Source organism: Trachypithecus francoisi, unplaced genomic scaffold (assembly GCF_009764315.1).
Source record: "Trachypithecus francoisi isolate TF-2019V2 unplaced genomic scaffold, Tfra_2.0 Lachesis_group21, whole genome shotgun sequence".
Lineage (NCBI taxonomy): Eukaryota > Metazoa > Chordata > Mammalia > Primates > Cercopithecidae > Trachypithecus > Trachypithecus francoisi.
The window spans coordinates 27,366,608-27,499,816 of NW_022681467.1; the positions used below are offsets into that span (position 1 = coordinate 27,366,608).

Here is a 133,209-nt window from a genome sequence, read left to right on the forward strand (position 1 = left end):
AAGGAAACAAGACCAAACAGGTGTGGAAGCCTTGTCTCTCCCCTCTACTCCACTCTTTCCTAGTTACTGATCTGTGTCATGCTTTGCTTTCTCTGACTTCCAACTTCGCATATGCTGTTCTCTCTGCCTGGAATGCTCTTCCCATCCTTCTTACCAAGCTAACTCTCATTTCCTCCTACAAGTCTTTATTGACTCCTATTAGACTAGTTTAGAAACCAGTATGATGCATTCCCAAAGCATGCTAAACTTCCTCTATCATATTATTGCTATGGCCTGTGTGTTTTTCATTGGGAAAAAAAAATCTTAAATCCAGGTAAGGATACTTTGACCTATTTGCTTCAATTGTGTTGTTTAAATAAAACAAAAGCATTCTAAATAAACTTGAAGTAGTTAAGTTCCCTTTTCTCTCCCCACTTCCTTCACTCTCTCCCCAGTGTATCATGAATTTAGTGCGTATCTTTTGACAGGCAGGGATACTCACCACTATACTCACAAGGATTGGCTATGGTGCATATCTTTTGAGTCTGTGTTGTTAAACTCTTACTATATATACATACAAAAGAATATGAAATACACCTTTATATGTGTTTATAATTAACACAAATTGTAACCTTTAAAAAACATTTCTCATTCTACAACTTTCTTTTATTCACTCAACAATAGGTTTTGGGAATATGTACATATCGATATAGCTCTGGATCATTCTTATCACTGTATGGTATTTTATTATTAGAATATATTGACCGGGTGTGGTGGCTCACACCTGTAATCCTAGCACTTTGGGAGGCCAAGACCAGTGGATTACCTGAGGTCGGGAGTTCACAACCAGCCTGGCCAACATGGCGAAACCATCTCTACTAGAAATACAAAACTTAGCTGGGCGTGGTGGTGGGTCCCTGTAATCGTATCTACTAGGGAGGCTGAGGCAGGAGAATCACTTGACCCAGGATGTGGAGGTTGCAGTGAGCCAAGATCACACCATTGCACTCCAGCATGGGTGATAAGAGCAAAACTCCGTCTCAAAAAAAAAAAAAAAAAAAAGGAATATATCCCATTTTATTCATCCATCACCCTACTAGTGGACATTTAGACTGTTTCTAATATTTTCTGCGTTATCAAGAACATTGCAAACAACATCCTTATACATATGACCTATGTAGTGGTGTAAAAATTTCTTTAGGAAGGTTGTCACCTTGCACATTAACTACAAGATGAAAGGTATTCCATGGAGATGTGGGCCTATAGGATATTGTCTAGTAGTGGAATCTCTGGGTTGTAAGGTTCCACAACTTTATGAGATACTGCCAAATTGCATTCCAAGGTGTGAATAGCATGTAAAGGCTCCCGTTTCCCCATGTCCTCACTAACATCTGACCTCATAAAAAACATTGACAAGGCCGGGCGCGGTGGCTCAAGCCTGTAATCCCAGCACTTTGGGAGGCCGAGACGGGCGGATCACGAGGTCAGGAGATCGAGACCATCCTGGCTAACACGGTGAAACCCCGTCTCTACTAAAATATACAAAAAAAAAAAAAAAAAACATTGACATATTTTATTTTTGTATAGTTGATGTATTTCAAATCATACAATTATTTTTATTTACATTTCTCAATTGGCTTTCCGGCCATTTGAGTTTTTTCTGCTGAAAATTCCCTATTTATATCCTTTGCCCATTTTTCTTTTCTTTTGTAGGGGTGAGGGTGGGGATGTCTTTTCCTTAACGGTTTGAAGGAGTTCCTTGAGCACCAATCCTTTGTTATATATGTTCTAGATGTTCCCTCCCAGTCTGTAGCTTATCTGCTAATCGGATTTACCATGTCTTTTGTGCAGTGGCATGATCTCAGCTCACTGCAACCTCTGCCTCCAGGGTTCAAGTGATTCTCCTGCCTCAGCCTCCCAAGTAGCTGGAATTACAGGCATGTGCCACCACACCCAGCTAATTTTTGAATTCTTAGTAGACATGAGGTTTCACCATGTTGGCTAGGTCTCGATCTCTTGAGCTCATGATCTGCCTGCCTCGGCCTCCCAAACTGCTGGGATTACAGGCATGAGCCACCATGCCCAGCCTGGCAGTTTAAATTTTGAGGTAGTCACAGATCATCTTTTTCCTTTATGAGTAGTGTTTTATTATTGTTTATCTAAGAAGTCCTTTCCCACCCCAAGATAATAAATATAACATGTATATGTCTTAAATATTTGTTATATTTATTTAATCCATTTAATTAGGCATCTATTTTTCAACTCTATGGAAAGTAAATTTCTCAGTGCCATCTACCGAGTCCTCTATTTTTTCCCCAGTGATTTATAATGCCACCTCTATTGTACATCAAGTACACACACACGCACACACACACACACTCTCTCTCCTGTGTCTGTTTTGAAGCTCTACTCCTCATTGGCTTGGTAGGCAGAGAAGTGTCTCCTTGCCCCAACATATACACGTTGTTCTTTTGATTTTGACAAGATTCCTCAAAAATCCTGATTGGATTGGGGAAAATACACATCTTTCTGATATTGAGCCTTCCCATCCATGAACATGTATATCATTACATTTTTATTTGATGTCCTTTAATAATATTTTGTAATTTTCTCTATAAGAATATAAACTCCATTAGGGCAAATGCTCTGTCAGTTTTCCTCTCTGCTGTATCTTCAGAGTCAAGAACAGAGCAGGACACACAGTAGATGCTTCATAAGTATTTGTTGTTTAACGTCTTTCATATACTTTATGAGATCTGTTTCTACATATCTTGTATTTCTGTTGCTATATATTTTTATTGTAGTTTCCAATCAGCTATGGTTGGTATATAGAAATTCAAATGTCATTTTTGGGTTGAGGTTTTTTTTTTTTAAAAAAAAACTCTTTAATTTGTTCTAATACTCTGTAGATTCTTTGGATTTTTAAATGCAGACAGTCCTGATGGACATCTATTTCAGAAGAAGGGAAGAATGGATATTGTGTAGGCAACTAGCAGCATCTTCCACACTACTACTGTATGAAGCTAGAACAGTCAGGTACTCTAGCCCTGGCAGCTAAAGCAGTTTGTGGACTTTAAATCTGAAACAAATAGTACAACAAAGCAGGTATCTGTTGAGTATTCATTTGGCCAATTCCAGTACCAGTAGTGGTATCTATTCAGCAGAGGTGCTAGTAAAAGCAACAGCATCCAGTACTATTTGCAGCAGTCATGTCAGTAGTGGTGTCTGATGTCCAGTAATAATCAGAAATGGCACCCCAATCAAAGTTTCTGCAAACTCTGATTTTGACCATAATTTAGATCAGCTAGACTCCCTGAATTCCTTCCCCATTTTTTGATTCTGATTTCCAGCAACTCTGTGACTCATTCAATATCCTACCAATGAATTCCATTTCTATTTCAGTTAATCAAAGATGGTTTTTTTGTAACCAAGAATTCTGAACAATTAAACTCTCATGTTATCTGCTAATGATAACTTTGTGTCTTTCTTTTTTTTTTTTTTTTCAGACGGAGTCTTGTTCTGTCGCCCAGGCTGGAGTGCAGTGACCAGATCCCAGCTCACTGCAAGCTCTGTCTCCCGGGTTTACGCCATTCTCCTGCCTCAGCCTCCCGAGTAGCTGGGACTACAGGCGCCCGCCACCTCGCCCGGCTAATTTTTTGTATGTTTTTTAGTAGAGACGGGGTTTCACCGTGTTAGCCAGGATGGTCTCGATCTCCTGACCTCGTGATCCGCCTGTCTCGGCCTCCCAAAGTGCTGGGATTACAGGCTTGAGCCACCGCGCCCGGCCTGTCTCTTTCTTATATATGCATTCAAATAATGAAATGCATAGATCTTAAGTTTTCAGTTTAGTCAATTTTGACAAATGCGTATACTCAATATAACCCACATCTTTATTAAGAGATGGAAATCCCCATCACTCCAGAAAGTTCCTTCATCTCCTTCCCAGTCAACCCAACCTCAGTACTTTTAAAACAAAATGAGCTGGCTGGGTGCAGTGGCTCACGCCTGTGATCCCAGCACTTTCGGAGGTCGAGGCAGGTGGATCACGAGGTCAGGAGTTCGAGACCAGCCTGGCCAACATGGTGAAACCCTGTCTCTGCTAAAAATACAAAAATTAGCCGGGCGTGGTGGCATGTACCTGTAATCCCAGCTACTCGGGAGGCTGAAATAGGAGGATCATTTGAGCTCAGGAGGCAGAGGCTGCAGTGAGCCAAGATGGTGCCACTGCACTCCAACCTGGACAACACAGCGAGACTCTGTCTCAAACAAACTACAATGAGCTATCATTGTAGTCACTTAAATGAAAAAGATGGACAACATCAAATGTTGGTGAGGCTATAGACCTTAAGAATTAGAAAGCGGCTGGGATAGCAAAGGTGACTGGCCGCGTTACAGACTGACCAAGTGACCGGGTGACTTAGTGAGTAACTTCTTTAAGTAAGGAAACTCAGTAAATTACATCTGGTAAATTACATTTACCAAAAGCTGACATCTTTTCAGACGCAGCGCTCTTAGTTTAAGGAAAGTGCAGTTGGAGGCGGCAGGGGGCAGAGGCAGCCAGCCTCAGAACGAATTGCCCCAGGGTCGCGGAGAAGCGGGCCTGGGAAAGAAAGGTTGAGGAAGCCGGGGGACCTAGGCTGCCAGTACACCCAAAAGCCTCCAGAGGCTCTGGTGGATCGGAGTCTGCGCACTCCGCCGAGAGCGTGCCTTTGGCTCATCCAATCAGAGCGGCGGATCCAACCGCTTCTCTGTCGCCTTGGCAACTGGACGCACAAGCACGTCCGGCGAGCGGTGGCGGTTTGGATCTGGCCCGTGGGGAATCGCGTTATGTCGCGACCCAAGGTAGGAGTCAGCCTGACCCAGATGCTTTTATCGTCCCTAGAAAAAGGGAGGAAAGCCGCAGAGGGATTCAAAATCGGTTTGGGGATGGGTGTTCCTCGCGGAATGGGTAGGGGGGGGCGGGGGGAGGGGGTGGTGTTCTCGCGGAGGAATTCCGGGAAAAGCAAGAAAAAGGTCGACGAACTTAGAGGAAAGACTACAACTCCCGGCATGCACCGCGCCGCCCAAGCTGCTGCGCAAGTCCAGCGAGCCCGGCCGGCTGGGGGGAAATTTACACAACAGTGGGATTCTAAGCTCCGTGACCCCTGGGGAAGTTGAACCTCAGAATTTCAGATTTCCTGATTTGGCGAAGCCCGCCTGCCCGTCCATCCATCCATCCATCCATTATCCATCCATTCAAAACAACGCTAATTAGTGTCTTTTCCCCATCAAACTCATTGCTGGCCAAGGGACACAGGTGAATCAGACAAACCTCTGCCCTCTAAGAGGGCACAAACCAATTCCCCCATTTTAAGAATGGGAAAAATGAAAGTCGAGAGGGAAAATGCATTACTGTAAAATCCGCTCTCCCCACCCCAACCCACTTTTTTTTTTTTTTTTTTGAGACGAAGTCTCACTGTGTCACCAGGTTGGAGTGCAGTGGCATGATCTCAGTTCACTGCAGCCTCTGCCTTCCGGGTTCAAACGATTCTCCTGCCTCAGCCTCTAGAGTAGCTGGGACTCCAGGCGCACGCCACGACGCCCAGCTAATTTCTGTATTTTTAGTAGAGACGTGGTTTCACCATGTTGGCCAGGATGGTCTGGATCTCTTGACCTCGTGATCTGCCCGCCTCGGCCTCCCAAAGTGCTGGGATTACAGGCGTGAGCCACCGCGCCCAGCCTCCATCCCACTTCTTAATCCCAGCTCTCATTCATGAATGGAACCTTCATTTCTCTTCTTTCTTTCCTGTTTTTTTTTTTTTTTTTTTTTTTTTTTGAGACAAGGTCTCACTTTGTTGTTCAGGAGGGAGTGCAGTGGTGTGATCTTGACTCAGTCGACTTCCTGAGCTCAAGCGATTCTCCTGCCTCTGCTTCCCAAGTAGGTGGGATTACCAGTGTGTGCCACCATGCTCAGCTAATTCTTTTTAAGTTTGTGTAGAGACAGGAGTCTTTACGTTATGGTGCTGTGTTGCCTGGGCTTGTCTGGAACTCGGCCTCAAACCATCTCCCGCCTTGGCCTCTCAAAGTGCTGGGATTACAGGCATGAATCACTGCACCTGGTCAGCCTCTTATTTCTTTAATTCCCTCTCCCAACAAAAAGTGAGTTTATCTGCTTTCAGAGTGCCTTGAACTTCGCCTTTTTACTACAATTCATTACTCATGTGACTATTTGTTTAACATCTGTCTTCCCCGCTGCTCTGGGATCTAATCTGACTTGTTCTTCTCTATATTCCCGGTCCTCAGCACAGAGCTGACTACAGTTGATACATATTGAATGACTGTTGAATGACCTACCTAGATGCTCAGCTAAAAAACTGGGACTGTTGGCTCCTCCATCTTCCTGACATCCCACATCCAATAAAAGCCTCCTTCCTTTAACTTTCTGAATATGTCTTGAGTTTATTTTTTCCTCTACCTCAACTACTATGCTAATCATGACCAAACTCTCAAATTTTAAAAATTAATACTCTTTAAACACACAGATTGGGACACATATAACTTTTTTTTTTTTTGAGACAGGGTCTCATTCTGTTGCCCAGGCTGGAGTGCAGTGGCATGAACACGGCTCACTGAAGCTTCAACCTCTTGGGCTTGAGTGATCCTCCTTCCTCAGCTTCCTGCATATCATTTTATAAAAATATTATTAGGAAAAAAGAAAACAAACATCTACTGAAATAGTCCCTTCTCATGAACCCGACTGATTCCTTTGAAAGGAAGGACGAACTGCAGGTTGCTGAAGAATGCACAAACTCTTAGCAGTCTACACTGTGAATATAGTTTAGACATGAGTGTAGCAGACCATGTTGGATGAAGGAAAAAAATAGTGGACTACTTCTTTGTGAAACGATGAATTTTGTTTTTGTTGTTGGAAAGGGAAACAAAGGTCTCCTATATATTGACTTAGGACTTCGCGGTTTCTTTCAAATGACCCAGGGGAAATAGGAGTATGAATTTATTTGAACAGGATCGTTCATGTCAGCCTTAAGAGAACATGCCGGGATATACTTTGTGTACTCTCACAAAAATATGCCCAGAGAAGGCCAGAAGTCAGAATACCATGTGTTCCAGCCGTTGACCTCATCTCCTCAAGGTGATGGTCGCCAAGACCTCAGCTCCAAGGCATATTGGGAACTCTTCAGAGGGCTACGGGGAAATGAGGAATTGGATCAGGCAGGCATGAAGCTGGGGTTAGTGGAACTGGCTAAGCAATGAAGCTGATCTCTGGTTAGATGATCAAAGTCTAATCACAATGGGTAGGCTGATGTGGCAAACTGGTTTCAGCATGGCTGTCTCCACCTGGTGGGTAGTACCAGGGAGCTCAGAGCAGGACTCCAGGAATAGAGCCAAGAATGAAGGCAGCTGGCAATGTCACGATCCTATGCTCTTTTTGACTCAACACCAACTGGTGCCATTCATGCTACCCTCCATGAATGGCACCAATGAGAAATAAAAGTTCTCTGTTTGTAGCCCATACAAGCAACCAAGCCACTTTTGAATCATTTTCTCAATAAGATCATTTTTAAAAAAAGTCTTGTAGCCTTATCTTTTCTAAATGCATTATTTTAGTGGTTTGGGGAAAGTTTATATCCCTGGGCTGATTTTTGGGTCAAGATAGTAATAGGACTTCTATCTCAGGCAATGTGACAGATGAGATTTCTTGAAAAGCTTATTAACACAACACACTTAAAACTGTTGGCCAAAATATAACAGACATCCTTTGAACTGTATAACTGACCTGCGTATGTGGAGGGGCAAGGATTGGTAGAAGAAAAATCCCCAAGGGACCACCACCCTAACACACACACACACACACACACACACACACACACACACAAAGAAGAAAAATAAAAAACAGAATTGTCACTAACTGATTCTTCATTTGTCATTTTCCTTGGGGAAGTCATTGATTGTCTCACAAACAGGAGTTGAAGTGTCATGGGGCCCACTGGGCAAGGAATTGGAACTGAGACCTCACCATAAAGCTAGACCCTTCAGAGACCCCCACCCTTAGTAAAGGTGTAATTAGAACCAATTTACCCTTCAGCAGTGGGAGACAACTAGGAAGCTAGGCAGCTTCAGTGTAGGGGAAAAAACCTTTCTCCTGAGAAATCTTTTTTTTTTTTTTTTTTTCGTGACGGAGTCTTGCTGTCCACCCAGGCTGGAGTACAATGGCACCATCTCTGCTTACTGCAAGCTCTGCCTCCCGGGTTCAAGCGATTCTTCTACCTCAGCCTCCCGAGTAGCTGGGATTACAGGTACTCGCTACCACCCTGGCTAATTTTTGTATTTTTAGTAGAGACAGGGTTTCACCATGCTGGCCACGCTGTCCTCAAACTCCTGACCTCGTAATCCGCCTGCCTCAGCCTCTGAAAGTGCTGGGATTACAGGCATGAGCCACTGCGCCCAGCAAGAATTCTTAACCTTAGGTGAGTCCTCAGGCTAGTCTGAGAAATGCTAAATAAGATGTTACCATAAAGTTTACTGTTCTTGGGGGCCCAGGCAGATGTAAATGCTAAACATCTCGGAGTCAAACATCTTTGACTCCTATAATGGTGGAATTACATAATAATTACATAATAAAAGATGTTTTAAATGAATTATATAATTGTATAATTGTATAAGAAAAGATGTTTTAAATAAGTTAAAAAAAAAAAAGCCTGTTCATGATAAACCCTCAGAAAACCAGGGAATAGTAGGAAATTTACTCAATTTGGTACAGGAAACTATAGGAATCTACAGCCAGTATCATTCTTAAAAGCTGAAATAGAGAATGCATTCCTCTTATGATCAGGAGCAAGATAAGGATGTCAGCTGTTACCACTTTTAGTCAACTTTGTACATACTAGAGTTTTCACCAGTGCAATAAAGCAAGAAAACTAAATAAAAAGCATAAATATTGAAAAGAAAGAAGTAAGTCTGCCTTTATTCACAGATGACATCATTGTATCCAGAGAAAACTCAAAGGATTTACAAACTACCAGAACTAATAATTCAGCAAGGGCATCAAATACAAGGTCAATGTACAAAATCAGTTATACTTCTATATATGTATTGGTTTCCAATTTGTGACAAATTGTCACAAATTCAATGGCTTTTAAAAACACTAACTTATTATCTTACAGTTATTTATTTATTTATTTGAGATGGCGTCTCACTCTGTCACCCAGGCTGAAGCGCAGTGGCACAATCTTGGCTCACTGCAACCTCTGCCTCCTGGGTTCTCCTGCCTCAGCCTCCTGATTAGCTGGGATTATAGGTGTGCACCACCATCCTGGCTAATTTTTGTAATTTTTAGTAGAGATGGGGTTTCATCATGTTGGCCAGGCTGGTCTTGAACTCCTGACCTCAAACGATCTGCCTGCCTTGGCCTCCCAAAGTGCTGGGATTATAGGCGTGAGCCACTGCGCCTGGTCCCTGTCTTACAGTTAATGAGATCAGAAGTCTGAAAGGGTTCTCGCTGGGCTGAAATCAAGGTGTTAGTAGGGCTGCCTTCATATCTGGACGCTCTAGGAGAGAAGCCCTGTTTTTTGCCTTTTCTAGTTTCTGGAGACTGTCTCATGGTCCCCTTTCGTGTTCAAAGGCAGTTCTTCTCACAGTGCGTGACTCTGCCACTCTGACATTGACTCTGCCTTCTTCCACATTTAAGGATCCTTACATTGGGCCTACACAGAAAATACAAAATAATCTTTCTATTTTAAGGTTCTTTGATTAGCAACCTTAATTCCATCTGCAATTTTAAATTCCCCTTGCCATATAATGTAACACATTGATAGGTTCTAGGGATTAGGACACGGACATCTTTGGAGATGGCCTTTTTCTGCTTATTACAATTTACTATCATTAGGTAGAAAACGAAATTTGAAAACACTGTATCCAATAGCATCATAAAATAAAAAACCTATGAATAAATTTAATTAAAAATATACAAGGCTGCTATACTGAAAACTAGAAAATAGTGTAGAAAAATTTTTTAAAATTTAAATTAATGGAGAGACCATATTACTCATGGATTGGAAGGCTCAGTACCTTATAATGTCACTTCCTGAAAATATCTGTAGATTCAATGCAATCCCAGTCAAAATCTCAACATGTTTTTTCGTAGAAATTGGCAAGCCAATTCTGAAATTTATGTTGAAATACAAAGGACCCCTAATTGCAAAGACAATCCTGAAATCAGAATTTACTCTACCTGACTTCAAGATTTACTAGAAAGCTACAGCAGTAATTAAGCCAATGTGATAGTGACATAAGGATAGACAAGTAAATAGAACAAAACATACTCTCGAGATAGATCCACATACACATGGTCAATTGAATTGTGACAGACGTGCCAATGCAATTCAATGAGGAGAGGAAAATTTTTTTAACCAAAGGCTCTGGAGCAACTGGATAAACATATGGAAAATGGAATTGAAAGCATGAGAGAGGATTAAAGGTAAAGTACAAAAAGGCGAGGACAGCTTGACTAGTGTTGGGGGAGTTGGAGGGGCTTGAATGGAAGAATGAAACAAGATTTCACTGTGTTTCAGTGGGGCTTGCTTCTGCCAGTTTTGTAAAGCAATATCCTCCACCCCCTCTCTGCCGCCCTTTGAGGGGTAGGCTGGTGTGCTGAGCAGAATTCTAAGATGGGCCCCAAGATTCCCACCCCCTGGCGTACATGCCTTGTATAATTATCTCTCCTTGAGCATGGAGGAGTCTGTGAATTTGATGGTATGGTTACTATGGTGATTACCTTCCATTACTTAAGACTCCATCATAGGTGACTTGGAGAGGGGAGGATTGGAAGTCAGAGGGACGTGCTCCACGTGGCCTGGAGGAAAACAAACGTGCATGTTGTGAAGTGCCAATGGGTGCCACACTGCAGGGAGCTGCAGGCAGCCTCTAGGAGCTGAGAGCAGTCCCCAGCAGACAGCTAGCAAGTAAACAGGGACCTCCGTCCTACAACCCTTGGCAACTGAATTCTGCCAACAACCTGAATGAGCTTGGAAGGGGACCCCAAGCCCCAGATGAGAGCCATAACCCCAGCCATCACCTTGACTGTGGCCTTGTAGAGCTGAGCTGATGATGCAGCTAAGCTATGCCCACGCTCCTGGCCCATGGAAACTGAGATAATGGATTCCTATCATTTTAAGCCACTGATTTTGTGATAATTTGTTACCCAGCAACAGAAAATGAATGCAGATGGCAGGTCTGTCCCAGTTGCAAATGTCATCCTGCACAGGACCAATTTCAATTTCTGTCTTCATACGTGCCTTAGGAATCGGTCTTCCCAGGACAGAGGGCCAAGCTGTTTTGGACATGGTTGAAGTGAAATAATACCCACTACCCACTGAGGATTTGAAAGGTCCATTTGGGGTGAAAGGAATTGACATTGCTCTGAGTCTTTGACCTAGCCCCTTCTGGGATCCATTTAATCAAACATTCCAAGTTAAGAGTAGAAAGTCCAGATTGGCTGGGTGCGGTGGCTCATACCTGTAATTCCAGACTTTGGGAGGCCGAGGCGGGCAGATCACCTGAGGTCAGGAGTTCCAGACAAGCCTGGCCAACATGGCGAAACCCTATCTCTACTAAAAATACAAAAATTGGCTGGATGTGGTCGTGGGTGCCTTTAACTCCAGCTACTAGGGAGGCTGAGAATCACTTGAACCCGGGAGGTGGAAGTTGCAGTGAGCTGAGATTGCGCCACTGCACTCCAGCCTGGGTGACAGAGCGAGACTCCATCTCAGAAAAAACAAGGAAAAAAAAAAGTTCAGATCTTTCTCACAGAGTGTATTGAGCTGAGCTTTCAAAACTGGGGTTCAGGGCTGACCTTTGGAGTACTGAAAATCAGGCATTTGCTATACTGGTCATATCTGTGGAGCAAACCTGCAGTAAGGTGGTACCTTGGATACTTGGGAGTTCATTCATAGCAGATAAATTCTGGTCCATTTGCTGGGGACATGGTGGCCAGTGGGAACTTGATCAGACTGGACCGTCATGTCTCAGAACCTAGGTATTATTGAGTCTGATGGCTTCGGCATTTTAATATGTGCAGTAAGTTAACCTGGGAAAGCAGGGCAGATATACAAAACCAGTTACAGCCTTTTCCTTTCCTCATTGCAGAACCAAAATTACAAGAGCCATGGATTGTCAAAGGGAAAAGAGCGGTGAGTGGTCCCATCCAATCCAACAATCACAGACAACCAACCTCCCTCCCTCCCCTTTTCAATCCGTCTCTCGCTTTTCTACTTCAACAATTATAATGAAAATGATAGTAGAAGTAGTAAAGCTAAACCATTATTGAGCACTTACCATGTGCCAGGCTCTGGGCCTGTCACTTTACCTGTATTGGCTCATTGAATCCTGACCCCAACCATTTGAAGTAGATACTACTATTGTGCCCATTTTACAGATGGAGAAACTGAAGCTCAAAAAGGGTAAGTGACTTGCTCAAGATCACATGATCAGTTAGGGGCAGAGCTTGTTGGACTCCAGGGCCCACTATCTAACTTTGGTCTCTCCTGCCTCCTTCAACAACCCTGTGATGACTTGATGACTTGCATGGCAGCTGTCCTCTGATCTTCTGCTTCACTCTGCATCGACAACCTGGATGCCAAACCCAGCACACCTTTGGATCTCCTAAAGAGAATCCGCTTGCACAAAGCAGGAGTGAGCAATGTAGACTTTATTGAAGATTTTTGTGGGGAGTTAGAGGAGGTAGTTTACATAGCAAATGTTTTGATAGTCTATTCTCTGGCTCATTAGATATTTCTCTCTCTCTCTCTCTCTCTCTGTCTTTCTCTCCTTTTCTTTTCTTTCTTTTCTGTTCTTTTCTTATCTTTTGAGTTTCGCTCTTGTTACCCAGACTGGAGGGCAATGGCATGATCTCAGCTCACGGCAACCTCTGCCTCCTGGATTCAAGTGATTCTCCTGCCTCAGCCTCCCGAGTAGCTGGGATTACAGGCATGCGCCACCGTGCCCGGCTAATTTTGTATTTTTAGTAGAGACAGGATTTCTCCATGTTGGTCAGGCTGGTCTCGAACTCCCGACCTCAGGTGATCCACCTGCCTCGGCCTCCCAAAGTGCTGGGATTACAGGCGTGAGCCACCGTGCCCAGCCAGATGTTTCTGTTCTTTCTAAAGTCCCTCCTGACTATACCACCACTGAGGAGGGCATGTGTGATTTGGGATGCTTCTCTCATGCAGCGCCCATCTTCTTTGTCTTCTTTCTCTCCATACTGACTATCCCACCAACTTCAAATCTCTCTCTCTCTTATGCTGGGCAACTCAGCAATGTTCCAGATCCTGGCCCTAAACATACATGCCCACCCGACCCCCATCCCAACAAAACAAAGAGCACTTAACAGGCTTGTGTTAGGCTGTTTTTACATTGCTATAAAGGAATAGCTGAGACTTTTTATTTATTTATTTATTTATTTATGTTGAGACAGAGTTTCGCTCTTGTTGCCCAGGCTGGAGTGCAATGGCCTGATCTTGGCTCACTGCAACCTCCGCCTCCCAGGTTCAAGCCTCAGCCTCCCGAGTAGCTGGAATTCCAGGTGCCCGCCACCATGCGTGGCTAATTGAGACTGAGTAATTTATAAAGAAAAGAGGTATAAATGGCTCATGTTTCTACAGGCTCTACAAGCATGGCACCAGCATCTGCTCAGCTTCTGGTAAGGCCTCAGGGAGCTTACAATCATGGTGGAAGGCAAAGGGCGAGCAGGCATGTCACATGGCAAGAGTGGAAACAAGGGAGAGATCCCAGGCTCTTTTAAACAACCAGATCTCCCAGGAACTGAGTGAAAACTCACTTATCACCAAGGGGATGTTGCCAAACCATTCATGAGGGATACGTTTTCAGGATCCAATCACCTCCCACCAGGCCCCACCTTCAACACTGAGAATCACATTTTAACTTGAGACTTGGAGGGGACAAACATCCAAACCATATCAAGGCCCCATCTACTTATTTTATAAAGGCACACACACGCACGCACACACACACATGTATTTACCATAAAACATTTTTTATTTATGTGCCTTATTAGGGCACATGTAGATATGTGTTCCACTACCAGTAAGAGAAAACTCATAATAGTAGCTTAAACAAATTGTATTTATTTTCTTCACATTACAAAGAGCCTGGAGTGCTGGTACAGTGATTCAGTAATGTCAGAGCCAGCGTCTTCATGATTGCCTTTTTTTTTCTTTTTTTGAGATGGAGTCTCACTCTGTTGCCCAGGCTGGAGTGCAGTGGTGCGATCATGGCTCACTGCAGCCTTGATCTCCCAGGCTCATGCAATCCTCCCATCTTGGCCTTCTGAGTAGCTGGGACTACAGGCTCATGCCAGTGCACTTGGCTATTTTTTTTTTCTCCGAACTCTTGCTCTGTTGCCCAGGTTGGAGTGCAGTGGCATGATCTGGCTCGCTACAACCTCCACCTCCCAGGTTCAAGCGATTCTCCTGCCTCAACCTCCCTAGTAGCTGGAACTACAGGCGCCTGCCATCACAGCTGGCTAATTTTTGTATTTTCAGTAGAGACGGAGTTTCACCATATTGACCAGGCTGGTCTTGAACTCCTGACCTTGTGATCTACCCGCCTCGGCCTCCCAAAATGCTGGGATTATAGGCGTGAGCCACAGCGCCCGGCCTCACTAATTTTTTTAATTTTTTTTTTTTTTTGTAGTTATGAGGTCTCACTATGTTGCCCAGGCTGGTCTCCAACACCTGGCCTCAAGTTATCCTCCCACCTTGGCCTCCCAAAGTGTTGGGATTACAGGCATGAGCCTTCATGATTGTCCTAACCTCTTCCTCATGGAGACCAAATGGCTGCTATAGCTCCAGCCTTCAAGTCATGATCAAGACAGGAAGAAGAGGGGAGAGAAGACTCAAGCCACATTCCTTCCTCCCTCCCTCCCTCCCTCCCTCCCTCCTTCCTTCCTTCCTTCCTTCCTTCCTTCCTTCCTTCCTTCCTTCCTTCTTTCCTTCCTTTCTTCCTCAAAAGAGCAAAACTGTCCCAGGAACTTACCCTTTCTAGCAGTCTTATGTTTCTATCTTATTTACTAGAATTGTGTAACGTGGCCACCCCAACTGCATGGGTAGCTAGGAATACAAGTTATATAAGTGTCATTGTACTGTTATAACTATTCTGCACCCTGCTTTTGTCACACAAAATATGTTTCGTGTTTATCCACGTTGGCACATGTAGCTCTGAATGCATTGTAACTGCTACCTCTGTTTCATTGTGTATCACACGTTATTTACCCATCTTCCTGTCGAAAGGCACTTATGAAGTACTGGTTTCAGCAGAAACTGACCCTGAGGGAAGGATGTGAGAGCAAGTGGTTTATTTGGAAGGTAATTCCAGTGAGCACTGACAGGGAAGTGGGGAAGTAAGACAGCTGAGGAGGGAAACCAGTAAAAGGTGCATCATCGACAGGTAATTGCTGTGGGCAAGTGGGCTCAATCCCCCCGGTGAATTCCTGGGAGAACATAGAATGCACTGCAGACTCATCCTAAGTGAGAGATGAGAGACTTAGCGGATTTATCTACCAACTCTAGTCGTCACTGGTTGTATGCTGCTGGCAGAGGGGCAGTTCACTCTGGTGCTTCCAATCTGCTCCACATGCTGGCTGAGCAGACTCCGGGGGCCAGGGAAAACCCTCAGGTAGCATCGAAGGTGCTGACAGTGGGAAGCTTTTTGATTTGCACACACAGGAGTGGTGAATGCCAAAGGGATATGGGTAGACCACCAACAGTGTGTGCCACAGGTTATTTCTGTAAAAATATTAACAATTACAGATAAGTATCTTTGCACATGTGTTTCCTGGTAGAAATGCAGAGTACAAACCCAGGGTATAGAGCTAGGATAGTTTGCTGAGTTTAGGGTATGTGCATATTCGATTTTACTAAAAACTGCCCAGTGGCCCTCCAAAGTGCGTTCTACCAGCAGAGGAGGAGTTTCCGTTTTATCCCATTGTTGCCAAAACTTGGACCTTTAGATTTTTGCCAGTCTGATGTGTGTGACATAGTCCTTGACTGTTGTAATATGCCAAATTACTCTTCAAAGGTGTGTCCAATGTGCACCCCATCAGCATTGTAAGATAACTGTCATTTCTCCACATTCTTGCGAACATTTGATATTTGTCTGATTTTTAATATTTTCTGCAACCTGATGGATTTTGAAATTGTATCTCTTTGTCATTTTGGGTCTATTGCATATATTTTTAGTAGTCCATGTTGGCTCCTGTATTGACTTTTAGCTAAACCTCCTAATTTTATCTCTTTTTTTTCTTTTCTTTTTTTTTTTTTTTTGAGGCGGAGTCTTGCTCTGTCGCCCGGGCTGGAGTGCAGTGGCCAGATCTCAGCTCACTGCAAGCTCCGCCTCCTGGATTTACGCCATTCTCCTGCCTCAGCCTCCCGAGTAGCTGGGACTACAGGCGCCCGCCACCTCGCCCGGCTAGTTTTTGTATTTTTAGTAGAGACGAGGTTTCACCGTGTTAGCCAGGATGGTCTCGATCTCCTGACCTCGTGATCTGCCCGCCTCGGCCTCCCAAAGTGCTGGGATTACAGGCTTGAGCCACCGCGCCCGGCTTTTTTTTCATATTATTTGTAGAGGTGAGGTCTTACTATGTTGCTCAGGCTGGTCTTGAATTCCAGGGCTGAAGAGATCCTGCCTTGGCCTCCCAAAGTGCTGGGATTACAGGCGTGAGCCACCGTGCCTGGCCTATTTGATCTTTTAAATGGTTACTTTAGAGCAGCAGTTCTAAAAGTTTAAGCGCAGGGTGGGTCCCTTTACAACTTAAAAATTACTGTGAAATGAATTAACTTTTGTATATGTGGCATACATCTAACAATGTGTACCATATAAGAAATTTAAGCTGATAAATTTTATTTTATTTTATTTTTGAGACGGAATCTCACTCTGTCACCCAGGCTGGAGTACAGTGGTGCGATCTTGGCTGACTGCAATCTCCGTCTCCCCAGGTTCAAGCAATTGTCCTGCCTCAGTCTCCCTAGTAGTTGGGATTACAGGCATGCACTACCACATCCAGCTAATTTTTGTAATTTTTAGTAGAGATGGGGTTTCACCATTTTGGCCATGCTGGTCTCGAACCCCTGACCTCAGGTGATCTACCCACCTTGGCCTCCCAAAATGTTGGGATTACAGGCATGAGCCACCATGCCTGGCCTAGCTGATAAATTTTAAAAATACTTGTTCATTCATTTAAAAATCAATAAAATACTCATTACATAGTAGCATAAACTTTTTTTTTTTTTTTTTTTAGACAGGGTCTCACCCTGTCACTCAGGCTGGAGTGCGGTGGTGTGATCTCAGCTCACTGTAACCTCCGCCTCCCGGGTTCAAGTGATTCTCGTGCCTCAGCCTCCCAAGTAGCTGGGATTGCAGGCTACCACGCCCGGCTAATTTTTGTATTTTTAGTAGAGACGGGGTTTCACCATGTTGGCCAGGCTGGTCTCAAACTCCTGACCTCAAGTGATCTACCCACTTCAGCCTCCCAAAGCGCTGGGTTTACAGGTGTGAGCCATTGTGTTTGGCCCAACATTTTTATGAGTTATATTTCCCCACCAAAATGTACTGAGATGAGTAGTAGTCGTTTTACATTTTTGTGAATCTCTTTAATGTTTGGCTTATTAGAAAACATTTGACTTTCCAGACCTTCTGTGTTCAATCTGTTAATATAGATTGTTTTGGTCGAAGGACAGGAAGAAAATACAGCCTCACAAAGATAGGTATTTGGAAAAGGGAAGACTTTGTGTACCCCTGAAAGAGAGTTGGGGACCTTGGGGAATACTTGAGACCACACTTCACAACCTGTGGCTCTAGGGGATTACAACATGCATCCTTACCTTATCACCTTCAAGTCTACCTTGAAGCATAATCACGCCACTTCATGTACAACTAAGAACCCTACAGCAACACACTTCTGTTTACTCCCCTCTGGTCCTTTGTGCTGCTATTTTTGTCATATATTTACTTGTAAATATGTTACAAACCCTTCATTACATTCTCACTATATTTGCTTTAAATAGCTGCTTGTATTTTTTTTTTCTTTTAATTAAGACATGGAAGAAAGTATTCCATATTTACCCTGCTCATCTTTCCTTCTGAATTTCCATCTGGTATAATTTTCCTTCAGCCCGAGGAACGTTCTTTAGTGTTTCTTATAGTGTGGATCTGTTGGCAATAAATTCTCTCAGCTTTTATTTATTTGAAAATGTCTTTATTTCACTGTCATTTTTTAAGTAAAGTTTTACTGGATATAGAATTCTAGGTGGATCTTTTTTTCTTTAAGTACTCGAAAGATGATATTCTTTTGTCTTTTCAGGGTTATGTTGTTTCTGATGTGAAGTCAGTTGTTCTTTTTTTTTGAGGGGGGGACGGAGTCTCGCTCTCTCGCCCAGGCTGGAGTGCAGTGGGGCGATCTCAGCTCACTGCAACTTTCACCTCCCAGGTTCAAGGGATTCTCCTGCCTCAGTCTCCGAGTAGCTGGGATTACAGGTACCCGCCACTACGCCCAGCTAATTTTTGTATTTTTAGTAGAGACAGGGTTTCTCCATGTTGGTTAGGCTGGTCTCAAACTCCTGACCTCAGGTGCTCCGCTTGCCTTGGCCTCCCAAAGTGCTGGGATTATAGGCGGGAGCCACCATGCCCAGCCAAAGTCAGCTGTCCTTGTCTTCCACTCCCACTCTCCACCCCTCCCCCCGACCCCCCTATGCAATGTGTCTTTTTTCTCAGGCTTTTATTTTTTTTTTTTTTGAGACTGTTCTGTTTTTCAGCAATTTGACTATGGCTTACCTGGGTGTAGTTTATGTTGTGTCTATCTTGCTTGGGGTTAATTGAGCGTCTTGGATCTGTGAGTTGACAATTTAATCAAATTTGGAAAATTTTTTAGCCATCATTTCTTCAAAAAATATTTTCTGTCCTATCTCTTCTTCATCTCTTTCTTGAACTTCAGTTACATGTATGTTAGACTGCTTGATATTATCTCACAAGTCGCTGAGGTTCTGTTCATGTAAAAATTTTTTCTCTAATTCAGTTTGAACAATTTCAATTGGACTGTTTTAAAATGTATGATTTTTCCTTCTCAATGCCCAGTCTCTTGTTAAGCACATCCATTGAACTTTTAATTTCAGATATTATATTTTTCTCTTCTAGAATTTCCATTTGGTTCTTTTTTTTTTTTTTTGACAGTTTCCTACTCTGTCACACAGGCTGGAGTGCAGTGGTGCAGTCATGGCTCACTGCAGCTTTAACTTCCTGGGCTCAGTGATCCTCCCACCTCAGCTCCCCAGGTAGCTGGGACTACAGGCACGTGCCACCATGCCTGGCTAATTTTAAAACTTTGTGTAGAAATGGGGTCTCACAGTGTTGCACAGGCTGGTCTTGAACTCCTGGGTGATCTTCCCACCTCAGCCTCCCAAAGTGTTGGGATTACAGGTGTGAGACACTTGGCCATTTGGTCCTTTTCTGCAATAACTCACCTATTCACACATTGTATCCATCTTTTCCCATAAATCCTTTAACGTATTTATAAAGATTTTTAAATTCCTTCTCTAATGATTCTGATAACTGAGTCAGTTATGGGTTTATTTCAATTGGCTATTTTTCCTCTTGATTATGTATTACATTTCCCTACTTTGCTATTGCATGTGTTATATTTTTAGAACTGCACTCTGGATATTGTGTATGAAAAGCAATTACATATAATAAATTTTAGTCTATATATATATACACACATACATACACACACTTTATAGAGTATGCAATCTCCTTTCTCTGTCTAGCAGTTAGGGTTGGAGCTGATCATTCCAATTCCTCCTAAAGCTGAATTGAACATGGGTTGGGCTGCAGCTTTAATTAAGTTGTGTGCACTCCAGTCCAGTCTCCTTCACTGCCATTCTGAGCTTGTTAGTGTTTGAACTAGGTGGGGCTGCAGTGCCCACTATTGTTTAATTTATTTTTATTTTTAGAGACAGAGTCTCACTATGTTGCCCAGGCTAGTCTCCAACTCCAGTTTTTCATCTGTCAACATAAAAAAATAGAGACAAATCTCCAAGTAAAAAGGTTTTATTTGGGAATAATATACAAGAAGTAGAACTGCAATCTAGGATGTCCGTGTAGACGAGAATGGCCCCCAGCATGTCTGAGAACGAAGGAAAAGGTTAGCATTCTCCTGGGGAAAGAGGAGATTTATGTAAGTTGTTTCAAAAGAAAGTTCATTGGTGCTAGCAGGGTTTTTTATGAAAGCTGGTGAGTTCAGTAGCAGATTGGTGAGTGTTAGTAGTTGCTAGGTAGGACTTGGAGTCTTGGAGTTCTTGTTAGGCCCTTGCAGTTTTGGATTGAGCCTGAGAAACAGCGTCAGGCTAGTATTCTTGTGTTAGCTGCTAGCTGCCCTTGTGCTGTTAGCAGTACTTGTGTCTCATGTGGTAAGCTGTGGTTTGGAAAATGTTCTCTTGTAATGGTTCTTATTATCTGGCAACTCATACATGAGAATCCTCCCTTCATGACCTTCCCTGGCTGTTTCTTTACTTTTTTACTTTTTATTTTTTGAGATGGAGTCTCACTCTGTCACCCAGGCTGGATGCAGTGGTGGGATCTCAGCTGACTGCAACCTCTGCCTCCCAAGTTCATGAGATTCTCCTGCCTCAGCCTTCCAAGTAGCTGGGACTACAGGTGTGCATCCCCATGCCCGGCAATTTTTTTTTTTTTTTGAGATGGAGTCTTGCTCTATTGCCCACGCTGGAGAGCAGTGGCGTGATCTCTGCTCACTGCAGCCTCTGCCTCCCAGGTTCCAACGATTCTCCTGCCTTAGCCTCCTAGGTAGCTGGGATTACAGGCACACGCCACCATACCCGGCTAGAAGCTGGGAAAGGCAAGGAAACAAATTCTCCCATAGAGCCTCCAAAAGGAATGAAGCCCTGCCAACCCATTTCAGTCCCTCTGACTTCTGGGACAGTAAGGTTATTCATGTATTTATTTATGTATTTATTTATTTATTGAGACAGGGTCTCACTTTCTTGCCCAGGCTGGAGTGCAGTGGCACAATCTCAGCACACTGCAACTTCCACCTCCGGGGTTCAAGCGATTCTCCTACTTCAGTCTCCCTAGTAGCTGGAATTACAGGCACCAGCCACTACGGCCAGCTAATGTTTGTATTTTTAGTAGGGATGGGGTTTCACCATGTTGGCCAGGCTGGTCTGGAACTCCTGACCTCAGGTGATCCACCTATCTCGGCCTCCAAGAGTGCTATGATTACAGGCAGGAGCCACTGTGCCCGGCCTAATTTTTTGTATTTTTAGTAGAGATGGGATTTCACCAGGTTGGTCAGGCTATGACCTCAAATGATCAAATGATCCGCCTGCCTCAGCCTCCCAAAGGGCTGGAATTATAGGCATGAGCCACCTCGCCCGGCCCCCTGGCCCTATTTTGCCAGGGTCTGACATAAGTGACTCCATTTTGAATCTGACAACTTTCATATACCACTAATTATAATGTTAGCTCGAGTTTTTTTTAGATGCTTTTATTAAGTTGACGAAGTTCCTCTCAGAGTTTTTAAATGAATGAGTGTTTAATTTTTGTCAAATGCCTTTTCTGCATCAATTGATATGATCATGTGATTTCTCCTTTTTAGTCTGTTAATATGATATTGATTTTTTTTTTTGAGGCAGTCTCTGTTGCCCACACTGGAGTGCAGTGATGCTATCTCAGCTCACTGCAATCTCTGCCTCCCCAATTCAAGCGGTTCTTCTGCCTCAGCCTCCTGAGTAGCTGGGACTACAGGTGCCCACCACCACACCTGACTAATTTTTGTATTTTTAGTAGAGATGGGATTTCACCATGTTGGCCATTCTGGTCTTGAACTCCTGACCTCAATTAATCTTCCTGCCTCAGCCTCCCAAAGGGTTGGGATTACAGGCGTGAGACACCATGCCTGGCTCATTGATTAATTTTTGAATATTGAACCAGCCTTGCCTGCTGGAATAAACTCCGCTTGGTTATGGTGTATAATCCTTTTTATATATTGCTGAAATCTATTTGATTGCATTCTGTTAAGGATTTTTCCATCTATATTCATAAGGGATATTGGTCTGTGGTTTACTTCTTGTATACTGTCTTTGATTTTGATATCAGGTTAATACTAACTTGGCAAAATTGAATTTGGAAATTCTCCCTCCTCTTCTATTTTCTGAAAGAGATTGTGTAGGATTGGTGTTAATCCTTCTTCAAATATTTGGGGAAATTCTCCAGTGAAACCATCTGAGCCTGGAGATTTCTTTTTTGGGAGGTTTTGAATTATGAATTCAATTTCCTTAATAGCTATAGAGCTATTCAAATTACCTATTTCATATTGGATGAGTTGTAGTAATTGTGCTTTTTGAGGAATTGGTCCATTTCATCTAAGCGTCAAATGTAGGTGTGTAGAGCTATCAGCAGCATTTCCTCATTGTGGCTGTGATACCTGCGGGCTCCATAGCAGGAGCCTCTGTTTCGGTCCTCTTATTGGGTAGCTGGGTCTTTGCTTTGTTAGTCTTGCTGACAAATAGGCTTGTCGATTTTATGGATCTTTCCAGAGAACTTGCCTTTTATTTTACCGATTGGCTATACTGTTTTTCTGTTTTCAATTGTATTGATTTCCAGCTCTCCTCTAGGTCCTCTTTAACATCACCCCAGAGTGGGAGGGCACCTCATTACTGCCAGGTCGTGGAGGAAGTCCAGGCTCCATACGTGGTCTCCGCTGCTCAGTGGGGGTGGGAGCCTCATTACCACCTGGCAGAGGTGAAAGCCTGGCTGTGTCTGTGGCCTTCTCTGACAGCACCGGGCAGGGGTGTTGGGTGCCCTGCTGCAACCTCAGGGGAAGTCTAGACTCCCTACCCAGCCTTTGCTGGCATCACTGGGAGTGGGCCACAGATGTGTTCTTGGGGATCCAGCTGGAGTAGAGCAGTGATTGTCCAAGTCTTCTGTCTGGCTAGGCTGCTCCTTTCTTGGTCCTTTGGCTAGAAACGGGGTGCTTTTGTTGAAGCTTTATCGTCTGTGCCCATTGGCATTTCTGGGTTGGTGGCTTTTCATCTCCATATCTGAACTATATGAGACAAAAGGAAACCCAGGGAATTCACCACCTGGTAGTTCCTGTGGTCCTGAAGTCCCCAGCCAGTCTACCCTCTTCTCTATCTTTCCGTCTTGCTATTTGTTTTATAGATAATATCTTGAGTTTTCAGTTGTATCAGTAGGAGGAATAGGAAAAAGTACATCCGCTTCATCTTCCCAGATGATTGCCAGGAGAGGGCTTTGCAAATACTTATTTCATGTAAGGATTAGTCATAGCACATGGAAAGCAACCAGATCATGCCTGGCACATAGTAGGCTTGGATACAATGATCATTATTTTTCAATGATTCCAAGATGCTATAATTCTCAATTTGATTATGCTAAGTGTTATCATGCTCTAATGCTAAATTCTAAAATACAGTGTAGAACTTTCCAGGTATGGAACTTGACTTCTCTTCCTCCCACTTTTTTCCTCTCCCTGCGCCATCCTAGGAAAATCATTGATCCTGAGCAAATGTTCATTGCCTTGTCTTGCAGAGAGCAGAGAGCATTGATCCGGTTCAAGACCACCCTCATGAACACACTCATGGACGTCCTTCGCCACAGGCCAGGATGGGTGGAAGTGAAGGAGTAAGACACTCCCCCCAGCCTTGTCCCTTCTTCCCTTTGTCTCACAGGTCCTTGTCTTCCTTTGTTTTTCTCCTAGTTCCCCTGGGTGGCCACTGGGACTTGTCCCAAAGTGGCTGTGATATTTATTTAGCACCCACAATGTGCCAGGCACATTATCACTATCATCTCTGTCTTATTTAAGCTTTCCAACTAAACCATAAGATAAGATTATGTTCAGAGTTATGAAACCAATTGCTTAAAGTCACACAGCATTGCAAGCATCAGAGCAGGATTCAAACCCAGGCACATTTGTATCCTACGGCTTTCAGTAGAAACTAGGAATGCAGCTACCACAGACCTGTGGCCTGGATCCTCCTATGATGGGTCCAGATCAAGGACTGCTCTTCCCTGGCCACTTGCTAGTTCTATGACTTTGGCCTGTAAGCCTGCCTTTCTTCTTTCATGCTGGCCTCTGGGGATACTGATTGAGACAAACCAGCATGTGATGCCTGGCACAGAGTAGGTGCTATTAGTTAGGGCTAAGGATTGGATGTATGCAATGGAAACCCAAAGTAAAAGAGGCTTTGACATGCTAGAAGTTTATCTATCCCATTGAAGTTCATATGTAGGAAGTTCAGAGATGGTAAGGGGGCCCCACAGAAATGTGAGATCCATCTGCTTCTGTCTTTCCACTCTACTATCCCTTAGGTGAAGTCCTTGTTTTTCATAGTCCAAGATGGAGTTCCAGCCTTGCTTTCACATTCCAAACAGCAGGAGGTAGGCAGGAGTCAATAAAAGGCATAAGCCAGGTGCAGTGGCTCACACCTATAATTGCAGCCCTTTGGGAGGCCAAGGAGGGAGGATCGCTTGAGTCCAGGAGTTCAAGACCAGCCTGGGCAACATGGCAAGACCCTGTCTCTACAAAAATTTTTTAAAAAAGTTAGCCAGGCACGGTGGTGTGTGCCTGTAGTCCCAGCTACTTGGGAGGCTGAGGTGGGAAAATTGCTTGAGTCCAGGAGGTCAAGGCTGCAGTGAGCTGTGATCACACCATTGCACTCCAGCCTGGGTGGCAGAGTGAGACCCTGTCCCAAAAGAAAAGAAAGAAAGAAAGAAAGAAAGACAAGGCAAGCCCATCCCTTGAAGGACACAACCCAGGAGTCTCTCACAGCTCACTGGCCAGACCTTAACCATGTAGCCACACCCAGCTACAAGGGAATCTGGAAAATGTAGGTTTTTTTTTTTTTTTTTTTAGACGGAATCTTGCTCTGTTGCCCAGGCTGGAGTGCAGTGGCACAATCTTGGCTCACTGCAAATTCCACCTCCCAGGTTCATGCCATTCTCCTGCCTCAGCCCCCCAAGTAGCTGAGACTACAGGCGACCACCACTACGCCCAGCTAATTTTTTGTATTTTTAGTAGAGACGGGGTTTCACCCTGTTATCCAGGATGGTCTTGATCTCCTGACCTTGTGTTCCACCCACCTCAGCCTCTCAAAATGCTGGGATTACAGGCGTGAGCCACTGCGCTCAGCCGAATCTGGAAAATGTAGTTTTTATTTGGGGAAATACAGTCTACATTTTCTCAAGTAAATGCTGAAAATTCTTTTACTGTAGAGAAAGGGGAGAAGGGATAAGAGGGATAGCTGCCCTGCTGTGTGGTGCTCAGGAAATATTTGCTGCTTACCATTAGCTAAGCCTGCTGGACACTCTGTAGCATTTCACATGCATGATCTTTTAATCATCCCAACAAATCTTTCAGGTAGATGTTATCATCATCCCCATTTTACTAATGAGAAAACTGGGCACAAAGTAGTGAAAATGTCATGTTTGAGGTCACTCAGCTTGTGAGGGCTTGGGCTGGGATTTGCATCAATACCTACATGTTGGAAGAAAAAATATATAAAATATTTTTAATTTGGTAAGTCCAAAAAAATGTACATATATACAATTTCGTGTCTTTTAGAATATTCACAAAGTTGTGTAATCATCACCATTTTTTTCCCCCACATACCTGCTATGTCAAAACCACGATCTAATTCCAGAACATTTTCATTATCCCAGGAAGAAACCCCATACCCACCAGCAGTCATTCCCATTTCTCCCTCCCTCCAGCCCCTGTCTTGGGCCCTGTCTCTATTTATCTATTCTGGACACATCATATAAGTGGAATTATACAATATGTAACCTTTTGCCTGTCTTCTTTGACTTAACGTAATGTTTTCAAGGCTTATCCATGTAGCAGTATGTATCAGTACTTCATCCCTTTTTTTGTTTCTTGTTTTGTTTTTTTGAGATAGGGTCTCAGCCTGTCACCCAGGCTGGAGTGCAGTGGCGCAGTCATGACTCACTGCAACCTCAACTTCCTGGGCTCGAGTGATTCTCCTGCTTCAGCCTCCTGAGTAGCTGGGACTTCATTCTCTTTTATGACTGAATAGTATTCTACTGTGAAGGAGTACCACATTTATTTATCTGTTCATTAATTGATAGGTGTTTAGGTTATTTCCACCTTTGGGCTGTTATACATAATGCTGCTGTGAACATTCATGTACGAGTTTGAATGGACATATGTTTTCACTTTTTGTGGGTGTATACATAGGAGTGGAGTGACTGGGTGATATGATAACTCTATGTTTAACTTTTTTAGGAACTGCTAGACTGTTTTCTCAAGTGGCTGTGCCATTTTACATTCCCACCAGGAGTGTATGAGGGTGCCGATTTTTCCACATTCTCACCAACTCTCGTTATTATTCATCCACTTATTTATTTATTTATTTAGAGAAAGGGTCTCTCTCTGTCACCTAGGCTGGAGTGCAGTGGTACAATCACAGCCAACTACAGCCTTGACCTCCTGGGCTCAAGTGATCCACCCACCTCAGCTTCCTGAGTGGCTGGAACTACAAGCACACACCACTATACCTTGCTAAATGTTTTAAGTTTTTTTTTTTGTAGAGATGGGGTCTCATTATGTTACCTAGGCTCATCTTGAACTTCTGGACTTGAGTGATCCTCCTGCCTCTGCCTCCCAAAGTGTTGAGATTATAGGTATAAGCTACTGTACCTACCCTTGCATTTATTGTGGCCATCCTAGTGGGTATGAAGTGGGATCATTGTGGTTTTGATTTGCATTTTCCTGATGGCTAATGATTTTTAGCATCTTTTCATGTGCTTATTAGCCATTTATAAATCTTCCTTGAAGAAATATCTATTGCCCATGTTTAAATTTAGTTGTCTCTTTATATTCGAGTTATAAGAATTCTATCTTATAAGGGTATTCTTATATATGATTTGCAAATATTTTCTTCCATTTTGTGAATTATCTTTCCTCTTTCTTGACTGTGCCTTCTGAGGTAAAAACTTTTTCATTTTGATAAAGTCCAATTTACCTATTTTTTCTTTTGTTCCTTGTGCTTTTGGTATCACATCTAATAAACCATTGCCTAATCCAAGGTCACAAAGATTTACTCCTACGTCTTCTTCTAAGAGTTTTATAGTTACAGCCCTTACATCTAGGTGTTCGATTTAATTTTTTATATGGTGTGAGGTAGGGGTCAAACTTTAATATTTTAAAGTACTTACTTTTAAACTTTTTTATTTTGAAATAACTTTAGACCTACAGAAAAGTTTCAAAAATCATACATAGCTTCCTCTTTTAGCAGTTTCACCACCTTTCCCTGTTAGCAGCTTATGTAATCATAGTACATTTGTCAAAGTCAGGATGTTAACACTGATATATTACTGTTAACTAAGCTGCAGACATCATTTGAATTTCACCAGTTTTTTTCCACTAAAATCCTTTTTCTGTTCCAGAATCCAATCCAGGATCCCACTTTACATTTAGTTGACCTTTTTTACCTCAAATATGTTTCAGTTCCTTGGTCTTTGTCTTTCATGCCTTTGACACTTTTGAAGAGTACATTTTGTAGAATGTCCCTTGAATTGGATTTGTCTGATGTTTTCTCATCATGAGGTTGTGGATTTTGGCAGGAATACCACAGAAGTGGTGCTGTGCCCTTTCCAGTGGAACTCATCAGGGGTTTGTGATGTCAATGTGTCTTATCACTGGTGACAGTACCTGGATTGACCATTAGATTAAGATGGTGTCTGCCAGGTTTCTCCAATGTAAATTAACTTTTAAAAAAATAATTAATAAGTATCTCATTGGCAGATACTCTGAGACTGTGCAAATATCTTGTTCCCAACAAACTTTCATGCAATGGTTTTAGTATTTTTTGATAATTCTTTTTTTTTTTTTTTTTTTGAGACAGAGTCTCACTCTGTCACCTAGGTTGGAGTGCAGTGGGACAATCATGGCTCACTGCAGCCTTGACCCTCTGGGCTCAAGTGATCATGCCACCTCAGCCCCCTGAGTAGTTGGGACTACAGGCCCATGCCGCCATTCCTGGCTAATTTTTGTATTTTTCGTAGAGATGAGATTTAACCATGTTGACCAGGCTGGTCTCGAACTCCTGGGCTCAAGTAATCCTCCTGCCTTGACCTCCCACTGTGCTGGGATTATTGGCGGGAGCCACCGTGCCTGGCCTTTTTTTGAGGATTCTTGCCTAAATCTATTATTATTACAATAATTGCAAAATGGTTACTCTCTGTCATTCCTTCTACATGTATTAGGTGGCATTCTTCTGTAGAGAAAGATTTTCTCTTCCTGCTGCTTATTTAATTATTTAGTATCAGTTTCGCTCATTGCAGTCTATCATCTTGCCTAGAGGTTACCACACCTAGATTTTCCCAATAGGAAGCTGAGGCCCAGAGAAGAGGGTAAGGTCACATAAGTGCTACTGCCTGACAAGACGAGAATCAGGGCTCTTGACTCCTGTTCTAGTGCTCCTTGCACTGTGTGACATGACTTGGTACAAACATCAGGGTGGCGAAAAGGCAGGACTGGGCATCTAGATGAAGCCCCAGCCAGCCAGTCAGGAATCTGCGACTCTATGGTGTCTGAGGGTTTATGGAACAATAGAACACATGGCCATTTCTTTTTCTTTCTTTCTTTTTTTTTTTTTTTTTTGTGAGATGGAGTCTCGCTCTGTCACCCAGGCTGGAGTGCAGTGGTGCAATCTTGGCTCGCTACAACCTCTACCTCCTGTGTTCAAGCGATTCTCCTGCCTCAGCCTCCCGAGTAGCTGGGATTACAGGAAACTGCCACCACGCTGGGCTAATTTTTTTAGTTTTTAGCAGTGACGGGGTTTCACCATGTTGGCCAGGCTGATCTCAAACTCCTGACCTCAGGTGATCCACACGCCTCGGCCTCCCAAAGTGCTAGGATTACAGGCGTAAGCCACCGTGCCCAACCAGCCACTTCTCTAGTGGGTTTCCATCAGTTCTTGAAACTGTTCTTGCAAACCACTGTGCCTGGGCACAGCCACAGGGGAGATTTGGAGAAGGACCAGGCCCCAGATTTTCATGAGTAACTTAGGACAAAATTTGGAAACCGTAGATTTCTGGTTCCAGTGTCATTCTGTTACCATGTGCTTCACGTCACCACATCTGTGCACGGTGTGTGCAATGATGTCCATCTCTGGACATCTCTGAGCGCAGTGAAAGGCTGGGCCTGTCTGCCTGCCTTAAAGCCCTTGTGCACATGGTGTGACATTCAGGAGAAACACCAAACCAGTAGCCACAAGGAGAAGCAATTTAAATCTTTAGTTCTAGGAAAATTCCAGGCTGGCTGCAGTGGCTCACACCTATAATCCTAGCACTTTGGGAGGCCAAGGCGGGCGGATCACCTGAGGTTAGGAGTTCGAGACCAGCCTGACCAACATGGAGGCACCCGTCTCTACTAAAAATACAAAATTAGCCAAGCGAAGTAGTTCGTGCCTCTAATCTCAGCTACTCTGGAGGCTGAAGGAGGAGAATCACTTGAACCCGGGAGGCGGAGGTTGCAGTGAGTTGAGATCGTGCCATTGCACTCCAGCCTGGGCAACAAGAGTGAAATTTCGTCTCAAGGAAAAGGAAAGAAAATTCCAAAGGGAGCTCCATTTACAACACAAGGCTCAACTGCTTGGCCATTGTTCCAGTTGCTATGGCTGTGTAACAAATCCCAAAATTTAGCTGCTTAAGACAGCATTGCATTAGGCGCGGGGCTCCTGTGAGTTAGGGACTCTTACAGGAGTGGGACTGGCTTGTCTCTGTGACATCAGCTGGGGGCATCAGCTGGGAAGAGTCCAGATCTGGAGGTCACTTGGTGGCAGGAGTAGTCTGAGGGCATCTGACTCAGAAGTGTGGCAGTCGATGCTAGCTGTTTGTGGGGATCTCACTAGGGCAGACAGCTGAAGAAGGTTCTCATGGGTTCTCCTTGTGGCCTCACAGCCCCACAGCCTCTGGATGAGGGATATAGTGTAGGCATCTTTTGGAACTACAGTCTGCCCCTGCATCCTCCCCATTGGTCCTGTTCAGGGCCTGTTCATTCATCATCCTAAGGTGATGGCGATGTCTCTTCACTTTTCTCCATTTCTGCCTCAAACCTCCTCCAGATGTCTTTTAAAACTCAGTCTACCTGTCTGTATTAGAGAAAAGGGGTGGGGGGAAAGGGAGACAAACCAAACACTTTTTTTTTTTTTTTGAGATGGGATCTCACTCTGTCACCCAGGCTGGAGTGCAGTGGCACAATCTTGGCTCACCACAACCTCCACCCTCCTGCTCAAGTGATTCTCCCACCTCAGCCTCCAGAGTAGCTGGGACTACAAGTGCATGCCACCGCTTCTGGCTAATTTTTTGTATTTTTGGTAGAAATGGGATTTCACCATGTTGGCCAGGCTGGTCTCAAACTCCTGAGCTAAAACAATCCATCCACCTTGGCCTCCCAAAATGCTGGGATTACAAGTGTGAGCCAGCACGCCCAGCCCCAAACACCTTTTAATAGGAAAATGGATATATTGTGGAATATTCACCCAGTGGAATGGGAAATGGCAATTAGAATGACTGAATTAGACTCCTATGTATCAAAAGGATCGATCTCCAAAACAAAAATTTGGTGGAGAAAAAGCATGTTGTGAAAAGAAACAGATGGGAGTGGTTCTAACCACAGAGCTTAGACTCTGGAGCCTGAGACCTGAGTTCAAATCCTGCTCTGCCGGTAAGTAATAAGTATTAGTGTTAGGTTTAAAATCATGACAAACAATGCCATGTGCCATGATGCATGGATACACCCATATATAAAGTCACTGCAGGCCGGGCACGGCGGCTCACACCTGTAATCCCAGCACTTTGGGAGGCCAAGGCGGGTGGATCACCTGAGGTCAGTTCCAGACCAGCCTGGCCAACGTGGTGAAACCCTGTCTCTACTAAAAATAAAAAATTAGCAGGTTGTGGTGGCACGCACCTGTAGTCCCAGCTACTTGGGAGGCTGAGGCAGGAGAATCGCTTGAACCTGGGAGGCAGAGGTTGCAGTGAACCAAGATCACACCACTGCACTCCAGCCTGGGCAACAAAGTGAGACTCCGTCTCAAAAAAAATAAAAAGCCACTACATAGAAATGATAACACACCAAACTCAGGCTGATGGTTTCCTTTGCAGCGGGAGAGAAGAAGATAGAATCAGGCAGGGATAGACAGGGGGCTTCAGTTATATCTGTACTTTTTTACTTAAAAATAATTGTGAACAGTCATGGTGGTGTTTTATTTCCTGTGGCATCTTTTTCAAGCTCCTCCTCCCAGCACCCTAGCACTGGCACCCGGATTTGGTAGATTGGCCTGGTTTCCTCTCCCTGGCATGGTGGTAAAGAATGGGATCAGAATTTGGAGCTGGCAGAGCTGGCTATGGGTCCTGCTGCTGCCATGTCCTCGGTGAGCAAGGTCATCCCGCCTTCGAGCTCTGGGGATGATCCAAGTCACCTTTGGGGGCTGCTCTGAGGATTTGGTGAATGGAGAGTTTTGTGAACTAGGAGGGGCTTGCAGAAGTTAGCTCATTCCACTGCGGGCTGCAGGCATGGCAACTGGAAAGAACAAGTGAGGCCGAGTGGCTGTCGCACCACAGAGAGTAGTAGGGACTGTGGTCTGGGGAGGGCGTGCCCTGTCTGAAGGGGTGGCCGCTCCTCAGCCCAGCTAATAGGTGCCAGGAGGCACTCTGGGTTCAGTGATAGCTCGAGGGAAGCCAGCCACCTGGATTTTTGTGGGAACAGTTCCCTGGTTTTTGCTCTGGTCTAACAAAGGACATTTAGGCCAGTGACACCCACGGCCACTTCCAAGAGACTCCAGAGGGATACACTGCTGCGTACCCTTCCTCAAACCCCCTCGGCAGCACCTCCCTGGGCCCTGCAGTGCCAAGGTCCTCAGATCATGACCTTTATCCCCACCGCCAACTACAACTCCAGCGAAGGAGAGTGGGATTTCTACTGGTGCGACGTCAGCTGGCTCCGGGAAAACTTCGACCACACCTACATGGAGGAACACGTGCGGATCAGTCACTTCCGGAACCACTATGAGGTAAGCTGGGCAGGCAGGAAGGGGCTGAGCCAACCAACTCATGTCACTGGGTGTGGCCATGAGCTGGAGCTGGTACAAGGATCAGAACGGAAAAGTGTATTGGAAAAGTGTATTAGAATGTGGGATGCAATGCCGGGTAGGGAGTATGCGGGCTAGAGCTATGGAGAGCCAAATGGTTTGGGGGTATAGGGATCTAAGGCCTGAGGATTGGAGGTCACAGGCTGGTTGGAGTTTCAGCACCAAGATTTGAGGAGCAAGCTGGTTTGAGGGTGCAGGGTCTGAAGGGAGAAGATGTATGAATGATTATGGTGATTTCAGGGTGGAGGCAAGTTGAGAAGTTTGGGGTCTAAAGATGGGAAGGAGGTCTAGAAGGAACAGGACTGGAGGAGGCTGTGGTGGGAGATTTTTAAAGGTTAGTGTAGCTTAGTGGTTAGAAGCATTAATTATTTTTTTTTTTAATTTTTAATTTTTTTTTTGAGATGGAGTCTTGCCCTTGTCACCCAGGCTGGAGTGCAATGGCACGATCTCAGCTCACTGCAACCTCTGCCTCATTGTTCAAGTGACTCTTCTGCCTCAGCCTCCTGAGTAGCTGAGATTACAGGTGCTCACCACCACACCTGGCTAATTTTTATTAGAGATGGGGTTTTGCCATGTTGGCCTGGCTGGTCTCGAACTCCTGACTTTGTGATCCGCCTGCCTCAGCCTCCCAAAGTGCTGGGATTACAAGTGTGAGCCACCGTGCCCAGCCAAAAGCGTGAATTTTGGAATCAAGACAGGCCCTGGTCAAATCCTGGCAGTGCAGCACCTTCGTTGGATAGCTATGAGCAATTGACTTAATCTGTCTAAGCCCCAGTTTCCTCATCTGTGAAATGGGGATAATTCTTGACTAGCAAGCTCTTTCTGGGTCAAAGTTACTCTTACTCTTGCTATTTTGTGGGCCAGAGCATGGAGGCTGCAGGGTGGCTGGTGGATGTATGTGGCTGGGAGGGGAGCGGGGCTGCGAGCAGGAGCTAATGGCTGCCTGTCCTTCCCGCCACCCAGCTGACCCGGAAGAACTATATGGTAAAGAACCTGAAGCGGTTCCGGAAGCAGCTGGAGCGCGAAGCGGGAAAGCTGGAGGCAGCCAAGTGCGACTTCTTCCCCAAAACCTTTGAGATGCCTTGCGAGTACCATCTTTTTGTGGAGGAGTTTCGCAAAAACCCAGGAATCACCTGGATCATGAAGCCTGTGAGTGCCCAGTGCCCGGGGCTGGTGGGAGGGAACAAGTCCCAGGCACCAGAGCAGGGATCAGGTGCAGACACTATCTGGGAATTCAGCCTTAGATGCAGTCTGCCTTCCCGAAGGGCCAGCTTTAGCTCCTCTTCTCTGCAGTGTGTGGACCCAGCAGCTATGGCTGCCGGCACACAGTAGGTGCTCAGTGAGTGTTTATTGAATGCACAAGTGATCTTTAGCACACCAGGGCAGAGAATTTGGAATCTCTCTTCCTGACATGCCAAGTGCTTTACCTGCGTTACCTGAATCCTCATAGTGACCCTTAGGGGAGGGATCAACAGCCCCATTTTAGCAATGAAGAACTTGAGGCTTGCCTATTCAAGCATTCCACAAATACTTACTGAGCATGTGCCATGTGCCAGGCACAGACCTAGGTGCTGAAGACACAGCCCTCAGCAAGTCAGCCTGGGTATCTGCCCTTTTTGAGGGCAGACAATAAGGAAACAGGGGAGACCTATGTGGTTGCAGTTGTGCTGTTATTAAGGAGAATGGTGTCAGGAGAGGGATCCACAGGAGGCTCTTCCTGGCTGGGCAGGCTTCTCTGAAGAAGTAAGAGATGGGACTCTGAGGCCTACCCCCTTGTTCAAATGCTACTGATACACTTACTAGCTGTGTGGCCTCAGGCAGCTTACTTACCTTCTCTGTGCTACAGTTTTCCCATCTGCAAAGTGGGATTACTATAATACCTATCACCTAGTCTTAGGGTACTAAATGAGTTAACACAGGTAAAGCACATCGTAAGTACTGAATAAATGAGAGTTGTTATAATAAGAATTAGTGTTGAGCTGCAACCTGAAGGATGCATAGGAGTCCCCCTGGAAAAAAGTAGAGATAGGGAAGAGTATCCTAGGCTGAGGGAACTGCATGTGCAAAGGCTTGGTATCAGGAGGCAGCCTATTGGGGCTCAAAAATCTGAGTGGGGCCGGGCATGGTGGTTCATACTTGTAATCCCAGCACTTTGAGAGGCCGGTGGATCACCTGAGGTCAGGAGTTCGAGACCAGCCTGGCCAACATGGTGAAACCCCATCTTTACTAAAAACACAAAAATTAGCCGAGTGTGATGGTGGGTGCCTGTAATCCGAGCTCCTTGGGAGGCGGAGGCAGGAGAATTGCTTGAATCTGGGAGGTGGAGGTTGCAGTAAGCCGAGATTGCCCCACTGCTCTCCAGGCTGGGTGACAGAGCAAGACCCTATCTCAAAAAAAAAAAAGAAACTGAAGGAAGGTGAGGGCAACAGCATACCCACCAATCACTCAGCCCTTTCTGGTGCCATGACAGTCGCTCACCACAAAGCCACATGCCGCTGTAGCCTTGAATGGCATCATCAAAGCCCTCTTATGTTTCCAGGCCTGAGAATGTTCCAGGCCCCAGGGAGGGAGCGGGAGGGAGGAGGGAGCAGCCCTTTCCTGTGGAGCTGAAGACTGATGTTGGCTGATGCAGATTTAGCCAATAACACAGGTGCTTGGAGGGGCAACTGACACGGGGCTGACAAAAATAACGGATGCTCCCAACGGGCACGGAGCCAGGGTGTGCCCGCCTCCCAGGTTCTTCCCCTGGCCCATCCTGCCTCTCCTGTGTCCAGGGAAGACAGTGAGGAAGGCTGTGGCTGCAGCAGTAGGGATTAGGCTGATGCACATGGAGTTCTGTGACCCACCGGGTCGGATTCCAGCTCCCAGCATTATCCTCTCAGACAAATGGTAATTTGTGCTAATTGGGAACAGCACTTGCATATTAAATTGATTCCATTCCCAACCCACAGCCTTTGTTAGCAGCAGACACAACGACAGCTACAGCTGTAATTAAGAGGAGGCATCTTGGCTCTGGGTGTCTGTGCGTCTGTGTGTGTATCCTGTCTCCCAAATCGTGAGGCGCCCTGTCTGGGGAGTGGAGGGTGGGTGCTTCTGTGCTTCTAGTCATTTCTGGCCTGGGTTCTAATTCTGTGTCCACTGCTTACAAGCTATATGACCCTGAGCAGGTCACCCAACCCCTTTAAGTCCCTCTGGGCTCATTTCTTCATCTGTAAAATGGAATTAATGAGTGTATCTACCTTACAGGGTTGTGAGAGAATTCAGTGAAGTTACACACGTTCAACACATGAATTATACAAGTTATATCAAGGGCTTGGCATTAAGTGCCTGATAATTGACCACTGGTATTTCCAAGAGTCCAGGAAACACTGTCTCTTTGCTGTGTCTCTGGGAAAGCACTAGGTCAGTGTTTCTCAAACTCTACAGTGCCTGTGCAGCATCCAGGGACCTGGTTCAATGCAGAGCCTGATTCACAGGGCTGGGTGGGGCCTGGGAATGTGCATTTCTACCAGCTCCCAGGACCTGCCAGTGCTGCTGGTCTGTGCATACACTTTCAGTATCGAGATTGTGGAGCAGCGGTTCTTGAGGGTGCAACAGAATCTCCTGAAGAGCTTGTTCAAGCATCCCACCCACCCCAGAGTGTCTGATTCAGTCAGCCTGGTGGGGGACTGAGAATTTGCATTTCTAGCAAGTTCTCAGGTATAGCAGTAAGGGTTCTCCAGAGAAAGGAAAGCGTGTGTGTGTGTGTGTGTGTTTAAGGAATTGGCTCATACAATATTGTGGGGGTTGGCAAGTCTGAAATCTGCAGGGCAGGCCAGCAGGGTGGAGCTTCAGGCAGGATTTCTATGTTACAGTTTTGAGGCAGAATGGCTTCTTTTTCAGAAAAACTCAGTTTTTACTCTTAAGCCCTCAACTGATTAAATGAACCCCCGCCCCCATGCTATCAAGGGTGATAACTTAAAATTAATGATTACAGGCCGGGTGAGTGGCTCATGCCTGTAATCTCAGCACTTTGGGAGGTCAAGGTGGGAGGATCGCTTGATCCCAAGAGCTTGAGACCAGCATGGGCAACATGCAAGACTTAGTCTCTACAAAAAATACAAAAATATTAGCTGAGTGTGGTGGCATGTGCCTGTAGTGCCAGCTACTTTGGGGGCTGAGGTGGGAGGACCGCTTGGGCCTAGGAGGTTGAAGCTACAGTGAGCCGAGATCATTCCACTGTGCTCCAGCTTGAGTGACAGAGTGAGACCCTATCTCAAAAAAAGCTAATAATTGCAGGTGTTAATCACATCTACAAACTACCTTCAGAGAAACATCTAGACTAGTATTTGACCAAGCAACTGGGCACCATAGCCTAATCAAATTGACACATAAAATTAACCATCACCCCAGGTTCTGAAGGTGCTACTGGTCTGAGTACCACACTTTGAGAACCACTGGGTTTCAGTATTAATTCGGGATCTTATTTGGATTCCGTTCAGGAGGAGAGAGTGTTAAAAACAGAATATTGCCCTAAATTTGGAGAATAGAGGGAGAAGAGTCCCCCCAATCCCTCCACTCTTCCCACAAGGCCTGTCTTTGTGACATGGTTGATCTTTGCCCACCCACAGGCAAAAGTTTTCACATAGTTGCTGTGGCCCGGCCAGTCACAGGGCAGCCCTCTGGCGTCTCCTCTGCGTTGTCTTCCTGGTGTCTGCCGAGTCTTTATCTTCCTCATCAGTGGCAGCAGAGCAGCCCAGGACTCAGAAGGGAGCAGGCAACATCATCCCCTCTCCACCACCCTGTGGGGACCCTCCTCCCACCAGGCTACAGCCCCAGCCCATCTTGGAGCTCTTAGGGGAATATAAGAACAGACCTAAGAGGGTCTGGCATTTAAATGTCCAGTGTAAACATTGCATCGCTCTTAACTTTTTTCCCATGGAAGCATTCTCCCTTGCCAGCAGTTCAGGCCGGCAGGGTTGGTGGGGAGGTGGGCAGGACACTGACATGGGTCATGGGACCACTGTGACTCCAGTATGCCTTGTGGTGCGGGGAGGTGGGTGCTTGGCTGTCAGGGACTGGCCTGTCTGTCAGTCTCTCTGTGTGCCCCACAAGCTGCTCAGGGACAGGGCCTATCTATCTGCTCACCCTGTGTCTACCAAGCTGGTCTAACACTTCACACACCACGGCAAGTGTTCTTGGCAACCAGGGGGCTGTTCTCAGCCTTGGGAGCCTATTTCCAAATGCAAGGCAGGAAGAGCCACATTTTAACATTCCATTACACTGGTTTACCCCAACCAGAGTTTCTCAGAATTTTTCACTGAAACTTTCTAAGAGTTGGGATGCTTTGCTTAGTAAATAATAGAAAATCCAAATAACAGCAGCTTAAACAAGAGGGCAAGACTTCTGTGCTGTTTTTATGCCATGGGCCTCTGGAATCTGGTGAAATGTGTGGACCCTATCACAGAATAGTGGTATTTTTTTTAACCACTTCATTGAAACATAATTGGCATACAAAAAGCTGTGCATATTTAATGTAGACAGCTTGATGAGTTTGGAGATAAGCATGTACCAATGAAAGAGTTGTGGTTTTAAAAGCAGAAAATACAGTACATTCCATTATAAAAGAAGGCAGCTATACTGAAAAGCCATTATCAAACTGTTAGTCTGGGTTCCCCAAGAAACGGATGCCAAGACAAAATTAAACAGTTTGGCTAGTGAGAAAAAATGGGGAGGGAGCTAGCAGGTGAGACTGGGAGAGAAGTCAGGCCTCCAAGGAAGGAAAGAAAGAAGAGAGGGAGGAAGATTAGAAGCCTTTGGAAAGTTCATCAAGGCCCCTGGGAGGCCTCAGCCAAAGTTGGCTGTCAGGAGTCCACTGTCTCTCAGGAATGGCCGGTCTTCACATCCCCTGGGGCTCAGTCACTGACTGGGAGTAGCCCTAGCAAGGCGCTCTGGCAAACACAGCTAGACCTCAACTGGAAGCAGCTGGCACTCTCAGTCAGTTACTCTGTTGGAGGCCTGCAAGGTGCATTGTCATGGGCACCACACAAGCTATTATGAAATTCTTTGTGCTATAGAAATATGTGCGCTTTTCATTAACAATTAAAGAGGATCTAACAGCAGGCCTCACAGCTACCATAATTTCAAAGTCAGGAGGAGCATAAACAATATTTTGAGATATCTGCAACAATTGTAATGTGATATTGAAATCACTGTGATCTCTTTTGATGACAAAGTCACGGGCATGGCTAACACTCCTATGATTTGTTGCATTCCTAATAGAGAGAAATGTGAACATCTGGTTGGGGTTAATGAAAATAAAGACGAAAAAAAATTTTTTTTTTATTTACATTTACAGACACTGGGGAATTTTTTGAATGATGAAAAGCCAACTCTAGGGATGGTTTATTGGGTGGCTTAACAACCCCACCAATTCCCAGCCCAGCAGACTGGCCGCTTCTCCCGGGCCCCTCTTCACACCTCCCCTGCCTTGGGAATAAAGGAATGCCCTGGCCTCATGTCCTTTTTGAAGAAGACACACATTTTTCCCAGAAATCCCTGCAGCAGGCTTCCCGTAGCATCCTGCTGGCCCCTGCCTGAACCAATCACATGGCGATCACTGTGAGGGCTCAGACTGCCCCAGAGGACAGGGCCACCGGGAGGAGTTGATCCAGATGGGTTCTGTTGGCAGAGGAGAGGAGGGCATGGCTGTGCCACTGGCTGTGTTCCACACCCGATGAATGCTACGTGAGGAATGCAGCCCCCAGCGACAGGGCATGGGGTGACAAGGGGACAAGGACTTTGGTTGGCCACAGCTGGCACAAAAAGTTATGGCTTATTCTGATAATCCATTCAAATAGTGGTTTCTAATAAAAAATATATCTTTTTATTAAAAAGCATAATATGGCCGGGCGCCATGTCTCACGCCTGTAATCCCAGCACCTGGGGACGCTGAGGCAGGTGGATCACATGAGGCCATGAGTTTGAGACCAGCCTGGGCAACATGAAGAAACCCTGTCTCTACAAAAAATGTAAACATCAGCCAGGTGTGGTAGTTCCCACCTGTAGTCCCAGCTACTCAGGAGACTGAGGTGGGAGGAGTGCTTGAGCCCAGAAGGCAGAGGTTGCAGTGAGCTGAGATGGCGCCACTGCACTCCAGCCTGGGTGACAAAGCAAGACCCTGTCTCAAAGAAAAAAGCATAATATAAAAATATTTCCCTCCCAAACCATCAAGTAATAGAGATGTCCCCAAAAGTAGCAATGTTTATCATGTGATTTTGTGTATCCCCGGCAATTCGCAAGAGGTATATGAGCCCCAGGTTTGTGTAGCACAGATTTAACTATCTCGGATTTGTCACCCATTGGCTGGGTGACCTTGGGCAATGTGTTTGGCCTCTCTGTTCACTGGTTCTCTCGGCTGCAAAATGGGGATAACATTAATGTTTATGTCAAAGGTGTGTGTTTTTTTCAAGCTTTAATGAGGTGACGTGTGTAAATCACGGTGCCTGGCACTGAGTAAACACCTGGTAAGTATTAGCTGCTGCTATTGCCGTTGTTATGAACCATTTTACCAAAGTTTGTATTCTGATTATCTATTTCAGAGAAGCAAACCACTCCCAGACATAGTGACTTGAAACAACAATAATGTCTTATTTAGTTCGTGAGCCCCCAGCTTGGGCAGCACTTGACAGGGAAGGCTCATCTATGCCCCAGCATCCACTGAGGGCTGGAGGATCCCCTTCCTAGCTGGCTCACTGGCTGGGCTAGCAAGTAGGTGCTGGCTGTTGGCTGGGAATTCAGCCAGGGTTGAGGGCTGGAAGACTCAGTTGCCTTCCAGGTGGGCCTCTTCCTGTGAGCTGGGCTTCCTCACGGGATGGCTGCTGGGTTCTGAGGGCGACCATCCTGAAAGAGAGAGCCAGGCGGAAGCTATATTGCCTTTTATGATATGGCATTGGAATGCACACATCACTTCTGCTATAGGCAATTAGTAGAGACACTTCCAGATTCAAGGGAGGGGACATTGACTTTACCTCTTGACAGGGTTCTGGAGAACATATGGGACTAGAAATATTGTCATGGTTGTTTTTGGAAACTGACATCTGCTGGATGTATTAGGTGATTTCCTAATCAGTATTAGGTGATTTCCATCTCACCAACCCCAATGTAACACCATGCAGGCGCTTCATCTTCCATTCTTTAGGGTTAGTCCCTTAGGAAGGCACCTCCTGTAACAGTTGTGTCAAGTTACTAACAATGGCCTGAACAATAAAGGCATTTTGTTATCTCACAGAAGTAGAAGGCTGAGGGTAGGCAGATCCAGGTTTGGGGATGTGCTCCATGATGCCACTAGAGGCCCAGGCTCCTTCTCTCCATCCACTCTGCAGCCTGTGTGCTGGCTTTTTGTCATCAGACTTGTTACCTCATAGACGTGACATGGCTGCTGCAGTCACAGGCATCATCTCTGCAGACAGTAGCATTCAAAGAAAGAAGGAAGGAGGCCAGGACTTTTCTTCCCGACCCCCTTTCTCCACAGCTCCTTCCCTAATATTTTTAGAAAGGAGAAACATCTTTCCTGGAATCTCTAAACAAATGTCTCCTTAGGTCTGATTGGCTAAAACTGGTCATGAGGTTCCCACCAACTGCAAGGGAAGCTGGGAAAACCTACATCTGACCTTTCCAGCCTCCCTCATGATAGGTGGGCTTTGCTAGCAAGGAAGAAGAGGAAGGAAAGTGGCCATAGGGAAGGCAGCCAACAGGGCTGGAGATAGGGGTTCCTAGATCAAAGCGTATGAACCTGAAAAGATACCTTTTAATTGAAGTTTAATAAACTATAGAAGAGTAGTCAAATTATAGGGGCACAGTATGAATTTTCACAAAGTGAATCCACTCAAATAACCAGCACCCAGGTCATAAACAGAGCATTCCCTACCCCTCAGTCGCCCTCTTAGGCCCCCTTCCACTCACTCACAACCCCCCAAGGCACTAAACAGCATAGGTTTGCTTTGTCTGTTTTTGGACTTCAATTAATTGGAATCTTATAGGGTGAGTACCTTGTGTCTGGTTTCTCTCCTTTGACATGTTTTGCAGTTCATTCTGCTGTTGTGGGTAATTGTACATTATTAACTGTCATCTTTGTATACTATTCCATTGATTAAATATTCATCCATTGGGTAGTCTCCGGGTAGAGCTATTATGATAGTGCTGCTATGGGTGTCTGGGGCCATGTCCATGGTGACATGTGCAGACATTTCTGTCATGTAGGTCCCTAGGAGAGGAATTGCTAGGACCTAGGACAGAGGATGCCTATGTTCAGCTTTAGCGGATGCTACCAGTTTCCAAACAACATACTCTCATACCAGCAGTGTGTGCAAGTTCCAGTTTCTCCACATCCTCACCAATACTTGGTATTGTCTGTCTTTAATTTAACCATTCTCAGGTAGTATGTAGTAGTATCATATTGTGATTTTCATTAGTGTAAGAATTAAAGAAAGAGGAGAGAAACTCGAAAGGTGGCTCGCCAGTCAAGACAGGTTTATTTTAGAGAAAACAAACCTGAGAGGAGCCTTCTGGCTGAGTTAGGTCAGAGCCACACTTTCTTACAGACTTAAGAGTTTTTTGTTTTGTTTTGTTTTAAAGATGGAGTCTCACTCTGTAGACCAGGCTGGAGTGCAGTGGCGCGATCTCGGCTCACTACAAGGTCTGCCTTCTGGGTTCACGCCATTCTCCTGCCTCAGCCTCCCGAGTAGCTGGGACTACAGGCACTGCCACCATGCCCAGCTAATTTTTTGTATTTTTAGTAGAGACGGGGTTTTGCCGTGTTAGCCAGGATGGTCTCGATCTCCTGACCTCGTGATCCACCCACCTCAGCCTCCCAAAGTGCTGGAATTACAGACTTGAGCCACCGTGCCCCAGCCAGACTAAGAGTTTTTAAGGATTCGGTGGGGAGAGTTTATTAGAGGCTTGGACAGCTTCTGTGTCTCTTTGTTGTGCTTATCTGGGAGGGAGAGTTGTGTGTCTGTTCCCATACATCTTTCTGCAGCTGCAGGCGTATCCCCCAAGTCTGCTTTTAGCTTCCCTATCTTAGTGCACCTGAAGGGAAAGGAATGTGCTTATTTAAGACCCACTGTTTTACTGGAGTCCATTGTATGAGGGCGAAGTTTGGCAGTTACCCAAGAGACTTTCCCCCCACCTCCCTCTGTGCCCGAGCTGTCTTATCAGTGTTTTACTGTCTGCTCTTTCTGGCTGCTTATAGTTAGAAGAGAAGTGATTTCCTTGGAATGCATGAGGCTAGAAAGGGAGCTGGAACTTAAAGTGGTGGTGTTTGTCCGAGATGACGGTGCTCTTGTTTTGTCAATTAGCGCTTCTCTCTTGGTGAACTCTCTGATGAAGTAGAGTGCCTGTTCTTTTCTTTTCTTTTCTTCTTTTCTTTTCTTTTCTTTCTTTTCTTTTTATAAAGACAGAGTCTCACACTGTTGCCCAGGCTGTGCAGTGGTGCAATCACTGACCACTGCAGTCCTGCTCTCCTGGGCTCAAGTCATCCTTCTACCTCCACCTCCCAAGTAGCTGGTACTACAGGGGTGCCCTGTCACACCCAGCTAATTTTAAAAATTATTTTTAGTAGCAATGAAGTCTCCAGGTCTTACTATGTTGCCTAGGCTTGTCTCAAACTCCTGAGCTTAAACAATCCTCCTACTTCGGCCTTCCCAAGTGCTGGGATTACAGATGTGAGTCACTGTGCCCAACCTATCGTATGTTTACACTGGCAATCTTCTTTCATAAAATGCCTGTTCAAGTCTTTTGCAAGGCTGTGAACTGTTGGAAGCTCCTGATGCACACTGATTAGTTGCTTTCTAAAATTGCTGTGCACATTTGGCTGCCCCTGAGCCACTACCAGTACTCCATGGAGTTTTTGGCACCTAGTCTTCTGGGCATACACAACCCTGAACCAGGGTGCACAGCATGGCAGGCAGAGCATGGGCCCTTTGTGCAGTTGACAACCTGTACAACCACACTTGACCCTGCCTGCCCCTACCTTGTACAGAGAGCCTCGAGTGGGTCAGGTGGGCCATGTTCAGAGGAGAACAGAAGGAAATGAGAGTTTGCAGTTATGCTGGAGGTAAGATGGCTTGGGGGACCTGCTCAGTTGCTGCAAATACCTAAAGGACTCTTCTGGACCCAGGAATCAGCTTTGTTCTAGGAGGTCCTAGAAGCCAAAGCCAGACTGGCCAGTTTTAGCTCAACACAGGTTAGGCTGTGAACGTTCCATGAGGTCTGGGTTATTGCATAAGGCTCAACATACAGTATGCACTTCATATATACCTTTTGGATGACTACTTAACAAAGCTATCCTGTAACATAATGGGCTGTGTTTGGCGTGGGCTGGGGGAGGTAGTGAGCTCCTAGGCACTGTGGGTGTGCAAAGTCAGGCAGGAGGACTGTTGTCCTTCTACAATGGTAGAAGGGGAGTAATGCTTTTGTTGAGGACCACTCCATATGAGATCAAAGATTCTGTCAGCCCCTAGACTCTGTGAAGCTATGAATTATCCATGCTGGGTTTCAGTAAAGGCAGGCTGATTTCAGTATTAGCCGAAGCAAACCCTAATTAGGAAGGCAAATTGATTTCCAAAAAAAGAATTGGATGATATGTTCCCAGGACTGTTAGAAATGGCTTTTTAATTGTCTGTTCTTTTGCATTATTCATGCAAATGTATGTCTTTGTGAGCTAAGTCAGTCTCCCTCTTTCCCTCCCTCCCCTTTCTCCCTCTGCCAGGGTTAGCACCTTCTCTGTTCCAGCCCCTTCAGTTAGCCTTCCTCTGGGGAGAGTTGGGGGCTCATCAGGAAAAAGAGACAGATATGCTGGGGACAGCCTCCAGCCGTGGGGGCCAACAAAGAACCATGCAGAGCTAAGAGCTGGCTTTTTGCCCCCACCCCACCCCAGGTAGCCCGGTCACAGGGGAAAGGCATCTTCCTCTTCCGCAGGCTGAAGGACATCATGGACTGGAGGAAGGTGAGCCTGCCTCTTCCCCCTTCCTCCCTGAACCCTCCTCTGACCTTGCCAGCAGGAGGGGCCCCTCCTTCCTGCTGTCAAAGCTCAGAGGGCTGGCAGAGAAACTCTGCCCACAGGTCTGCCCATTGGAGCAGGGTCTCCAGAGCCAGATTGTTCAGGTTCAAATCCTGACCTTGCCACTCAGTCACTCAATAGCTGTGTGCCCTTGGGCAAGTTACTTCACCTGTCAGTGCCCCAGTAAATGTGGATGGTAATTGTACCTGCTGAGGATGCAGTGAGCTAATAAACACACACACACACACACACACACATTCTCACACATACCCACACACCCAGCACCGTGCCTGGCACTCAGCGCTCAATGCACATTCTTTATCTGGGCCTCCTGCTCATGTGGCTGGGGAGAGTTTGGCTGACTCTTCCTCAGGGCCTAGACTGAGCCTCAGGGGCAGCTCCCTTCCAACCCCAATCCATTCTTGTCCCAAGACACGGTGCAGTAGAAATCCTGATTTAAATCCTGCCTTTCCCACTCAGCAGATGTGTGGTCTTGGGAACATGACCGAAGCCCTCTGAACCCTCTGAACCCGAGTGGTGATGATGGTGCAGGGTGGGTGGGAGGAGCAGGATGGCTGAAATCCTATAGGACCAGCCCCTGCTGTACCAGGAGGTGAACAGCAGTGCTCAGTGTCTTGACTCCTCCCATGAAACTGTCAGGGCACTGCAGGGAAGAAGCTCAGCAGCCTGGAGGCCCAGCCTGCTGGAGCACTGTCAGTCCCTCTGGCAGCCACCTGAGTGCTGGGCCCAGGTCCCAGGAAAGCAAGACCTGGCTGCTTCTGTCTTGATACAGCTAAGTGGGGAACAATGGTGGGTGGAGCAGGTCTACCCTGAGAGCCAGTACTGCCTGCCATTGTTGGGGCTGTTGTGTCACCCCATCAAGCGTGTGACCCTTGTCTTTGAGTGAAGGGGACAATAGGTGGGAGAGGCGTTTGCAGCCTGTGAGGTGCTGTGCAGAAGCATGACAGCATTGCTGTCTTCCAGAGCTGGGCTGGCAGGTAGAGAAGGAGCAATGTCCTCGGGGGCCCATGGGTGGTGTAAGCAGCACTGTCCAACAGAACTTTCTAGAGGGATGGAAATGGTGGATATCTGTGCTCTCCAATGTGGTGACCACTAGCAACATGCAGGATGTTGAGCGCTTGCCATGTGGCTGGTGTGACTGAGGACTGGATTTTTAATTTCATACCCTTTTTAAAAATTGTGGGCTGGGGGTGGTAGCTCACACCTGTAATCCCAGCACTTTTGGAGGCTGAGGTGAGCAGATCACTTGAGGTCAGGAGTTCGAGACCAGCCTGGCCAACATGGTGAAACCCCATCTCCACTAAAAATACAAAAATTAGCTGTGGTGGCTCTCACCTGTAATCCCAGCTACTTCAGCGGCTGAGGCACAAGAGTTGCTTGAACCCGGGAGGTGGGGGTTGCAGTGAGCCGAGATCATGTCACTGCACTCCAGCCTGGACAACAGAGCAAGACTCACTCTCAAAAAAAAAAAACTGTGGTAAAATATGTAACATGAAATTTACCATTGTAACCTCTTTGAAGTGTGTTGTTTTATTACATTAAGTGCATTCACATTGTTGTGCAACCACCACCACCGTCCATCTCCAGAATGTTTCATCTTCCCAAACTGAAACTCTGGAACTGTTAAACACAAGCTCCCCATCCCCTTCTCTCCCCAGCCCCTAGCAGCCCCCATCTACCTTCTGTCTCCATGAACTCAACTACTCCAGGCACCTCATCTAAGTGGAACCAGACAATATTTGTCCTTTTGTGTCTGGCTTATTTCACTTAGCCTTATGTCTTCGAGTTTCATCCATGTTGTAGCATGTAATTTCATTTACTTTTCATCAAGGTAAATGTAAATAGCCTCCTGTGGCCAATGACTGCCCTACTGGGCAGCACAAGTCTAGAGGTTAAACACTCAGGCTCTGGGCCTAGACCGTGTAGGTTCACATCCCAGCAACACCACTAACTGGCTGTGTGAACTCGGACAAGTTACTCTCCCTCTCTGTGCTTCAGTTTCTAATCTGTGAAATGGAAATAACATTAGTACTTACCTGATAGTAAGTACTAATAGGGTTGATTTAAAGATCCAATGAGCTACCCCAAGTAGTGTCTAACACGATGCCTAATACATAGGAAATGTTCCATAAATAAATGTTCAATTATTATTATTATTACAACTAGGACACAAGAAGCTCTGATGACCAGAAAGATGATATTCCTGTGGAGAACTATGTGGCTCAACGTTACATTGAAAATCCTACCTGATAGGAGGTGAGACGGCTGTCTCTGCTCCTGCTCTTCCATTGCATGGTCATCAGTCAGTCAGTCAACAAGCTTTGACCAGCAGCCTGCCAAGGGCCCAGCCTGACACCAGGCATGAAGGGATGCATGGAAAGAGATGGGTTCTGCAGTCTCCCACCTCCTAGCCATTGCCTGTACAGTTCCCTCTCCCCAGCATGTCCATTCCACTCCCTTCTTGGTTCAGGAAAATTCTCCTCCTTTAAAAACCAACTTACTCATTCATGCATTTATCCAACAAATATTATAAAGTACCTACTTGGTGCCAGCACTGCCCTGAAAACTGGCTGCCCCCTCACCCTGCTCTCCTGGAGCTTATACCCCCGATGAGCAGGCTGCAATAAACCAGAAAACAAACCACAGGACAGTCCCATGCAGTGCTGGGTGTTAGGAAGTCAGTCAAGCAGGGCAGTGGGACAGAGAGTGACATGGGGGCCAGGAGGTGGACACGTGAGCTGAGATCTGAGTGACAACTACGAGTCACTGTGGGTAGATTTGGAGGGAAAGGAATGCAGGGAGGAGGAATTGCAAGGGCAAAAGGCCCTGAGGTGGAACCCAGCCTCCTGCCCGCAACCTTGGTGGGTTTCCCCAGGCAGGCCAACGTCTGCTTTTCTCACTGGGGCTCTGGGAACTACAGGCTCCTCAGGCATGCGGATGTCATTGCAATAGTGTTAATGCCAGTTGCCTCCTCCCACGTCCTCTGGCAATTACCTTCCCCAGGGGGAAGTCCCTAGGCCTCTTCTCCTCTCTCCCCTATAGTGACCCCATCCTGTCTGTGGCTTAAACACCACCCAAAGGCCAGTGACTCCCAGCTTTCTGTCCCCAGCCGAGACCTTGCCCCTGAACCCCAGATCCTGATGTCCAGCAGCCTGTGACATCCCTCTTGGGCATCTGCCAGCCACTCAAACCCAACACATCCCAAATTCTGCCCTCCCATCCCCCCACCACTCCTCAGCTTCTCTGTCGGGGACACAGCTAGAAGCCAGGAGCCATTCTGGGTGTGTCCCCCTTCCCCCCGCCACATCTGGTTCTCACCAAGCTCCTATAAGCTCTTGAATCTGCCTGGCCGCTCCTCTCACCTCCACCCTGGGCCCGGCCACCATCCTCTCCCTCCTGGACAACCACACTTGCTCCCTCACTGGCATCTGCTGCTGTTCTGCCCACTTCTCTCCACCCCAACGTGGCAGCCAGAGGGAGGAGATACCCTTCCATAGCTTCCCATGGTTTGTGAGACAAAACCCCAAAACTGCATGGGCCCTGACTGCCAGCCTAGCCGACCTCATCTCCTTCCCCTCTGCCCTTGGCTCGAGCTCTTTCCCCCTCCAGGCCTCTGTTCTCACAGTTCCTCCTGCCCGAGGTCCTGTACCACTCTGGGCTAGGCAGGCACCTTCATTCCATGAAGGTCACTGCTCCCCATGGGGGTCTTTGGCCACTGAGTTTCAAGCCTTTCCCCCACGTTGACCCCCATGCACCCCTCCCCTGCCTCCCGTTATTCTCTCTTTATACCTTGTGCAGTTTTTTGTTGTGTTTTTTCTCAGACCATGTCTCGCTCTGTCTCCCAGGCTGGAGTGCAGTGTCATGATCAGAGCTCAGGCAGCCTCCAGCTCCTGGGCTCAAGCGATCCTCCTGCCTCAATCTCCAGAGCAGCCGAGACTACAGGTGTGCACCACCACGTGAGGCTAATTTTTTGTAGACACAGTCTCACTATGTTGCTCAGGCTGGTCTTGGATTCCTGGCCTCAAGTGATCCTCCTGCCTCAGCCTCCCAAAGTGTTGGGATCACAGGCGTGGGGCGCTGCACCTGGCCTCTTGTGTCGTTCCAGCGGGAGCTTCATGAAGGTGGGGTTTCCTGTCTGTCCACTGCTATTTCCCAAAGCCTAGCACAATGTCTGACGATCAATATTTGTGCACAGATTCTTTCTTTCTTTGTCTGACAGGCCGCAAGTTTGACCTGCGTGTCTATGTGCTGGTGATGTCGGTGAGTAACGAAGGTGGAGTCCCTCTTCCAGCAGGGGTTAAAGGGTGGCTGGACTAGGGAGATGGGGGGAAGAGGCCTGGGGGTACCTTGTATGAACTTGTCTGCTTTTATCTCTGCCTGGGAGAGCCCTGAGGGACATCTAGGGATAGGGTGGGGGCAGGAAGACTTATCTGAGGTTTACCATCTTAGATGCCCCCAAATTTAGATTTGTCCTCTCTCTGCCCTTCTTTATTCTTTCGGTCATCCACAGCAGACATTTATGGAGCACCTACTAAGTACCAGGCCCTGGCACTTAGCAGGTTTTATCTCATTCAGGCCTCCTAACAATGCAGAGAGGCAAGTTCTATTGTTATCCTCCCTTTACAATGAGGGAACAGATACAGAGGTTGTGTACCTTGCCCAAAGTCACACAGTTGGTGAGCAGCAGAGCTGGGATTCAGAGCCAGGCAGCCTGACCTCAGAGCCTACTCTCTTAACCAGGGAGTGGCTATATTCCCTCCACCCATTCATTCACCTTCATCCAGCCAACGTTCAAATCTTTTTGCTGGGCACAGGATATGGAGGTATCTGAGGCAGACTCCACCCCTGTCCTCCTGGACCTCACCTTCATTTTGTTTCCTTCTGTATCCCCCTCCCCCTGGGGGAAAGGAGGGGACAGAATCAAAGAAGGCTGGTGTAAAAGCAGGTGCCTGAAGGATGATTTGGGAAAGACAGAAGCGCACTCCGGGTGGAGGAAACGGTAGGTGCAAGAGCTAGGCGGTCTGAGAGTGCCTGAATATATTCCCTTTTCCTTCTCTCTCTCTGTTTCCACCTCTGCCTTAGTACATCCCGCTGCGGGCCTGGCTCTACCGGGATGGCTTTGCCCGATTCTCCAACACCCGCTTCACGCTGAACAGCATTGATGACCAGTGTATCCTGGGATCCTGCCTAACCACCCCCAACACACCTACCCCTTCCCACACTCTGGCCAGTCGCAAGTGAACTCCTTTGTCCCACAGATGTTTGCTGAGTGCCTGCTCTGGTCTGGGCACAGGAGACAGTGTATGAGACAGGTTTGGTCCCTTCCCTCTGGGAGCTTCCAGTCTTGTGGGGGTGATTCCGTGGGAGAGGCCAACTCTGCTTAGCGCAGCTCACCACAAACTGCTTTGCCTAATGATAGTTTTGGTGCTATGCCTAACATTCACATTTACTTATATTCCTAGGGTTGGACAGTTTTAGCCCTTTGGAGAACACTTTATATGCCTGTTTCTTTGGTGCCTAGTCATTGGCTCACTCATTCATTCAAGCACAATGCTATTTTCACCCATCTGATTGGCAAAGACCAAAAGTTTGATAACACGCTGTCCTGGCGAGGCTGGGAGAATACATACGTTGCTGGCGGGTTTGTAAATTGATTGGTATGACTCCTTTGAAGATAATCTGGCAAATATCTGTTAAAAGACAAATGCACCTACCCTGTGACCCAGCAATTCCCCTTCTGGGATTTTATTGTCTTACAAGTACATCTGCAGTATAAGACAAGACAGGCTTCAAGGTTATTCACTGCACAGCCTTGTTTGTGAGAGAAAAAAATAGGGAACAATGAAATGAATGGCTCCTTTATACAGTGGAATACTATGAAGCTGTTAAAAAGGAATGGGGAAAGTGCTTTATGTCCTGATATGAAACGATTTCCAAGATGTATTGTTAATTGGGAAAAAACAAAGTATGTCTAGAACAGTGTGAAAGTATGTTCTCGTTCATGTTAAAAATTATATCTGGCCAGATGTGGTGGCTCACACCTGTAATTCCAGCACTTTGGAGGCTGAGGCAGAAGGATCACTTGAGGCCAGGAGTTCAAGACCAGCCTGGGCAACATAGTGGGATCCTGTCTCTATGAAAAAAATAAAAATAAAAATAAATTAGCCAGATGTAGTGTCACATGCCTGTACTCCCAGCTACTCAGGAGGCTGAGGTGGGAGGATCACTTGAGCCCAGGAGTTCGAGGCTACAGTGAGCTGTGATTATGCCCCTGTGTGCCAGTCGGGGTGACAGAGCAAGACCCTGTCTCAAAAAAAAATTTTCTCTCTCTCTCTGTCTCTCTCTCTATATATATGTTTGCTTATCTGTACATAGACATCTCTGGAAGAACAGACAAGAAGCTGGGCACGGTGGCTCACACCTGTAATCCCAGCACTTTGGGAGGCCAAGGCAGGTGGATCACCTGAGGCCAGGAGTTGGAGACCAGCCTGGCCAACATGGTGAAACCCCATTTCCACTAAAAATACAAAATTAGTTGGCATTATGGCACCTGCCTGTAATTCCAGCTACTAGGGAGGCTAAGGCATGAGAATCCCTTGAACCTGGGAGGCGGAGTTTGCAGTGAGCCGAGATCACACCATTGCGCTCCAGCCTGGGTGACAAGAGCAAGACTGTCTCAAAAAAAAAGAAGCTGGAAATAGATGTAGCCTTTGGGAAGAGAAATGTGAGTGGAGACAGAGGTATAAAGGAGATGTTTCCTTACATACATTGTGTGCGTTTTAACTTTTGAGCAATGTGAATGTATTATCTGGTCATAATAAACACATCAAAAGAAGATCTTTAGGCCTGAGCCTCAGAAGAAAAGAGGTAGAGAATCCAGCAATATTTAGGAGGCAAGTAGGCAGGACCAGATGACCTGCACGTGGGAAAGATGGAAATAGGGGTGACGCTACCCAGCTTCGGGTGTGGGCAACCCAGCCAATGCTTTTAGCCCGTGCATCTCTCTGCGTTAATTTTCCCATTCAGGTGAGTGCGCGTCCAAGGTGATGCATGTGCATTGCCTGCATGTGAGACTGGGATTAGACCTTTCTGAGTGTTTTTTGCAATTTGTTTTTTTCTATTTTGCCAACGTCAGCACTTCCAGTACATTCATTTTATTTTGTAATTCTAACAAGCATTTATTATATGCAAGTCATCAAGTTTTTTTTGTTTGTTTGTTTTTTGTTTTTTACTAAAGTTAAATAATACATGTAAAGCACTTAAAACAGTGGCTGGCCCAGAGTGACCTCTCAGTAAATGTTAGTGGTCCTCCTCTCCCACTTAAAAATGTTTGTACAGTTCTGGGCATCATGGGGACTTTTTAAACAAATCAAGCCCTCTCCTGGGGCTAGTTACTAGTTAATGAGGCTTTGCTGTTTTCACAGTGAGTAAATACACATTTTCCACCCCTTCTTTTATATTGTTTTAAATTTTTAATCTCAAAATATTAATAGAAAATAATTTCCTATTAATAGAAAACTGCAGGAAAGACTATAACAACCCATGCATTTACCATCCAGATTTAACAGATTAATATTTTATCATATTCATATCAGATATTACATACCAAATTTTAAAATAATTTTGGATCACAAAATAATAAACATTTTCAACCTGACCTTATTATAAATATATATAGTTTATATATAATTATTCAAATATATATTTACATATAGTATATCTATACATACACTAAATACAAAATATTCATTGAAACACTGTATATAATAGTGTATAGTCATCACCCTTGATCCCTTAAATCTCCCTTGAGGGTTGGTGAAATGAATCATAAAGCATCTATGTGATCTTGTGCATCTATTAAAAGCAATGAGATAGGTCGAAATATCATGACATAGAAAGGTACTTAAAACAGATGACTAAGTTAAAAACAAAATGTAAGATGGAGAACTGGTATATTCATGTTCCTATTTTTACCTTTAAGGAAGAATGTTTCTGTTTAAGAAGAAATATGAAAAGATGTTCATGATTCAGTAAGCTATCTTACTGATTGATTGACTGATTGACACTTTCCCTCTCTATTGCCCCTGATCGAGTACAGTGGTGGGATCACTGCAGCCTTAAACTCCTGGGCTCAAGTGATCCTCCCCTCTCAGCCTCCTGAGTAGCTGGGACCACAGGCACACGCCACTATGCCTGGCTAACTTGTTTTTTGTAGCAATGAGTTCTCGCTTGGTTGCCCAGGCTGGTCTCAAACTCCTAGGCTCAAGAGTGTGACCTTGATTCAACAGTTTGAATTCACCCACCTCGATCTTCCAAGGTGCTGGGATTACAGGCGTGAACCACCGTACCCAGCCTCACTAATTTATTAACTCTGAAAACTGCAGAGAATTAGAATCAGGTCAGGAAACATTTATTTTCAACTTTATACATGTCTATTATGAATTGTTTCTACAACGGATAGGCCTTACTCTAATAATAACATCATAAAACATCTAAAGGATATAGTTTTTATAAAAGTGGTATAGCTCATGAAAATCAAATCAGAAAATTCAGAAAAGTACAAAAAGGAAAAGAAACCTTCTCTAGGCACATTTTCTGGCAAAAACTGCTTACTAGTTTGGTGTATTTCCTTCTAGGCTTATTTTAGGGAATTTTGTTGCCATTCACCTTTTATATACAAATGATCCCACTGTATAAATATAACCTTTTCTTGTACTAAACATTATCAGCAGTATTTTCCTTGTAGACTTTTTTTTTCTGTTACAAAAATATTCCAGAGTAGGTTTCCTGGTTTTCTAATCCCCCATGCTGCAGGCATTTGAGAAGTATTCAGTTTCTTGCTATAGTGACACATAATGCTGCAAAGGAGCATATTTCTTCATAAATCTTTTACGGTATTTAAGATGTTTCCTTTGGATGGTGTCGTAGAGGTGTAAATACTGAGTCAAGCCCATCTGGCCACATTGCTTCCCAGAAGTGTCCTTTTATGTTTTTACCCTCGCTGGGTGTGGTGGCTCACGCCTGTAATCCTAGCACTTTGGGAGGTTGAGGTGGGCAGATCACTTGAGGTCAGGAGTTCGAGACCAGCCTGGCCAACATGGTGAAACCCTGTCTCTATTAAAAATATAAAAATTAGCCAGGCATGGTGGTGAGCGCCTGTAGCCCCAGTTACTCGGGAGGCTGAGGCAGGAGAATCACTTGAACCCGGGAGGTGGAGGTTGCAGTGAGCCGAGATTGTGCCACTGCACTCCAGCCTGGGTGATAGAGCAAGACTCTGTCTCAAAAATAAATAAAAATAAATAAAATAAAATATGTTTACCCTCCTATTGACTGGTCCATTTCATCCCAGCTCCCCAGTCCTGGGGACAATTGTTTTAAACAGCCATTTCTGAAAGATTGGGCACATCTAGGTGAAGCAGATAGGGGCATTCATTATATGACTCTTGCAAATATTCTGTGAGTTTTGAAGTTTTCAAAATGAAAAGATTTTGTACATCCCACTGACTTGATGAGGAAGCAGAGTTTTGCCTTAAAATTAGCATCTCTTCCAATTTTCATTTTCCCCCATTTGCATGCCTTTGAAATTATGTATCTTCTTCTAGGAACTTTGAGCTTTTTCCCAGATGGGGTCCTACCAGCTGTATTTTCTCTTTTATGTTTGTCCATATCCTTTACTTAGTACATAAACAGACATACTTTTTATTGTTACTTCATGTGGGATTTTCATGTGACAGAAACATTAGACTATTGCATTTGCTACACATCTTTTCTGTGGTCACTGATTCTTTAATTTTTGTCTTGACATCTGTTCATTTTTATTTTCACATGCTTGACGGCTTTCTTGTCCATTGGTTTCTTCTGTGATTTTTACCATCATTTCTAAACTAAGAAAAGTCTTTTTCTCCTAAAGATTTCACAATGAATCAGTTCTGTTTCTCTGTGGATTTGGTTGTATGTTTACTCTGCTATTTGACCGTTGGTCCATCGAGACCTGGTTTTAGGTTCCTCTCTAGAGACGGGAGGCTCTGAGGTTTGCTGACCCATGTCCCACCCCTTTCTTTTAGCCTCTCCTTCTCCTCTGCTCTTAAGGAGGCCCACTGTCTCCTGCACAGCAGGCAAGAGCAGTGTGTGAAGTGTGAAGTTCTGGGAGCCGTGCTTCCTTCATCCGAAGAGAGCTATTCGTCCTCTTCAGCCAGTAACTCACTTTGCTCCAGCATCCTCTTTTCGTTTTTTTTCTTTTTTTTCGAGACAGAGTCTTGCTCTGTTGCCCAGGCTGGAGTGCAGTGGCACAATCATGGTTCACTGCAGCCTCCATCTCCTGGGCTGAAGCGATCCTCCTACCTCAGCCTCCCTTGTAGCTGGGCCCACAGGCATGTACCACCATGCGCAGTTAATTTTAAAATTTTTTGTAGAGACTGGTCTCACTATGTTGCCCAGGCTGGTCTCAAACTCCTGGGCTCAAGCGATCCTCCTGCCTTGCCCTTCCAAAGTGCTGGGATTATAGGCATAAGCCACTGAACCTGGCCTTCTCTTCTCCTATTTTTTATAGCAGCTTTATTTGGCCATAATATCTTCATATATTGAGATATATATTGAGCTTTATTGAGATATAATTCACATATCATACAATTTACCCAGTGAAAGCATGCAATGAAATGACTTATCATATCCACACAACCACACATTGTTTTAGAAAAATAATCAGTTTTAGAAAATTTATTTTTTTTTGAATCAGGGTCTCCCTATATTGTTCAGGCTGGTCTCGAACTCATGGGCTCAAATGATCCTCCCACTTCACCCTCCTGAGTAGAGGATACTATAGGTGTGAGCCACCATGCCCAGTTTTTTAGAATATTTTTATCGTCTCCCCAAATAAATTCCATACCCATTAGCCATCATCCCATATTCCTCCCTGGACTCCCCTCCCAGGCCTTTGCAGCCACTTCCTGTCTCTATGGATTTGCCTATTTTGGACATTTCATATAGATGGAATCATACACTGTGCAGTCTTTTGTGTCTGACTTCTTTCACTTGGCTTGTTTCTAAGGTTCTTCTATGTTGTAGCATGGATCAGTACTTCATATTTCTTTTTGGTTTTTGTTTGTTTGAGACCAAGTTTTGCTCTTGTTGCTCAGGCTGGAGTGCAGTGGCGCCATCTCAGCTCACTGCAACCTGTGCCTCCTGGGTTCAAATGATTCTCCTGCCTCAGCCTCCCAAGTTGCTGGGATTACAGGTGCCTGCCACCATGCCTGGCTAATTTTTTTTGTATTTTTAGTAGAGATGAGGTTTCATCATGTTGGCCAGGCTGGTCTTGAACTCCTGACCTCGGGTGATCGCCCATCTCGGCCCCCCAAAGTGCTGGGATTACAGGTGTGAGCCACCGTGCCTGGCCTTTCATATTTCTTTATTGCCAAATAATATTCCTTGCATAGCTCTATCACGTTCAGTAAAATGGGTATACCGTTTTATCCATTGTTGGCACTGGAGTTGTTTCTACTTTTTGGCTATTATGAAAAATGCTGCTATAAAAATTTCATGTACAAGTTTTTGTGTGGACATATGTTTTCATTTCTTTTTCTTTTTCGAGACAGAGTCTCGGTCCCCCAGACTGGAGTGCAGTGGTGCCATCTCGCCTCACTGCAACCTCTGCCTCCCGGGTTCAAGCGATTCTCGTCCTCAGTCTCCTGAGTAGCTGGGACTACAGGCGTGCGCCACCATGCCTGACTTAATTTTTGTATTTTTAGTAGAGATGAGGTTTCGCCATGTTGGCCAGGCTGGTCGCAAACTCCTGACCTCAAGTGATCTGCCCACCTCGGCCTCCTAAAGTGCTGGGATTACAGGCATGAGCCACCACGCCCAGCCTATTTCCATTTCTCTTGAGTATATATCTAGGAGTGGAATTGCTGGTCACATAATAATTCCATGTTTAACTTTTGAGGAACTTGTAAACTGTTTTCCAAGGTGCTGCATGATTGTACATTTCCACTAGCATTGTTTGAAGGTTCCAATTTCTTTATATCCTCGTCAACACTTGTTATTTTGTATTTTTTGAGACAAGTTCTTGCTCTGTTGCCCAGGCTGGAGTGCAGTGGTGTGATCTTGGCTCACTGCAGCCTCGACTTCCCAGGCTCAAGTGATCCTCCCGCCTGAGCCCCTCAAGTAGCTGGGACTATAGATGCTCACTTCCATGCCTGGCTAATTTTTGTATTTTGTGTACATACAGGGTTTCACCATGTTGCCTAGGCTGGTCTTGAACTTCCGGACTCAAGTGATCTGCCTGCCTTGGCCTCCCAAAGTGCTAGGATTACAGGCGCAGCCACCATGCCTGGCCAGTACTTGCTATTATCTGTCCTTTTCATTATAGCCATCCTAGTGGATGTGCAGTGGTTTTGATTGGCATTTCCCTGATGATTAATGATACTGAGTACCTTTTATGTGCTTGTGACCACTTATAAATCTATTCAAATGCTTTGCCCATTCTTAAACTGGATTATCTTTTTAGTGTTGAGTTACAGGAATCCTGTATGTATTCTGGATACTAGTCCCTTATTAGATACATTATTTGCAAATATTTTTTCTCATTCTATGAGTTTTCTTTCATTTTTTTTCATAATTCCCATTGAAGCACAGAAGTTTTAAATGTTGATAAAGTTGAATTTATCTATTTTTTATTTTGTCATCTGTGCTTTTGGTGTCCTATCTAAGAAGATCTGCCTACTCAAGGTCACAATGACTCATTCCTCTATTTTTCTCTATGAATTTCATAGTTTTGCCTCTTATATTTAGGTCTGTGGTCCATTTAAAATTAATTTTTGGGCTGGATGTGGTGACTCATGCCTGTAATCCCAGCACTTTGGGAGGCCAAGGCATGCGGATTGCTTGAGGTCAGGAGTTTGAGACCAGCCTGGGCTACATGTTGAAACCCTGTCTCTGCAAAAAATACATAAAAAATTTGGGCCAGGCATGGTGGCTCACGCCTGTAATCCCAGCACTTTGGGAGGCCAAGGCAGGCAGATCACCTGAGGTCAGGAGTTTCAGACCAGCCTGGCCAACATGATGAAACCCAGCCTCTACTAAAAATACAAAAAATACAAAAACTAGCCGGGCATGGTGGCACACGCCTGTACTCCCAGCCACTCGGGAGGCTTAGGCAGGAGAATCGCTTGAACCTGGGAGGCAGCAGTTGCAGTGAGTTGAGATGGTGCCCCGGCACTCCAGCCTGGGTGATAGAGCAAGACTCCATCTCAAAAGAAAAAAAAAAAAAAGAGCTCTGAAGAAGAGCTCTAAAGAAGATGTCTAGGAAAAAGATGCTAACAAGGATACTCACCTTCTCCAGAGAGGTTGAAACCACCCTACTCTGTTCAATACACCACAAACTGGAAGAACCATACGTTTAGGAGACTTGGAGTCAGAGACCTAGAACCTCTACCTCCCCATCTGAGAAATGCCCCAAGTAAGTCCTGGAGAAAGTCAGGTTTTATGGCCATTTCATGAGGTTTGGTACTGGGTGTGGTAGCTCACACCTGTAATCCCAGCACTCTGGAGGCTGAGGCGGGCGGATCACTTGAAGTCAGGAGTTTGAGATTGGCCTGGCCAACATGGTGAAACCCCATCTCTACTAAAAATACAAAAATCAGCCTGGCATGGTGGCAGGCGCCTGTAATCCCAGCTACTTGGGAGGCTGAGGCAGGAGAATCGCTTGAGCTCGGGAAGCGGAGGTGGCAGTGAGCTGAGATTGCGCCACTGCACTCCAGCCTGGGCAACAGACTATGTCTCAAAACAAACAGACAAACAAATACAAGGAGGTTTGAGGAAGCCATCCTGCTTAGCTGTGGGGGGAAGATGTTAAGGAAGAAGTATTCTGAATGGTGGTCACTTAACTTCTCTGAGCCTCCAAGGTCTCATCTGTGAGACGGGAATAATTTGGGGAACAAGTGAGATGCTTTGTAAGCTGCAAAGTGCTGCTGATGTCACTGGTGGTGATGATGGTGATGGTACTGAGAGGCCAAATCTCAGGGCTGGGTCTTCCAGGCCACCCTAACCCTATTCCAGTGCTGGATCCCTTTGCCAATATTCCTACGAAGTGGCCGCCCAGCCTGGACCCCTCTAGTGACAGACAGCCTAGTGTGTCCTGAGATGGTTGTTCTGTGTTTGGTTCCTTTACTTGTTAGAACCACGCCTCTTGATTAAAAAAAAAAAAAATCATAACATAAAGATTAAAAAAAAAAAAAAAAAGAAAAGCCATAGTATAATATCAGCTATGCCAGGCACTGGAAGAGGCACAGTATTTAACCTTTTGAAAAATCCTGTGAGGTCAATATACTATTATGTACCCCCATTAACAGGTGGGGAAATAGGCCCAGGGAAGTGAAATGGCTTTTCAGGAGCCCACAGCCAGGAAAGATGCAGGCAGGATTTGAACTGAGGCCCAACTGACTCCAAAGCCCACACACACGACCATGGAGCTACTTCGTAGCCTTCCCCATCAATTCCCAAGCAAGGTCTCAGTTCAGTCCTGGGAACTTCGGGGGGCAGGGCTCGCCCTTTTTGTTCACACTGACCCTTGACTACCACCGTTTCCCAGATGTTCACCTCACCAACGTCGCTGTGCAAAAAGCATCTCCTGACTACCACCCAAAGAAGGTGAGGAAGCCGGGCTCGGCTGTGCACGGGTGCAGCCCTCTAGGGCCAGGTCGGGGTAGGGAGGGTAGAGTGGCAAGGAGCCCAGGAGAGGCCTGTCTGAGCCTGTGTTCACCAGTGAGGCAGGCCTGCCCATCCCACTTGCAGGGCTCAGGGCAGGACTACAAATGGAGGCCTACATATCATGTATCTAAGTATTCAGAAGTTGTAATCACACTAACACACCCCTAAACAAAAAATGTCCTATTCCCCTACCTTGACAGATATCTTCTACTGGCCAATGGATTAATCAATTAATGTAATGTATCATACAGATATATTTTATTTCTCTATCTATGTAAAATAACCTGCAAGGCCAGGTTCAAATACAGAATTCTCAGACTTCTCAAAGTCAAGGGCCAGACCAAGGGGACACAGGAGAGCAGGTCCCCAGCTCACACCTGTTCCCTTCTCTCCCTCCCCTGGCTCCATCCTACACAGTGGGGCCCTTGTGTATACACACCCCTGAAAACGGCAGCCTGTTGGTCACTCCTTGGCCTTGGGATGCACCCGTGGTCAGTGTGGTCTGTCCTCAGCAAGTGAGGCTCAGAGAAGGGGCCTACGCAGGCCGTGTGGGCAGGGACTTCTGGGATCCTGCATAGCCAGTCCTCTTAGACATGAAGAATTTTTGGCCCTCAAAGAGGGGCACACCTGGGGTCATCCTAATTACAGGGCTCAGGGCTGGGCCCCTCTTGCCCAGGTCTAAGGGACACACTGAAGGCAATTGTGTAAGGGTCCTACCAGGCCAGGTCCTGACTAATTGAGGCTCCTCTCTCAACCTGGCTGCCTGGGGCCCAGGGCTGCAAGTGGATGCTGCAGCGCTTCCGGCAGTACCTGGCATCCAAACACGGGCCCGAGGTGGTGGAGACGCTCTTCAGGGACATGGACAACATCTTTGTCAAAAGCCTGCAGAGTGTGCAGAAGGTGATCATCAGTGACAAGCACTGCTTCGAGCTGTACGGCTACGACATCCTCATCGACCAGGACCTCAAGCCGTAAGTGGGTGGGTGGGAGAGCCAGGAGGTCACAGTTTGAATACCCAGACTGCCCAGGTTTGAATCCCAGCTCTGCCAATTCCTAGTTGTATAACCTTGTGCACACTTACATTTTCTGTGCCTCAATTTTCCCATTTGTAAATGGGGTTGGTCATGACAGGATTTATCCATAGGTCATTATAGGAACGTTATGAGGAATAAGTGAGATATAGTCTGTAGAGCACCGAGGACCGAGCCTGGCACTGGGAGGCCTTTCCTGATCATCTGCTGAGTCAGGAATTCTCCCCTATACCAGGCAAGAAACTTCCCCTCTGTAAGTCTTAGAGCTTTGAAGATGCAAAGCGCCGTATAATGGAATATTGTTACAATGTCGATCTTTGCCAAGACTTTGATCCACTCCCAAGATGCCCGTGGAAGAGGTTGAGCTGATGAATAGAACAAACCGGACCTGGCAGGGACCACCATGATGGCCTTGCATGATGCAACAGGACACAGAAGCGTAGTGAGGGTCAGGGAGCTTGAGGTCATGTAGCAAGTCAAGGGCAAAGTCAGGCCCAGGGTCTAAGGACCTGGACTGAGCTGCTCCTCACCAGCACTGCCAGATCCAGGAGCCAACCCGCTATTCAGGGTCGCCATGTAAGTGTTGAGGGGTTTTCTAAGCCAGGAGGAGAAGCCCTTGCTCAAGGGAAACAGGGTCCTGGCACCAGCAGGACTCTCTCCTTTGTCCCCTGTAGCAGGATGTGACTGCTGGCATTAAGGTGGACCTGGTGGAGGAATAAGCTCTGGTCAGTACTTGGACACCAGTTACTGCAGGAAGCACTGGAGCATTCACGTGCGACCCTGGGGCCTGGGTAGTCAGGTTGGGGGAGGGACCTTAGTTAATCACCACCTGGCCTGCTGAGACCCCTAAACAATGGCCCTCAGCACTGCCCTTAGGCCTGGACAAGAGGGGTCCAGCCCTGAGTGTTGTGATTAGGATGGCTCCGGCTGTGCCCCTCCGTGTGGGCAAAAACTCTGCAGGTCCAAGAGGACTGGCTGCACAGGACCCCAGGTGGCTACGTCACCCCTCAGAGCCTCAGTTTCCTCATTTGTAAAATGGGAAACACCATGTCTACCTCTCCAAGTTGTTAGAGTAATTTACCAAGATAATTTGCTGTATAGTGGAAAGGGACTTGGTCTCCCATAGACCTGCCAGGTGAGCCCTTCCCTCTCTGGGCTCCAGCTTCCTGTCTGTAAAAGGATGGGGTTGAACAAGACAAGAGGTGGTTAGCGGGAGGTCTTTGGGCTGCTTTTGGCCTGCAGATACTTTGAATTTGGCCTTTAGACTGTTTTTGTTTTTAATTTTAATTTATTGACAGGCTCTAATTTGGAAGATGTTTACATAAAAATCAGAATTACCAAGTACAGTGGCTCAAGCACCTATAATAATAATACCAACTACTCAGGAGGCTGAGGCAGGAGGATGACTTGAGGCCAGGAATTCAAGGCTGCAGAGAGCTAACATTGCACCACTGCTCTCTAGCCTGAGTGACAGAGCCAGATCCTGACTCTTAAAAAAAAAAAAAAAAAAAAAAAAGAAATCACAATTTTTGGCTTTTCTGGAAAAATCAGATGATCTCGCAATTCTGGACTCACATGCCCACAAGACAACACTCTCCTGGAGCTGGCCACAGCCACCCCTTTAGACATGGAACGCCCTTTCCAGCTCACCACAGTCTCCACCCCTCCCCACTGCTTCCCAACCCTTGACACAGCAGGTTGGGTGCCACCTACAGTGCGCAAATTTTCACTAAGAAAGGGAAGTTTTTCTTGCATTCACATCTCTGTTGGAAGAAGGGAAAACACTAACACCATGAGGCGCTACTCGGGAGGCTGAGGCAGGAGAATGGCGTGAGCCCGGAAGGTGGAGCTTGCAGGGAGCTGAGATCCAGCCACTGCACTCCAGCCTGGGCTACAGAGCGAGACTCCATCTCAAAAAAAAAAAAAAAAAATAACACCATGAAAGCACCATAATCATGCCTGTGCCAGCTTTCTACATTTGAGTTACCTTTCTTCAAAGTGGAAAGGTGGCTCACGCCTATAATCCTAGCACTTTGGGAGGTCGAGGCAGGCGGATCACCTGAGGTCAGGAGTTTGAGACCAGCTTGACCAATATGGTGAAACCCTGTCTCTACTAAAAATACAAAAAAAATAGCTGGGCATGGTGGCAGGCACCTGTAATCCCAGCTATTCGGGAGGCTGAGGCAGGAGAATCGCTTGAACCTGGGAGGCAGAGGTTGCAGTGAGCTGAGATCATGCCATTGTTCCAGCCTGGGCGACGAGCAAAACTCCCTCTCCAAAAAAAAAAAAAAAAAAAAGGTGGGTGGGGAGGAGCTGGGCACAGTGGCTTCTATCTGTAATCCCAGTACTTTGGGAGGCTGAGGCAGGAGGATCACTTGAGGCCAGGAGTTTGAGACTAGCCTGGGCAACCTAGCAAGACCCTATCTCTATAAAAATAATTTTAAAAAATAGAAAGGTAGAGGGAGTAGCCTGGATTGAATTAAGGGTGGGGTCCATGCATCCATCTAGCCTCTCCGTGAAATCCTAGGGGCTCCAGGGACCGAGTAACCGTGAGACTCTCTACTCCCCTTCTTCCCCAGGTGGCTCCTGGAGGTCAATGCGTCCCCATCACTGACAGCCAGCAGCCAGGAAGACTATGAGCTCAAGACCTGCCTCCTGGAAGACACCCTGCATGTCGTGGACATGGAAGGAAGGTGAGGGAGGGCAGCCTTGATCACATGTCCTTGTACATGACAACTTAGGCTCCCACCAAGAAAGAGGGGAAGCTTAGAACCTTGGGGCCTGAGTGGCTCTCAGCAATGGCTTTGGCCTGCCCTACCACTTTGTAGATGGAGAAGCTGAGATGTCCACAGAGGGTGGGGTCCTGACCCAAGGACTTGACCTCTCCAGGGCAGAGCAGGGCCAACTACAGCTTTCTGAGACAGTCCAGCAGGATTTCCTCAAAACCTTCTGACTGTGAGTCTTTGGACTAGTCACATCACCTTTCTGAGCCTCAGCTTCCTCATCTGTAAAATAGAAAATGCCATGTCTACCTCTCAGAGTTGTTAGATTAATTTACGATAATTTACTATCTAGTGCCTAGCTAACAGTAAGTGCTGAGTACAAAGCTATTGCTATAAAAATGTGCAATGGCAGAAAAAAAACCCAGAGCTACTTTTAGGAATGGGTGAATGGGTGAATCCAGGTGCTCAATGTTGGCTAGTCTGTTCCCCCTCCCCCTCCATCTCCATCCCTTCTCTTTCCTCTGTATTAGCTTTACCCCAATTATTCCAGCAGAAGTTTGAGGACTGATTCTCCTTGCTGGGAACTGGGACACGTGGCCATTCCTAAACCACTCATTGTGACTCTGCTTGACCAAGCATAGTTCTTGTGCCTACCTCCTCGGGAGTGGGGTCAACCCCATGTGAGCCATGGGGTAAGGGAGGGAGAAGTGGTTCTCAAAGCAAAACCCAAGGTACTCTTGGACTGAAAGAAGGTGAAATGGATGCTGAGCAGGCAGAAACCTCAGGTATCCACTATTCCTACCATCACCTACCTATTCATTCAACAAACTTTTGAGCCCTGCTCTGTACCAGGCCCTGTGCCATATCCTGCGGACACAGTAAGGAACACGACAGAACTAGTCCCTGCCTTTATGGAGTTTAAGGTCTGAGGAGGAAAGGAGACTTTAAACCACAAATCACAAATAGAGGCACGTGGCCGGGCGCGGTGGCTCACGCCTGTAATCCCAGCACTTTGGGAGGCCGAGGCGGGTAGATCATTTGAGGTCAGGAGTTTGAGACCATCCTGGCTGACACGGTGAAACCCCATGTCTACTAAAAATACAAAAATTAGCCGGGTGTGGTGGTGTGCACCTGTAGTCCCAGCTACTCTGAAGGCTGAGTCAGAAGAATCGCTTGCACCTGGAGGCAGAAGTTGCAGTGAGCCAAGATCGTGCCATTGCACTCCAGCCTGGGTGACAGAGACTCCGTCTCAAAACAAAAACAAAAACAACAACAAAAACAAATAGGGGCACGTTATCAAGAGCAAGGAGCCTTGGGGGAAAAATGGGGAACAACCCCTCAGAGACCTACATAGGTACCTGGGAAATAGTCAGTGAATGGTTGGGAAGAAAGGACTTCTGAGGGACGGACATCAGTCGGGCTCAGGGAGGGATCAGGGACCTTACTTGGGTCTTAGGGCCCCGCCAGGTGCACCTTCATTAACCCTGTGTGCCTCCTTCCTGTCCAGGCTCACGGGAAGGGAGAAGCGAGTCGGGGGCTTTGACCTCATGTGGAATGATGGCCCTGTTAGCAGAGAGGAGGGGGTTCCTGACCTGTCGGGAATGGGAAACTTTGTGACCAACACACACCTCGGTATGTAGGGCCAGGTGGAATGGGCACAAGGGATGGGTCATGGGAGGTACCAGGTAGTCTAGGAGGCAGGTTGGGATAGTGGTTAGATTGTTTGAATTCAATCTGCAACTTACCAGCTGTGTGACCTTGGGCAAGGGACTTAACCTCTGTTCCTCATTTTAAAATTTGGTTTCTAAAAAGTGAAAACTTCCCCTGATTATAAAAAAAGGATTCACACTCATTGTAGAATATTTGAAAACTAAAGAAAGAAATAAAAAAACATCCAGACATAACCATCTTTAACAATCTGGTGTATTTCCTTCCAGTTCTTAAAAAATGCATATATTCATACTTTTTCTTTTACAAAATTGGCATTGGGCTAGAGTTTCTAATCCCACTTTTTCCCGTGGCATTTTCCATTCAAGCATATTAAGAGCCTCCCTTTTGAATGCACTTTTTGGTCCAGTCTGGATGAAATCTTTTACATACATTATCTCATTTCATCTTTAAGCAGTTTTTATTGTCATTTTACAGATGAGGAAATGATATCCAGGTGCTATGTAACTTGCTGAATGAAGGTTTTGGTCATAAGTGGTGAGCCAGGACTCAAACTCCCATCTGCCTGGCTCCAACACCTGAGTGCTTGACCGTTAGACTCTCCTGCCTCTTGGCAGAGTTTAAAAAAATTACCGTATGGCTGCAAAATATTTCAGTTTGTACATATGCCAAAATTTACTAAACCAATTTCTTATAATTGGACATTTGGCACAATTGCATTTTATATTTTTTAACTTTTATAAATAATACCATGATGAACACCCTTTCACATTAAGCTCGGCTGAAATTCTGGCCATTTCCTGAGGACCGATTACTAGAAGCAGAATTATTGGGCCAAAGGGATGGGATTATTACAACCAAATTGCTTTCCAGAAAGATTATACGAATTTGCCAGATTTGAATTTTTAGGAAAAAAAAAATCTGTGCCAACTGGCGAGGTAAAACATACTGACTCATTGTTGTTTTATGTGCATTCCGTTGATTACTGGTGAGGTTTCCGTTTTGTAAATTTGCATTTCTTCTTTTGTAAGCTCTCTATACTCTTTATCCATTTTTCTAGGGGTTGTTTAGTTTTCTAAATGTATAACGCTTCAGATGACTATATAACCCTGTCCAAGCTTAATTTAATACGCATACAATCACCTGGAAATATTGTTAAACTGTAGATTGTGACTCCATAGGTCTAGGGTGGGGCCTAAGATTGTATTTCTAACAAGCTCCTGGGTAATGCTCTATGGATTAACCATTGCTGTGTAACAAGCCCTCCCAAAACCTAGCAGCTTAAAACAACTGTTTTATTTGCTCATGCTTCCTCAGGTCTCTCCTGGGGTCACTCATAGGGCTGCAGGCACCTGGCAGATTTACTGAGACTTGATGGCTACCACAGCCTCATTCATAGGTGTGGGGGTTGATACTGGCTGTCAGTTGGGCCTCTCTTTCCATGTGGCCACTCGTCTTCCAATAGTCTGGCCCTGGCTTCTTCATGTGGTAGACTCGGGGTTCCAAGAGGGAGAGAAAAGACACTGCACAGGCTCTTGTGGCCCAGACTCAGAAGTCCCATAAAGTCATTCTGCTACAAAGCATGTGTTAGTCTAACCTAGTCACTGGGTAAGAAAATAGACCCCACCTCGCCGGGCGCAGTGGCTCATGCCTGTAATCCCAACACTTTGGGAGGCCGAGGCAGGCGTATCATGAGGTCAGGAGATCGAAACCATCCTGGCTAACACGGTGAAACCCCGTCTCTACTAAAAATACAAAAAAAATTAGCCGGGCGTAGTGGCGGGTGCCTGTAGTCCCAGCTACTCGGGAGGCTGAGGCAGGAGAATGCCGTGAACCCAGGAGGCAGAGCTTGCAGTGAGCCGAGATCACGCCACTGCACTCCAGCCTGGGCGACACAGCGAGGCTCTGTCTTAAAAAAAAAAAAAAAAGAAAAGAAAATAGACCCCACCTCTTGATGAGAGGAGCAGCAGTCACCTTGCACAGAGGTGCAAGGAATGGAATTGTTGCAGCCATTTTTGCTAACAGTGTACCTCAGATATCAATGCGCTAGTTCCTGGACCCCCATTTGAGTAGCAAAGATGGAAAGTGGCGGTTCTCTACCTTGGCTGCCCATTGGAATCACCCGGGAGCTTTAAAGACTACTGATGCCTGCCAGATCAAGATATGGTTGGTGTGGGCATCAGTAGCTTTTAAAGCTCTCAGGTGTTTCCAATATGCAGCCCAAGTTGAGAGCCACTGTTTTATATTTTAATTTTTAATTTTTTTTTTGAGACAGAGTGTCGCTGTGTCACCCAGGCTGGAGTGCAGCGGTGCAATCAAAGCTCACTGTAACTAACCTCAAACTCCCAGGCTCAAACAGTCTTCCTGCCTCAGCCTCCCAAGTAGCTAGGCCTACAGGCATACACCACCACACCTGGCTAATTTTATTTTTGTGTGTGTGTTTTTTCCTGTAGAGACAAAATCTCACTATGTTGACCAGGCTGGGAGAGCCAGTGCTTTAGAAGTCTCTAGAATTATTCCTGTTTCAAGTGTTTGGGTTGATGGTGGTAAACACAAGGGTAGCTGGTTAGGGTAGGAAGAGTACTGATGAACTGTGTTAGGGAAGTGTTCAGGGACATCCAGGTGAAAGGGTCAGCAGATAACTCAAAGATGAGTCTAGAACTCCAAGAAGTTTGCACGGGACAAGAACACTTGGGAGTTATGAATGAGCCAAATAGAGTTTAAGTTAGGGCTGCATGGAACTCACTTTGGAAAACCCTGAGGATGTGCATAGTAGGCACTCAGCTCAGTGAATGGCTGAGTGCCTAGGAAGCAGGGACAGACAGGGTTTGGGGGGATGTGGAAGATGGCAGACACCCCCAGGTCAGTACTAGTGGCCACAGAGATTCAGTCACTCAAGCAGCATTTTTGAGTGCCATCAATGTGCCTGGCATGAGATTAAATGACCATAGAGTTACCTCAAGGATCAGCTCTGAGAGCAAATAGCCAACATGTAGCACCATGAATGTCCTGGGAGAGATGTCTCAGCGCTCACAGCAGGATGGCAGAAATATTTAAAAGCACGAACTGCCTGGGACTGGGGGCCACATGTACGGAAAACTCATTCCTTAGCCAGTTGTGCCTGGCACATGGGTTGGGTAAGGGAAGAAAGCTGACAGTACTGGGCAGCTATGAGAAGCCAGGCACTGTGCTAGCTTTAAATGCATTTTCTTTTTTTTTTTTTGAGACGGAGTCTTGCTCTGCTGCCCAGGCTGGAGTGCAGTGGCCGGCTCTCAGCTCACTGCAAGCTCCGCCTCCCGGGTTCACGCCATTCTCCTGTCTCAGCCTCCCGAGTAGCTGGGACTACAGGCGCCCGCCTCGTCGCCCGGCTAGTTTTTTGTATTTTTTAGTAGAGACGGGGTTTCACCATATTAGCCAGGATGGTCTCGATCTCCTGACCTCGTGATCCGCCTGTCTCGGCCTCCCAAAGTGCTGGGATTACAGGCTTGAGCCACCGCGCCCGGCCTAAATGCATTTTCACTGAGCAAAGCCAGGAGGAGCGGCAGTGTGGGGTAGTGGTTAAGAGTGTAGCTCTGGCACCAGGTAGTCTGGGTTCAAATGATTTAACTTCTCTGAGCCCGTTTTCCCTTCTACACATCATTCCCGTGAAGGCCAAACAAATCCATCCACATTCAGCATCTGGAGCAGTCCCTGGCTTGAGGGAAGCTCCCAATCCTCATGTTCACTCCCTAAGGTGGGCAGTAGTATCTTGGTTTACAGATGAGAAGACTGATGCTGGAAAGGGTAAATGGCCTGCTTGAGGGCCATGGCAGTTCAGGAATGGAGCCAGGATGTAAACCACAGGCTCTGTGTGGTTGTCTGACTCCTGCTGTCCCCTCTTCCCAGCAGGGAGTGGGGGTACAGGCCCCTCCACTCCTCCCAAGCACAGGTCATGCCAGCCAACACCCCACTTCCTTTCCAGGCTGCGTCAACGATCGGAAAAAACAACTGAGGCAGCTCTTCTACTCCCTTCAAGTCCAGAAGAAAGCTTCCAGTTGATCCCCAGCTGCCAGGAGGAAATCAGCCTTAGCAGGTGCCACCCAGGCCTCCCCCGCACTCTCAGATCCCAGCACAGCACCTCAGAGCTCTCACCTCCCCACCTCAAGCCTGGCACCAGCTTTGCTGGCTTAGCAGCTACAGCTTACTACCTGAATTGGGCCCCTTGGATACCTCCAGCCCATCCCCAGGCATCTTTGTACCAGGAGACACCAATCCCTGGGACTGGGGGGTGTTTTAACCTTGACAAACTGACTTGGCAATTAGGCCCAAAGAGAACAAATACAGCAAGTTCTGCTACCCCCAAGAGATCATATCTAATAAATGAGCACAGGCCCTACTTGGAGTCACTGGGCACCAGGCCTGGTTCAGGGGATACTGTTGGCTGCAGCCAAGTCCTCCTGGCTTTGACACTTGGATGCCTCCCAAGTCAGTGCTTTTGAAAAGGTCCTTCAGGAGCAAGGGTTTGGAGGCTAAGGAACTTGTCTTTTAAGCTGTGCTTACAAAGCAAGCAGTTATTAGATTGTGTTTATTGGGGGTCTGGGGAAGTACTGAGCCCTAAACACATCCTATTCTCCTTGTAATACCCTGACCCTGCATGTCGGGAACCCATGGGGCTCCGTGACCATCATCTGAAAACCAGTGGGACACAGCATCCCCACTTCTCAGATGGACAAGACAGACCAGGGAGGCAGAGCTTAGTGAGGGTCTCTGCAAAGGTGTATTGATCTAAGTCAGATGGGTGACTTAAGTGCTTCTCTAGGCCCTGTGTTTGAGCTTTGGAGCTGAGCCAGAAACCAGAAAACCTTGGGCTCATGGGCAGGACAGCTTGGGGAGTTGAGTGTGAGTAAAAATCTCTGCATTTTCACATCTTACACATCTAAGCCTCCTCTTGGTTTAAGAGGGGTTGCAACAAGAGTCGGGGCTGTTGGGGTAACTGCTCCAGGGGGGATTTACTCCCTCTACCACTCCGCCTGCTTCAGAGTACTTTCTCTGGCTGCAAATGGTGGAATCTGACTGCCTAGGTTAAGCCCAAAGGGAAGACTTTTAGAAGGAAAATACTGGCAAATCCAAGAAGTGAACCAGCCGACTTTAGGAAAGCCAGAAGCCAAGCCACTCTGGACCTTCTGCCTTCAGAGCATGAGGACTTCTCCCATTCATCCTTGCGACTGAGGCAAACACAGACAGGTCCAGGCATCGGCTCCAGGTTCCCTATTTCCAGAAGGAATGCAATTGGCTCTTTTTGGCCCAGCACCCACCCTGCAAGGGAGGAAGGGGCAATTTTCCAATGGTGAAATTGTGAATCAGGCAGTCATACTGGAGAACATCTAGCAAGGTGAATTCTGCAACTCCCTACTATATTTACATTTAAAAATAAGTAATATATTCATGTGGTTTAAAATCCAAAGTTTACCAATGGGTATAGGGTGACATCTCCTTCCCTCCCACCTCTGTGCCCCAACCCTGCAGGTGCTGTTCTGAGGGAATGACATTGTATTTGCACACACATTATTAGCTTATAAGACACCTGCCTTCCCCTTGCTTTTCTCACTTGATGTATCTTGGAGCTTGTTGCTTATTCTTGATTATAGTTGTATGGTATTGCACTATCTGGAGCTACTGATTCCTTTAACTAGTCCCCTGTGGATGGACAGTTTGTTTCCAATTCCACCTGCCTACTTCTTAAGAGATCACAGGAAAACACATAGTAATTTCCGCAAAACTCAAGAGGATTCAAAACTGTAGGTCTGGGCCAAGTTTGGCTTGGGTAGGGTAAAACACCTGTGACCCACACTCACGTTTTAAAACAGTTTCTGCATTAGTCAAAAATATTTAAAAGACAGGAGATTCAACTTCACAACCCAAATGTCTAGCTTCTCTTGAAAAAACGTAAAAACTGGCCATGACAGCCTGTGTTTCTATGTAACTATGAGCTAGAGCCAAGAAGCAGGGGAACCAGGAGAGGTGTGCCTCTGCCATGCTGCAATTTGTTGTCACCTGCCTGTCAAATCACAGGTTCATTTCAAGGCAAGAACCACGTTCATAGGTGGTATTCTAAATGGAGCGGCGTGCCCTCACTGAAGAACTAGATGAGGTAAATAAAGACTAGTTGCTGCTATTCATTCATTCCGCTAACATTTATTGAGCCCTTAATGAACACAAGAGTTTTGACTTCATGACAGTTCATACTGGGACCTCAGACCACTGAAGGCAGACAGTAACAAGCAGTGCTGGCCAGGCCCCACTTTCAGAGGGGGCGGAAGGGCACTCGTGACACATGTCATATATGGTAAGAGGTGCACCCACTCACCTAGGCCTGGTGCAGGACTCTGCAAGGCCCTCCTGAGTAAAGAACGGCCACAAAGGGCTGCTAGGCAGCACCCACTCTTGGAATCAAGCAGGGAAAAAGCACAAAAATGGAGCTGGCAGGGAGGTGTGTGTGCCTGCCCCACAGATGGCTGTGGTAAGCCACAAAGCACCAAGATTCTTCTTCATTCAGCAACCACCCATGAGCCTCCTGGTTTATTTCAACCCCATGGCACCTGCCTGAAAACCTCTCTCCCTTCTGAGAGGAATGCTGGAATGAAACTCCACTCTGCCCCTCCCTCCCTCCCTTGCTCAGGGTCCATGTGAACAGCAGGCCATTGTTGGGAAGTGCCTGTTGCAGTCATTCTTACACCCCCACAGCCACTGCCCCACACACCCACTGATGGCTACCAAGGCCCATCAATAGATCTTGTGTCCACTGAGCCCTGGTGTCCAGGTCCAGCAGCCAGACAGGCTGAAGGTTCCCTCCTGCCATCACAGAGTAGCCAAGCACTACAGACAAAGAGGTTTTCATGGCCAGATTCCTGATGCCTGTCCCCTTACAGGGCAGATCCTGTCCTTACAGATGTCAAGGTTGGAGGGTTCTGGGTCCTCCATGACCCTGGGGGGTTGCTGGTTCCCCATCTTGGTTCTTGAGTCTCATCCTTTTAAGATGACCTTGAGAGCTTTAAGCTCATCCTGGTTGAGGGGGTTCAAGTTAAAACCCTTCAGCTCCGGTTTGCCTAGGAGAGAAGATGATCCATCAGCACGTCAGGCCTCCTGTTGGCTCTGGAACCAGGCCCAGGAAGGGGGCTGACGCTGCACTAATGCTGCCAAACTTGGCCTGGAGGTCTGGCAGGGATGGGCCTCCAATTCTGCAATGCACCAGATGAGGCATCACCACCACTCCTGTGTCACCAAGAACCTACAAAGTCATGACTCTGCTGTTTTTCCAAGACCTGTGACCAATCTAGAGTGCTTGTGTTTATCAAGAATTTCAGCTCTGACCTCAATCACTCACTGAAGCCTTCTGAGTTTCCTCAGTCGGAGCTATCTGATCCCCATGCCATGCCCTGATGTATAATGTGAGATCACCCCAAGCGGTTCCTGGGACCTGGAAAAGAAGCTGTGACCGGACTAGGACTCCATAAATTCCCATCCATTCTGTCCCTGGGCAGCTACAACCAACCACTGTGCACACCTCCAGGGCCACTCACAGGCTGCTCCGGCCACTGCCCACCTCTGAGGGTCGGGCTTCCCACCCCTGCCCTTCAAAGTCCATGCTGATGATTCTCTCCCCTCCTCGTCTCCAGTCCCTGCTAGGCCAATACCTTGGGCCTCAAAAAGGCGGTTGACCTTCACTTTAAGTTGCTTCCGGAGTTTTTCTATTTCTTTATCCAGATGATCCTGATCTGAAAAAATGAGGGGGGCAAGCAGAGGATGAGATTGTACCAGACAGACTTGATCCCAGGAGTGGAGATGCCAGCCTCTCCCCAGCAAGGGCGTGTAGCTTTCAGGAAGGAAAAGGAGACATCAGAGGCCAACTGAGGAAGGATTCAAGGCTAGAAGGGACATGACCTGCTCAGGACCACTCAGAGAGCCCAGGACACAGCAGTCCCGACTTCCATTACACTGGCCTTTTTTGCATTATGCAAAGTACCTTGAGGTGGTCAGTGGACCGAAAAGGCAACATCAGGACTTTAGGCCGCCCTCCCACAATGAAATTATGGGAAACTCCAATGCACAAACAAAGAAGCATCTCTAGATTCAGCCCACCCTAGATGGCTAGAAAATGGATGCCTAAGAAATTTTACAAACTCGAGTCCATCAAGGTGGGGGGGTTTTAGAAAAATATGATTGTGTGAATATGTGACGTAAACAATCAACATGCAAGCCTAATGCTCAGGCTTAACTTAATTAGCCACTGTGAACAGAAAAGGGTCTCCTAGTATCCTGGACTGCCCCTGAGAAAAGTCAGTGTGATGACAGAGGTGGAAGTCACTCAGCCAATTCTACCTGCTCACGAGTGACATTCTGGCTAGTCTGTCTCCCCACAGACTCACTCTTTCTGATAGGGAGAAACCCTGAATGGCCAAGTCTTACAGCCTGATTCTATTTCTCATTGTGAATGAGTAACCCCAGTGTCCATGAGCTTGTTTAGCCTGTGGTGATCCCCAAGAAACCTGATGATGTCTCAGAACCCCTCTAGGTGCGGTGACAAGACCACATTTGGGGACCAAAAGAGCCAACAAGATCCTCAACCCAGGCAAGGGACCCCTCTGAAAGCTTAGTCTACAGCCCACCACCAAGTGCAGTTTAGTTTTATAACCATATTATTACTGTATTTTTTCAACACAACAGTTGGAAACTTCTCCATGCTGGATATAGCTTTCTCTGTTAGTAGTTTTATGTAATTGGCCGGGAGCAGTGGCTCACGCCTGTAATCCCAGCACTTTGGGAGGCCAAGGCGGGTGGATCACCTGAGGTCAGGAGTTCTGAGACCAGCCTGGCCAACATAGTGAAACCCTGTCTTTACTAAAGCAACACAAAAATTAGCCGGGCATGATGGCATGCACCTGTAATTCCAGCTAATCAGGAGGCTGAGGCAGGATAATTGCTTGAACCTGGGTGGCAAGGTTGCAGTGAGCCGAGATAGCGCCATTGCACTCCAGCCTGGGTGACAGAGTAAGACTCTGTCTCAAGGAAAAAAAAAAAAGAAGTTTTATTTCATGAGGTATGAAGACACCCTATCTTCAGTGACTGAGGCAACCTTGCTTGTCCTTTTGGCCATTTTCAAGGTTATGGAAGAAAAAATATGTGTAGCCTGTTCTTTTTCTAGCCAATAATCCATTTGCAGCCTGACTTGCTTTAAGATGCTTTTCCAAAGAGCCTCCAGATTATGGTTGTGGAAAGTGAGTACACTGAGTGCCCAAGCTATGGCAGACCCTAGACGTTTACTCTCCCCAAACCTCCATATTCAACCCAGTCTCTATTGCAGGGCATGTGGAAAAGAAAAGCTCACTCTCCTGGGCTCTCTTGCAGCTATGGGTAACCATGTGACTTAGTCTGGCCAATGAGATGTTGGCAGGAAGTCCCTGAGGAGATGGCCTCACTTCCAAAATAGAAGGCAAAGCTCTATGTGGCAAAAGCCTTCTGTCTTTCCTCCAGCCTGGCATGAGGACATGAGGACTGCAATGATGAAACAACAACCAGGAGAATATGCTAAGGTACCACTGCTGGGCAGCTATGCCAGGCCTGGACTACACACCTCTGGACAATTTCTTATGCAAGAGTAAAAGAAGCATATTTCCTTAAGTCTCAATTTGTTTGGTTTTGTTAGCTGCAGCCCAACTGATTCCTCACTAGTAAGAAAACACTATGCTAGGCACACATACTGTTTTACCTCAACTTCACAGCTGTGCTACATAGACACATTCCCCTCTTAGAAATGAGGAAATAACCCACAGTGGCAGAGGTGGAATTGAAACCTACAGCAGTCTGAACCCTGTGACAGAGCTGCCTCTCCTCCAGCTACCTGAAGCCTGACTCCCTGTTCTGGGTTAAGACCAAAGCTGGTGGAAGAGGCAGCACATCCCTGACCCATCCCCAGGAGGCCTTACCTTTTTCAATCATTTCCTTTGTCTCAGGGTGAGGCATCTTGATAAACATGTTCCCAAAGCAAACCATCACATCTTCTGAAAGAGCAAATGGTAATTCCTTCAACAATTTTTTTTTTTTGAGTACCTATTATCTGCCAGGCATTGTTTTAGATACAGACAACACAGCAGAACAAGACAAAACTCCTGCCCTCTTGGAGCTTATGTTATAGTGGAAGAGAGAGAATAAACAAAGACATGATTTTTCAGACCTTGATTAAAAGTTGTAGAGAAAAATAAAGCAGGCTAAGATGGCTAGGCAATGCCAGAGGAGGACCTTGTTACTCATACCAGGTAGTCCAAGAAGGCCTTACTGATTATATGATATCTACATAGAGACCCAAGGAAAGTGAGAGTGGGAGCACTGCAGACATCTGGGGAAACAGCCAAACAAAGGAAACAGGAACAGCAAAGATCAGTAGTGTGCTTGGGGTGTTCAGAACAGCAAGGGGCCGGGCGCAGTGGCTCATGCCTGTAATCCCAGCACTTTGGGAGGCCAAGGCAGGTGGATCACTTGAGGCCAGGAGCTCGAGACCGGCCTGGCCAACATGGCGAAACCCTGTATCTATTAAAAATACAAAAATCAGCTGGGTGTGGTGGCACATGCCTGTAATCTCAGCTACTCAGGAGGCTGAGGCACGAGAATCACTTGAACCTGGGAGACAGAGGTTGCAGTGAGCCGAGATCACGCCACTGCACTCCAGCCTGGGTGACACAGCAAGGCTCTGTCTCCATATAAGTAAATAAAATAACAGCAAGGAGACCAGTGTGGATGAAGTCATGGGGGGCAGGGAGGGGCAGAGATGATATTGGCACACTCATGGATTCACGGGGGCTGGATTACTCAGTCTTGCAGGACCTCTGGATTTTACTCAGATGAGATGAGAAGCAACTGGAAGATTCTGCACATTCTAGTGCACTTTCAACAAAATGTAAACTTCCTCCCTTATCCCCCAAGACCTTTCATTATGGCCTGGTCTCTGCCCCTCTCTCCAGCCATACTTACTCCCCATCTGCTTCCTCTACCACAGCCACTCGGCCTCATCTAAAGGGTTCCCATTCTTCTGGATATATATTCTCAACACCCACCCCAAGTCCAATTCCATCTCTGGCTTTCTTACAACTTTTTTTTTTTTTTGAGATGGAGTCTCGCTCTGTCGCCCAGGCTGGAGTGCAGTGGCCAGACCTCAGCTCACTGCAAGCTCCGCCTCCCGGGTTCACGCCATTCTCCTGCCTCAGCCTCCCGAGTGGCTGGGACTACAGGCGCCTGCCACCTTGCTCGGCTAGTTTTTTGTATTTTTTTTAGTAGAGACGGGGTTTCACGGTGTTAGCCAGGATGGTCTCGATCTCCTGACCTCGTGATCTGTCCGTCTCGGCCTCCCAAAGTGCTGGGATTACATCTTACAACTTTTAATTACACATTTTACGATGTTTTCCTCATCTGTAAAGCACAAGGGCAGGAACCATCAGTTTCATACACCCCCAACACTCTCTCAGTGTCTGCCATTGTCGCTAAGCCAGGAGCTAACGACCAGTCACTGAAGTGAGCAGGCAAAATCCTGAACCACAGTCTGTGCCAGAACTGCAAAACTTGCTCCCCCATCTCCTCAGACTGTTTCAATTTCCCACAAGGCTGAGTTATACAGCTGTGACCTCCTGCCTGATCTCTATCAGGGACAACGTAAAGGCCTTAAAGGAAAATGGAACAGGCCTCCAGGGCTGCACTGAGAAAATTTCAACTTACCAGAGAGGCTGAGATCCTTCTGCAGGGCCCTAAGGCCCTCTCGATTCTGATTCCTTTTAGTGTCCAGGTCCACAATCTGAAAACCACAGGGACAGAAGGGAACTCAGCTATCTCTTGCCCCAAGCTGTCACCTCTTGACAGACAATGGCTGCAGAGACAATGAATTATTCCTGGTTACATCCAATGTCCTGCCTAAAATGGATTGATGTGTGAATGTTTTCTTCTCTCACTCAGCTTCCTGGTCTGAAAGACAATGCTGTGTGCAGCTGCCCTCTGCCCAGAGAAGATGCTGGGAAAACATGTGCCGACTAAACGGGAAATTGTGCATTATCCACTCGAACTTTAGGGCATATCAGAATCACCAGAGGAGTGGAAACCCTTCCCCTACACACTGTGATTAAGCAGGCCTAATGTTTATTTTTGGACAAACTTCTCCAGCTGATTCTGAACTAGTATCAGAGAAACCCAACAGTACTAGATTAGAACAGCAGGATTGGGGGCACTGAGACAGTGGTAACAACACAATAGCTACTAAGGAATGGAAGCAGTAGTACAGTATACTGCACGAGAGTGCTGGTTCTGGAGCTGGAATACCCAAGTTCGAATCCTGCTGTCTGCCTCAAGCTGTGTAATTTCACCTTCCTATTTACTCCGCAAAATGGAGCTACAAACAGTACCTACCTCACAGGTTATTGAGCCAGCAATTAAATGACTTAACACAGTACCTGGCACATAGTAAGTAGCTGATAAACTTTATTTATTTATTTTTACTTTTTTTTATTTTTTATTTTTTTTGAGACGGAGTCTCCCTCTGTTGTCCAGGCTGGAGTGCGGTGGCGCAATCTCGGCTCACTGCAAGCTCCACCTCCCAGGTTCATGCCATACTCCTGTCTCAGCCTCCCGAGTAGCTGGGACTACAGGCGCCCGCCACCACGTCCGGCTTATTTTTTGTATTGTTAGTAGAGCCAGGGTTTCACCGTGTTAGCAAGGATGGTCTCGATCTCCTGACTTCGTGATCCGCCCGTCTCGGCCTTTCAAAGTGCTGGGATTACAGGCGTGAGCCACCGCACCAGGCCTGCTGATAAACTTTAACTGCTCTTATTATTCTCATCCAGCACACCCTGATCCAGTATTTAAGTTGACAGATTCTTGCCCAAGTTTTCCCCTTCTCAGTAAATACCTGATCCTTCTAACTGGAGATGAGAGGGAGTCACGACTCCCGCGGCTCCCTCACCCCTTTACACAGCCACTATCACGGCCTACTGAGTCTGTCTCCAAAATACATTTCTGACCCCTTCACTTCTCTCCACCACCACTACCTAGTCCAAATCCATCTCTGGTCTGGACCATAGCAATGGCCCCTCACCCATCTCCCTGCCTCCACCCTTGCCCGCCTATATTCTGTATTCCACACAGTAGCGGGGGATCCTTTTAAAACCTAAATCCAATTACGTCACCCTCCTTCCCCAAGGAACTCCCTTCTAAAACTTGGCACTTAAATTAGAGCCTGACCCAAACCCCCTACAAGGCACCCCATAAACAGGGCGCCACCTTCCCCCAGGTCCCCACCCCTCCCAGTCACAAGGCCCCCTCAGGCCTCTTTTCGGTTCCAGCTCTCCCCTGAGGGCCTTTACAGGGCGGTGCCCCCAGATCAACCATGGGGCCGGGAAGTGCATTTTGAAACAGGTGCTCGGGGAAACCGCCCAGAGCATGATGGGTCGAGATCCAGAGAGTATGGCAAGGGGCAGAGAAAAGATGAAGAGCGAGGAATGACCAGTACAGCGCAGGCGCTCGCGTAGTAGCGGCCGAATATTTATCGGCCCACGTCTGTCGCCTCGCAGCCGTTAACCGCCTGTCCGGGTCAACTCTCCGCGACCCCGCGGGCTTTCCGACGGCGCCGGCCGCCACGCCCCAGCGCCGCGGACGGGCCTCTCACCTGCCGCTTGTCCGCCAGCACCTCCTCAGCGAGCTCCTCCACCTCCACCAGGTACCGCAGCACTCGCTCCGCCTCGGGCGATAGCATACCACCAACTCCTCCTGGGGCTCTCGCGCGACCCTGGAGGTGGGGGGAGGGAAGGGGCGGTCTCCGTTTCGACTCCCGCTGCGCATGCGCCGCTCTCAAGGGGCTTCCGGCGCGCCTGCGCAGTTAAAAGAACGGTGGTGCGCAGGCTCCAACGCTTGTGCGCCAGCCGGCTGCGAGAGGCGGGGCCTAGCATTGGGGGCGGGGCTGGAGCGCCCTCTGCAGGCTCAGAGAGTTCAGTCCGTGAGTTGTCTCTGACTCCCTCGGTTCATACTTCTTGAGCGCTTACTATGTGCCAAGCAGTTTTAGGTGCTTAGGATGCAGCAGTGAACACAACAAAATCCCTGCCGTCATGGAACTTCATTCCAGTGGGAAACACCGACAATTAATGGCAGGTAGTGATCAGGACCTGGGAAATATGATTCTTCCCCTGGCTAAGAAACACCAAGAAGGCCCGTGTGGCAGTGTGACTTATGTTTAATCTCTGACACTTTCAGTTTCTAATTTATAAAAAGGGGATGAATAAAAATCCGCCTCAGTGTCTCTCCACAGAATCGGAAGGAAGTAGGAATCGGCTGGGCGCAGTGGCTCATGCCTGTAATCCCACTTTGGAAAGCCAAAGCCCGGGGGAATCACTTGAGCCGAGGAGTTAGAGATCAGCTTGGGCAGCAGAGTAAAACCTCCGTTTCCACTAAAAATTAAAAATAAAATGAAAAAAAATTAGCTGGGTGCGGTGGGGCGCGCCTGTTGGTCCCAGCTACTCAGGAGGCTGAGGTGGGAGGAGCACTTGCACCTGGGGAGTGGAGACTGCAGTGAGCTCTGATGGCACCACTGCACTCCAGCAGTAATCACTGTATCACTTTTAATTCCATTTAGCCAGAGTTCATTGTTGGACCCAATGCCCAGAGTAACTGGCCTATACATAAGGAACAGACTTGAAAACTATGGGCAGTAAGCAATGAAATGGTAGCTCAGAAAAGCAAACGGGTGTGGGTTGTAGGATTGGTAGGACTTCCCAGAGGAGGCAGGCAGATGGAAAATGGTTACCATCAGAACCAGAGAGTTCCCACGAGGTCTTCATGCCCAAACTCCTCATTGGATAGCTGGAAAAAAACAGAACTCAGAGAGAGGTAAGGCTTTGAAAAGAATGTGAGGGGTGAGCCATGTGGATGCCTAGGAGAAGAGTGTTCCAGGCAGAGGGAACAGCCAGTGTATGTGGAACAGAATGGGCAGGGGGAAGTAGGCAGGAGGTCAGAGGGGAAGGAGGCATTGAGCCCACAGGGCTGTAAAAGGCTCTGGGAAAGGACTTTGAAAGTCTGAAGAGCAGAACTGGTATTATCACTCTGATCTTTTGCCTCTCTGATTCCAGCTTCTTATTCTCTCCTTTTGACCTCTTGTAACCCTTCACACCCTTTGCCTTACTTGAGTGTCAAAGCAACCTTTGTATGGATGGGATTATTACCGCCCCATTTCACAGCTGCAGACTGAGGCCAGGAGAAAGGCAGTGCCTCATCACACAGCAAGCCAGGAGTGCCTGGTGTCCATGCCATTTCTGGACCCTGAAAAAGCGCTCCCCCAAAATTGTGGCCCCAGAAGCCCCAGCAGCACCTCTGTGTTGCCTAGCCTTTGGCTGCCTTCAGCTACCAGAGGCAGAGCTAATTTTTCCTTCAGCCACCTGGTGTGGGGAAGGAGGGAGATTCATTAAGGATTCCTCACTGAGGGTGAATTTGTCGCCAAACCCAGGATGTTTTGTATAAACACCTTCTGGTTCAGAAATGCAGACACAGGCCCTGAGAAGGAAAGGGGAATGTTTGCCAAAGCAGAAATGGGGCTCACCAGGCATCCCTCGGCCTGGACCCCAGAACTGCGTCTCCTCTACCTCAGGACCCACAGAGGGCTCCAGGTTGACCCTTGACCCCTACCAGATGGGCCTGATGGGGAGAGGCTGAGAGAGGCTCCCAGATTAGCAGCTTCTTGGTGGTGACTGGCCCTTAGAGGCCACCCCTGGCCACTGGAAATGTTGGGGAGGGGAATCATAGTCATTTCCAAGACTTTGAAATGGTCAGACCCAGAAAGACTCTCGGAGAGCATTTCAGTTTCAGAACCATTTATTTCACAATTATTTATTGACTTCCCAGGCCCTGTGATAGGGATTCTGCCATGAGCAAAACTGGACATGGTCCCTGCCCTCAGGAATTCCCAGTCTGGTGAGAGAAACAATCAACATACAAACAAGTAAATGTATGTCAGGTGGTGAAAAGTGCTACCAGAAATAACAGCCTGATGTGGGGGCTCACACCTGTAATCCCAACACATTGGGAGGCCAAAGTGGAGGATCACTTGAAACCAAGAGTTCGAGACCAGCCTGGGCAACATAGCAAGACCTCCATCTCTACCAAAAAATAAAAATAAAAAAATTAGCCAGATGTAGTGGTGTGCGGCTGTTGTCTCAGCTACTCAGGAGGCTGAGGTGGGAGGATCAGTTGAGCACAGGAGTTCAAAGCTGCAGTGAGCTACAATCGTGCCACTGTACCCCAGCCTGGGTGACAGAGTGAGACCCTTTCTCTAAAAAAGAAAAGAAAAGGAAAGAGAGAGAGAGAGAGAGAGAAAGAAAGAAAGGAAGGAAGGAAGGAAGGAAGGAAGGAAGGAAAGAAAAAAGAAAAGAAAAGAAAAAAGAGAAAAGGAAGGAAGGAAGGAAAGGGAAAGAAAGGAGGGAGAGGGAGGGAAGGAAGAAAGGAAGGAAGGAAGGAGAGAAAGAAAAGCTAGTACAGGACAAGGTGGAGAGGGAATAATGGAGGGGCTATTTGAGATAAGATGGTCAGAGAGGGTGTCTCTGAGGAGATGGCATTTGAACAAAAGTGTGGAGGAGATGAGGGGGTGAGCCTTGTGGATATCTAGGGGAAGAGCGTTCCAGGCAGAGGGAACAGCCAGTGTATTTGAATAGAATTAGTGAGGGGGGGAGGGTAGGACAGAGAGGAGAAGGAGACATTGAGCACACAGGGCTGTAGAAGGCGCTGGCAGAGCCCCACCCAAAATCCACTAGGGCCTCCCCAGAGGTCATCTGCAGACACTGCTGCATATGCCTGTGGCTTCCTGCTTCTCTCTGCTCATGGATGCAGGTTGAGAGGGGAATGCAGTGAATTAATATCCACAAGTGTGAACTCCTACCGAGAAAAGAGAGGCGTTAGTGACTGCATACTTTAGCTTCTTTGCCCTTCTGTGGGAGACCTAAGAGGAGGCTGCTATAATCATCCGGGCAGGAGAGGGTGGCCACTGCACCAGGAGACAGCAGTGAGGGTGGTGACTAGTGGTGGGATTCTCAGGGCCTTTGTACATACTCCCCCATCGGTCTAGATTAATTTTCTCCCATGCCTTTATTCATGTGTAACTATTCTATATCCCCCACTGCTCAGCTTGGGGTTACCTCCTCCTGAGGGTCGAGTCCTCTCTGGGCCCCCACAGTTTCTTGGACTTCCCTCATCTCTGCATTTCCCATACCACCTTTGTTCTCTAAACACCTCGCTTTATAGTTGTGAGCTCCCCAGGGCAGAGACCTTGTCTGTCTTGTTCATTGGAAAAGTGTCCCCCTCGCTGGGTCATCGACTACCTCCCTGCTGCTGCTCACACATGCCAGGCATGATCCTGCCTCAGGGTCTTTCTGTTTTTTTTTTTTTTTTGAGACGGAGTCTCGCTCTGTCGCCCAGGCTGGAGTGCAGTGGCCAGATCTCAGCTCACTGCAAGCTCCGCCTCCCGGGTTTACGCCATTCTCCTGCCTCAGCCTCCTGAGTAACTGGGACTATAGGCGCCCGCCACCTGGCCCGGCTAGTTTTTTGTATTTTTTAGTAGAGACGGGGTTTCACGGTGTTAGCCAGGATGGTCTCGATCTCCTGACCTTGTGATCTGCCTGTCTCGGCCTCCCAAAGTGCTGGGATTGCAGGCTTGAGCGACCGTGCCCGGCCTGCCTCAGGGTCTTTCGATTGGCTGCTGCCTCCACCTGCATTTTTCCCTGATGTCTACATGGTTCCTTCCCTCACCTCCTACTAGTGTTTTCTTTTTCTTTTCCTTTTTTTTTTTTTTTTTTTTTTGAGATGGAGTCTCACTCTGTTACCCAGGCTGGAGTGCAGTGGCACAATCTCTGCTCACTTCAACCTCCACCTCCTGGGTTCAAGTGATTCTCCTGCCTCAGCCTTCCAAATAGCTGGGATTACAGGCGTGTGCCACCATGCTCAGTTAATTTTTGTATTTTTTTAGTAAAGACAGGGGTCTCACCATGTTGGCCAGGCTGGTCTCAAACTCCTGACCTCAGGTGATTCGCTTACCTCGGCCTCCCGAAGTGCTGAGATTACAGGCATGAGCCACCGTGGCTGGCCCAGTCTTTTCTTAAATGACACCTTCTCAATGGAGCCTGCCCTGACCACCATGTTTAAAATGCAACTTCTGCCCCTCCTGCTGCTCCTGATCAACTTCCTCTGCTCTAGTTTTTCTTTTTCTTTCTTTTCATCATAACTTTTGTCACCTCCCAGCTTGCCATATAATTGACTTATGGTTGTTGTTAATCTCCCTCTGCTAGAACAGAGGCTCCTTGAGGGCAGGGATCTTTCATTTATTTCTTCATTGATGTCTCCCAAATATCTAGAATAGTGCCTGGCTCCCACAGTAGGTGCTTGATAAACAATTTTGAATGAATGAATGAATGAGGAGAAGAGTCAGAATTCTACTTAAGGCAGATTCTCTCTGAGGCCAGACTCTTAAAGGTGAGGCCTGGGATCGTGCCTTATCCACTCAAGTAAGAGGACTGGTTTGTTCTCAGATCCTGAGAAGCTTTTGGAGGGTGCTGAGCAGGCACAGATATGATTGGGTTTACCTTGTGAAAGCCCTGTGTGGCTCTGGTGATAGGATGGGTGAAGAGGGGCAAGTGTGGTACATTGCTCTGAGATATGTGTGTATGTGTTGAGGGTGTGGGAGGGTGAAAATGGGGGCTTGGGGAAGTGGCAGGGCTGGAGCTGCACTGAGAGAGCAGTGAGAGGAATCCTTTTAATGTCCAGATTCTCCAAGCAACCTGGGTGGCTGCCCTACCAGCTCTGGCTGGGCCTTCCAGCTGCTGACAACATGCTCCTGTCCTGCAGATGGGCTGTGTACTTGCTTGGGTGGTCCCCAGCTCCTCCCTCCACTTCCTTTGCACCCCTGTGGGCTTGGCGGGTGGAAGAGACGCTTCCACCCTGTCTCCTCCCCGACCCGGAGAATAATCCCTTACATTCATGTGATTCTCCTCGCGCCCTCACTTCATCCTCCCACATCCCTGGGTAACACAAAAATCTGAATCCCATTGGGCAGATGAGGACATTGAGGTCAGGAAAGGGGATGGGACCCTCCCAAGGTCATGCAGCCAGATGGGGACACCAGGTGGGGACATGTCTCCCAGCTCCCCACGCCTCCATTTTCACCAGGCAACAGATGGCCCATGGCTTGACTTGAAAAATCTTAAGTGATCCCAAAGAGAGTGCAAGCCCAGAACATTCCAGCCCTCCTTGAGCTGGTTTTTACTACTACCTTTTAATACCAAATTCATTCATTTTAATTTCTATAAATGGATTCTTCTTATGGAAATGAAAATCATTACAGAGAAGACTAAGCTCTTCTTTACCCTCCTCCCGCTCTTCTCAGGTCCCTCTAGTATCCCAGTTTGGGTGTGTCTTTTCAGAACTGTGATATGCATTTAAAGACATAGCTGTGAACCTGGAGAAAACCCACAGGACTATTGTGAGATGATAGGACAGGAAGGCAGGTGGAGGGCATCACACACAAACCTAGTGCTTTGCAGCATTGCTCTTGGACAGCTTTGATTGACATTTAGATCTCTTTTATATTTTCTAATAGCTGCAAAATATTCTATAGTGAGGCCAGCACAATGGCTCACGCCTATAATCCCAGGATTTTGGGAGGACAAGGGGAGCATATCACTTGAGCTCAGAAATTTGAAACCAGCCTAGGCAACATGGAAAAACCCTGTCTCTACAAAAAATACAAAAAGTAGCCAGGCATGGTGGTGCACACCTGTAGTCCCATCTATTCAGGAGGCTGAGGCGGAGGTTGCAGTGAACGAAGATGGCACCACTGCACTCAAGCCTGGGCAACAGAGCAAGACCCTGCCTCAAATATATAAATATATATTCTGTAGTGTGTGTGTGTGTGTGTGTGTATTTTTAAAATATAGTCTGTTTGTTTATCTCATTTTCTACATTAAAATTTGCATTTCGTTTTCATGCACTGAAGTACAGTGGGTTGAATTAATCCTGCCTCTCAGTTATTAGCACTCGGTCATGATTTAGTCTGCAAGGACCCTTTCTTGTTTATATTATTTTCTCCCACCTCCACTCACTTTTGACCTCACTGAAACCCTCTCTACTGTGTTTGATATGTCCTTAAATACTCAGAATTTCTTGCAAAATGCATCATGTTGTTTTATGTGTTTCTGTGTTTCAAAACTTCTTAGCGGGACCGGGTATAGTGGCTCATGCCTGTAATCCCAGCACTTTGGGAGGCCAAGGTGGGTGGATCACCTGAGGTAAGGAATTAGAGACCAGCCTGGCCAACATGGCAAAACCCGTCTCTACTACAAAATAGTAATTTTTGTATTTTTCTAATACAAAAATTAGCCTGGTATGGTGGCACACGTCTGTAATCCCAGCTACTTGGGAGGCTGAGGCAGAATCGCTTGAACCCAGGAGACAGAGGTTGCAGTGAGCTGAGACTGTGCTACTGCACTCCAGCCTGGGCGACAGAGTGAGACTCCGTCTCAAAACAAAAATAAATAAATAAATACCAAACCACATACCCAGTTTATTAGTATCAGCTAAAACTGAGCATACCTAACAATTCCACTCCTATCATTGTGTGTAATTCCACACAATAGAAACACATACCTACATGTACCCAAAGACACACACAGAGATGTTCTCAGCTCACTGCAGCTTCTGCCTCCCGGGTTCAAGCAATTCTTGTGCCTCAGCCTCCAAAGTATCTGGGACTACAGGCATGCACCACCACACCCGGCTAATTTTTGTATTTTTTGCAGAGATGAGGTTTCGCCAGATTGTCTAGGCTGGTCTTGAACTTCTGGCCTCGAGTGATCCTCCCACCCCGGCCTCCCAAAGTGTTGGGATTACAGGCATGAGCCACCGTGCCTGGCCCCGGGCATGTGTTTTGAATCCACATAAATGTTATTGGGTTGTAAGTCATGTTCCTTTCCTTTTTTTTTTTTTTTTTTTTGCCTCTCCCGGTGTTTCTCAGATCTCTTCATGCACTGTAGCATTCTAGGTACCTCTAGCTCCTTACTCCTCCAGCTCCAGAGAACTGCAGAGCTGCCTCTACCTCATTTCACTGGTCCACTCTCTTGATTATGGACACCTGAGCTGCTTTCTGCCCCTATCAACACACACAGAGCCACACTGGACATCCTATGTGGTATTGCCTTGTCATAGGGCACACACACACTTCTTCTTCCTTTTTTTCTTTCTTTCTTTCTTTCTTTTTTTTTTTTTTTGAGACAGAGTCTCACTCTGTTGCCCAGGCTGAGTGCAGTGGCCTGATCATAGCTCGCTGCAGCCTCAAACTCCCAGGCTCAAGTGATCCTCCTGCCTCAGCCTTCCAAGTAGCCAGGATTACAGGCACGCACCCCACCATACCTGGCTAATTTTTAAAAGTTTTTAATAGAGACAAGGTTCACCATGTTGCCCAGGCTGGTCTCAAACTCCTGAGCTCAAGTGATCCTCCCACCTTGGCCTCCTAAAGTGCTGGGATCACAGGCGTGAGCCAGCATGCCCAGCCTTCTTTTTCCTAAATGCTGCCACATTTCTCTCCAGGATGGCTTCCTCATTTTCACTCCTACTGGTGAGGCACATCCTCACCAACTTTGGGCATTTCCACCTCTCTATGGCCCGCCAGTGTGGTGGCTGTAAGTAACGTATTTACTCAGCCAGTCTCTTGTGGATAGACATTTAAGTTGTTTCCACCTTTGCAGATGATACAAACTGTTGCAATCATCCTTCAGGGACATGCTTCCTTGTACTTTTCTCTGAGTTCAATTTCTTTTCTGCCTCATCTTCCTCCACTCTTCTTGAACGCCAGTTCCTAAACACATCCTAACTTTCCCAGATCTTTCCCTGTGCTCAGGCCACGCCCTTCGCCAGGAATATCTTTTGCTGAGTGTTTACTCTTCCCTTAAGGACCCTCCTCCTAGAAGGCCCTGCCCCACCCCTGCCACCAAGAGGGTTGCTCTCCCTCAGCTCTCCCAGAGGCACTTTCATTCCCTTTTCTCCTGGCATCAGACACTTTCCTGTTTTGGACAAGACCAGGTGTTTCTTGTTGTTCGTGGTTTTGGCTTTCTCACCAGCCCAAGAGTCCATTGAGGCCAGGGGTTCCATTGGCTTTCTCGAAGGTGCTCAGGACCCTCAGATGGGGCTCAGGAGAGGTCTGTCGAATGACTGAGGCCATGACCTAATTATGGGAATGAAGGGTCCACTCTCCCTTTCTCTCTGTCCCTCTTCTTCTCCCCTCTCTCCTGCCTCTCACCCCTACCCCTTAACCAACTAGAACCTTTCAGGAGCAGCTCATTCCACTGGAAAGAGGATGGAACATTCAGTCAAGACTCCCCCTCTCTTGGTTGGGCACAGGCAGCTCCACCCATCTGGAAAGGTGATGTGGGCCTCACTTATTCCCTCAGGTCAATGGCTATTGAGTACCTGCGCTCAGCCAGGCCCTGGGATCCAGTGGTACGTAGGACAGGCCAAGTCCTGGGCCTGACAGGCTTTCAGCCATGGGGACAAGATTGACACCATGCATGCACCCTCCTAATTGTGATAATGCTTGAATAAAAAGCTCAGAGTCCAGTGACATTATATAGAGGGCGGTCCTGGACTGGAGGTAGAGGAGGCTTTCTTGAGAAAGTGACATTTAAGCTGAGATTTAAGGATAAGTAGAAATAAACTAAGCAAATGGAGAGGCTATGGGTGGTAGGGGTTTGGGACGGGGGTGGAGAAAGTGCTTCTGCCAGAAGGAACTGCAAGTGCAAAGGCACTGTGACAGGAGGGAGCCAGGGGAAGACCAGTGTGTCTGGAGTCCAAGGAGAAGGGGGAAGAGAGGCTGTAAGGATAGACAGAAAGCCCTGGTCAGCAAAGTAAAGCTGGAAAATGGACTCATTCACTCAATAAATAATTACTGGATGCCCACTATTAGCCAGAAGCTGTGCTATAGCAGTGAACATGACAGACAAAGTCCCTGTTCCCACAGAGCTCCCTGGGGGCAGAGAAAGAATAGCTAACCTTTATAGAGGCCCTACTATGTGCCAGGAACTGTGCTGAGCACTTTGCATGCACTGTTTCATTTCATCCTCACCACCACTCTATGAAGCAGGATACCCATTTTATTGAAGAGGAAACTGAGCAAGGTGGAGTGATTTACCCACCTGTAAGGAGTCTTGAGGACTTACTGCAGGCCATTTAAAAAGGCCTTTTATAAGCACTCTCACTCAATGCTGGTGTATGGAGGATAAACTGGTACAGCCCCTATAGAGGGCATCCATCAAAATTATAAAACACACACGCTGTTCAATCAGCAAGTCTATCACTAGAAATTTATTCTACAGATACCCAAAATGGCACGTCCACAAAGTCGTTCACTGAAGTATTGCTGTAAAAGGCTGGAGAAAACCTAGCTGCCCATGATTTGGGGGACTGATGAAGTGAATTGTGGCATATGCATGCAATGGAATGTTGCCATACCATGAAAGAATAAGGGTCCCTCTATGCACCGATAGGAAGCAATTTCCAAAAATGCTGTCATGTGGGGAAAACAAAGTATAGGACTATATATAATTAAGCTATCATTTTTTTAAAATGGTGATGGTAGGTATATAAATAGGAAGATGACAGAGAGGAGACAGGCAGGGAGGAAGAGAGGGAGAGAGAAAGAGACTCAAGAAACTTATAGCATTGATTGCCCACTGGGAAGGGGAGGGTGGCTGGAGGATAGGGTAGGAGAGACACTTTTCAATGTGCCCCCTTTGTGCCTTTGAGTTTTGAGCCATGTGAATATACTGACCATTCAGTAAATAAGTAAATACAATTATGTTTATTGAAAGGACTTTCTGACTCTATGGGGAAGAAAGAGGCATTGGGATGAAGAAGACATCCCAGGATTGTTGAGTTGAAGACGTCAGTGATTCCCTTTTTTTCCAAATGAGGAAACTGAGGCCTACAGAGGTGAGGTGACTTATTCAAGGTCACCTGTGCAGGTAATGGCAGAACCAGGACTGGCTATTACCTGAATTGTAGCGTTTTGTCCTTTTCTGTCACACTGAGCATCTGCTATATGCCAGGCCCCACTAAGCGCTGAGGATACAGTGGTGAACAAGATAGGCATGACTGCTGCCTTAATGCAACTTACCTTTTAGGCAAGAAACTAATAACTATAAAATCAGGTAGTGATCAAGGTTATGAATGAAAAATAAGGCAAGTGAAAGGATAGAGAACATAGGGGAGTGGGAGAAATGATCGAGAAAAATCCCTCTGAAGAGGCAACATTTTAGAAAGGAGAAAGATGGAGCCTTGTGAATACCTGGGAGCACCGGAGGAACAAAAGCCCCATGGAAGGAAGAAGGTTGGCTTGTTAAAGGAGCCAGTGTGGCTGGAACAGAGTGAGCAAGGGAAAGACAGTGAGAGATGAGGTCAGAGAGCAGGCCAGGACAGAGAATATATGCAGGGCTGAGGACTTTGGCTCAAAGTCAGGCAGGAAGCAGTCGCAAGTTCTAAGCAGACGTGGGACCTGATGAGATTTCCCTTTTTAAAAGGCCCCTCTGGCTGAAGGTGGAGACTGAACATGAGGAGAGAAAAGAGGGGCTACAGGGAACCCAGCGAGGAGGCAGGGGCAGTCCAGTTGTCCTGGAGAGAGGTGACAAGCCTGGGGCAGTGTGGTGGGGAGCACAGATTGGTGTCCTCATCTGTCCAATACGGGAGTTTAACAAGATGTTCCTTTAGGGCCTTTGCAGCTTTGGGATTTGGTAATTTCATGAATGACCTCAGAACATATCAACTAGGTGAGCCAGCCACACTGTTTTTCTTTTCTCTCAATCTCCAGGTTTCTCCCCTTGGATTCTGGGTCTGAACAGACCCAGTGATCTGAGGCTCAGATTGGGGACTCCTGCCCACCCCCTCCCTGCCAGTCCGCTCCTGTCCCCACCTCCCAGGGACAGATGGGTGGGTGGCAGGAGCAGCTGGGCCTTGATGCCTGCAGGGCCCTGGGGGAGGGAATTATCTGAGAGTTCATAACCCTGCTCTGCCTTCCAGATCTTGAGTTAAAAGCCCCACATGTCACAGCTCCAAGGGGCGCGGGATGGAGGGTGGCAGAAGAGGGGTAGGGCAAGACACTTTTCAGTCCTGTAGCTGCCCACGGGGGACAGTAACCTGGGGTGCTGAGGACTCCAGGAAGCTATTAGGGCTGAGGCTGAAAGTGGTGACCCTCAGGTTGCATCTAACCTGCTGGCTTTTTTATTTGGCCTGAAAAGCGTTTGAGAAAAGTTGGAGCCAGTGCTTAAAAATCAAGGAACTTTACAGTAAAATCCAAATTTCTGACTTCTCCTGAATAATTAAAAAATCTGACCAGACTGACCACCCATTCCTAATTACAACACCCAGCAGGAGCTGAGTAGCAGCTGTCCCTATTATTATTTTATTTTATTAATAAGTAAATACATGCACATGATTCCAAAAAGAAATCATAAATTGGCACATATCATGAAGTCTCCCTTCCATCCTTGCCTGCCCTTCTCCCCAGTTCCCCCTTCAGTAATCTCTTTATTTTCTTATGTAAATTTCCAAAGTTTATGCATATAAAAACACATTAAAAATATATTATTATTCCCCTTTTCACCTAGCTTCATCTCCTGTTCTCTGCCTTGTTTTTCCCCAAGGAGGTCTTTCTGTATTAGGACATAGAGAGCTTGCTGCTACACACCATCACATTGTCAGAAATCTCATGATTTATTTAGCTGATGTCCCACTGATAGGCATTTAGGTCATTCCCACTATTTGCTTTTATAAACAATGCTGTATCAGTGTTCTCATGCATAGTTTGCACAGGTGCAAATATTTTAGTTGGAACTAAAGGAAGATTATCAGGAGCTGGTTCAAACGGAGGGTGCAGTACACAAGAGCTGAACCCTCAGCAGGATCCCGAAGCAAGGCTAAGCGAGGAAACGTGAGGAGGGCTGTTTGTAAAAGTGATTCCTGGCAAGGCACAGTGGTTCACGCTTGTAATCCCAGCACTTTGGGAGGCCAACGCGGGAGGATTGCTTGAGCTCAGGAGTTTGAGACCACACCAGGCAACAAAGCGAAATTTGTCTTTACAAAAAAATGTTAAAGACTAGCTGGACATGGTGGTATGTGCCTATAGTCCCAGTTACTCAGGTGGCTGAGGTGGGAGGATCACTGGAGTCCAAGAGTTTGAGGCTGCAGTGAGCTATGATTGCACCACTGCACTCCAGCCTAAGCAACAATAAAGAGTGATTCCCAACAAAGGTCAGAGATGTGGGTGACTAGGGAAAGGCTCCCAGATTGGCTCCTGCCACTTGCAAAACATGGGACTTCTTTCTGAGTCTCAGAGTCCCTGACTGTAAAATGAGAGAGGGGCTTGGAGAGCTGGATGAAATCCCAAAGGACTTTTCCAGTTCTGACCAGCTGCGGCCACCTTCTCCCTCCACACAAGACAGACTCAGCCTCTTCTCAGTCCTTGAACTTGCCTCACTCCGTCCTATTGCAGAGTGCTTGCCCAAGCTGATCCCACCCCAACCCCCACCACTGGAACATCACCTCTGTGCACTCCTATTGGTTTTTGTCTGAATCTCTGAACTGGCAGGCCACTCGGAACACACCAGCCCAAACCCCTTCAGGGTGGAGTCCCCTGTACAATACCCCAGAGAGGTGGGTCACCTCCATACCTGATCCACACTTCAAATCCTTGTCCTTGTCACTCTCCCCAGTCACCTGAACTTTTAGCATAGAGTTCTTGAATGCCAACTCTGCTTCTTCCTAACAAATGGCATTTGTGACAGTACCTCCCTGAATTTCAATTTCTACCTGAGAAATGGCTGGTTCGAGGATAACATGTGATGGTACTAGTAAAGTTCTTAGCACAGCTCCTGACACACAGAAAGGCTTAATAATTCCATAAGTCACTGCCCTTGTCTGAATAAGTTACCTTGTTTATAAAATGGGGAGAACCTATAGAATCTATCCTCCCCCCCCCCCCGCAATGATTTCTTACTCTGTCACTCACGCTGGAGTGCAGAGACATGATCATGGCTCACTACAGCCTCAAATTCCTGGGTTCCAGTGATCCCCCCCATCTCAGCCTCCCCAGTAGCTGGGACTACAGGTGCATGCCACCACACTTGGCTAATTTTTGTCTATTTTGTAAAGATGGGGCCATATTGCCCAGGCTGGTCTCAAACTTCTGGGCTTGAGCAATCCATCTACCTCCGCTTCCTAAAGTGCTGGGCTACAGGTGTGAGCCACCATGCCCAGCCTCAGAACATATTTATAGGGGTGATCACTCACTCACTTATTCATTCATTCATTGACTTAATGATTTTTGTAGAATACCTGTTGAGTGCCCAGCATAGCACTGGGCACTAGGAGATTTGGTGGTGAAGAAAATAGATGAATTGTTCCAATCCTCATGGAGCTCCCAGGCAATTCTGAACAGGCAAGCATAGATTGCCAGTGTGCTGATATTAAGAAGGAAAAAACAAAGATATTATGGAAGCTCATAGCAGGGTTGTGTCAGGGAGACTTCTCTGTGAGATAAGGAGCAGGGCACAGCTGGGTGGGAGAGTCAGGAGGGTTTCCTGCTGGAGACATCACCCTGGTCTAATAATTAGCTTTAATTATCCTCACCACAGTCCTAGAAGGAGGGCACTGGTTATCTCTCATTTTACTTTTCTCTGAAGATAAATAAAGTGACTTGCCCAAGGTGATGGAGCCAGGAAGGGATGAATGGCTTTTGTTTGTTTGGTTCGTTGGTTTTTGAGACGGAGTCTTGCTCTGTTGCCCAGGCTGGATTGCAGTGGCCTGATCTTGGCTCACTGCAACCTCTGCCTCCCGGGTTCAAGCAATTCTCCTGCCTCAGCCTCCCAAGTAGCTGGGACTACACCATGCCCGGCTAATTTTTGTATTTTTAGTAGAGACGGAGTTTCACTCTGTTGGCCAGGCTGGTCTCTAACTCCTAACCTCGTGATCTGCCCACCTCGGCCTCCCAACACGCTGGGATTACAGGTGTGAGCCACTGCACCCAGCCGATGAATGGGTTTTAAACCCAGATTTCCTGGCTGTAGAGTCTCAGACCTAGAAACCTGTCTTCTGCTCCCTGTTTGAATAGGCAAATCCTGAGATATAGAGCATCATGGGAAGTAGAGAGGCTGCCTTCACTTGGATGGGGCCCAAAAGTGGGACTCTAACTTTGCCACATCCTATCCAGACACCCGTGAAAAGGAAGAGATCAAGACACATACAAGAACTGACCGAGGACCCTCAGGGTGGCTGCGGCCAGAGTTTCTCCCCTGCCCGCTACCATCCAGGGCTCTGTGCACTTCATTAGTCTCCCTGCCTAGGGTTGTGGGAGAGAAAGAAAAAGCAGAGATATTCCTTTCTAAATTACACTGGGATTCAGACCTTCCAGCCCAACCCACAAACACTCTTGCTTACTAAACATGACTGTCAATAGGGGACTGTCAGCCTTGAATCCATCCTGGAAAACTCCCTTAATCCCTAACTCTTTCTGCTCTGTTTTCAGCCTTGGGCAACAGCTGGTACCCCAACCTCCTAAGCATTGCTGAGACCAAAACAATCCCTGGGCATGAAAAGGATGCCAGGCTGCAGGACTGCAGATGGCTTCTCCTTCCTGACCCAGGGCAGCTGTCTCCCTTCATCCTCTCTTCCCTGCCACTCTGAGGCAGGTTGGTTCTCCCGCTTCCCTTCCTCAGCTCCTCTTTCTTCACCCCCTACCCTTTGCCCCTCCTCTGTCCCTCCCCTTGAAGGGTAGCAAAGCCTATTCTGGAGCCAGATGATGGGCATGAATTTGGCTCTAGCTCCTACTAATTGTGCGGTCCTAAACAAATTAATTTCTCTGTTACTTAGTTTCTGCGTCTGTAAAATGGGAGGAAAAAAGGACCTAGCTCACACATTGTGAGGGTAAAATGAGTTAGTGGTTGTAGTGTTTTGGACAGTACCAGGCAAAGAGACACTACTACATGAGTGTTTGTATAATAAATGCCTGGGTACATCCAATCTGATCAAAGGCGGAGATGGGAGATGAGCTTGGGGTATCCAGGATGTGTGAAAACCCCACCCCCTCTCATAGATTACTGCTATAATTTCCTTCTGGTCTCACCAGCCCCAGGCTGCTTCCTTGTGATCGCTTCTCTACTCTGGCTGCTGGGTCTTCTTTCTAAATCCTGATGTGATGACATAACTCCCCTGCTCAAATTCTGCAGTGGTTCCCCATTGCCTGCTGGATAAAGGCCACCTTCTGGCCCCTTAGGATCTCATCTTCAGAATTCTCCAGCCCCATCTTCCCCATCTTTCTACTCCCCTGGATCTGAGATCCAGACTTGCTTGAAGATATGCCCTCCAGTCTCAGGCCTCCAGGCCTTTGCACTTGTTCTTTCCTCTACCTGGTGTTTCCTCCCATCCCTTTCCTCTTGATGTTGGATGTTGTCCCCTTCCCACCCCCTACTCTACTAGGGCTGTAGCCAGATGAAGGCAGTCCCTGAGGGAGGGAAAGGGGAGAGTAAGGAAGAGACAGCAACTCAGAGCTGCAGCTTTCTCAGCTTCAAAACGAAGACAATAAGAAAAGGGGACCTCTCAAGATCAAAGGAGGGGATGGAACAATATGTGAACACTCAGGAAACTGGAAATGAGCGTTAGCATGGAGTGACTGCTAAAGGGTTACTGGGGGACCCGCCCAAGTCCCCCAGCTCCTTTCTTCCAAGTCCCTCACCCACCCACACCCACCCCCCCTCAGACCCAGACCCCTGGAGGTGAACACAGGAGAAAAACGAAGTGGAGAGAATGGGAAGGCGGCGGTGATAAAGAAAAGAGAAGGAAGTGCAGCCCGGGGGGAGATGAGAGACGGAAAGCATGGGGTTGGAGCCCCGCGCCTCCGAGGAAGGAGGGAGAGGGTGACCTGGGATGCGCCCCGCCTCCCCTGCTTCCCCATTCCCGGGGGCTGCCCCCCTCCGGCCGCAGCTCAGGAGGGTGGGGGCGGGGCGGGGCGGCGCCGAGGAGAATGAATAATTGAAGTGGAGGGGAGGAGGAAGAAGAGGAGAAGGAGGAAGAGGAGCCGCCCGCGCAAGGTCCTCCCCACGCCGCACCCCCCTCCGCCGCCCGGAAGTCGCTCCCCGCCTCCCGCTCCGCCAACATGGCCGCGAAGTCGGATGGAGCGGCGGCCTCGGCCGGCCCGGGCCCGGAGGGGGTGGCCGGTGGAGCCCGGGGCAGTGCCGGCGGGTGCGGGGAGGCGGCGGCGGCGGCCGGGCTCCCGGGGAGCGTCGGGGCGGGCGGCCCGGGGCCGCGCTACGAGCTGCGGGACTGCTGCTGGGTGCTGTGCGCGCTGCTCGTGTTCTTCTCCGACGGCGCCACGGACCTGTGGCTGGCGGCCTCCTACTACCTGCAGGGTCAACACACCTGCTTCAGCCTCACGTTGCTGTTCGTGCTCCTGCCCTCACTGGTCGTGCAGCTGCTGAGCTTCCGCTGGTTCGTCTACGACTACTCGGACCCTGCAGGGTCCCCGGGACCCGCCGTCAGCACCAAGGACAGCGCAGCCGGCGGAGCCGCCATCAGCACCAAGGACAGCGCCGGTGCCTTCCGGACCAAAGAAGGCAGCCCCGAGCCGGGTCCCCAGCCTGCGCACTCCTCGGCCAGCGCCTACCGCCGCCGCTGCTGCCGCCTCTGCATCTGGCTGCTGCAGACCCTCGTCCACCTCCTGCAGCTGGGCCAGGTCTGGAGGTAGGAGAAGCGCAGGTGGAGGGAGCTGAGCCCGAGGACTGGGGGTGGCGAAGGGCTACCTGCCGTCCCAGCCCTGATCTGACCTTTCCGGGCTACCCTCCTGTCCTGACCTCCGCCCCGCCCCACCCCATTGCAGCTCTAATTTCTTCTCAGTCGGCTCCTCCCTGACCTCTGCCCCCAAGCCCTGACCAACCCCAGTGCCATCTGGTCTGACCTGGCCTTTGAGAGGGGAGGAGATGGGGTAAGAAAGGAGAGAAAGAGATCCTCAGGGGTGTGCATGAGTGGGGAGGATCCGGGGCTCATGAGGATAAATGTGAAGCTTGAAACAGGACCACAGGGCCCCATTCTGCCATAACCCACTCCTCTCTGCCTGAGTGCTAAGCCTGGGCTCAGGAAAGATCTCAGAAGTCCTTTCCTGCTCTCAAAGATGCTCAGTTCAGAATTGCAGCTCATTCATAATCTGCAAGGAGAGCCACAGAATTTGAGACAGCTAAATGAATATCCCGCCTAAACTTCTTGGGCTTTTTGGAGAAAGATATACTGGACCCAACTGGGGAAAACCCAGGTTCCTTCTACTTCCTATGACCCCCTTTCCCCCAACTAAGTGTCCTCCCCTTCCAACAGGGCCAAGGGGATTTGGAATCTTGAATCTGAGATTAGATGGCCACTGGCTGCCCTTTAATCCCAAACTGGTAATGCAAAACTGAGGCTTTGTTCAAGCTGCCCACTTCCAGTCTTCTTCCTCTGCCAGGACTGAGGGTGCCTGCTGCACTAAGTTAACTGGAGAGAGGGATAATTATAAACCTAGGGCTCCTCTTGAATCTGAATTTCTATTTAGTAGCTTAGGCTCTTCTGTGCTCTGACAGAATGAACTTGCTTACTATATGATCTTAGGCAAGCTGCCCTCCTCCTTCCAAGCCTCAGTTTCCTCTCCTATGAAATGAGGGAGAATGCCTACTCCTCTTATCTCATTGTCTTATCATTGCATTATTCTTACCTGTTGGGATGGTCAGGTGAGAGGTCTGCATGTGGGCCCTGCAGACTATAACATTTTAAGAGCATGGGAAAAGCATGGAAAAATCACTCTAGAGATATAAAGAGTGATTACTGCTGTCGTTATATTTATTCTGCTACTTGTTAACACATTCTACCTAACTCAGAAGATTCAGTTTGGGGCTGAGGGTTGAAAACAGGACTCCTAAGGTTTGTCCCTGCTGCTCACTTGCTGTGTCACTCTTGTTATGTTGTCAAATCTCTGTGCCTTTGTTTCCCTATCTATTCCTGCCAAGATGATATGTATATTCCACTTAGCTTACCCTAGGGGAAAAGGGGGGTGGAGCTCTATCCACACAAGGTGGTGTTATTATTATTAGCGTGACACATAAAAATATTCGTGTCTACATCCAGGAACTAATCTGCATTTATCATTCTGTGCCCGAGTGGACAGATGGTGAAAGATATTTTTAGATTCTGAAGTGGTAACTTCCTATTCTTGGTAGCCAAGCTTCATCCCCCTTTTCCTTCAGCCTTAAGTGGGCCAGATGCCCTTTGACTCACTGGCTATGCCCCCATTCAGAATCCACTTACAAGAAACTAATACTTCTCTTCTTTGTTAAGCGTAAACTGAGTTTCCCTCAAATGGGGCAAAAATGGCCGTGGGTGTGAGGTCTCAGGGGAGTAGCTAGAATTGCTAAGGATCCCTTCAGCTCTATGGTTTCTTGGATATAGCTAAAAGGACTAGCTATTTCTACTATCTCCCATTTGCAAAATGAGGGAACTGGGATGAGATAAGTTTGTAGGGATAACAATCTAATAGCGCTTAGGTTGAATGTGGCTTGTGGAAGTGTTTTGTGTGGCTTGTATAGTATTTTAAAAACCCAGTGTCGTAGCTTCCCTTTAAAAAAATTGGATCTAGCAGTATCAATCCTGTAACAATTTAGAAAGCGTCTATGTGCTCTAATTTGTCCATCTTTCCCTTTGATCATATCTGTACTATTTCACTTAGACCTAAAAGCCCTAATTTACAGTTCTATAACAATTATTTTATTAAACACTGACTTTGTGCCAAGCCTACTGGCTGTCTTTTTACCTGCTATATCTCCTGTACCCCTTCTAATCATCCTGTCATGTGGTTAGCATTATAATTTCTACTTGACAGATGAGGGAATGGAGGCTCAGAGAGGGGGCATCCTTGTCCAAGGTCACACAGCTAGGAACTTGACGAGCTGATACTCCAGGTTCTCTGCCTTTAAAGCCTGAGTTCAATGTATCCACCTTGTAATTATGCCACTAAAGTGTCCCTCAATATTAAAAGAAGTATGAATCTGAGTTTCCAAGATTCCAGTATGATAGAAAGTCAAGGCTTCTGTTGCACTGAGATAAGAATGTGAAAAGAGGGGCAGGGAGTTGAACTATGTGGGTGAGGATGGGAACAGTGTGTATTATGGGGAAAAGGCTGGATTGGGGAGTGATCTGGTCAGGAGGCTGGCATCTTTATCCTAGTTTGTGACTATAGTTTCCTGGGTGACCTTGGGCAAGGCTCTTTCCATCTTTGGGTAATTTCAGTTACCCTGTGTGTGAAATGAGATTAGATATGATGACCTTAAGAGTTTCCCATTCCTGAAATTCTGACTCTGGGTTTATTGCTAAAGCAAAAGCCTCTGGGCCCTTTCCCCCAAAATCTTTGGATTCTAAAATGGCTAAGGGCCTGGACAAATGGAAGGAAAATCCAGAGAAGGTATAGAGAAGCTGCAGAGGCTGGCATTCCTAGAAATTAAGCAATGTTGGCCCAGCACATTTGCTTACCACTTGAGATGTTCCCACAGATGTTCTGAGTGGTGGGGCCTGGGGTAATGAGGAAGGAGATGTGTGATTGAGTCCTCCAGAATCATACCTAGGAGGCTAGGCAGTCACTCACCTCCTGATCCCATTTCCTCAATTCTGAATAAAATAATTGTAATCATGAAGGTATTTTTCAACTTCTTAGACTTGTAAAATGCTGGATTAAAAATTCAAATGCTTCGAGGACTCAGGCAGGTAACAGACCATAAGATACAAGGGGTGTCAGACAAGAGGACATTTGGGGGCAAGTAGTGTCTGAGGTAAAGGGAAGCTCCAGCTGATCATGCCATGAGAAATCATGGACCCAGTCTTGATTTCTCAAGAGAAATGGGAAATTGGGATTTTTCCATGAACTCTCCAAAATTTAACTACTAATTAAGATGTTTAAAAATAGTGTCAACCAAAGGAAACATATTTATTAGCCTGTCTTCTTCGTAACCTCTGGTTTAGCTCTTCAAATTGATAAAGTTTTTTCACACAGAATATTTTATTACTCATTAAACATAAAATGAGACTCTGAAGAGAGAGAAGAGGAAAAAGCATACACAGACACTGCACACCTACCGTGTCCCCACAGGCCCCATGTGAGTGTTTCAGGCATGTGATCTCATGTTACTCTGAAACCCTCCCCCTGGTGACTATTGTTATACCAATTTATCAGATAAGGAAGTGAGACTCAGAGAAGTCAAGTAACTTTGTCCAAAAGTCACCCACTGAGGAAGTGAGGAAAGATGATCAGTCCCAAACCTAGCTCTATCTTTTATACCACACACTGGCTACTTTGGAAGATGTCAGAACAATGTCTTTGTGCACAGAGAGATTGACCCTCTGAGAGAACAGCAAACAGATCCTCTGGCGGGGCACGAAGCTAGCTGTGTCCTGGACACCAACCTACATCTTCATCACTCCCTTCCCTTTAAACTCCCTGAGCTGTTAAACTGCCCAGGGTTCTTAAGCCAATTAAAGTCCTAACCCTGTCCCCTCTGACCCTGTAGGCAGCAGAGCAGTAAGCCATGAATCCTGCTTTTCCTAATCTTGAACTCACTGGGCCCCAGCTTCGCCCAGATAAGCATGGTTTGCTAAGCCAATTAGTGGCAGACGATCTGACATGGGATTCCTGCGAGGCTGTCAGGATCTGGGAACCCCAAAATGGGGAGAAAATTAGGCAGTTGGGATTTGGGGGCCCTCCCTCTGATGCCCTTTCTATGCCTAGGCCTGGACACTGCACTCTATGTCACCTAAGAAGCCCTGCATGACAGAGAAGTTCTGGAATGAGTTAGTGACCTACTGGAAGTGAACATCAGGCCCTGGATTTCCCCTCTGGGAAACTATATTCCTGGCATAATGGTTGAGAGCACGGACTCTAGATTCAAATGACCTCAGTTTATATCCAGACTCTACTACTTCTTATATGTGACCTTGATAAGGCAAATAATCCCTCATCTGTTGTAAACGAGGGACCATAATTGTACCCACCCACCTCTTGGGTTGTTTCAAGGTTTAATGAGATAATGTGTAAGGGTTCAGCAAAGGGCTTGTTCCATCGTTAAATGCTCAGAAACTGCTGGCAATGATTAGTGCATTAGCCTGGGCTTTGCTCCCTGTGGAACAAAGGTTTGTTCACGGAGCACATGGCCAGATAGCAAGGGGGTCCTGAAGTCCCTTGAAGCCATAATGACATGACAGTCATTCATTTAATCTGCAGTTATTCATTCAGCAGACATTTATGAAGCACCTGCTATATACCAGTTACTGTTCTAAGTGCTGGGAATAGAGTGGTGAACAAGACAAAGGCCTTGCCCTCTTGGAGCTCTATAGCCTAATGAAAGAACCAATAAAAAATAAACTGTATGTTATATGTGATATATAATACCTGGGTCAGATTGTGATAAGTGCTATGGGAAAAAAATGAAACAGGGCAGGGAACTAATGGTGTGCTGGGGAGAGGTGTGGCTCTTTGAGACAGGGTGGTCAGGGTGGACCTCTTCAAGGAGGTGGCATGTGGGCAGAGGGCTGCAGGAGGTGAGGACGAGCTGTGTAGAGGTCTTGGTAAGGGTTTTGCAGGCAAAGGAAAAGGGAAGGGCAAGGAGAAGGCCTGTGGGGCAGAAATAGAGTGAGGGGAGCATATTTGGAGATGCTGGTGGACAGACTGGCAGGGGCAAGGTCATGCAGGGCCTCAGAGGCCATGGCGAGGACTAGGGCTTTTACTCATCATGACATGGGGAGCCCAGGACAGAGAAGGAACATGATCTTGGCTTGTGTTTTGCAGTGTCCACTCTGGCTGCTGGGTGGAGAATAGACTGGAGGGGCAGGGCACAGTGGCTCACGCTTGTAATCCCAGCACTTTGGGAGGCCAAGGCAGGCGGTTCACGAGGTCAAGAGATCGAGACCATCCTGGCCAGCATGGTGAAACCCCATCCCTACTAAAAATACAAACATTAGCTGGGTAGGGTGGCATGCGCCTGTAATCCCAGCTACTCGGGAGACTGAGTCAGGAGAATCGCTTGAACCCAGGAGGCGGAGGTTGCAGTGAGCCGAGAGCGTGCCACTGCACTCCAGCCTGGGTGACGGACCAAGACTCCATCCCAAGAGAAAAAGCATAAAAAAGAGAGCGAATAGACTAGAAGGAGGCAGAGTAAGCCTAGAGATGCATGAGGAGGTTGCTACAAAGATGCAGGAGAGAGACAATGGAGACTGGATCAAGCTGTAGCAACAGGGGTGGGGGTCTGCTTCAGGCTGAGCTAATGTGATCTCTTTCCTTCTTTGGTCCTTAGTCTCTCCACTGGGGCCAGAGTTAATGGTTCAGAATCCACTCTCTGGAATCAGCCATATCCTGCATCTGCCACTTTCTGTGATTTAGGACAAGTGGCATGACTTGTCTGTGCCTTGATTTTCTCATCTGCTAAATGGACCCTCTAATAATAGCACCTATTGCATGGGGCTTGAGGTAGTAGAAAATTAAATAATGTTTAGTGTTCAGCACAGTGCCTGGAACATAGGAAGTGCTCAACGATGATCATTAGTCATTGTTCTTTGTAAAACAGGTCAGGGGTTGGATTCCATAGTTTTCAAACCGTTTTACAGCCCTGTCTCCATCATTTTAACCCAAGTGTCTCTGAATGTCTCTTTTATGACATGTTGGTTACACGTCTAAGATTTTGTTCTGAATAATCTGTCCTACAGCTGATGCTTGTTTACAGCCCCCTGAACTCAGTGACCATCCATGAGGTTCCTCTCTGCTCTGCCTTTGTAGGGTTGTTCCAGTTTGGGCCTCACCACCCACCTCCTGGGAGATCCCTCTCCAGGAGGCTCTCCACTCCCACCCTGCCTCCTCCCCTTGCCCATCCAGCTGTCATGGGCCATTAGAGCTGCTCCTAACAGACACAGCGGCTGCGGCAGTTGGGCCCAGCGTCCCCTGTTTGATCTATAAAGACCACACAGGAGAAGCTCTGGGGAGTGGGAGGGCGGAGGGCTGCCAGGAAATGGCTTTGAACCCAGCAGCTGGGGCGCAGGTCCCTGGGGAGAGGAGGGAGGATGGTTGGGATCTTCTCTGGCCTCTCTGTTCACCACCCTTCGTTAGGGCATCCAAATTCCTCCCCTGGGAAATCCTATCAGCCTCTGGTTATCACCCCAACCCCCAATCCCACTTCCACCTGCAGGCAGAGCGATGGCTCCCCTCTGTCCCTAGAGCAAGTCCCTGTGCTTTAGCCTGGCTTTGAGGCCCTTTGCCCCCTGACCTTTTGTCTTTCCTCCCTGCTCTACCCACATGACAACCTGCTCCCTGCCCCCTTGCTCTCCACTGCCTGCAGTCCTTCCTCCAGCAACACCCAACACCAGTTTCCAGTCTCCTCCCAATGAAATTCTGCACGTCCTTCCAGGCTGAGCTCAAATGCCACCTCTTCTAAGAAGCTTTCTCTGAACAAATCCCACACATGCTACCCTCTGCCCCCCAAGAAACCACCTCCCACTCCCTCAACCAGGCAAAAGTCATTATTCTAAAGTGGAAAATGTTTGGCTGTTTTGTCGGTTGATGAAAAAGCTATACATTCTTGTTTAAACCTCAGGCAATATAGACAAGGCATGAAGAAGTTCCCCTCTGCTCATTATCTCTTGGGGCTGGAGGGTTGGGGTCAGGGCAGGTTTCCACTTACTAAGTAGATATTTCTTGCATTGCTTGAAGATTTTACCTCTGATTTTTAATTAGCTAAAAAAAAAATGCATGTATACATCTGCCTGTTTTTTAAAAATCAGGTGTTACTGAAAATTATTATACTTACTGTTTATTAAGACTTAGATTCTATCATTTCTCCTGACAATCCTACCAGGTAGGGAGTGCGAGGATGAAGAAGAACTGTAGATCCAAAACCCTGGCTTTGCCACATATGAGCTGTGTGGCTTTGAGCAAGTCACTTAACCTTTCTGGACCTCAGCTTTCTCATCTGTGAAATGGGCATCATAGCAATCCCTACCCAGGTCTCCATTGTGAAGGCTGATTCAATTAACATATATGTGCTCTGCACAGTACTCAGCACATAGTGGTACTCAGTTAGTGTTTGCTAGCATTATTGGCCCCATTTTACAGATGTGGAAATTGAGGCACAGAGAAGAGTGGCCTTCCAATTCATAAGGAGCAAAGCCAGGGTTTGAAGCCATGAGGTCAGGCTCCCAAACCCACAGGGGGAACCACCAAGCTATACTGTCTGCTGCTAGTTAAGTGTATTCTTACAAACAGTCAATCATGTATTGTTTAGAGAAGCAGAAGAAAAAATATCAGAAAAGTATTTTTATTTTTATTTTTATTTTTTTGAGATGGAGTCTCGCTCTGTGACCCAGGCTGGAGTGCAGTGGCTCAATCTCGGCTCACTGCAACCTCTGCCTCCCAGATTCAAGCGATTCTCCTGCCTCAGCCTCCCAAGTAGCTGGGATTACAGATGCCCGCCCCCATGCCCGGCTAATATTTGTATTTTTATTAGAAACGGGATTTCACCATATTGGCCAGACTGGTCTTGAACTCCTGACCTCAGGTGATCCACCTGCCTTGGCTTCCCAAAGTGCTGGGATTACAGGCATGAGCCACCGCACCTGGCCAGAAAAGTATTTTTAAATTTGTGTTTTAATGTAAAGTCCCCACTGTTAACATTCTGGGTTCTTCCTCTCAGACTTCCTCTGCAGGCACAATTACTCATTCCTCTTTACCCCACACCACTGATCACATTTTGTTGTGATCATCTGCCCACCTGGCTGGCTTTCCCACTGGATCACAAACCCCTGGGGAGTTGAGGCCTTGTCCCTTTTTCTCTCTGTCTCCCATGGTGACTAGCCCAGAGTGGATCCTCTGTTCCTGTTGGTGGTCTTGCACCCAGCCAGCTCTGGTGAGGTCCATGGTGGGTTCTTGCAACATGAAGCCAGTTGAAGCGGGGCATTGGGTCTGTGGATGAAGTGCAGGGTGCTGAATGTGGGAGCTTTCCGCAGTTGTGGACACGGGGCAGAGGTCTGTTAGGCCTACATCCACAGCCTTTAAAACTGTCAACGGCCTAAGGCTAAGCAAAGAGGAGGTAATAGGAACAACCCTGGGTTGGGTTCCCAAAATGATACAATGTGGCTGACTTAGGAGATGGAGGAAGTCAAGTTCCTTTTATGCAGTAGGTACTCAATAAATGTTGGTGTGAACTGGATTGAACCTTTGAGATCAGAATCTTGGACAAGTCACTTTACCACCTAGGGTTCAGTTACTCCATCTGTAAAGTAACTTCAGAATTCTGGTGAGTTTTCCTGGGACTTGGACAAGAAAGCAGAGTAGCTGAGAGCTTGGGGCACCAGTGCAGATCAAGGTGCCATGACATCATAGTTGCGTGACCCTGGGGAAGTTGCTCCACCAGCCACAGCTCCTGTCTCACCTGTGAAATGGGGATAGTGATAGCATCCACATCTTAAGGTTCTTATAAGGATGTCTTGAGATAATGTAAATCACAGGGCTTGTCACGGAGTATATGCCCGGAAAACATCTACTACAATAACTACTATTACTGGCCCAAGTCGCAGCCCATCCTACTTGCTTAGTAACAAGATGGGGTTAGGACAGGAGCATAAGGGGTCCTAACTCTCACCCACTGACCCCCTATCGAGGAAGGAGAGTTGTTCTATGGCTCCAGAGATAGTGTGAGGGCAGATACAAACTCATAGTAAAGGGAGATACAGTCTTTGGAATAGAAGCAAGAACACACTGTCAATCAGGCTGTTCCCAAGGGTATGAACTCCACATCAGCAGAAGTGTCCAGATGGAAGTGGCTAACTTTGGCAGGGATGCTGTAGCAGGGACTCCTGCTTCAGTTTGGAGGGTAAACTAGATCGTCTCTAAAGCCCCTTAGTTCTAAGTGTCTGTAGCTGTAACCTTGGGACTTTATGATACTCGTTTCCATGATGTTTAACCACCAGACCACAGGTTGCAATCAGTGGCCTATGGGCAAATCCAGCCTCAAGAGTGTTGGTTTGGTCTGCAAAGGATTTTTTTCTCCTACTTTTTTTTTCTTTTTGAGATGGTCACGCTATGTTGCCCAGGCTGAAGTGCAGTGGCACGATCTCAGCTCACTGTAGCCTCTGCCTCCTAGGCTCAAGCGATCCTCCTGCCTCAGCCTCCTGAGTAGCTAAGACTACAGGTGCACATCATCATGCCCAGTTAATTTTAAAACAAAATTTTTGTAGAGGCAGGGTTTCACTATATCATCCAGGCTAGTCTTGAACTCCTGGGCTCAAGTGATCCTCCTGCGTTGGCCTCCCAAAGTGCTGGGATTGCAGTCGTGAGCCACTGTGCCAGTTCTTCTCCTACTTTTTATTAAAACCTTTCATTACATAAAAGTTTAAACACATGCAAAAGTTGAGGGAATAGGATAATGATCCCCCATCACCTCTCTTCAACAATTATTGGTTCCTGGCCAACCTTGTTTTATCTAGGGCAGCACCATCCAACAGAACTTTCTGCAGTCATGAAAATGTCCTATACCTGCACTATCCAATATAGTAGCCACTGGCCACACATGGCTACAGAGCAATTGGCATGTGGCCAGTATGACTGAGGAACTAAATTTTAAACTCTATTTACTTTTAATTAATCAAAGTCTAAATAATCATATGTGGCAAGTGTTGAACATGTAGGTGTTGGAGAGCGTAGTTGCAGGTCCCACCCCATTTCCTTCCCTTCCATGTTATTTTCAAGCACATCTCAAACATCTCTAAAAAGATAGACTTCAAAAACATCAGTAAATGACTGGGCATGGTGGCTATTACCTGTAATCCGAGCACTTTGGGAGGCTGAGATGGACAGATCACTTGAGGTCAGGAGTTCAAGACCAGCCTAGCCAACATGGTGAAACCCCGTCTCTACTAAAAATACAAAAATTAGCTGGTCATGATGGTGCATGCCTGTAGTCCCAGCTACTCAGGAGGCTGAGGCAGGCAAATTGCTTGAATCCGGGAGGCGGAGGTTGCAGTGAGCTGAGTTCACACCACTGCACTCCAGCCTGGGCGACAGAGTGAGACTGTGTCAAAAAAAAAAAAAAAAAAATTGTTAAAATATGTAATACTGCTATCACACACCTACAAAATGGAATTATAATTTCTTTTTTTCGTTTCTCTTTCTTTCTCTTTCTTTTTCTCTTTCTTTCCTTTTTTCTTTCTTTCTTTCCTTCCTTCTTTCTTTCTTTTTTCTTTTTTGAGACAGGGTTTCACTCTGCCACCCAGGCAAGAGTGCAGTACCACAGTCATGGCTCACTGAAGCCTCGAACTCTTGGGCTCAAGAGATCCTCCCACCTCAGCCTCCCAAAGTGCTGAGATCACAGGCATAAGCCACTACACCAGCCTAATTTTTTAAAAATTCATATGATATTTCTTTAATTTGTTGTGAACATTTCCAAAATGAGATGTTTCCCTTGTTTTTCTTTTTGCATAAATATCCTAATATCCGCCTATTCTTGAAAAATTGAAACTCCAGTCATGCTGGGCTCATATTCTCCCAGGGCATCAGTTGGCTGGAACTGACAGGTGGCTGCCTCTGTAGACAGGCCACATAGTTCCCCAGTCCCTTATAATGATAGCAGCTGAGCCCCTTTGAGCATTGGTGTTTGAGACCCTGGCTACCATGTAGAATCTCACACCCAGACTAGGGACAAATAGAAGTGATGTTTTCTCCCTACCTTGGTCCCATGATACCTTCAGATGCCATCAGGAGGCTGGAATCTAACCCCCTCCCACACTGGCTTATGACATCCCAACTCCACATGAGGATATCAAGCAAAGAAAGAAAGGGGGAACAAAGGGCCTTGGGCTAGAGTATGGGGTCCTGGGTTTTACTCTCTGCTCTACACCCATTTCACAGATGGGGAAACTGAGGTCCAGAGAGGGGAGGAGAGCTGGCTGCACTCATACAGTGAGGGATGTGAGAGGCCATAACCTAGCCCCCAAATGCTTTGCTGGAGAAGGGCTGCCCATTCCTCTGCTGTGCAAAAGAGGGACACTGGCTAGAAGCTGATGAGGGTGAGTGGGATGGGAGAGGGTCTCAGCTTCTCAGTTAGGGCCTAAAATTAGTGGTTGGGAAATGCTTGGCTTTAGCCCAGAAGAAAAAAAAAAAAAAAAAAAAGAGGTGCTGTGACTCTGTAGGGGGCTGCTAAGGAGGAGGGAGACAGCCCAGCTCCAGCTCCCAGCACCATGTGAAATGGGAGCCAAACGTGTAAAATCACATTCTTTACTGACATTTATGACTCATTTGGCTGACAACCCCAGGAAGGTCCTATTTTGTATTCTTGCAGGCGCATTCAACATTAAAGGGTAGGCAGATGGGGAGGGGGCCTCAGGGCCATCCCCCTAATCCCCCCGGCAAAAGCTTCTGGGGCTTCATTGCAGGTGAGGAGGCTGTATAGCTGGGAACCTAGTGTTTCCTGGAGAACCCATAGACCAGATTTGGGTTCTCAGGACCTGGCTCAGCTTGATCCATGCCCCATGGTGAAATGGGGGAGTTGGCCAGTCCTGGTTTGGGATGCAACTTTGATGCTTTCTGGCTGTGTGACCTTGAGCAAGTCATTTCTCTAATGGCTCTAGACTCTATTGCCTTGTGTCTGGGCCATCCTTACCTCTCACCTGGCAACTGGTCTCCTGTCTTTCACCCTTGTCCTCCTGCGATCTGTTCCCCACAACCAGGATGCTTCCTCTAACATGAGGAAGTGGTATCTAATCTTGTCACTTCTCTGTTTAAAACCTTCCTGTGGCTCTCCATCACTCTTAAGATAAAGACCAGACTGGGCATGGTGGTTCACCCCTGTAATCCCAGCACTTTGGGAGGCTGAGGCAGGAGAATTGCCTGAGCTCAGGAGTTCGAGACCAGCCTGGGCAGCATAGAGACCTCATCTCTACTAAAAATTAAAAAAAAAATTCTGTCATGGTGGCATATGCCTATGGTCCCAGCTACTCAGGGGGTTGAGGTGGGAGGATTGCTTGAGCCCAGGAGGTTGAGGCCACAGTGAGCTGTGCTCTCATCACTGCACTCCAGCCTGGGCAACAGAGTGAGACTCTGTCTCAAAAAAAAAAAAAAAAAAAAAAGACCAGGTGCTGTGGCTCATGCCTGTAATCCTAGCACTTTGGGAGGCAGAGGCAGGTGATCACCTGAGGTCAGGAGTTTGAGAACAGTACGTCAACATGGTGAAACCCCGTCTCTACAAAAAAAATACAAAACTCAGCTGGGTGTAGTTGCCCACACCTGAAGTCCCAGCTACTTGGGATGCCCCTGAGGCAGAAGAGTCACTTGAACCCAGGGGGCGGGGGTTGTGCTGAGCTGAGATGGCGCCACTGCACTCCAGCTTGAGTAACAGAGCAAGACCCTGTCTCAAAAACAACAACAACAAAAAAGATAAAGACCGGCCGGGTGCAGTGGCTCATGCCTGTAACCCCAGATCATGGCTTCAGATCATGGCTCAGTAGTCACCTCCTCTAGAAAGCCTTCCCTGACCGCCACACCCTTCCCAAGCTGGGCCTGGCCCTCCTGCAATAGCACTGCCATCCTCAGTGCTGAAGCAGGGACCCCTGTTTGGAGTATGTCTGGAACCCATGGATCATGCTTGTTATTACATGTTTGCCTGATGATTTAGTTAATCTTCAGGTCCCCATTAGACTGAGTTCCACCGGTGGGTTGGGTCTGTCTTGCACACCATTGTGTCCATGAGCCATTTTAGCACAGATTTTTGGGTACATAGTAGGTACTCAAAAGTGCCTGGTGGGCTGGGCATGGTGGCTCATGCCTGTAATCCCAGCACTTTGGGAGGCCGAGGTGGGCGGATCACCTAAGGTCAGGAGTTCGAGACCAGCTTGACTGATACGGCGAAACCCTGTCTCTACTAAAACTATAAAAATTAGCTGGGTGTGGTGGCGCACACCTGTAATCCCAGCTACTCAGGAGGCTGAGGCAAGAGAATCGCTTGAATCCAGGAGGCGGAGGTTGCAGTGAGCTGAGCTTGAGTCACTACACTCCAGCCCAGGTGACAGAGAGACTCTGGAAAAAAAAAAAAAAGTGCTTGGTGAATAAATGTCAAATGAACCTTCCCTTTTCTGGCACTAAGTTTTCTCATCTGGAAAATGGGGATTATATCCATGAACCTCACAGGACTGCAGTGAGGATTTTAGCAAAGTACATATAAAAGGTATTTGATGAGTGGGAGTTATTTTCTGGGGGGCAGGCAGAGACCCCAAAGAATACTTGCCCTGTGAACCTGTCCCAAAGGTGCTTTTCTCACCCAGTGTCCCTTGGGGACAGATTCAACGAGCACCAGGGGAAAGCCAGCCTAGGAGTGGGTCTCAGCTGTGCCAGAAACCAAACTTCCTTCTTACCGATGGGGCTTCTGATTCAAAAAGTTCCTTGAAACCTTCCATTGATCAAGTGCCCAACACTGAGCTGGGCATTTTACACACATTACTACTTTCTGATTTCACAGCTACCCTGTAAATGGGTATTGGGCTGATGGGTCCAGAGAGGGGAGGCAACTTGCCTGGGGCTACATAGTAAGAGATGGAGCTAGGATCTGAGCCCAGGCCTACCTGACTCTCTCACCTGGGTTCTTTCCCTCTGTTTTTGGCCACTTTTACTTAAGGAGTTTACAAAGCAGAGTTTATAAAGTATATTCACTCTCTTCATTCATTCACTCACTCAACAAATGACTGTGCATTAACTATGTGCCAGGCACTGGGCTTGTAGCAGAGGACACCATAAACATGGTCCCCACTCTCATGACCTACAGGACTGGGGGAAAGACAGGCAATAAATATGTAAACAAGTAAATGAGACGGTTTCAGGTTGTGATATGTGTAACTTAAAAAAACAGGGTAATATGACAGAAAGTGACCAGAGGAGCTGCAGAAGTGCTTTGTGGGGTCACAGGCAGTGGTGAGGGGGATGGCTGGGAAAGATCTCTGAAGAGGTGACACTGAGCTGAGATGGGAGAATGAGAGTTTGACAGGCGTCAGGGAGGACCTTTCTAGGCAGAAGCCCTAGGGTTGGAGTGAGCTTGGTGTGTTCAGGAAGCAGGAGCTGAAGCATGGGAGAGGGGGAGGTGGCAGGAGAGGGTCCCCGAGAGGGACAAAGGTTGTGTCCTCCTGGGCCTCAAAGGTCATGGTGAAGATTTAATTTTAAAAGTAGTGGGGGCCGGGCACAGTGGCTCACACCTGTAATCCTAGCAGTTTGGGAGGCCGAGGCAGGCGAATCACCTGAGGTCAGGAGTTCAAGACCATCCTGGCCAACAGGGCAAAACCCTGGCTCTACTAAAAATACAAAAATTAGCCAGGCATGGTGGCAGGTACCTGTAATCCCAGCTACTCAGGAGGCTGAGGCAGGGAGAATCACTTGAACCCGGGAGGCAGAGGTTGCAGTGAGCTGAGATCGTGCCATTGCACTCCGCCTGGGTGACAGGGCAAGACTCTGTCTCAAAAAAAATTAAAAATATAAATAAATAAATAAATAAATAGTGGGGAGTGGACAGGCGCAGTGGCTCACTCCTAGCACTTTGGGAGGCCGAGGCAAGTGGATCACTTGAGGTCAAGAGTTTGAGACCAACCTGGCCAACATGATGAAACCTTGTCTCTACTAAAAATACAAAAATTAGCCAGGCATGGTGGCACATGCCTGTAATCCCATCTACTCTGGAGGCTGAGGCATGAAAATCACCTGCACCCCGGACTCCGAGGTTGCGGTGAGCTGAGATCACATCACTGCATTCCAGCCTGGGTGACAAAAGCGAGACTCCATTTCAAAAAAAAAAAAAAAAAGAAAAGTAGTGGAGAGTGTCCTGCCTTGACCTAGGAGTTTACAAGATCCCCCTGCTGTTGTGTGAAGACCAGGCTTGAAGAGGGCAAGGATGGAAGTGAGAACCCCAGGGAAGCTGCTGGAATGAGGTGGCTTGGCCCAGGGTGGTGACACCAGGGTAGAGAGAAGAACTTGGGTTCAGGACATAGCTGTGGAGCATTAATGTTATCAGAGTTGGATGGGTGGGGAGGGGCTTGATGAACACCCCTTGGTGTAGACAAGAATCAGTTACTTCCATTTTATAGAGGAAGATTGAGGCCCATCAAGGAGCTGGACTTTCCCGGAATTACCTGGGTCTCCTGACTCTCCAGTTACTATTGTTGCCCCCTCCCAGTTTTCTCTAAACCCATATAATCCCAAGTGAAACCTGAAGTCCATCGTGTCTTACCGGGGTCCTATCAGGGTCCTGCTGGGCAGCCATACTGCACACCCTCCACGCGAGGGAACCTGCCACATAGGCAGCCGAGGCAACAGGGGAATCCCATGGGATGAGGCTTGTCCTTCCTCATTCCTGCTCTGGCTCGGGAGGCCATGAAGAGCCAGGGCTGAGTTCTAGATCTGGCACTAATTTGCTGTGTGACTTGGGACAAGTCCTGGTCCCTTTCTAGGTCTGTTTTTCATCTGTGAAATACGGATAATGGTAGTCCCCACTTCAAATATTTGTTAAGAGGGATGGACACGTTCATATGTATAAAAAGTCTCAGCAGAGCCTGTCATCCAGTTGGGACTTAGTAAATGTGAGCTGTTATCCTGATTAGTAACTGCTGCACACTGTCCCCCTGCAGACCTACAGACTAGCTATGGGCTCAGCTGGGGGGATGTTCTGCCCCTGCCCATCAGCCCTGCCTCTCCCATCTGCCTCCCAGGCCCACCCTGTTCACTCTGTAGGTCTGCAGACCCTGGCCCGCATCGAGACCAGGGAGCTAGCCAGCATGAGGGTGGTTCCTGGATGGAGAGGCAGCGGGGGAGCCGCTGGAAGCTGCTGTGTGTTTGGCCCAGAGCTGTGAGGGGGAGTGGGGAGGGGCGAGAACACACACTCGGAAACGCTGAGACCGACAGATGGAGGAGCTGAGGATGTGAGAGACACACACAGACAGAGAGAGACCCAGAGTCAGGGAGAGGAGGAGCAGGCAGAGGAGGACGGCCGGAAAACGGGCAGTCACGCCAAGCCACGAGCTGAGCAACAAACCAGCAGATGAACCAAGCAGTCGAGGGACTAAAAGACACAGACAGACCACCAAGTGGACCCAGCATCCAAGACACAGACAGATAGACCACCAAACGGACCCAGCATCCAAGACACACACAGACAGATCACCAAACAGACCCAGCATCCAAGACACACACAGACAGACCACCAAGTGGACCCAGCATCCAAGACACAGACAGACAGACCACCAAGTGGACCCAGCATCCAAGACACACACAGACAGACCACCAAACAGACCCAGCATCCAAGACACAGACAGACCACCAAACAGATCCTATATCCAAGGCACAGACAAACAGACCACCAGGCAGACCCAGTATCCAAGACACAGACAGATGGAACACCAAGCCGACCCAGCATCCAAGACACAGACAGACAGACCACCAAACAGATCCAGCATCTAAGACACAGACAGACAGAGCACCAAGTGGGCCCAGTATTAAGACGCAGACAGACCACCAAACAGACCCAGCATCCAAGACACAGACAGATAGACCACCAAGTGGGCCCAGCATCAAGACACAGACAGACAGAGGACCCAGTATTAAGACACAGACAGACAGACAGACCACCAAACAGACCCAGCATCCAAGACACAGACAGACAGACCACCAAGCAGACCCAGTATCAAGACACAGACAGAAAAGCAGACCTCGTATTCACAGGATAGAAAGCTGTCTGGCATCCAGGGGACGCAGACTGAAGCTCCTGGCCTCTAAGGGTAGGTAGACAGGCTTACCCAGGATCACAGGGTCAGGCCAATAGGACATAATATCTGAGAGACTATGTGGCCCACAGTCTAAACGACAGGATTCCAGGATTCCGGAACTGAGCCAGGGACTGAGCCAGGATTCCAGGGTAAGACTGACTGACTAACAGACTCCTGACAGAAATGCAGGAATGATAAATAGGCTGGCCCTGCGTTCAAGGGACAGACACAGTGGACAGGCTGATCTGATCCACAGACAGACAGAGACAGTGACTCAGGATCTGAGGTCAAAGGGATGGGTACAGGCTTGGGCCCAGGTTTGACTGTCTGAATGGACTGAGTTGCAGGCCAGAAACCCTGACCCAGAACCAGAGACTTGGGGTGACTCAGGAACAAAGAACAGGAGAGAGATGGGGTGATGCAGACACTGCCAGAAGCTTCCTGGCTTCTCAAGAATATGGGATCCCCTTATCTTTTCCCCTTCTGCCCATTAGAGAGCAGCCCCCAAACTCTGGGGGACTGGCGGACACTGGAAAGTTGCTATGGGGAGGGTAGGATGGGCCTGGGGAGAAGGGAATGAGCTCCTATTCATTTATGGATGCTGCAACCTGTTCACGGAGGCAGTGAGGTTCAGAAGAGACAGGTTTTTAGATCCCTGACAGGAGAGATTTCATACTCTAGCTTCTACTCTCCTCACCAGGTGTCGCCTTTTTGCTCCCACCCCCACCCCAAGCAATATACACTCATGCTTTTCCAGTTTCTTCCCGGACAAGCTTCTTCTCTGAGCACAAGACTGGGGGTCAGTAAATTAAATTCCAAACAGACTGAGGGCCTCTGTTTCCTCATCTATAAAATGGGGACAGCAGAAGTTGCCTGTTAGGTTAACAGCACGAACTGCAGTGTCTGGCTCACTTCAGGCGTCACACAGTTCAAGCCTGAGAGCTGTTAGAGAAAGCAAGGCCTAACTGGGCTGGAGGGGCATCAGGGAGTGCTTCCTGCTAGAAGAAGGACAAGCATGAGTCAGCGAGGGCGGGAGGAGCCCGTGAGGTGTCCTGGCTCTTGGCAACTTCAAGGAGAGAAACCCCAGAGCCCTGTAAGGTCAGGAGGGATGTCCCTGCCGTTGTGGATTCACAGTGGGAGAATGGAAAATAAATAAAGAAACGGTGATTTCATAGTGTAGGTTAAGAAGCAAATAACAGAAGGAGGTGTGGTAGACTAGAGTGAGTAGGCAAGGGTGGCCTGGGAGGCCTCTCTCCGAAGGTGTGAAGTGATGAGGAGCCAGCCACGGGAGGATCTGGGAAAGGGGTGTTCCAGGCAGAGCAAGTGCAGATGTCCTGAGCCAGGGATGAGTCTGGCTGAGTTTTAGGATCCCCCCAGCGCATCTGGAGTGTCAGGAACAAGTGGGACAGTGGTTCGAGATGAGGTGAGAGAAACAGGCAGGGCCAGATGGTTTAGGGCCTGCACGCCGAGGGGAGAAGCGTGGGTTTTATTCCAAGTGTGATGGGAGGCCCTTGGAAGGCTTTGTGAAGGGGAATGACATGATCTGACAGGTTTTAAAAATATCCCACTGGTTGCCATGTGGAGAATGGACTGTAGGGAGGCAGGAGTGGATTCGGGCAGCCCACATGGAAGGCTGACGTGGTCACCCAGGCAAGATGACTGTGGCCTGCACAGGTGGTAGCAGAGGAGACATGGACAGACTGGGGATTTTGTTGTTTTTTAGCGACAGGGTCTTGCTCTGTCACTCAGGCTGGAGTGCAATGGTGCAGTCATGGCTGACTGCAGCCTCGAACTCCTGGACTCAAACAATCCTCCTGCCTCAGCCTCCTAAGTAGCTGGGACTACAGGCACACGCCACCACACCGGCCCATTTTTAAATTTTGTGTAGAGATAGGGTTTCTCTGCGATGCCCAGGCTGGTCTTGAACTCCTGGGCTCAAGTGGTCCTCCCACCTCGGCCTCCCAAAATGTTGGGATTCCAGGCATGAGCCACCACACCTAGCCTGGGGATAATTTTGGAGAAGATCAGATGTACACCACCCCCAATCTGGATTCCCTTCCCTGAGGTGGGGTGTTCTCTTGGGTGAAGATCAGCTTCTTTCAACTTCATTTCACATAGAGCAGGATGTGGGATAGGGTGGACTTCCTGGAGGAGGTTTCAAGAGAGGTTGCTTCCAGAGGCCCCTGCCCAGTGTATGCTGCTCCCTCTATGGACACCCTTTACAGTTTATAAACTATTTAAATTCACTGCATGTGTGTGTGTGTGTGTTGTGTGTGTGTGTGTGTAGACAGTGACTCACTGTGTTGCCCAGACTGGTCTCGAACTCCCTGGTTCAAGAGATCCACCCACCTCAGCCTCCCAAAGTGCTGGGATTACAGGCATGAGCCACTGCACCCTGCCCCGTCACTCATTTAATGCTCACAATAAGGAGGAAAATAAAGCTCAGAGAAGCGGAGAGACTACCCAAGGTCACACAGTGGGTCTGGGACAGAGATGGGAATCCAACCCACATGCCAGCTATTGCTACCTTTCCTCCCTCATCCTTACCCCAGTGGCTATGTATAGGCAGAATGGCAAGTGCCATTCCCATTTTAGAGAAGGGAAACTGAGGGCCAGGGAAATGAGGTTGCATGTCCTGGGTAGGACTGTTTTAAGACCTTTGTGGGCACCACATCCATCAAGCATATTAAAATGCAGCTACATCAAACATCCCATGTAAATTATATATGACCAGATAAAAGCCAAATTGTAGTTGACTGGCTGACATCATGTTCTGTTTTGCAGACGTTTAATTAAACATTTATTAATTTTGATTCTGTAGTTTTTCTCTGTGTTTTGGAGCCAATTTTTTTTCAGGCTTCAAACATTTTCCTAGGCCCATGAAAATCTCACAGGCCCTTGGCAGAGAGCTTTTTGTGCTGGCTGGAGGGAACAGCCACGGTTTTGGTCCTGTTGCCAAAAGGGGCACAGCAAGGCAGAACCCAGGCCTTTTATCCCCACACCACAGTGTGGTCTTTCCACACTCCCCATTGACCCCACATTCCTGGGACTCAGAGGCTTCCTCTCTTCTCTTCCTCCATCCCTGCACCTGCCCACGGTGGCCCTGGGCTGTGTGAGCCCTTTGTCTGTGGTTAGCTGGGAGCTGGCAGAGGAAGGGGCAGGAGTGGGCAGGGAGGTGGGCAGACGGCCCGTCAGGTAGTGATGGATGCTGGCTGGGGGCCAGGGCCTCTCTCATGCTGACCCGGGCCTGGAAACAGATGGTCTTCCAGCCTGAGAGAAACTTCCAGGGTGTCACCTTCCCCCAACTCCCCAGGCCCCTTCACATTGGACCAGCTGGTCTCTCCTTCCTAGTCAAAGCCAGAGCCACAGGAAGGGGAAGGGAATGTGGTGGTGGGGGGATGGAGGCTAGAAAAGACCGCCTGTGTTCTAGGCCCTCAGAAGTTCTAGGGGCCATCTTGGTTTCTCCCCCAGCCCCCACCTCTGGTCATCTCCAGATCTCTCTCTGCCCCTCCTCTATCCCCTGCCTTAGCTCAGCCCTGTAATTTCAGACCTGGACCAAAACCCATCCTCTCCTGGCTTTCCTCCAAGCCAGCCTCCACAGCAAGCTTTCTAAGCCACTGAGCCAAGCTCATCACCCCTGATTCTGGGATGGCATTCAGATAGAGAATAAAATCTGAACTCTTCAGCCCAGAATTTGATGCCCTTCACAATTCTAGTCTCCTTATGCCCCTGCCCATTAAAACCCCCTGTCCAGGCCCAGCAAACCTCTGGCCATTCCCCTAAAAGGCCAAATTCTTTCAGGCCTCTGAGCCTTTGCTTCAGCTGATTCTTCCACCTGGAATGACCTTCCCTGTCTTGTGTGCCTTCAAATGCCAACCCATGCTTTAAAACTGAGATCAGGCCGGGCACGGTGGCTCACGCCTGTAATCCCAGCGCTTTGGGAGGCCAAGGCAGGCGGATCACCTAAGGTCGGGAGTTTGAGACAAGCCTGACCAACATGGAGAAACCCTGTCTCTACTAAAAATACAAAAGTAGCCAGGCATGGTGGCGCATGCCTGTAATCCCAGCTACTCGGGAGGCTGAGGCAGGAGAATCACTTGAACCCCAGAAGCGGAGATTGTGGTGAGCCGAGATCGCGCCACTGCACTCTAGCCTGGGCAACAAGAGCGAAACTGTCTGAAAACAAAACAAAACAGAACAAAAACAAACAAAAAAACTGAGATCAAATGTTTCTTCCCTTCAAGGCATCTTGTAGCATTATTTCACCTCCTATCTTGTCTCTCTTCCATGGGACTGGGAGATACATAAGGGCACACAGCCTGGCACAGAGCAGGTGGTCAAAATCCACCTGCTACATGAATGAATCATTCTGGCTGCAGGGATCCTTATGTGTGGGGTAAGCAGGAGTCCAGAAAATGGAAGATACAGGGAGACAAATTTCTGCTTATCAGAAGAAACACAATCCAGCCCTGGAGCTGCTCAGAAGCTGAGGTCGTTGTCCTGGGGAGCGTGTCAGTAGTGGGTATAGATGCACCAGACTGAGGTCCCTGTCCTGGGGAGCGTGTCAGCAGTGGGTATAGATGCACCAGGCTGAGGTCTCTGTCCTGGGGAGTGTGTCAGCAGTGGGTATAGATGCTTCAGGCTGAGGTCTCTGTCCTGGGGAGCGTGTGAACAGTGGGTATAGATGCTCCAGGCTGAGGTCCTTGTCCTGGGGAGCATGTCAGCAGTGGGTATAGATGCTCCAAGTTGAGGTCTCTGTCCTGGGGAGCATGTCAGCAGTGGGTATAGATGCTCCAGGCTGAGGTCTCTGTCCTGGGGAGCGTGTCAGTAGTGGGTATAGATGCACCAGGCTGAGGTCCTTGTCCTGGGGAGTGTGTCAGCAGTGGGTATAGATGCTTCAGGCTGAGGTCTCTGTCCTGGGGAGCGTGTGAACAGTGGGTATAGATGCACCAGGCTGAGGTCTCTGTCCTGGGGAGTGTGTCAGAGTGGGTATAGATGCTCCAGGCTGAGGTCCTTGTCCTGGGGAGCATGTCAGCAGTGGGTATAGATGCTCCAAGTTGAGGTCTCTGTCCTGGGGAGCATGTCAGCAGTGGGTATAGATGCTCCAGGCTGAGGTCCCTGTCCTGGGGAGCGTGTGAACAGTGGGTATAGATGCGCCAGGCTGAGGTCCCTGTCCTGGGGAGCGTGTGAACAGTGGGTATAGATGCGCCAGGCTGAGGTCCCTGTCCTGGGGAGTGTGTCAGCAGTGGGTATAGATGCTCCAGGCTGAGGTCCCTGTCCTGGGGAGTGTGTGAACAGTGGGTATAGATGCTCCAGGCTGAGGTCCCTGTCCTGGGGAGCGTGTCAGCAGTGGGTATAGATGCACCAGGCTGAGGTCCGTGTCCTGGGGAGCGTGTCAGCAGTGGGTATAGATGCTCCAGGCTGAGGTCCCTGTCCTGGGGAGCGTGTCAGCAGTGGGTATAGATGCACCAGGCTGAGGTCCGTGTCCTGGGGAGCGTGTCAGCAGTGGGTATAGATGCACCAGGCTGAGGTCCGTGTCCTGGGGAGCATGTGAGTATAGATGCACCAGGCTGGAAATGGCTGAAGGAATTCCAGCATGGCACAGGAGAGTTGGTCAGAGGGGGCTCTGCATTTCCAGAGTCAGCTTCTGAGGGAACAGCCCCCTTCCCCATCCTGGCTGCCAATCCGGTCATTTGTTATGTTGACAGTGTGTTTACGTCATAGACTGATGCCAGGATGACCCAGGAATGGGGAGGAGGGTCCTAAATGGGATGTTCCTGGCCACATTTTGCAGAGAGAGTCCCAGAATATTCACTCTGAAAGGATCTCCAGAGTCATCAAACTCATCCCTTTCATTGGCAGATGGAGAAACTGAGGCCTAGAGAGGGCCACACAGCTGGTGAGACCAGTATACTCATTTGAGGAAACTTGGTATCAGCTGGTCCCACATCCAGGGAGCACTCTGACTTCCTCCTTTGGGCTGTGAATAGAGTGAGTCCCCTGGTTCCCAAACAACATCCTGGAAGTGCCAGCACTTCACCCTGGGAATAGACCCCAAATCCCTGGCTCCCCAGTTTCAGATCCAGGCAGCAGGTCACAGAATCTGTGTAAGGGTTACCCCTCCACACATACACACACGCACACACCACCCCCAGTTTCCTGTGAAAGCCACTTTTGGAAGAGTCCTCTGGTTTGCAGCAAAGGGTGTGCCTGCCCCGTGAATCAGAGAGTTTGGGGAGCTGGCAGGGGTGGGGGTTGCTGGGAAGGTGGCAGGGTCTGTAGCTGCAGGAGTGGAGCTTCTGGGCAAGGAACCAGGGCAGAGGGGAAATCAGATCCAGAGATCTGTGTGGATAGGTCCCCTCTCACCTTACATGGGCACTGTGCACTTCATAATATGCGAAGTTTCTTTTCATTCATTTGATCCTCACCGCCACTTTGGGAGGGATTAACTAGGGCTCAGAGAGGGTCTTGCTCAAGATCACACGTAAATTAGAAGCCAAGTCAGGGTTGATTTCAGGACTTCAGAGTCCCTTCTATACCCCTATAGGGTTACTAGAGTTCCATTCAGTTCAACAAGCTTGCAGCCGTGCACACTTTCATTCATTCAGCCCACATAGATTAAGCACCTACTATGTGCTAAGAATTGAGGATGCAGCAGTTAGCAAGCCAGCCTAGTCATTCTCCAGGTACTCAGCATGGGGGTGATGCGCACATAACCAGGCAGTTACAACGCACTGTGACAAGTGCTAGTAGATTAGACGGAAGCCTGGGAGAGACCTTTACCCTAGGTGGAAGGTGGTCAGCCGAAGTTTTATGGACAAAATTGTGTTCAAAAGCTGAGCCTGGGGAAAAAAACAAGAGTCATCCCGGGTTGGGGCCGGGATAGGGTTAGGGGATAGGGCAGGGTGTTTTAGGGAGAGGAAACAGTAGGTACAATTCCTCAGCAAGGAGGGAGAACATTGTGAGCTCTGGCTCTGTGACCTGTGCAAAGCGGCCATGAAGAGCCGTAGAGTTTGTTGGGAGAAGTGGCATGAGAGGAAGCAACAGTTTCAGATGCCAAGGAAAAGTGGCTGTGAGCACCTTCCTTGCACCCTGAGGTGAGAGCTGGGCACTGAGTGGTGAGGATCTCACCTCAACTGGGCACTGAGAAGGGAACAGGCCAGGGAGCTGCTGGTGGCAACAGAACTGGGGCTGGCACCAGGCGGTAGGGACTGTTCCTGGAAGGAACCTATGTGAGCAAAACTTTTTATGGTTTACAGTCAGAGGCAGTGTTGCCTAATGGTTAGAGTGCCGGCCCTGAGGCCAGAATGACTGGGTTTGAGTCCTGGTTTTACTGTGTCCTAGCTGTGTGACCTTGGATAAATGACATACCTCTCTGGGTCTCAGTTTGCTCACCTACAAAATGGGGATTGGGCCGTGTGCGGTGGCTCATGCTTGTAATCCCAGCACCATGAAAGGCCAAAGCAGGATAATCGCTTGAGGCGAGGCCAGGAGTTCAAGACCAGCCTGGGCAACATAGCCAGAAAAAACATTTAAAAATAAGCCTGGTGTAGTGGTATATGCCTGCAGTCCCAGCTACTTAGGAGGCTGAGTCGGGAAGATTCCTTGAGCCCAGGAGTTTGAAGTTGCTGTGAGCTAAGATCGCACCACTGCACTCCAGCCTGGGTGACAGAATGAGACCCCATCTCTAAAATAAAACAAAATAAGGGACGGGTAACAGGGCTATTGTAAACTCAGTGCACTCCAAGGTGTCAGTAACCCTGCAAAGAAAGCACGCCCCAACCCGTAATAGGAACAATGGCGATGCTGCTGTTGTATTAAAGGCTTTACTTAGTACCAGTCCTTTCTCTAAGCTCATGAGTTCATTCAGTACTCTTCAACGGCAGCCTCATAAGGTGATCCTTTCGAAATGCCCATTTCACAGCTGAGGAAACAGGCTCAGCATAGAGAGTGACTTGCCCCCTTCGCCTGTGGGCGGCTCGGGGCGGGTGGGACAGAGCGAGAGGAACGAGCGCGCGGGAGCCTGAGCGCCGCGTCCTTCCCGCAGGTACCTGCGCGCCCTGTATCTGGGGCTGCAGAGCCGCTGGCGCGGGGAGCGGCTGCGGCGCCACTTCTACTGGCGGATGCTGTTCGAGAGCGCCGACGTGAGCATGCTGCGCCTGCTGGAGACCTTCCTGCGCAGCGCGCCGCAGCTAGTGCTGCAGCTCAGCCTGCTGGTGCACCGCGGTGGTGCGCCCGACCTGCTGCCGGGTGAGCCCGCCCCTTCACCCTCCGCGCCTGGGACCGCCCCACCGGGCCTTTCTCCCTGCTTCAGGCTCCCTGGGGATGCCCTGTGCGCTTCCCCACCCCAGCCCAGGGCTCACTCAGTCAGGGTTTACGGAGGCCTGCCCCTTCCATCCTCACCACCCTCCGGGTCTCTCGAGACCGCCGCATCCCCTTCGATGGCCCACTTACACTCAGAGTGAGGAGGGACCTGGCCGACACCCATCAAGCCCCCTGGGCTCTCCCGCCCTCCTCCCTTCCCCGTTGCCAGAGCCAACCAAACCCCATCTCCCATCCAAACACCTAGACCCTCTGGGGAATCCCCTGCCCACTTCGTTCCCTAACCTGATCCCGGCCTGCATCTCCTGGGGACCCCCTGCCTCATAGACCTGGCCAATCACCATCAGTTTCCGGAGAGCCTACTTCACTGGGGTCCCCGGGAGGGGGGGGTCCTCCCAGGCCTAGTCCTGGCATTCATCCCCTCCTCCTCCCTAAGGCCCTGTTAATTTCCCACCTTGCCCCTTCCATAATGACAGACCAGGCCAAGCCCCTCAATATCAGAGAAAAACCGCATCCCCCTGTCTCCCTGAAGCACTCCATGCTCTCCCCACCCAGTCCCTGCCCAATCCATCCTCAGTGTCCCAAAAGACTATCACCACCCCTCAGGACCCTGGGGATCCCTTGCCCAGATACTGGATCCCAATCACAACGCTTCCCACCTTGGGTCTCCCCGCCCCTGCCCCTCAGTTCTGCTCAACTCAGCTCTAGATAGTCCTCTCCATGCCCGGCCTCCTACTGGTGGCCCACGACTTCTAATGGTCCCTCCTTTCTGCTCCATACCCTAATCATGACCTCCTCTTCACCTCCTCTTCCACTCCCAGCGTCCTGGACCCTCATTTCCCACCCTCCCACCAAGACCTCTGAACCCTAACAGCCCCATACCAGAGTCCTAGATGGAGGCCAAACCCCCATCTTCGTCTCCCTTTATGCTCCCACTTTGCAGAAGTACCCAGTCCCGTGCACCCTCACCACGCCTCATCATGGCTCTTGAAGCTCCCCGCCACCCAGACCTTCCCCACACCCCTGCTGATCCATAGCCCCTTTCCTCACACCTCTTCAAAACCTGGCTCCTGTCCCAGAACCCTCCGCCTCTCCCCAGACCCCAACCCCAGCCCGCCCCTAACCCAGCCCACCCTGCCCCTGCCCTGTCTCCACAGCCCTCTCCACCTCTGCCTCCCTTGTGTCTCTGGCCTGGACGCTGGCCTCCTACCAGAAGGTGCTGCGGGACTCGCGGGACGACAAGCGGCCGCTGTCCTACAAGGGCGCCGTGGCCCAGGTGCTGTGGCACCTGTTCACCATTGCCGCCCGCAGCCTGGCCTTCGCACTCTTCGCCAGCGTCTACAAGCTCTACTTTGGCATCTTCATCGTGGCCCACTGGTGCGTCATGACCTTCTGGGTCATCCAAGGGGAGACGGACTTCTGCATGTCCAAATGGGAGGAGATCATCTACAACATGGTGGTGGGTATCATCTACATCTTCTGCTGGTTCAACGTCAAGGAGGGCCGTAGCCGACGCCGCATGACCCTCTACCACTGCATTGTCCTGCTGGAGAACGCTGCACTCACCGGCTTCTGGTACTCCAACCGCAACTTCTCAACCGACTTCTACTCCCTCATCATGGTCTGCGTGGTGGCCTCCAGCTTTGCCCTGGGCATATTCTTCATGTGTGTCTACTACTGTCTCCTGCACCCCAACGGGCCCATGCTGGGTCCCCAGGCACCTGGTTGCATCTTCCGTAAGGCCTCAGAGCCCTGTGGCCCACCCGCTGACGCCATCACGAGTCCCCCCAGGTCCCTGCCGAGGACTACAGGTGCTGAGCGGGATGGGGCCTCGGCAGGAGAGCGTGCAGGAACCCCCACCCCACCTGTCTTCCAGGTGCGGCCTGGCTTGCCTCCCACACCAGTGGCCCGCACCTCGCGGACAGAGGGGCCTGTCATCCGGATTGACTTGCCTCGCAAGAAGTACCCTGCGTGGGATGCTCATTTTATTGACCGCCGGCTCCGGAAGACCATCCTGGCACTGGAGTACTCCTCACCTGCCACGCCCCGGTTGCAGTACCGGAGTGTGGGGACCACCCAGGAGCTGCTAGAGTATGAGACCACAGTGTAGGCTACAGTGTCCCCGCACAAAAGGGACAGGCTTGGCTGATCCCACATTGGCCACAGTGTTGAGCCCGGAATTTCAGGGCCACCAGGCTAAGGGGGAGTGGATCTGTTGGTCCAAGAGTAGAGCAGCCCCACTTTTGGGTTCTTTTAGGGGAGGGGGCAGCCTTGCAGAGGCCCCAGCCCTGGGCCCCGTTTTCAGCCTTGTGGCCCATTCCCTAAATTCCCCTGACCCAGGGCCTGGGGAATCATCTGGTGCTACACTTTTCGAGCTGCCCTGCTTTCATGGGGTCTCCACACCTCTCCCCTGCCTGGCATTGCCCATATGTTGCCCCTGCTGGACTTGCCAGAGAAAGGGCACTGTCTGGGGTCCATGACCTAGACCCTGTGCTCCTCCGGGGTTGTGGAGAGTGGGCTGCCTCTGCGGTGGCAAAAGATCTCTGAGAAGGATGGAGGAGGCTGTGGAACGGATGGGGTGAGGTTGGAGCATCATGTGGACAGGAATGGCCTGGCTCCTGTAGCATCTGGGGCCTGGAGCCAGGGCAAGAGGGAGTTGAAGAAGGGAGTTAGGGTGGGGCAGGGTGTTGGGGTGGGGGGCTGGCAGTGCTGGAGATGGACAGGAGAAAGAACTGTGGGGGTCTAGGCTGGCAGAAGCGTGGAGGGGTGGAAGACTTGGGGAAGGGGAACCTGCAGTCTGGAGCACAGCGAACAAGAATGAACTCCTCAGGAGATGTCTCTTGTTGTGGGCTCTGTGAAGGATGAGGTTCCACATGCCTCGGGTGAAATGTTTGAAGGAGCCATTCTTTGTTCTAGATGAGTACCTGGAATGTGGCTTCTAGATACAGGTCTTCAGCACAGCAGATAAGATGTCTGGAAAGATCTCTGGGCTCAAGTGCAGCTGAGGTTTTAGCACATTTATCAGAGGAACTGATCCAGAAGCACGCTTAGTTCTAGATTGAGTTCTAGAGTGCTAGGCCAATCAAATGTCCCAGGGAGCCACTCTGATCTGTGTATTCTGTTGTGATGGGGGAGGACACTGCAGCCCTGCTGCTCTGCTGTGGGGGATTCTAGCACCTGTCATGGTGGTGGGGGAGAAGGGGTTCTAGAGCCCAGCATGAATGGAATTTTCTAGGAATGGGTGCTCTGATTCTAGACTTCTGGGGCTCATGGGAGCTCTAGGCCCCTGTTACCTTGGTCCATAGGCATCTTTCTAAAAGGAAGTTGTCCTCAGAACCCCTGAGACATTTCAGCTGCCAACTGGTTCCCAGCTGGAAAAAAAATAGCTTTGGGGACATGACATGAATCCTGGCTCTCAGCCACCCTGCAAATGGGGCTCTCTGGGGCGACATCTGGGAAACTGACTTGTTTTGCCTTAGATCTGATGACTCCCCAGGACTTGTGGTCTATTCCCATGGCCTGAACATCCTGGTGTGCTCAGGGGACTCACCCAAGGCCCCTCCTCCCACCTAGGACAGCTAGTGCTGGATTGAGGGGGCGTATGGGAGAGGGGAAGTAGGCAGTTCCATGGAGTGAGGAGACAGAGCCTCTAGCAGAGCTGGTAACCCTGCCCCCTCCTCACACACACAGAGACACACATACACTCCCACAGCAACTTAGGTGTGATCAGTGGGAGAGGACAGCAGGGGATGTTAAGGACAGATGCAAACCTGATCCTGGAGTGAGGTGGGCCATGAGAATCCTAGACTATGCAAATTAGAAGGGTGCTTAGACCTCCCTGGTTCAGCCTTTCTTGGGTTACAGATGGGAAACTGAGGCCCAGAGTGGCAGCTACTCTCTCAAGGTCCCAGACTCTGGGCTGTCCATCAAAAGGTGATGGGTAATGATGAATTGCTGGGGATGTAGGGTGACCCCAAAGGCAGAGAGGGCCAGACTGCCCACATACACACAAGCACAATCACAACCATGATACAAGTCACCCTTCCCACCAGCACACAGGCCGAGATGGTGTGTGCATCATCCCTCCTGCCAACACAGCAAGAGTGCTTTTCCTTCTTTCTGCTGCTAAGCACCCTCAGGAACCAGGCCTCAAGGGTGATGGGAGGTGGAAGAAGCCCAAGGCTGACCCAGGCACGCTCTGTTGGGCTCATCCATCCTGCTTGTTCTCTGCCCAAATCCATCTTCGGAGACTGAATTCACATACTAAGCCTTTGTGAGACGGGAGCTTTGAGGATGCGGACCCAGAACCAGAAACAGACTGTTTCTCCAGAGCTGACTTTGTGCCAGGAATTTTCACCCCATGCCGTTTCACTCACACTCTCCTCTGGTCATGACATCCCTGCAAGAGAGGCATTATCAACCTATCTTACAGATGAGGAAACTGAGGCCCAGAGAGCTAGCATGAGGGTCACCCTTGGCAAGTTGTTCTCCTCCCCAGTATCCCAGAATGGCCCATCTGGCTGCTGCCTTCTAGAGGAAAAGTCCTAGCTGGGGTCCTTTACGCTCCAGGAGATTCCCAAGGGGCAGGGATGTGCTGGCAGGGCTTGGCATGGTCTGAGGCTCACAGGGAAGCCATGGCCACATTTTTGGATTTTACTCCACCCCTACTCCCCGCCTCTTATCAACCCCACACACTCTTCCCTCAGGGCCTCTGCCTGCAGGGACATCTGGGCACAGAAATGGCCACAAAGGGCCCGGAGAGAGGGCTGCAGTCACCTTCTCCTGCTTCTCACCCTCAGAAGAGTCTCAGCCCTTTAAGGACTCTCCACTCAGGAGCTTGGGACCAGGCCTGAGGCCCCCTGCTCCACTGGCTCATCCCTTCATTTCACTGGGATAGAGGAGTCAGATGAGGGAGGGGTCCATCCCCTTAGAGCTGTTGTTTTGTTTTTCTTTCTGTGACACAATCTACCTCAGCCAGTCTCTCCCCTGGCAGAACTGACCCCCCGGTCCTCTGCCTCCTGTCCCCTGACCCCCACCCTAGTCTAGATGCTCAGTCCTTCCTAGTCCTTCCCACCCTCCCAGGGTCCTTGCAGCCCAGAGGGTCCCTGAGGGTCCCTTAAGCCACCTGCCCTCCATATACATTAGATAGGAGAAAGTGAGACCCAGAGAGGCCCAAGGACTCACCAAAGGCCACACAGGAAGTCAGTGGCAGTTAGGATTTCCCTGGGGATGAGAGGTAGTTGGGTGCGTCTTGATTTTGCCAGGAACAGAAGAGAACAGGATGCTTTGGGTACCAAATATGGCAGACCCTGCCCTCAGTTACCTCTGACCCCAGGAGACCAGTGTCCCCATTTCCAGGGCAGACTTTTGTCTCCCTGTCTTCTTAGAACTGACCCCCAGGCTGTTGACTGTGTTCCCCAAACCTCTGCAGGCACCACACCCCCATCACGGCACCTCCTGGCACTGATGTGCCATGTGTCTTGTAACTGTCACCCCAGCTGAACAGCGCAGACCTCCCCACTCCCCCACAGAGGGCTCCCCAACAAGGGGGCCTTGTTTGATCCCCTCCTGTCATCTGCCTCATTCTTGTGTCTCCCCAAAATCTGCCTTACCCCCAGTCAGCTCCCTGCTACACCTGTGTCCCACAGAGGCATGTCACCCATGAGAGTCGGGGCAGGCAGAGGGCAGGAAAGGTGAGACCTGGGGAAAGTCCGGGTCTCTGGATAAGGGCTGAGGGGCTGGGAATATTCAGGGAAGGTCTTGCTTGCAGCCAACACCCTCCTAAGTACTCGAGTTCTGCAGGTTCTTCCCTTGGAATTCATCTGGGCCTGGAGTCCACAGAAGCCTCGGACAGTAGGGAGAAGGTTTTCTGGCACAAGGGCTGCATGGGATGCAAACTCAAATGCCTCAAGATAATGAAAATAAGAGTAATGGAGACAATAGGGAGTGGTGGGGACTCTGGCAAACAGGAGAGTGACTGTGTGCCCTGCCTATAGGAACTAAAAATCAAATGTTTGGGAAACTGCAGGCCGCTCATATTTGGCCCATGTGCCACCAGTTTGAGACTTACTGTTCAAAATGTTGAGAAGGTTCTAGAGCGTCCTGCAGAGTCTGGAAACCCCTCAGGGGAAGTCAGGGACAGAGGCTATGGCTCCCTCTGAGACTTTGCTAGTCCAACCCTAAATCCCCATCACCTGGCTATCTGAGAACTGAGCCCACTGCCCTCTTGGCTGAAAAGGGAAGTCTGGGGGTCCACAGGGTCCCTGGTTTGGGAATCATCATCTGATAAGGGCTACAGGCCCTCCAGTGCCTCAGGTTAGGGGCTGCTGGAGTCTTTTCTAGCTTGGGGGCCACTGGTTAGGAGGAATTGACATTGGGTTGCAGGGGAGTCCAGGTGCAGGATGTGGACTGAAAGCCAGGACCCAACTGTCCTATTCTGTGCTGGCCCCTGCCACCTTTGGCACCTGTTTCCCTCCCAGTTCAAGCTGTGGTGGGGCCTGCAGTAGAGGTTGGTAGGGGGAGCTGTCAGTTTATGTTTTAAAGTGCTTTGCAGTGTCTCAATGGAAGGGACTGAGTGGGTGCCAAGCCGCATGGGCAGTAGTGGGGTTGGGGTCTGAGTCCCCCTTCCCAGCTTCCCAGAAGCTTCTGAAACCCGGGGCTGGGGAGGAAAGGGGCTGCAATGTGCCATTCTGGTTGGGGAGAGGATAGGACATTTCTGGGTCCTTGGCTGCTGCTGATAGAGGTATGGGGAGGAAGAACTCTGGAGCAGGAGATGTGGGAGTGGAAAAGGCAGGCCCCGTTCAAGCCTGGCCTGGTTTCTGGAGACAGAAAACTCCCCAGGGGACAGAGAGGTTACCCCTTGTGCTGGGCTTCTGCCACCCTTCCCTTCTCTGGAGGAGGAGGCTGCCCTCTCCTCAGCAACCCTGGCCTTTATTCTATGCATAACCGCTGCAAGAGCACCCCCGGGCCAGGCTGAAGGGGTGGGGGTCCCAGGGCACCTGCAATAATCTCAGAATGGAGGGTACCCTAGGACAAAGAGGGGGTACAGAAGGCGCCAGGGGGTAAAAGACGATTCTTCCATCTCTCTCTCACCCAAATTCCCCCAGATCGAATCCGACCCTTTTCTGCCTGGTCTTCATTGAGCTAAACCACTGAACTTGGAGAGGCCTCATATAAACATAGCCCCCAGCCCCACTGGCTTTCCAAACCCATCATGAAATAGCTGGAAGGGATCTGAACCGTTCCCATAGCTCCCTCATTATTTTCTTCCCTGAGGATCCTGTGGTTTGGAAGATTTTTCTCCCAAACTAGCCTCATTTCTTGAAGAAGAATTCATTTTCCCACATTAAATTAACTCAAACTGAGCTTCTGATTGCAGATAAATGCTTCCAAGGCCTCAAGTCAACTTCTAGGGCTTGACGGTGGGGGAATATTTGTATTTTATTGAGTTGCTTAATACAAAATTCTCAAAAGCACTCGTGGGCACCCATTCCTGCTTTCACAGGCCCTGAGGGTCTGGGACCCCATGTTAGGAATCAATGGTTTAGATATCCAGCATCCTATTTTACTGAAGGGGCAAGCCCAGAGATGGGAGATGGCCAGTCCAAGGTCACACAGCAAGTTGGTGGCAGGGTGAGACCAGAACCCAGTTCTTTTGAGGGTCCCACCAGAATACCCCCAGCCCTGATCCTCCCCTCCATGCCCCTGTAACTCTAGGAATCACTAGCCATGCCTGAGGGGCTAATCTCCCTCTGTCAGCACAATTCCGAGTGATTCTTCCCCTACCTGTTGTCTCTTCCTAACGGGCCCTCACCCCTGTCCTCTTCTGTTTCCTTTTCCTGGTCCCACCTCCTGGTATTTACTACATCTGTGCCATCCCCCATCCCCTGACCCCCATTCACCCTCTGTGCTTCCCCCAGGAGGGGGAGGGGGAGGGGGCCCCAAGCTGGGGCCTCTTTACTGAGACTCTTTTGTACACCACGAACTTTTTGTATATTTTTAATTTTGCTGCAACATGAGATATTAAAAGTCATTTCAGTACGTGCTGCTTGTGTCCTATTGTTTTGGCTGTTCTGGGCCAGGGGAAGGAGATGAGGAAAGAGGGATGGATAGGGTACCACCTGCCACAATCTCTGTGGCTTAAGAGAGAAAGGGGCTGGGAGAGAGTGGGACATTACACAACGTCTCCTGTTTATTGGACAGCATCTCAATCGATCAACTAGAATCCTAAGGACAAAAGTTCTACAGATTATCTCCAAATTCATTTCACAGATAAAGTGGGTGGGGGGAGATAAAGGTGGGGATACTTGTCAGAGATCACAGAATGAGTCTATGACAAAATCAGGACCCAGACTGAAGTTCCTAACCCCACTACAACCAATACTTATTGAGAACCTACTGGGTGCCAGGCAGTTCTAGGCATAGTGAACAAGAAAGATATAAAACAGGCAAGGTCCCTGCCCTCAAGGAGCTTACATCCTATCCTAGGGGGTGTTGCCTCTTAGAGGGGCCTCTGTCTCCAGGGCTTCCATCCTAATCCAGTGGTTCTCAAACTTCAAAGTGCATGAGAATCACTTGGAGAAGAAGGGATATGTTTCTTTTTCTTTTTTTTTTTTTTTGAGACAGAGTCTTGCTCTGTCGCCCAGGCTGGAGTGCAGTGGCCCGATCTCGGCTCACTGCAAGCTCCGCCTCCCCGGTTTACGCCATTCTCCTGCCTCAGCCTCCCGAGTAGCTGGGACTACAGGTGCCCGCCACCTCGCCCAGCTAGTTTTTTATACTTTTCAGTAGAGATGGGGTTTCACGGTGTTAGCCAGGATGGTCTCGATCTCCTGACCTCGTGATCCGCCCATCTCGGCCTCCCAAAGTGCTGGGATTACAGGCTTGAGCCACCGCGCCCGGCCGGGATATGTTTCAAATGTATATTTCCGCCTCCATAATCAGGGAGTAGGTAGAACATGCCTGGAAATCTGCATTTTTAAGTTCAGGTGTGTTTAAAGAACATGGCTGGGAATCCTGCATTCTGGTGCAAGCAGATCTGAGGACCTGACCTCGCAGATCTTTTCTTTTTTTATTTTCCAGAAACAGAGTCTCACTCTGTCACCTAGGCTGGAGTGCAGTGATGCAATCATAGCTCACTGCAGCCTTGTACTTCTGGCTCAAGCAATCCTTTTGCCTTAGCCTCCTGAGTAGCTGGGACTGCAGGCACATGCTACCATGCTCAGCTAATTTTTAAAACATTATTATAGAAATGAGGGTCTCCCTATGTTGTCCAGGCTAGTCTCGAACTCATAGCCTCAAGCAATCCTCCAGCCTTGGCCTCCCAAAGTGGTGGGATTACAGACGTGAGCCACTGCACCCAGCCAAGGACCACTACTTTAATGTACCCTCCATAAATTTGATCATGGCATTTCCTTGCTTCAGAACCTCCCATGGCTCCCCAGTGCCTTCAGGATAAAAGTCAAACTCTTCTGCCAGATTCTAACTTTTTAGAAACTGGGCCTAAAATGACCTCGAGTCTCATCTCTGACATACCCCACCTGGCCCCCACAGCCTCTCCAAACCACCCATCTTCCTGTTTCCGTCACACTCTCCTGATTGCCATCCAACAGGCTTTCTCACCATGCTTTCATGCAGATGGAGCCCCAGTTTTTCAAGGATCCCCCTCCAAAGTGCCCAGGGAATGTAACCCTGACCTGGCCCCAGGAGGCAAATCATGATTGACCAAAGACAGTAGTTTCCAAACTGTGGTCTCCAGACTAGTAGCAGCAGGGAACTTGTTATAAATGCAGTTTCTCAGGCCTCAGACCTACAAAATCAGCCACCGTGTGGACGGGGCACAGCAATCTGTTTGACAGGCCTTCTGGGTGACTCTGATATATGCCTACATTTGAGGACCATTGGTCTAAGATAATTCCCCTGACCGGGGATTGATGGGGGCAGGGGCATGTGACCCAATTCTGGTGAGGTAGGGACTGCTAAGTGTCCCCCAGTATCCATGTTCCTCCTTTTCTCTAAAGAGTTTTTAGCTAGGCACATAGCCACTCCGAATAAAAGACTACATTTCCCAGCCTCCTTTGCAGCTAGGCTCAGCTATGAACAAGTTCTGGCCAAGAAGAAATTTGTGCTACTTACATCACTTTAAAGAGACAGATCATGTTTTCTGCTTTGTTGACCCTACTGGCTGGACTGCAGCTGGGTGGAGAGAGCCATCTTGCAGTTGATAGCAGAACCACTGCTTGGTGGAGCAACAAAATAGGAGACATCAAGGTCTGGGACCCAGGGGGCTGCCACACCCACCCTTGACTATTGCCTGAAGAAGAGAGAAACTCTCCTGTTTAGGTCCGTTATTTGGTCTTTGACTCAGCCAAAAAAAGTCCTGGCAAATGCATCTGGCCCCTGGGTTCTTAAGGGAAGTCTTTTGAAGATTCCTGGGAAAGGTTTTGCTCCATGAAAAAAAGACACACAAGAAGGGGAAACCCTTGGCCTTATCTCGGGATGGCATCATGTGCTACTCCCAAGGCCACTGCAGCCACCTTGCCAGGTGCGTGAGTCTGCTCGGGCTGCCATAACAAAATACCACAGACCAGGCAGCTTAAACAACAGAAATTTATTTCCTGACAGTTCTGGAGGCTGGAAGTCCAAGATCAAGGCATTGGCAGAGTTGGTTTTGTTACAGGAAAGGAGTCCCCATCCAGACCCCAAGAGATGGTTCTTGTATCTCACACGAGAAGGAATTCAGGGTGAGTCCATACAGTACAGTGAAAGCAAGTTTATTAAGAAAGTAGAGGAATAAAAGAACGGCTACTCCATATGCAGAACAGCCCAAAGGCTGCTGGTTGCCCATTTTTATGGTTATTTCTTGATGATATGCTAAACAAGGGGTGGATTATTCATGTCTCCCCTTTTTAGACCATATAGGGTAACTTCCTGATGTTGCCATGGCATTTGTAAACTGTCATGGTGCTGGTGGGAGTGTAGCAGTGAGGACAACCAGAGGTCAGTCTCGTGGCCATCTTGATTTTGGTGGGATTTAGCCGACTTGTTTACTGCAACTGTTTTATCAGCAAGGTCTTTACGGCCTGTATCTTGAGCTGACCTCCTATCTCATCCTGCAACTTAGAATGCCTTAACTGTCTGGAAATGCAGCCCAGTAGGTCTCAGCCTCATTCTACCTACCTTCAATTCAAGATGGAGTTGCTCTGGTTCAAACACCTCTGACAATTTCTCCTGAGGCCTCTCTCCATGGCTTGCAGACAGCCATCTGTCTTCCCACTGTGTTCTCACACAGTCTTTCCCTGTGCACAAGTGACCCTGCTGTCTTGGTGTGTCCAAATTTCCTTTTTTTTTTTTTCATTGGAGATGGAGTCTCACTCTGACTGGAGTGCAGTGGCGCGATCGCAGCTCACTGCAACCTCCGCCTCCCAGGTTCAAGCGATTCTCCTGCCTCAGCCTCCCGAGTAGCCGGGATTACAGGCGTGTGCCACCACAGCCAGCCAATTTTGTATATTTAGTAGAGATGGAGTTTCACCATGTTAGCCAGGCTGATCTTGAACTCCCGACCTCAGGTGATCCGCCTGCCTTGGTCTCCCAAAGTGCTGGGATCACACGCGCAAATTTCCTCTTCATATAAGGACACCGGGGAGATTGGAGTAAGGCCCATCCTAACTGCCTCATTTTAATTTCATCACCTCTTTAAAGACCCTGTCTTCAAATACTGTTACATTCTGAGATCCTCGGGGTTATGGCTTTAACAAATAAATTGGAGGGACACAATAACACCAGCAAAGTAAAAAACATAAAGGAATTTGATGCTAGTGTTGAGCTGCTCAAATAATCTGAAAGCACTCATTATTGGACTTGTTTTAAGAGAGAATAAATGTTCCTTCTTGTCTAAGCCACCTTTGGCGGGGTTGTCTGTTCCTTGCAGGCAGAACTCTGGCACTGTGTTTGCTCAAGCTGTTCCCTCTGCCCAGAGTAACCTTCCTTCCATTCACCTTTCAAGGTTTGGCTTGAATGCCACTGGCCTGGGGAATGGCTCCTGATTCTGCCTTCCCCCAAACAAGTTGCTGGCCTGATACCAGAGTTCTTGGCTTGTGTGTCTTTGTCTTTAACCAGATCACCGTCAATATGTGCACTGACCACCTGCTGCTACTTTCCCCACTTCTGCCTGTGGCAGGCATTGATAATCAATCCCTTCTTCCTGCTGGGAGTAGATCCAGTTTTTATAATCCTCTACGCAGCTTTCAGGCAGCCCCTGCCAATCAACTGGAGGTGGCTCAAAAGAGATGAATCCTATCTGCCACAATTGTTAAGTCTTTGAGAGCAGGGGCTTTGTTTTGCTCATCTCTTCTTTGATTCACAAGGTAATTTTAATACTACGTTATCATTGTGCACTTCTGTTCTCACTCAATCCCTGCAGCAGCCTTCCAAGGCACGTACTGCCATTTTCCTGCTTTTGACACGTGAGAGCTCTGAGGTGCTAAGAGATGAGGTAATGTGTTCAAGGTCATATACATTTGAGCCTACATCCACCATCTCCAACCACTTCCACTGACATTTACTAAGCACTTCATCTGTTATGGCTCTGCAGGGAGCAC

General features: G+C 48.1%; 3 protein-coding genes across 3 annotated transcripts; 2 read left to right on the plus strand and 1 right to left on the minus strand.

Moving 5' to 3' along the window:
- Positions 1-4,676: 4,676 nt before the first annotated feature.
- TTLL9 (tubulin tyrosine ligase like 9) lies at positions 4,677-68,450 on the plus strand. Its single transcript, XM_033186058.1, is given in 15 exon segments — positions 4,677-4,821; positions 12,121-12,164; positions 23,608-23,700; positions 32,003-32,114; positions 33,156-33,341; positions 44,110-44,178; positions 46,420-46,492; positions 46,495-46,509; positions 48,473-48,513; positions 49,336-49,423; positions 58,838-58,896; positions 59,731-59,927; positions 62,567-62,680; positions 64,218-64,342; positions 68,340-68,450. Coding segments are annotated over 15 exon segments (1,308 nt in total). The 5' UTR covers positions 4,677-4,806; the 3' UTR covers positions 68,417-68,450.
- Positions 68,451-70,532: 2,082 nt separating this feature from the next.
- PDRG1 (p53 and DNA damage regulated 1) lies at positions 70,533-78,291 on the minus strand. The gene is made up of 5 exons (XM_033186065.1): positions 78,057-78,291; positions 76,121-76,196; positions 74,341-74,415; positions 72,052-72,132; positions 70,533-71,463 (listed from the first exon to the last, which is right to left on the minus strand). The coding sequence occupies exons 1-5, from the start codon at positions 78,141-78,143 to the stop codon at positions 71,381-71,383; spliced, it is 402 nt and encodes a 133-aa protein (XP_033041956.1). The 5' UTR covers positions 78,144-78,291; the 3' UTR covers positions 70,533-71,380.
- A 14,151-nt stretch (positions 78,292-92,442) lies between these two features.
- Positions 92,443-128,657, plus strand: XKR7 (XK related 7). The gene is made up of 3 exons (XM_033186066.1): positions 92,443-95,194; positions 120,339-120,541; positions 121,771-128,657. Exons 1-3 carry the CDS (start codon positions 94,611-94,613, stop codon positions 122,721-122,723), a joined length of 1,740 nt encoding a protein of 579 aa, XP_033041957.1. The 5' UTR covers positions 92,443-94,610; the 3' UTR covers positions 122,724-128,657.
- Positions 128,658-133,209: the final 4,552 nt, after the last annotated feature.

Excerpts from the sequence above, each read along its gene's own strand:
- PDRG1 (XM_033186065.1), bottom strand. The coding sequence starts at position 78,143 with ATGCTATCGCCCGAGGCGGAGCGAGTGCTGCGGTACCTGGTGGAGGTG. Across the intron at positions 74,416-76,120 it reads GAAGGATCTCAGCCTCTCTG|AAGATGTGATGGTTTGCTTT; the intron begins GTAAGTTGAAAT and ends TTGCTCTTTCAG. Across the intron at positions 71,464-72,051 it reads CCGCCTTTTTGAGGCCCAAG|GCAAACCGGAGCTGAAGGGT; the intron begins GTATTGGCCTAG and ends CTTCTCTCCTAG.
- XKR7 (XM_033186066.1), top strand. The coding sequence starts at position 94,611 with ATGGCCGCGAAGTCGGATGGAGCGGCGGCCTCGGCCGGCCCGGGCCCG. Across the intron at positions 95,195-120,338 it reads CAGCTGGGCCAGGTCTGGAG|GTACCTGCGCGCCCTGTATC; the intron begins GTAGGAGAAGCG and ends TCCTTCCCGCAG. Across the intron at positions 120,542-121,770 it reads TGCGCCCGACCTGCTGCCGG|CCCTCTCCACCTCTGCCTCC; the intron begins GTGAGCCCGCCC and ends CTGTCTCCACAG.